The sequence below is a fragment of the Pteronotus mesoamericanus genome, unplaced genomic scaffold, assembly GCF_021234165.1.
Source record: "Pteronotus mesoamericanus isolate MK-2021 breed Mesoamerican mustached bat unplaced genomic scaffold, CSHL_Meso_final contig_68, whole genome shotgun sequence".
In the NCBI taxonomy this organism is placed as follows: Eukaryota; Metazoa; Chordata; class Mammalia; order Chiroptera; family Mormoopidae; genus Pteronotus; species Pteronotus mesoamericanus.
In genome coordinates, this window is record NW_026555234.1 from 6,301,808 (window position 1) to 6,445,986 (window position 144,179).

A 144,179-nucleotide genomic window follows, 5' to 3' on the forward strand; every position below is an offset into this window, starting at 1 on the left:
TCTTCCTATATTATAGTTTCATTGAAACAATGAACAGTCTGATCACATCTTGCTGAGTTGTACATGTGCCTAAACTAAGATGTTGAGGACAAAACTCAGATCATGTTCACCTCTGTCTTTGGTGCCGAGCAAAGATCTGGTGAATAATGGTCTTATGTAAGAAATAACAAAGAAATAAAATAAAATAAACCAACACCAGCCAAAATCATGAACAACTGAGTCATGCTATGAAACAATTCCAGCGACGTGGCTTGATCTGGGCTCTGTGCCAGGGACAGGGTTCTCTCCGCTTCTCACCTCTGCTCCTCCGGCGGCAGCTCCGGACCTGGGTGGGCACCCCCTGGTCTCCCCAAGATGGCTGCCAGCATCGCTCGGGGCTAGCCTTTCTCACTCGAGTCCAGGAGTCAGAGTCCTCTGGACCTCGGGGGATAGAAGATTTTTGTCTTCTTCCTTTTTTAAAACTCTTTTCTTTTTCCGAGCCCTCAGCAAACCTCCCCTCCAGCTTCATTAGCCCTAATGGAGTTATTAGCTCATTTCTGAGCCCATCACTTAGGCCAGGAGGAAATAATATCCGAAGGCGTTTAAGCCAATAAGGATCTGCCTCTAGAGCTGTGAGTAGCTGGGAAGGCAGGCGGGCTCCAGCAGAAACTCAGGCAAACGTTGCTGGGAGAAGTGACCTGGATGCGGGGGAGGCAGCGGACAGATGTCGACCACAATGCTCAGCGGGTCTGCATTTCCATTTCCTCTGAATCTTGCAACTGTTTTTCAGGATATCCAACATTACAGCAATCACTTGCATGGGTTAGGGCCAGAAAACCTTTCTATTTTTAAATGACACACAAATGATTATGCTCCATCACATTGTTTCAGTGATCGACTTTAAAGGGCCCTGGCTTACCTCCTCCTGGAATAATAAAGCAGTCACAGGAGTTCCTTGGGCCACTCCAAAAACCACTCCACAGCGGTTTGCCACACATAATAGAGGGTGCACTTGAAAGGCAACGTCCAATGACCAGTTCTGGCTGAAAACTTTTGTGTTTTTCAAAAGTTCAATAAGCAGCAAAAGTGACCACAATGAGTCTGAAACTTTATAGCATGCGCCTTCAGGAGACAAAGTGCCTAAAACTAGATGGAAAGACTTGTAATTTTTTAAATTAAAAACTGTAGACAGGAGAGGTAACAAAGTAAAATAAGCATGAATCCTACGTTTTTGTTTCAAAAATAAAACCCGAGGTATGGGGAAAATTGTAATATGGAATTCAGAAATCTGCTTTGGCCATGCGCCGTATTGCATGTTCGCTGTGACTGCTGTCCTCGAGCCAAAAGGCTCTCCCTGACTGGTCAAGTTTAGCTGGGAGAGACACAAAACCAAGGAGGCCCAAGGCGGGCAGGGGAGGGCCCATTTTCTGCCCTCACCTCAGGGTACAGAGGGCTAACTCACCGCTCCCAGACTCGAGACCCACACCGCCGGCCTAGGTGGTGGGCGGTGGGCGGTGGGCAGTGGGCAGGGGGCGGTGGGAGAAGGCGGGTGGATCAGCACTTGCCATCACCACTTTCCACAAGAGCAGCTGAACACCCAGGCCCAGTCCGTTCTCAGGAAGGAGGTCAGGGGTGTATCTTCACAGAAGGCAGGCAGCCTCGCTCGGTACCCAGCCCCACTCATCCCGTCTCAGAAACAGATGGTCTTGTGGGGACCCTGGTTCTACCACTGCCTCCAGGAGGACTTGGTGTTATCAACGACTCTCTACGTAAGTGTCTTCATGTGTAAAAGGGGGATGTCAGCTCTGTCATAGACTAGAATGAGGGGAAAAAGAGCTCATGTGACCCGTGGCTGGAAACATCCAGGCCAGAGCAACACTACAAGGGCCATTCTCTCCCTGTCCCTGATCAGTGCCACTTAGTGCTCCAACTTTATACACACACAACTGACGTGTTTTATAAGTTCTTTCTGACTCTTATAGAATGCCTGTAGCACTCCAGCTTGTATGATCTTATATATGTGTGTGAAGTCATACCTTTGAATACTGCAATAACTGGACTAAAAAAAAGAAAATCCTAAAGTTTTCAAGTAGAGGTGAAAACACTACAAAATGACCAGAAGAGCATGGCTGCATCGCTTACTGAATGTCAAACCGAGGGCAGTTTTGTTGGACATATTCCAATCAATCACAGCCTTTGCAGAAACAACAGCAAAAATAGAAACTTCTCCTACTAGACTGTAAGGTGCTCAAGGGTTGAGATCTCTTTTATTCAACTTTACAGTCTCCTAAAGAATATAGAGAAAATACGTTCTCCCTAGAAAACTTACCGGCATATGTTAGGAAGATGTTGACAAGAAGGATAAACTAAATTACGTTGAAGGACTTACAACCTTGAAAGGCTTATTAAAAGGATGCTTAGCCCTGGCCAGGTGGCTCAGTTGACTGGAGCATTGTCCCGTATACCAAAAGGTTGTGTTCCCCAGTCCAGGCGTGTACAGGAGGCAACCAATGGATGCCTTTCTCTCACATCGATGTTTCTGTCTCTCTCTCTTCCTTCCTAAGCCAATAAACATATCCTCAGATGAAGATTTTTTTTTTTAAAAAAAAAAGATACTTAATCACTATACAATGAAAAAATATAAAAATAAAAGTAGAATAAGATTGGACTGCCGAATTAGCATAGCAATCATAATTTTTAACCTTTCTTAAATTTCAAATCACTCTTGACCAGTGTCACCCTGCCCTTGAGATGGAAGATTTCCTAGGGGGTCTGGCTCTGTGATTCTGCGACCTGGCAAGTTCTTTTTTCTCTCCCAACTTCAATTTCCTTAGCCACACAGGATGTGAAATAACAGGTTTTCTAAAATTTCTTGCAGCTGTAAAATTAGGTGTCCAAAATTTCCACACACACCTGTAGCAGAAATTGTGCAAGGCACCCTGCCTGGGCCGTCCCGGGAGACAAGGACTAGAGCAGACCCTGAACTGCCCTTAGGCTTGTGACCCATGACACATTAAAACGCAAGGACACAAATGACTGTGATTCAAGGCAAGAAGGGGCAATGGCCATCCCAGAGGTACTCGTGTGGCACCTCCGGCCATGGAGATGAGGAGACTTTCTGGAAGGGCAGCATTCATTCCTGTTCCGATGTAGCACATACAAAGCACCCACCAGGCTAGGCACTGTGCCTCAGCACAAAAACACGGCACGACCGTGACCAAGGCAGAGCCCTTGCCATCGCGATGGCCAAAGGCTGGCTGGCGACGTCCGGAGACGAGGGAGGAGCTCCAGGTAGAGGGGCCTGTGCAGAAAGACCGGAAGGTGGAGCAGCGAACAGCAGGCAGGGGTGGGCCTCTGCACAGAGGCAGAGCGTGCACCGAGGAGTGACAGGAAAGAAGAAAAAGAGGGAGGACGCCCTGCCGTGCAGCCCCTGAAATGCCAGCCAATGGAGTCTGGACTTGAGTCAGCACAACACAATAACCTCACAATTCGACATGACTGCGTATTAAACTTCATGCAATCGCCGATGTTACAGATAAGTGCACTTTGTGTTCTTTAACTAAAAGAAGATGGCTAAAACAAAAATGTCCCCAAAAAGTAGATTAAATAAATTTATTTGTAGGAGAAAAACATCTGAACATCAGGTACAAGACTGACCCACAATGATCCAACAACAGTCAGAACTCGTTCTGAGAGGACTCGGATGCAGTTGCCGGAGCAGGTCCGTGTGGAGCGTCAGCTGCGCGTTAATCAAAATCTGTACAGCCATCTAACCTGAGTATTCCACAATACACAAAGACCATGATGCAGTGATAAAAATACAATATCAAATACCACTTTGTGAGCTATAGATACAATATAAACAATTTAGGTCCTTTTTTAAAAAATGAAAAAAATATATTTCTATTACAGCTTTATTTCAAGCATTTTCAGTTAGATACAGCTTTATATATTTTCACTCACAATAGATAGCAAATGATTTGCCTTCTTTACTATTTGTAGATAAAAATATATTACTTGTTTAAATGTTTGTACTCAAGCATACTCTGCCATGTGTGAGTTCAGATAAGAAAATAAAAACATGCTGTGGCAAAATCCTGGCTGATGATCAAGACTTGGATAGTTTCCATATTTGTTTTAAAAAATTGACATCTGGGAAAAAAAGAAGTGAGGACATTAAAGAGAACCAACATTATTCTTTTTCAACGAAGCAGTCTAATTCCAGAGAATGGGCTTTCCATTTTGAATTCAAAGTGTGTGGTCCCGAAGTTGAATTCTTTCCAGTCCAAGGGGCGGCCTGTGGCTGCGAGGCAACACTTAATGGTGAAGCGAGCCGGGAGGAAAGTGTTAACTGAACTATAGAGATGGTCACCGATAAAACAAGCTCCTAGCGGTCCTCGGGCCCACACGGAGGCAAAGGGCAGCCAGAACCATCAATACCAAAGAAAAACGCGCTCACTGAACTGCACACATAGAGCTTCGAGGAGGGTTAACAGTTCTTGACACAGGTTCCTGGTTGTAGTTTACAATATCTGCCTTCACCACCCTCTGTCATAAAAGAAAACAGAGTTATTATCAGGACATCAGAACATTTAGAAAGAGCTCCTTAAAGTATATTTTTATTTTCTGAACTTAGGTGAACTCCTGATGACAGACATCATAAATGAAGCAGGAGCTGATATTAGGAGAATCAACCAGAACAAACATGCAGAACTGGGGCTGGAAGGGAAGGGGGCTGGGTTTTTTCTTAAGTATCTAATAACAATTTCTTTATTGGGTCTTCCCTGATTTTACAACATAAGCTTGAGGTGATCACAAGTCTAATAAAAACCCAACAAATTAATATGAAATATTAAACCCTGGTTATAACTTAAGGCAAAGGAATTAAAATTAATCATTCACATAGTTTAACTGATAGACAAGACTTTGTTATTTCAAAGTGAAAAATGCCATTATTTATTAATATTTCCATAAACCACTATCCCCAGCCATAACTTTTTTTAGAATGTTTACAGCAATTAGTGAGTTAGTGAGAAGACGTATAAATGTTAAAGACGAATCACATATAAAGGAGAAATGTTTTAAGCAACCCAATATTTAAAACTTTGCCAATTTTTAAAACTTTCCTCCCAAATCCCTGACTTACTAATGACTAACAAAATACAGAATGAGAAATTTAGAAAATTACCACATACTCATGTTTCTAAAATAATTTAAACCAAAAGATACTTTTAACTCTTCCTTCCTTCCCTCTAACCCACATTCAAGGATTATCTTAAATGATAAATTTAGCAATATGCCCTAATATTCATCTCTAAGTAATAATTTAAATTAAAACAAATACTTTACTGTTTTCAATGCTTTTACTTAGTCTGCACACACAAGCGTACAAAGAAGGGTAATTCAAGGCAAATTTTAGAAATACTCTTTCAATTACCAGGCTATTTCAGGAAAATGGTAAGGAATGAATAATGAAATAACTGCCTCACTTCTCCACTTCACTGCACATGTAATAAACACAACCATAAAGACAAATACGTGTGAAAGTAACTGAACTGTTATTTTAATTTGTTCCCAATTTCTTGTTTAATTCATAAGTGTCCTGGCAAAGGATCAATTTTTCAAAGTTCTAAAACAGGACGTATGCAATATTAATTCCAATAATGTACAATAATCATTTGAACTTCTCTATTCATAAGGGAAAAAGAACAAGATAGCATTCACTAGTTCTCACCACCTCCCCCCCAAAACTGCAATAACTGATCTGTTATACCTGCACTACTGTACGGAACAGAGTCTACTCTGAGCAGAGTTGGTACGTTGAAGATCTTCTTCCGGGTACTTCACTATTTCTGCCCTGACAATATGCTGTCAATTCCGTACAGCACAAATGAGACGAAGAAGAAAAAACAGAAAGTATGTTCAGTGACTGAAAACAGAAGGGAACACCAATGTAGAAAAAGAAATATACACATAAATTGAAACATGTCACAAAAGAAAACAGCAGAATATGGACATATAAAAGGAAAGAAAATAAAGATCCAAGAAACATTATTCTTTACAATTCTATTTAATTGTTAAAACAGACATGTCTACTGAACTTTCCACAAGTTGTGAGTTCTACTTTTGATTTCACAACTACAAGTAATATATATAATTCACAGTATTTCAGAGAACAACCAAGAATTATGCTGCTTTTCTATGCTAATGTGCAGTAAAAGTATTAATTCCATTTCCTTCAACAAGCATCACCGAAGAGCTACTATGTGCCAGTCACTGTACCCTGGAAACGTACAGGTAAATTGCACAGGTTCTGTTTATAAGCTGCTGTGGGAAGAGACATACATATGTGTCCAGATCAGTGCTTCACCAGCAGACTCACAGTGGTAACATGGAGGGAGGAGTAATTAATCTTCTTTGAAGGTGGAGAGAGGACGCATGTATCGGAGGAAGCCACGTGGGATTCACAATTTTTACATTTACTAGCACTTACTACTTGCCAAAGAGTAAGGACTCTTTGTTGACGCTCAGGGCCGCCTGTCGATGCTCCTGTCCCACCCTCACAGCCCCAGCATCCACGGTTCCAGAGTCCATGTAAAATTAAACAAGTTCGAAATGCACTTTTCTACCATTGGAAAAAAAATACTGTCATACAGTATTTAAGCAAAACAGCTGTTTTTTAAATATCTGAGAGTTTTGCTAAATAATCAAAACTACTTTATTAGGTTTTTGTTTCCTATAATCCTTAGGATGAAAAGACTATACATGACAAGTACACATGCCAGAGATAACATGCTCTCCAAAGATTTAAACTTGAAACTACCCCTCCTTTTTTTTTTTTCAATTTCAAATCTTATTTCAGAAAACTGCTTCATAACAGCATCTAATAATTAACACGCACAGGAAGACACGTTAGTATGGCTGTTGGTTGCGGTAACATGTACGAAGACTGAATAACCTGAGAGGAAACGAGCAGGACGCTGCAGCACATCGGCTTTGAGTGGGCCCTGCTCTAGTTCTCCAGCAAGCGGTGGTAACTTCTGGACAAGAAATGATTTACTAGGCCCTCAGCTTGATGCTATCAATAGGAGCGTTACCAACTGCAACATGAGGTACTGGGGGGAGGGGCGTGTCAGTGGAAAGTTGAATACCATTATCTGCCCTCCCTGAACCTAATTGTTTCATGACAAACTGTGGGTTACAATAAAGAAAAGGGATTTTCATAATCAGTAAGCGACTCATTAATCCTCCAAAAGTTGGTTTAAACCCCATCCTATAAACACAACCAAGTTACTGACCTCTGGTCAAGACATCTGGTCAAAGTATTGACTAACATAAATGGCTTGGGTATTCACCATTAATTTTCCTCAAATTAATGAAGAACTAAAAAGGCAACATCCTTCTTGGGGACCTTCGTTGTTTGACATAAAGCTTTGTCCAGAGTTTCTGAACTGGAAGCCAGAACCAAGGTTTTGCTTTCTGTGAGGAGCAAAACAGAATTTCCATGCCATAAACTGCATGGCAGGTGATTTCACAGTAGTCGGCTTGTTTAAAAGTCATTCGCTGCTGCTTTCAGAGAAAATGTTACCTATAAAACACCGACTTCTCTTTTTGGAGCCACAAAGTACACTCCACTGTTCTCTGCAATTAGTCAATGGAGTGTAGATAATGAAGTTTACACTCCAGGAGGGAAGAAGCTTTGGGAACACCAGTTTAACCCTTATTATCCCAGAGAGTAATTTAGACGGAAAGAGGTAAGATATTAAGACTATGCATTTTCTTTTTGGACCACCTAATGCATTATTGAAGAGCTGAATGCCAGACTTCCTAAGGGTAGCAGTAGTAAGTTTATTTTTTATCCTAAAGATTTGACTACTTTGTAAACAAAAAAATCTGAACAAGCTGAGAAACTAGGACATTTACTAACAATTATTCCCAACTTTTACACTAAATCAGAGAAGAACGGTTGGGACCAGAGGAAAGAGAACAGATAGACAATGAAAACAAAACTATTAACTAAATTGGGAGTTGTGAGAAGTGAAACGAGAGTACACTTCATTGTTTAAATATCTGTCTGCCCCCATTTACGCTGGGAGCGCCTCGAGGACAAGGACTTCAACTTAGTCATCTCCACACCCCCAGAGTCTAGGGTGGTCCCTGGCACAAAGCAGACCCTCCAAACACGTTTGCTGTGTTCACAAAGTGCATTCCCTTTCTGTTCTCCCGCTTCCCCTTTCTCTTCCTCACAAAACCTGCACGAGATGCTGGTAACTCATTTTATATGACCCCTCAACAAGAATGATCTAGGTAAGCACTAAAGTAATCTCTTTGAACAATCAGTGAATGAAACTAAGACTAAAAGGCCTTATTACAAATGTTTGTCACCAATTCAATTACTGTAGCATCAATTTCCACATGACTGGTGAGTCTACCATCTACCTCCTTTTCTATAAAATAAATAAAAACACTTTAAAACCTTATATCACATTCCCTGCGGAATCTGTTAAATGACATAAAACCCATAGAAACCAGGCACAAGAGCTCTCTCTCTTTCTCTCCCCACCTCCATTCTCTCCCTCCTTCTTTTTCTCCTTCCTTCCTTTTTTTATCCTCCCCTCCCCGTCCCTCCCTCTCTCTCCCTCCCCACATATAGTTTTGTTTTCTATGTGTCTTGCATATATAAACAAAAAACATAAAATCTGAACTTGTTTATCTTTTTTTTTCTGAGTTCTTGACATCCAAATGGCCAACAAGTACCTGAAAATGATGCTCAACATCACTAATCATCAGGGAAATGCAAATTATCACCACAACGAGCTATCACCTCCCACCTGTTAGAGTGACCGGGCGAGAACAAAAGAGAGGTCCTGGGGAGGGTGCGGAGAGAGGAACCCTTGGCGCTGCTGGTGGGGATGTAAAATGGTACAGCCACTATAAAAACCACTGCGGAGGTTCCTCTAAAAATTAAATATAGAACTACCACATAATCCAGCAGTTCCGATCCTGGGTATCCAAAGAAAATGAAAACACTACTTCAAAAGGATATAGGTACCACCATGTTCATCACAGTGTCATTTACAGCAGCCAATATATGGGTGCAGCCCAAGCGTCCAACAATAGAGGAACGGATACATAAAATGTGGCATACACACACGGAGACACACACAATGGAATTACTATTCAGCCGTGAGAAAGGAGGACATTGTGCCAACTGCGACACGGATGGACCTTGAGCACCTTATGTTAAGTGAAGTGAGTCACACGAAGAAAGACAAGTGTGATATAATATCACTTATAGGGAGAATTTCAAAAATTCTCCAAAGAATTTACAGACTTGTAAAACACAGAATAAAATGGTGTTTACCAGGGGATGGGAGGTGGAGGGACAGGGTAGATACTGTTTAAGGTTGAAAACTTATAATCTGTAGTATATAAGCCCCCGAAATATAATGTACAGAACAGAGAATAATCATCAAACCTGCTGAGAGCCTAGAACGTAATTATTCCACCTACTTAAAAGAAAGCATCATGTAACATTATAGAGGTACTTTTTATCACTACAATGGCATTCACATTACAATACATAAATGTATCAAATTAACATGCTATGCATCTTAAATTTACACATTATATGTCAAATGTATTTCAATTTAAAAAAGAACACTGTGCTTAATGCGGCTTGCCAAGTATATATTCTTAGAAACACCTTTCCAAGAAAGGAATTTGCAAAAGTGTTTCCACTGAGAAATGTTAATTGTGAAAGCAATAATTTAATTGGCAAAGGCAGCAAATTCATCAGGTTCAGGAGAGGAAATTGAAGATTCCCACATAAAGGATTCTGACCAACAGGGAAAGGTTCTAGTATCTTGAATTCATCTTCAAATGAATGGATTCAAAGAACGGGGGTGGCCAAAAAGTCCGTTGCGTTTTTTTCCATGAGATGGCTCTAGCGGCACTTCAGTTGTTCGCTTCAATCGAAACAACTGTGTTAGATTGTATTGCGGCAGCTGTCGTATCGGCGTGCATTAAAAAAAACACTTATCAAAATTGGTGAATTTTTGTGCATCCATTTTAATATTGAAGATAGAAGAAGGTACATAATATTTTTGGCATATTATGCTTTATTATTTCAAGAAAGGTAAAAATGCAACTGAAATACAAAAACATTTGTGCAGTGTATGGAGAAGGTGCTGTGGTTGATCGAATGTGTCAAAAGTGGGTTGTGAAGTTTCTGGGTACTATTGACATTCTGGCCAAATAAGTCCTCACTGTGGGGCTGCCCAACGCATTGGAAGACGTTTAGCAACACCCCAGCCTCTACCCACTAGAAGCCAAGAGCAGAAGACAGCTGACATACCCAAAATATCCAAATCAATAAAGCTATTGGTGAAAATGAAAAATGTGTCTTTTATTTTACGGAAAAAATGTAACAGACTTTTTGGCCAACCTGATGAATGCCATCGACAAACTGAAGACGGATCTAAACCTGCCTGCAAAATAAACAAGGCGGGGCCCTAATAAACACGGCGGGATGGACAAGGAGGGCAGAGTGCTATGCAGTCAGCACATCTGGTACCTCTCCAGTTAGAACACACCTGGACGTTAAGTCTGACTAAGAGTGAACTGAGAATATTGATAAAACTTCTAGCTTCCATGAAGCTTTGCCTTTCAAAAGCACCCAAAGCATGGCCTCCCTCTGAGTCCTCACTGCAGCTGAGCGCTGCCCCAGAGCACGGGCACGGCGTGCTCTCTCTTCCAGGAGGCCCGCCCATCGCTGGGCCGCCCTTCCCCATTCCTGGAGGTGAGAGATGCCAGTGTCTTCTCTCTTAGACTTCTCTCTTTCCACAAGACCCACTGATTCGCCTTAGAAATGTCTCTTACACCCATTCCTTCCCTTCCACTCGGATTCTGGTCCTTATCACATCGAGGGCAGTAACCTGCTTTCCTTGCTTCAATCTCTTTCCCAAGTCGACCACACAAAAATATCCCATTAGGTTAATCCTACCTAAAAACTGCTTCCATTTATTTCCCTGCTTCAAAAATTATTTCCCACTGTCAATACATTAGATAAAACTTATCAACTTGGCATTCGTAAATCTCCATAATCTTTTCTCAAATTCCTTTTACACTCCAACACAAATAGTCATTTATTTTAACCAAACTACTCTTCTTTTTCCAAAATACAGCCTAAGCTTTTCAACTTGTTCATGCCAGCTTCTCTTCTGGCCATTTTCTTAACCCCTGCCCCCCACCCCAAACTGCCCAGTGAGTCTTCCCCCAACAGGGTGGGGTGGCAAGTCTAGGGCAGCGCTGTCAGGCAGCGCTGGCAGACAGTCCTCAGCTCAGGCCCCGGCCCACCCCTGCCTGACCACAGGTCAGCGGGTCCAAAGTTCCTTATCGTCTCCACAGTCTGTTCCTGCCTATGAAATAAAATGGAATGCCACCTGCTCCACAGAGTTACTATGGGGGTTAAGTGACATAGCACAGTGCCTGGCACATAATACCAATATATTAATTTTCTTCATTGAAGACAAGGACTAGATCTTAAAACTCCTTTAAATCATCCTCCGACCCACCACTATACCCTATAATATAACGTATGATCAATACATCATTTATAATTATTTGATAATCACTCACGGACTCTCTAATTAACCAGACATTCTGTTCAAAATACCATTTAGAAATAAAAACTAAAAAGCAGATGATGCACTTGGTCTGCCAAGTTCTATGTAATCAAGCAAATCATTGTGGTTTCTCTTTCTTGTGTCCCACCTCCTAGGCCAAAAACAAGTGATGAGTTTTTGTGTGTCTGGGAGCGATTTACATGGCACAAAATATCTTAACACTGTTCCTGGCCATAACTAAGTGCTAAAATAAATGTATTTTGAATAATGAAAAATGAAAGCAGCAGATTTCCAGAGATCGAAGTATTTTAACCCAGTCCTAACAACAGCCACAGCAGCATAACAATTTTTAATAAATAATTGCCCTAATTGTTTTAAAACACATATGTACACACATACATGCAGTGACCACAAAAATAAGACACTGAACTTACTCAAAAAGAATTAAAGAAAAATTTAAGTATGGGAAAAATGGGGTGGAAATGGAGTGGGAGGGATTCTGGAAAAATGTAATTCATTTGTTGCTTCTAAGCAAACCACTTCTGAAGCTTAACTTCCAACTACAAGCTCTTGCTCTGTCTGACCTTTAATTCTGTCAAACATGCAAATTGGTATACTATTATAGTGGTATTTTTAAATGCCTGACTCTTGGTATTCATGTTTATTTCTTAATCTCAGAAAATTGACTAGGACTAGTAAAAGAACTCAGAAATCCTCAATAATCAACACCATTATTAAATTAACAATAAAATCACATCAGTAATTAATATCATTAGAGCAAGGGGTGTTTTAGAGTATAGAGTATACAGACTTAAAAAACTGAGAAAATAATGTTTTACCAAAGCAAACAGGGAAGGTGCCAAGTGGAGAAAACCCTAATTAATACTTTAAAAAATAATTGCAATTTTGTATGAAATATTTTTAAAATATTGTACAGTGATCCTGGGAGAACTTAAGTACACAACAATATGGTCGGCACCATAACCCATTCTTTAACCATTGATGAAATTTATACTATATTGATCTCACGTTTCCAACAAAAGGAACAAACTAAAGTTTCAAGGGTATCATAATTTGGCAAAAAGTTAACATCCTCCATCTTCTGCAAAAAACAGTGATTCATTCATACACACAATTTATTTCTAGGATTTTTAGAGATATGTACATAGAATATATAAATGTGAAAGAATTCAGGGATAAAAATCTTTTAAGAAATAAATTATTCTTTAAAATATAAAGTTCAATATAATCACCTGTGACTGTTCTATTTCTGCTTTGTTTAACTTGATTCCAAGGATTTCAGCAGCAACTTTCTGAAAACACAGGAAGACCTACATACCAAAAATAGGTTTAAATGATTTAAAACAGGCATGCTTAAGTTACCTTCAAATAAATTGAACTTCCTAAACAATGATAAACAGCAAGAATTGTAAAAATATGATATGCCAGGTTATTCCAAAAATAGCGTTATTTGTTAAACACAGCAAAACTTTAAGTGTAATAATTTTTTAAATGATTAAACCCATAATTTGAAAATTCATGAAATTCAGTGAATTGGTCTAAACATATACACTTATCCCTAAAAACTTACATTTTGAAAGATTTAACATAAGACAATTAATTACACCTCCCACATTTAAAAAAAAAATACTAGTAAAACAAACTCGTATAAGTGCTGAAGAAAATGAGAATGCCTTAGTCAATACTTTAATACCTGGGCTTCTCACTGCCGGTTCTGTATTGGTCTTTTGATCTGGCTTTAGCCTATCCCTTTAATAACCTTCGTGGTTCTCATCAAGTCACTTAATTCTCCACATCTCTTGAGCAAAACAGTTTAGCCATCCTTATTGTATTTTATCAGTTTAGAGCAAAGGAGCAGTTTACTCCATTATCTGTAAACAAAAATCTACAAACACTTTTCTATAAACAGCCTTTCATACACAGTTAGCTTAGGCTGAGCCCACTCTGATTCCTAGAAGTGCAAGCCAGAGACTACCTATAATGTATAACTTGTCTTTGCTTCATAAGCACACTATCATTTTCTTATTCCTACTTATCTCAAGATTACTTACTGAATATTTATCACAATTTTATTAATTTAATTTTGATTTTTAATCAAAAGGACATACTCTGAAAGCCTTATGCCATTTGCACCTCAAAAAGTACTAGGTATTATGGTACACTGATGATCAATATTTAGGGAAAAACAGGAAAGTTAGCGTGGTAGAATAGAGAGAAAAAGGGGGATTGTAAAAGAAAATGAGCAAAGAGGTCAAGGGGGTACGAATCCTGTGAGATCAGGTAGCCTTCAGATGGACTTTGGTTTTTACTCTGAGTGAAGTGGAAGCCATGGGGGGTGGCCTGATGGGACTTTTATTTAACAGGTTCAATCTGGCAGCTGTATTACATATTCACCAGAAAAGATCAGGGTACAAAAAAAGAAACCAGCTCTGGTCAGTGCAGCTTATTCGTTCTGGAGCATTGTACCATAAACTGGAAGATCATGGGTTCAATTCCTGATCAGGCCACATACCTAGGTTGAAGGTTCAGTCCCATGTAAGGGCGTGTACAAGAGGCAACCAATCCATGTTCCTCTCTAGCACTGATGTTTCTTTCCCTCTCTCTTCCTCTCTTCCCCTCTCTCTAAAATCAATAAGTGTGTCCTCAGGTAAGGATAAAAAGAAAAAAAAGAAACCAGTGAAGACACTAATTAAGAGAGGATGAAGGCTTAAAACAAAGTGATAGCAGAGGAGATGGTAAAAAGTAATCACCAGATTCTAGACATATTTTGAAAGTACAGCCAATAGGACTTGGTGATAGATAGATGTGGGGTGTGAAAAAAAAAAAACAAAACCAGAGTAGTCAAGGATGACTTCAGTATGGTATTGGTCTTAGCAACTGGTTAAGAACTGCCATTTATTGAAGTGCAAAGACTGTGAAAGATTTGAGGCAGAAATTGCAAAAGCTCAGTTCTGGGTCTAAATGAACTGGGTTACCTAGTAGACATCTAAGTGGAGGTGTCAGATGGGCAGCTGAATATTGAGTATGGTCAAAACAAGACTAGATGAGGTCATCAAGGAAATATGTTCAGAAAAAGAAACACACAAAGACGGAGCCCAGGGGCACACCGAAATTCAGAAGGTGAAGAGATAAAAAATCTACCTAGGGGATTGATAAAGAGTACTTAGCAAGGCAGGAGGAACACCAGGAGGTATGGCATCCTGGAAGCTAAGTGAAGAAAACATTTTAAAGAGGAGAGTAATCAACTATTTTACATGCTGCAACTAAGTCAGGTAAGATGAGAACTAAGAACTGGCGAGTGAATTTAGTAAAAAGGGGGTCATCAGTGACCTTGAAAATAACAGTCTCCAGGTGAAATATTAGGGACAAAAGTCTGACTGGAATTGTTCAAGAGAAACTTGGAGAAGAAAACTAGAGATAAGTCTTTCAAAATATTCCACTGGAAAGCAGGGGAAAGGAGGTAATAGCTAGAGAAAGATGTGGAATCAAGAGTTTTTGTATTTTTAAGGTAAGTCATACTATTTTGTATGCTGATAGAATCCAGTAAAGAGAAAAAATGATGAAGGAAGAAATTGCTAAACACTGTTCATTACTAGGCAAAAAGCTGGCCCTACCAGGAGCATGAACAGTTCATCCCAGAGCAAGGGCAGAAAAGAGAGAGTATCAGGGAACAGATACAGAGCGGGAAGGACAGTGAGGGTATCCGGTGGCAGGAGCACAGGGCAGTTGTCCTCTGTTTCAAATTTATTATAAAATAGGAAACACAGTTATTAGCTGAGAAAATGGACAAAGAAGTTTTGAAGATTTCAAGAGAGGAGAGAAACTATGGACAGTCATTAGTTGAGGGGGAGAGACAATGGACCTTAAGGGCCTACTAAGTGATGGTGAATTGTAAGTGAAAACTCCATCATGCCTGTGTTTTTCTCTGATCATGTTCAAATACATGCGTGAAGCCATAAAAAGGTGGGGGTCTGACTTAAACCAGAGTTAAGGCCAAGTGAATCTGATAAAGTGAAAGAGGGGGAACAGGAATGGAGGATAAACACATGGCAACGATTTTCACTGGTCATGATATTTAAGTTAGGAAGAGTGAAAAATGAGGACAGGAAAGGAGGTTAGGGACCCTGAAAGGGTGTTAGGACCAGTGTCTTGTAGGTCCCGCTGAGGTTGCAGACTGATTGGCTTAGGGAACTCAAAGGTGTGAGCCAAAAAGGGGGGATGGCCATCAATGATCAGGATGCCTGATATGAAGATACGAGATAACAGAAGGACGGCAGTGATTTGCAATGACAGTGCCTGGGACTGAGTGGCTGAGGTGGGGTGAAGGACAAAGTAAAATCACTCAGTATGGTGACGAAGGCAAAGTGATTCCACCAAACCATTTCAAAGTTAGATTTTAAAAAAAATGAGAATTTTTAGTGGTGGTTCAACATAAATACACAAAAAATACTTAGTGGTTAAATACAAGCTAAAATACTGGAAGTTAAAATAATTCTAAAATGGCTAAAGACTCCTAGGATGATTAGTGAAAGTAGAAGCCCAATTTACAGATAGACTTATCAAGGAGTATCAATGCTATATTTTTTAATGGCATATGAGGGTATATGCCAATGTTTGTATTATCCTGGAAGAAAGCGCTCCAACAGGTCAAAATTTTAAATATCAGATCCCAAAAAAAGATTAAACAGCCTTTATTTTATTTAATATTTATCCTGAGCATAAAAACCATGAAGGAAATCATACAGGCAAAATATCAGAAAGGATCAAACCAAAGAAAAATTCAAACTTCTTTTGGCTGAATATGTCAAGAAAATTAATGAACAAAAATCTGGGCAGTGAAGAATATTGGCAAAAATTATGACAAATGGCTGTTATCCCTGATATAAAAATGGTCACAATAATTTTTAAAAGCATATTACAACGCTGGCTGGTGTGGCTCAGTGGATTGAGCACTGGCTTGTGAATCAAAAAGTTGCTGGTTCAATTCCCAGTCAGGGCACAGGTCTGGGTTGTGGGCCAGGTCCCCAACTGGGGGCATGTGAGAGGCAACTGATCGATGTTTCTCTCACACATCAATGTTTCTCTCCCTCTCCTTCTCCCACCCTCCCTTCCTCCCCTTCCTTCTCTCTAAAAGTAAATAAATAAAATCTTTTTTTAAAAAAAAAGCATATTACAAACAGATAATAGGCAGAAAATAGGTAATGAAATTTTTTGATGTTCAACCCCAATAGCAATCAAAGGATTTAAAATTTAAATAGCAAAATACCCCCTTTTGCCCACCAAATTGAGAAATATTTGAAAATAAATAATGTTAAAAAAGAGCGTATGGTATGGTATGGCACTCACACAATACTGATGGTAATTTGGCAATATGTTTCAATTCCTTTTCAAGGAATCCACATAAAGGAAATAATCAGGGGGATCGCTTTGTAAGTTATATAAATGTCTAACCGCTATGTTGTATCCCTGAAACATAACACTGAAGGTCCACTTCAATGAAAAGTTTTTAATTTTTTTAAAAAGGAAATAAAACATCAAAGCATATGGACAAAGTTTTACATTAAATTATTATGTCAAAACTTGAAAACAACCTATATGTCTAATAATAAGGAATTCGTTGAATGAAATTTTTAATAGTTATTTAATGAATTATTAAATCTATTTAGTAATATTAAATGACATGGCAATATTTTCCATAGATGCGTATATTAAATCAAAAAGTAAAGCAAAATTATTTCTACATTATGATCTTAACTCTTTAAAATAAATATTTAGTGTGGTTAATACAGTGAGCCCTGAAGTGTCACTACTTCGGTTTGCAAATCCTACCTCCACCACTGATTAGCTGTATAACCTAGCCCCCCATTATAGAATCTCACTAAGACTCATCTATTAAAAAAGAGATCATTAGAGTAGGACGGTGCCTATCACAAAGGAAGCACTCAGTAAATGCAAACTGCTGGTGGCAGCACTAATATGTGTGAGGATCAGAGAAAGGAGACCAGAAGGGATCATACGAGGTTGCGGACGGCCATCTCTGAATGCTGAGATCGCGGCTGTTTTACATTCTTTTTAAACTCTTACATTTTTAAATACTCTAAGATAACCACAAAATTATGTTAAATTAATTACACAACCAATATAAATAGAAAAAGCATATCTAATCTAATCTACTTTATGTCTTCAGTAAGCATTAATTTGTTGCAAAAGTCAAATAATGGAAGTATATACTTCCTATGAATATTAGTAAATAAATGAGAAAATAAGTGAGTAAAACCTCACTTATAACATTCAAAATTCACTACTTTACTTACAGAGTCTCCTGTCTTTGCTGAGACAAAGTGGCTACTAAAACCATTTTCCTGGCAAAACCGTAAGTGTTTTTCAGGTTTTACTGTTCGCATATGCTCCAAATCAACTAGAGAGGTGAACAAAAACAGAAAAAAAAATTTAATATTAGAGTCAATCAATATATTTTAACATGTTTGATTTACTTTCCAATATTATACCCCCAGCCTAGACACTAGCTATGTAATCTTGAGCAATTTCTTTAATTCCTCTATGCCTCAGTCTCCAAATCTAAAAATCAAGACTAACAAATATACACCTAGTAATTGAGAATTAATCCATGTATAGTGCACCATGACCCGCACTGGTAAGTGCTCAAAAAATGAAAGGTATTGTCCTTATTATCTACATAGCTTTGGGTACATTGATGATACACAAAAAATACATAAACTTAGTATAATAAGTTTAAACATAGTGATTAATAGAAAGGTGCACTTACCCAAGCATATTTGATTGAACAGTCTGATTATTGTAATAATTAGAATCGTTCTGCAATTTTTATAAATACTGATGTTCACACAAATACATAATTAATTTTCTACTAAAAGATATCAATATTTCATAGTTTATTTAATTTATTGAAAGCCATGGTTTAATTTCACAAAGACATAGCTCAGCTGCTTTCCAAACATAAAGTATGTATTTTTAAAGTAAGAGGTAAGCATTTATTTCCTTGAATACATGTAGGTACTTTAAAGCAAAGCACAGTATTCACATCCAATACTGGTTTTATCCGGCACAGTTTTTTTTTTTCAAATGTGATCTTTTATTGAACAGTTTCTCTTTTTACAACACTAGAAACCCTATAAGGGTGTTGACTCAATGCCGTCAAATTATAAGGCAAATATATTCACAGGATTTAAGGACAACTAGGCTCTTTGAGTCAATATAGGGGAAAAAAAGTTAAACTGATTTCCTGAGGAAGGGACCCAACTGACTTGTAAAAACTTGTGAATTTGCAAATCTAGTAAGCCTACATAATAGTGTCAATTGATTATCAACTAAAAAGTGCTCTCATTTTACATAAAAGGTTTTATTTAAAATTATATTGAAGGTCTTTAGTTTGTAGGCTCAAGAGATGTTTCTCTAGGAGATTTTTTACTTAGTGGAGGGATTCCTGAGTCCCATTTATATTGCTTACCTTGAATAATATGGAGCTTTTTTCTTTTCTGGCCACAAGTTGCTGTTCCTTAAACATCACTGAGACCTTATTTACAGGAACAGGCCAAAAAATGTCCAGATACCATAGGCATCAATATGTAGAAGATTAAATACTAAGCTATTAGCACTGACATTTATACATCTAGGCTATCATAATATTAAAGCTAAAATACTTTCCTAATTTAACAAGAGTAAGGACAAATGTCACTAGGAAAAATCCCCAATGAAATCACTGTCCAATTTTTTTAAAATGAAGTCTGCCATTTTGTGTGTGTATTTGTCTTTTCAAATGGAACAGTCTATCATTGTTCAATTTTTTTTCTTTTCTTCCTCTCTCCTTCTGTCCCTCCCACAACTCGCAAACTACCACACAAGTTTATCTATGGCATTGGGGGATTTACTATCCAAGCAAAAGTTTTTTCCTCATAAAAATAGCAATAAAAGACTAGTATGTCACTTATCAATTGGGGGGAAGAAGCATTTATTCAACAAACATTTACTGAGTACCTACTATATATCAAGTACTGTGCTAGGTAATAAGAACCCAAAGATGAAAAAGATACAAGCCAGGTCCTCAAAAAGTCATCACCAGTATTATGAACATCACAGACCGTTAAAGACATAAAAATTTTTTTAAACAGCTGAGACTCTGACAAATATGAAAGCAGAGATTTTTTTAAAAGGCCCTCACAGAACTTCAAAGTTTTCTTCTGTTGTATTAGAATTTAGTGGGCAACATGTAAGAGGGCTCAGTTACTAGAGCACTTCATTACAGATAATCCAGAAATGTAAAGTCTTAAAATGAAGTTATAGTAAGACACTAGTAAAATCTTTTCTTCCATTTTTATTTTTTCTCTTATTTTTAAGAGCATTCTTAAAATGATTACCCAGTACCTACCTATCATACATGTGATAACATTCTCATTGGTAAAATGATTTCCTTTACGTCCTTCAGTGAAGGGAATCACATCATTTTTCTAGGTGAGATATAAAAATATGTATATATTCCTCACCCGAGGACATTTTCTCATTGCTTATAGAGAGAGAGGAAGGGAGAGAGAAAAACATTGATGCGAGAGAGAAGCATCAACTGGTTGCCTCCTATACACACTCAGACGGGTGATGGTGCATGCCCTGACTGGAGGTCAGACCCACAATCTAGGTATGTGCCCTGACCAGGGATGGACCCTGCGACCTTTCAGTTATAGGACGCCGCTCCAACCAATTAAGCCACACCAGCCAGGGCCCTAGGTGTTATATTTAATTTTACAAAATGGAATTAAAATGTCCTAAACACAGTAAAATATGCTCATTTCCCAAATATTCAGAAAAACAACCATGACAATGAAATTTTAAATGCCACCAACTAAAGACAACTATTGTTAACATGTGGGGTATATCCTTCCAACATCTAAGCAACTGAAGGACAAGGGCACTGATGTTGTATATATGTCATTTCTTTTACTTCAACCATACAATTGGGTTGGTCAAAAAGTCCACATGGTTTTCTCCCCTAGAATAAAGAGGCACATTTTTCAATAACTTTATTGACTTGGATATTTTAATAGCGCATCATCCAAGGAGAAATCTCCAGCACGAAACTTCGCAAACCACTTTTGACATGTTTGATCAGTCATAGCACCTTCTCCATACACTGCACAAATCCTTATTTGCATTTCAGTTGTGTTTTTACCTTTCTTGAAATAATAAAGCATAATATGCTGAAAATGTTGCATATTTTCTTCCATCTTCAATATTAAAACGGGTACATGAAAATTCACCAATTTTGGTAATTTTTTTTTAAAGCACACTGATATGACAGCTGTCACAATACAATCTTAACAAAATTGTTTTGAATCAAGTTAAAGACAATTACGCACTACTAGAGCCATCTTATAGAAAAAAACAAACAAACTTTTTGGCCAACCCATACATCCTGCTTAACCATGCACTTAACAATTTCACCAGATAACTGCTTTACTGATCTTCCATCCATTCATTTAACAAATAGCTGAACATCAGGCACTGTCCCGGATGCTGCACACATAACAATGAGATTACATTTTAATAAAGGAAAATAGGACCAACAAGTAAAATATATAATATGGCAAACACTGATAGGTTTTATGAAGAAAAATAAAGGGTACGTGAGAGGCAGTACTATTTTAAACAGGTAGGCGAAAAACCTTAAGAAGGCTAAGGAGCAAGAAAATCTGGGGGAAAGCCTTCCAGGGGAGACTGCAAGCGCAAAGGCCTTAAAAGAAGATTACTATTAGCAGATTCAAGGAAAAGCCAGGAGGCCAGAGTGGCTGAAATTAGTTGAAAAGAGAGGGAAACAGTGGGAGATGAGGCTTGAACAGCAGAGCCGGATCGTGCAGCGTGTGGGGGCCGCTCGAAGAGAGATGGGAAGGTACTGAAGGGTTGTGATTTTTTAAAAAAAAAAAGTTATAATTTGACTCACATTTTAAAAGGTTCTGGGCTCTTTATTGAGAAGAAACTGCAGAGGGACAAATGGAAAGCAGAGGAGGCACTGAGGGGTTATAATCTAAGACATGATGGTAATTAGGACGAGTGGTAGGCAAGAGAGACAGTAAAAAGTGGGGCATTTCTCAAAGTATCTTTGGAATAAAAAGTAAGTAGGATTTGCTAGTGGATTTGACGTGGGATTTGAAAAGTACATAAAGGTCACTTGAAGATAGTTAATCTGTATTCAAAATGAGACAGTGTATTTGTCGGTTTTGTTCTAGCCACATTCATTTATTTTCATGGATGGAGATTTGCATTTAAGTAGAACTAAGGTTTTCTCAACCTTGTACAATAAATGAAAAACAGGTAAGTTGAAGACAGTAAATGCAATGTAGTGATTACATTTATGAAACAGGGAATCTAAGTTGATGAAGAAGAGGGCTGAGGAACATGAAAAGGCCAATGGATTTTAAGGTCTTACATGGGTTTTTAAATTACTGAAGTTTGGTTACTAAAGGAAGGGGGCTGGAAAGAGGAGGTAGTAGAGACTGGGACGCCCGAAATTGGTATTATGAAGAAGGTGCAGAAACTGCTGTCAACTAGGTCTTCAGAATAATTACATTTGTGCAGATGTGGGGGGAGGTGTACAACATGACCGGAAGTAGAGAATCAGAGAACTGAGAGTCCAAGGTCTTAGAATAATCTGTACTAATATTGGAATTACTAAGAATTATGACAGCATAGTAACAGAATTACTGTGATCAAGGAGCCAAAATCTTCAAGAAATTTAAGGAAACAATATAGGTGTTGGCCAACAAGTTAAGTGGCAGGAGGTATGATCATATGGTTTGATAATCAAATGTAAACGTTTTTAAGGAAGATGGAGAATGATCTGAAAACAGCACTATGGAACAAGGGCGTCTCTCCCACCTTCAGTCCTGGTGATAAGACCTACAGAGCAGGAAACAGCCAGCGCTTCAAAGGGCATCAGGAGAAGGCAGCACCATCCTTATGGGAGAACCAAGAGACAGACCCAGAAGTTTAAAAACTTGTTTGAGGAAGATGTTAAGAATACGGGAATTTTACTGATATCTTTTTGTAAGCTACTGAAGACCCAGTGGAAATGTCTCAGAAGTTAAGGAGAGAAGCTGCTGCTGCTGATGACTGGCATTGGGACATTAAGTCACTGTGAGCCTTACTTTTTTCGTGTGAAATCAGAATGGTGCTTCACCTATTTGCCAAGATTGTTATGCCAAATCCAGATGGTGTCTCTTCAAAGGAGAAAATAAATATATAAATAAATAAGCTAACTAAGCAGAAAGAATATCAGCTTTGGTGATGATTACTTAAGAGTCTAATTTTTTTCTGAAATTTTAATTAAAAGAATAAAGATATACAAACTTTAAATGCTCATTATAAAAAGGGGAATTATATACCTGGCATTACTTATTAGTACTTTCAAAGTATTCATTAGTAACAATAAACCATAAAACTGAGTTCATAAAATCATAAAGTAAGATACTCTTTGCTTTGGAAGTCCTTTACAAAGTACTTGCAGCTTTACATACAAATTGTGAAATTACATATTTAAAAATGATCCATCATGATTAGCCAAAACATGACAAGTAAATATCTTTAATAATTTATTAAATATGATTTACATGTGTGCTTAAAATTATGTATATATTTTGACTTCTAAAACATGCACATGCTAATTAGGTAAGTCTATGACAACTTTTCTTTTTTAAATTTTACTTTTCAATTACGGTTTGCATTCAACATTATTTTGCATTAGTTTTAGGTGTATAGTATAGTGATTAGACAATAATGTATTTTACAAAGTGTTCCTCCCAATATTTCAGGTACCCACCTGGCACCACAGTTATTACAATATTATTTACTACATTCCCTCTGCTTTATTTTACATCCCTGTGATGATTTGGTAACTACCAGTTAGTACACTTCTTGATCCCATCCTCTTTTTTACCCAGCCCCCAAACCCTGCTCCCATCTGACAACCATCAGTCTGTTCTATCTACGAATTTGTTTCTGTTTTGTTTGTTCATTTACCTTGTTCTTTATATTCCACATATAAGTGAAATCATATGGTATTTGTCTTTCTCTATCTGGCTTATTTCACTTAGCATAACACCCTCTAGGTCCATCCATACTGTCTCAAATGGTAAGATTTCATTCTTTTCATGGCCAAGTAATATTCCATTGTATCTCATACATGTACCACTATTTTTTTTACCCACTTGTCTACTGATGGGCCCTTGAACTGCTTCCATATTTTGGCTATTGTTAATAATGCGGCGGTGAACATAGGGATGCATATACTCTTTCAAATTAGTGTTTTGGATAAACACCCAGAAGTGGAATTGCTGGGTCATAAGGCAGTTCCTCTTTTTATTTTTTGAGGAACCTCCACACTGTTTTCCATAGTGGCTGCACCAATCTGCATTCCCACCAACAGTGCATGAGGGTTCCGTTTTCTCCACATCCTGGTCAGCACTTTTTTGCTGATTTATTGCTGACAGCCATTCTGACAGGTGTGACATGATATCTCATTGTGGTTTTAATTTGCATTTGATATTCTGGCAATTAGGGATGTTGGGCATCTTTTCCTGTGTCTATGGGCCATCTGTATGCCCTCTTTGGAGAAGTGTCTATTCAGGTTCTCTGCCCATTTTTTAATTCGATTGCTTTTTAGTATTAAGTTGTCTCAGTTCTTTACAAATTTTGGATATTGACCCTTATCATATGTATCATTGGCAAATATCGTCTCCCGTTCGGCAGGCTGTCTTCTCATTTTGTTGATGGTTTCCTGTGACAGCCTTTCTTTTTTAAGACCTATTTGTTTACTGGCATTCAAGCATCCATATCCAGGATCTCCACTGCATCTATAGGATTGCTAATATAATGAAAAGAATAGTTTTCAAAAACACAGTACCAATTGTAACAATAGTTTAAAAAATAGATATATCAACTGTATAATAATAATCAGGGCTACTGATAAGACTGATGTAAAATTTTAAGTAAAATTTAAAATTCTTAAAAACATTACAATACCTATATTACTTTTGATATTGTCCTGAGACTTTATAATATTCCTATCTTCCTAAATATTCACTTTTCAACATGTTATAAGAACATATTCTATAATGAATATGACTTTTTTATTAATACCAGAATGTATTACTTCATGTTTTTTAAAAAAAAATGTAAAGTACTATACGATGCTAATTAATTACATCATTGTCTATTCCCTGTCAATGGAAATACATTAAAAGTATAAACTATTTTGGCTCCTCAGTTCACATATGATGTCAGAAACAGAAAATTCTCAGTGAAATGACTGTAAAATATGCCACTATCTAACTTAAAGAAGTAAAAGCAAAATACAAATACAGCACTTGCACAGATTTTTCACAGTAATTTTTAGGTTATCAAGGAAACATCTAGAGTGTTGATCTGGTTATACTCAATTCAAACAAACTACTTGTCACATTAACTACCTCCAGGAAGTTACTCCAAACACAAAATAAACTGTTTATGCTCCTACTCAGATAGATAACATGACAGATTGTTATTAGTTGAAGACAGATGAAATACATTAATTTGATTGTGAGCATGTGTTTAATTTTACCCTGCCATGTACACTCTCTAATGCTGTCTTTCTATGATGACATAGTAAATCATACTGTATTAGAAGAATTGGTAATGCAGGAAAATAAAAAGTTAAAAGAACTTGACTTTGGTGTTACAGATTCTTGAATCAACCTTCTTTAAAAATGTAAGTGCCTGAAAATCATTTAGTTCCACAAACAGATAAAAAGGGTGTCATCAAAGAAAAGACTTTAATTCTAGTACAAATGTTAAAACCTTTATGCAGTTTAACATTTTTTCTACATACTAGCTTTTATATCTTTGTGAAATGTCTCTTCTTTCCTTTTCCCATTTTCTACTGTTTTAACTGTTTATCTTAAATATAGATTAAAGACATTTGCCACATTTGTCCTGAACACTCCCCTCAGGTTAGAATTTTCCTTTTAAATATTTCATGATATATTAGAGACACAGAAATTAATATTTTATGAAATCAAATACACTAAGATACTAAGCTCATTATTGCTTAAGATTTGCTTATTTAGTTCTTTTGTCAGATGCAGATAAATACAAAAAAGAAACAAAAACATGCATAATACAATAGCCACTTACAAAATATTTGCTGAGTAAAAAAAATATTTTTAGGCTCTTAGAAAAAGCACAAAATATCAACTGTGTCTAAAATAATATATATTCCTTCATTTTACAGGCATATAATACAGGACTGAAAATTAATGAACTAAAGTCGCATCACAGTAAAAATATCATAAACATGTGCTCAGCAAAAGCAGCAAGACACAAAGGAATATACATAAATGTTAGCTTTCATATGAAAATTAAAAATGACAAATTAAATATTTCTTAATGAAGTATACAGAAATAATGAGACTAAAAAAAAAACCCCAGCAAGGAAAAGATGACAGAAGATAACAGTTACCACTAATGGTAGAGAGAGGATTAATAAAGGTACCTGGTAGGCAGGCCTCTAGGGTGATTGACAATGCTCTATTTCCTGATCCAGGAATAAGTGCGTGCGTGCATGCGTGCATGCGTGCATGCATGCGTGCGTGCATGTGTGTGTGTGTGTGTGTGTGTGTTTTAAACTCTTCTGTATGTATAGATCACTGTATTTCAAAATACCTACTAAAATTGTAATAATTTGACAGTTCTCTTCAAACCTAGTTTTTTTCATATTATCATAAAGGGTCACTGTTATGAAAATATTCATGGATTTCATACTTTTCTCCAAGGACCTCTATTAATCATTTAATTATCAAATCTTACATATGTCATGAACCTTGTATATTTTCTCTTCAATATATTTATCACCTGACTCTGCCAGATCCTTCTTCACTAATTACTTTGCTTTTAGTAATTTTCCAAGAATTTTATAGACTCTCCATAATGCCACAATATTTGCCTAATCATTTTGCATTGTATTTCTATTGTATAGTCATATATATCCACAAACTGACCTGGTAAGGATTCTGAAGCAATAATGATAAATAGTTAACTCTGTAGAGTCACCAGAAAACAACCAAAAACAGGCAATATCAAGAGGCCAGGGATGGGACTTAAGAAATCATTTCATTTCCTCAGTTTATTTAGCTATCATTAATTAGATTATGTAAATTCCCTCTGGTCATGGATAATAGACAACAACTTCTCCTCTGCCTTTAGGCTGAAATGAAATAAATGGTTTAAATGAGAGCCAAAGACTAAGTAAATCTTTCTACATTTGTGGCTATTACAACTTTCAATACTTTCTACAACATTTGTGCCTAAATCCTAAAGATCATTTTCCCACATGCCAAAAGCATAAAAGAACTGGAAAATTAATAAACTGCTTTCATTTATCTTAAATCACGTTTTGGGTGGGCTTTCTTCACAGACATTCTTTTTTTATTGATTGGCGGGGAGAGAAAGAGACATTGATTTGTCATTCCACTTATTTACGCATTAATTGGTGGATTCTTATATGTGCCCCAATCAGGGATAGAACCCGCAAGCTTGGTGTATCGAGACAATGCTCTAACCAACTGAGCTACTCGGCCAAGGCCATAGAAATTTTTATCAGATAATTTCATACTGGCATAGTACTGTATAGGTTTATTTGAAATGTTCTGTGTGATACATACAACAAGGTCCAAGTACACTTATGCCTTTCATACATAAACCTGCATGAAAAAGAAAATGTACTTTTCTTGTTTAAACATCAGCATATCCAGGGATTTGGCAAAGAACAGGAGCCAGAGTAAGAATTGCCTCAAATGGTAATTATATTTAGGCTATTTAATTCTTCTTTTTATATTTTCCTCTACTTTCCAGTTGTCCACAATGATCATATATATCTATTGGAAGAGGGGGAGGACAGAACATAATTTCAAATAATAAAAAGTAAACAGTAAAGAGAAAACTGGAGAAATATCTGTTCTGGCTTCAGGTCAAGATGGTAGTATAGGTAAATGCAGTATTCACATCCTCTCAAAATCACATCAAAAATACTACTAAACAACAGAATAACAATCATTCAGAACCACCTGGACAATCTAGTTGAACGGAAGTCCTACAACTAAGGATATGAGAAGCCGCCCCATCGAGAATGATAACAGATGCAGACTGGGCTGTTCCCACACCTGCACATGGCAGATAAAATCAGGAGGGATACCCTGGCCAAATGGCTCAGGTGGTTGGCGCATCGTCCTGCACACCAAACGGCTGTGGGTTCAATTCTCAGTCAGGGCACATACTGATGTTGTGAGTTTGACCCTCAGTTGGGGCACGTACAGGAGGCAACCAATTAATGTTACTCTCTTATATCAATGTTTCTCTCTCTCTCTCAATTCCCCTCTCTCTAAAATCAATAAACACACTCTCAGGTGAGAATTTTTAAAAATCAGGAGGGATATCTCAGCTGTGGAGGAGTTCCCCCTGAGGAGCAAGGGGTCCCCGCCCCATACCAAACCCCTCAGCCCAGGGTTCCAGTGCTGGGAAGAGAAGTTCCCATAAATTCTGGCTGTAAAAACCAGCAGAAATTGTGGGTCAAATTAGACAAAAAGCTGTTGGAGTCTCAGGCAGTTCCTCTTCAATGGGCTGAATACAGATTTACTCAGACGGACTCTCTCTGAGCTCCAGCACTGGTGCAGCAGCTCAAAAGGCACCAGTGACATGTGGGGAAGAAATGCAGTGTCTGGCATGAAGATGGGGGCTAGAATAGCAGCTTTCTCCCAGGCAGAAGTGCTGGCAGAGGCCATCGTTCCTTTTCTGAGCTGTCTCCTGACAAAGATGGCAGGCAGGCACGATATCTGAGTCTCCTTCAACCTGGCTATCGCTGTTTGCTCTGCCCTGACAATTCCTGAGACCCTGCCCCACAAAATCTCAGGCCCACCAAAGCGTTTCTAGTAGCTTTTCCATACAAATGGCCTTTCTTGGCTTATGCTTCAGGCTTTCCTAAAATCTAATATCTGCCAAACAAGCAGCATCTGGCCTCAGTGTGCCCCACACCTCTTGCTAAGAGGCCCCAGGCACAGCACTAACAGAAGCTGGCCTTGGTCCACAGTTTGTCTTGCTTGGGCCACTCCAAGCCCAGCACAAGTAGCAGCCATCTGCAGATGGCTTTGTAGCTCATGCCAGGTGGCCCCAAGCAGAACTCAGGCAGTGGTTGTCCTTGGTCTGCACATCCCAGGAGGCCCCAGAGCCAGCATGTCCAGTGGACAGCTTCAGACCACATCGAAGCATCACTTAACCACCTCCATAGTGACACACTCAGAGGGTACCAGAGCCCTGCTGAAGTCAGTCCTGGTCCATGGGACTTACAGCTGACCCTCCACAGTGGCTGCAGCCAGTCCTTGCAGCCAGTCGGCCGGGAGTAAATCCCTCTTATTATGCATTAATTGGTGAATTCTTGTATGTGCCCCAATCAGGGATAGAACCCGCAAGCCAAGAGCAATCAAGGCTGACCTGCAACAGGAAGGTATATACAACTCACATGGGGGGCGGGGGCGAGTACACTTGGACTATCCAGCTTGGGTGAATGAGGAGGCTATGCCACTGGACTCCACAGGACACCTACTACATAAGGCCATTCTACCAAGCCTAGGAAATTTAGCACCTCTACCTAATACGTAGAAACAAACACAGGGAGGATACCAAAATGAGGAGACAAAGAAACATGGCCCAAATGAAAAAGCAGAAAAAATCTCCAGAAAAGAACTTAACAAAATGAAGACAAGCAATCACTAGATGCAAAGTTCAAAGCACTGGTTATTAAGATGCTCAATGAACCTAGGGGAAGAGTAGATGAACTTAAGAGAGACCTTCAGCAGCATAAAAAAGGATATGAAAACCATAAGAAAGAACTAGTCAGAAATGAAGGATACACTAACTGAAATGAAGAATAATTTACAGGTAATCAACAGCAGAATCAAAGCCAAGAATCAAAATAGCAATTTGTAATATAAGGAAGCAAAGTCACCCAATCAGAACAACGAGAAGAATAATTTTAAAAAATGAGACCAGTGTAAGAAATCTCTCAGAAAACTTCCAGCTTACCAACATTCACATCACAGGGGTGCCAGAAGGAGAAGAGAGAGCAATAAATGTAAAATCTATTTAAAAAAATATAATGATGGAAAACTTCCCTAACCTGGTGAAGGAAGTAGGCATATAAGTCCAGGAAGCAGAGGGTCCCAAACAAGATGAACCCAAAGAAGCCCACATTAAGACACTTATAATTAAAGTGCAAAAGTTAAAGACAAAGAGAAAAATCTTAAAATCTGCAAGTGAAAAGCAGCTAGTTACCTGCAAGGAAGCTCCTAGAAGACTGTCAGTTGATTTCTCAACATAAACTTTGCAGACCAGAAGGGAGTGGCAAGAAATATTCAATGTGATGAAAAGCAAGGACCTACAATCAAGATTACTCTACCCAGCAAAGCTATCATTTAGAATTGAAGGACATAAAAAGAGATTCCCAGTCCAGAAAAGGCTAAAGGAGTTCACTACCACCAAATCAGGATTATATGAAATGTTAAAGGGTCTTCTTTAAGAAGAAAAAAAAGATCAAAAACATGAACAATAAAGTGGCAATAAATACACATCTATTAACAATTGAATCTAAAAAACAAAATAAACAAGCAGAACAGAAAACTGTCCAAGAGCAATAAAATTCAGAGTAATAAGAATAGCTAACATTTATATAGCACTATACTGTTTTATAGGCACTTCACGTATATTAAGTAATTTAATCTTCACAACCACCATCGTGTAAACATAAAAAAAAAAAGAGGTATAGAGAGGATAAATGAATTATATAAGGACATACATCTAAGTAAGGAGTGAAGCCAGAACTCAACACTAAGGTAATTTAGCTCCAGAGTTTGCATTCTTAATTCTCACAGTTTTCTCTTCATACATGTGTGAATCTTCTGTGATTGTGTTCTTAACACAGCATTGTTTCAGCTGTGTTATCCCAAGTGGAATAGTTCACCAACTTTCATTGCCATATAATATACCTTTTTATTTATATCTTTTCTTCAACTAATGGACAGTCAAATTAGTTCCAATTGTTAGCTATCAGCAACAATGAAGCACCACGACTGTTCTTAGCTGACATCAGCTGACACATATGAGGTGTGTTAGCAGTCTAAGATATATAGCAGTCTATGAATGTTCAGTTTTTCAGAATAAGGCCAAATGATTGTCCAAGTAGTTTAGTAGTAGTAGTAGTAGTAGTAGTAGTAGTAGTAGTAGTAGTAGTGCCCAGTACTAATTTATAGTCCATCCAGGAATGAATATGAATTGCTGTAGATTCACATTATGTCTCTATCACTTATTATTCTTAGGCTTCTTGATTTGTTCCTTATTACTTGTGGTCTTACTTTGCATTTCCTTAATTAGTGATGAGATTGCACCTATTTTCAAAAGTCTTTGGGCCATTTTTATCTTTCTTCTGTAAAATTCCTATTAAGTTTTATGTCCATTTTCCTAGTGAGTTTTTTCTTATAGATTTGTATACCAATCTTGTCAGGTATTTATGTTATATGCATCTTATCCCATTTTGGGGCTTTACTTTTTTAATTCTTTAATTTGCCTCTTGATGGAAACAAACATGTTAATCTTATGTGCTTGCTATATTAAACACTTAAATTTAACAACTGCATCTTGCTTAAGAAATCCTTCCACATACACAAGGTAGATGTTTTATTTCATTTTTTTCTTCTAAACAGAGTGCCCTTAACATTTCAGCCTTTTTACTCCATTTGGAACTGATTTTTGTATATGGGTGGTAATATAGGGATACATTGTCTTTTTCTCTATAGAAATAAACAACTGTCGCATGACTACTTAAACATTTTCTTCTTTCTTGAAACTCTTCAATTCTACTTCCATTATAACATCAAAGTTCCATTTATGTCAGGGTTTGTTTCCAAAATCTCTATTGTTTTCTTCAGTGAATTCCACATTGTCTTTATTACAAGTTGTTTATAAAAAGTCTCAATCACCGGCATGGCAAATGCTTCTCACCTTGTAACTCATAATCGTATTGACTATTCTTGGCTTTTTACCTTTCCATATTCACTTTAGATTCAGTTTGCTTAAACACCACACACATAAATACCACCAGATTTTGATTGATATTATGCTGAATTGATAAATCACTTTGAGAACTGACATATTTATAATATTGAGTGCACAAGTCTTTGTGTCTTGAACATGGTATATTTGTCTTATTCAGTTATTGTATTGGGTCTTGCATTTATGACTTACGTTAAAATTGTACAATTTTCTCAATACAGGGATTTTCAACACAGCTAACCACATCATCTGGAAATTTGGTTCTTTTGTTTCTTCCTTTTTAATCTGTATGTCCTGTATATCTTTTTCTTACTGTTTTACAGTAGCTAGGACCTCAATAATATGTTGAAGGTAGGTATGGTAAGAGTGAATATTCTTGGCTTATACCTGATTTTATGAGAAAAGTATTCACTCTTTCACTATTAAATATGATATTACCTATAGGTTTTTCATAGACACAATTTTCATGGTTGAAGTTCTTCTCATTCTTAATTTATCAATTTGTTTTTGTTTTTGTTTTTGCCACGAAAGGATGCTGAATTTCATCAAATGCTTTTTGTGCATCTACTGAAATCACATTGCTTTTCTTCTTTAGCCTATTGCCATAGTAAATTCTATTAACTGATTTTCAATGCCAATCAGCCTTGCATTTCTGGGATAAACCCCACTTGGTTATGATGTAGTATCCTTTATTATTCATTCAATTTGTTAATATTTTGTTAAGGATTTTTTTCTTGTCTATGTTCATGAGGGATATTGTTGTATAGTTTTCTTTTCTTAAAGTGTATTTATTCTGGTTTTAGGAACAGATTAATGCTGCTGTTACAAAATAAGTTGGGAAATGTTGCACCCTCTTCAATTTTCTGGGAGGGTTTATGTACAACTGGTATTATTTCTTCTATACATGTTTGGGAGAATTCACCAGTAAAACCATCTAAAGGCCATAGTTTTCTTTGCATAAACATTTTAAATTATTCAATTTTTTTCATAAATATAGCAGTATTCAGGTTATCTATTTCTTTTTTAGTGAACTCTGGTAGTCTGTATCTTCAAAGGAATTTGCTCATTGTCAAAATTATGCAAGTAAAATTTTTTATTATATTCCCTTATTCTCCTCTTAATAACCTGCAGGATTTGTAATAAATTCCCCTCTTTTATTCCTGACCATTATAATCTGTGTCTTCTCTTTTTTTGGTGTCAGTTTAGCCAAAAGTTTACCAGTTCTATTGATCTTTTCAAAAGACCAGGTTTTGGTTTCACTGATTTCTCTACTGTTTTTAATTTCTACTTCTTCTCTTTTTCCTTCTTCTGCCTCTTTTAGGTTTAACTTGCTCTTCATTTTCTGTTTTCTTAAGGTAGAAGCTTAGGTCACTACTTTGAGAATTTGTTTCTTTCCAAATATAAGCATTTAATAATGGTAAACATTTCTCTCTAAACATGTTTTAGCTGACTTTCATAAATTCTAATATGCAATGTTTTCATTTTTGTTCAATTCAAAATACTTAATATTTTATGACCTCTTCTTTGATGCATAGGTTATTTAAAATTATGTTGCTTAATTTCCAAATATTTGGGAATATTATCTTTGTTATTAATCTCTGGTTTAATTTCATTATTGTCAGCGAACATATTTAATTTTCTTAAATTTGTTAAGACTTTTTTTATAGGCCAGAATATGGTCTATCGTGTTCCATGTGCACTTAAAAGCAACCTGTATTATGCTGTTGTCACATGGATTGTTCAATAAATGCCACTTAAGTCCAGCTAGTTGATGTTCTTCATGTCCTGCGTATCCTTACTGATTATCTGTGTACATGTCCTAACAGTATTAAAAGAAATGTTGAAGACTCAGCTGCAATGGTGAATTTGTCTATTTCTCTATTCTTTCTGTAAGTTTTTAAGTATTTTGAAGTTCTGTTGGTGGGTTTATACATACTTAGAATTGAAACACCTATTTTGTGAATTGACCTTTTGATCATTATGTAATGTCCTTCTTCCTGCTAAATTCCTTGTTTCTGGTATTAATATAGTTACTACAACTTTCTTTTGAGTAGTATTGCATAATCTATATTTTTCATACCTTTACATTTAAACTCTCTGTAGATTCATATTTAATGTGTACCAACAACATATATTTAGGTCTTATTTTTCTATCCATTCTGATTATCTCTATATTTTAATTGGTGTATTCAGAGGAGGTGTTGGCTTTTCAGGTCATGTGTTCCTCATAACAACTACTCAACTATACCATTGCAGTGAAAGAGCAGCCACAGATAAGATGTAAACAGATGAGTATGGCTTTGGTTCCAACTGTTTATAGACACTAAAATTTTATTTTCAAGTAATTTTCAGGTATCATGAATTATCTTTTCATTTTCTTCCAACCATTTAAAAATGTAAAAACCATTCTTAGATAGCAGGACATACAAAAAGAAGCCAAGACCCATAGTCTGCTGACTCTTGCTCTACACTGCCACTCAAATGACTCTTCTACTTAAAAATCTTTAGTAGCTTTCTATATAGAGCTTAGGAGAAAATGTGGATTCCTTCAAGCATTGTCTCTGATTCTCAACACTTCCTACCTTGTACCCGATACTCCAGCTCTGACCACGTTATAAATTTCCCTTGTATTTTAGACCATTTCTTAGGTTCTGTAGATTTATTCATTCTTTTACTTATTCCTGGACTGCTCTTTCTTGCCCTTCCCTGTATGCACATTCCTACATACCCCTCGAGATTCTGTTTTAAGTTTTACTTCTGCTATAAAGTGCCTCTTTACATCACTCTGGAACAAACACTATCATACTGTCCCTCCTACCACTGTGCTTGGTACAACAAAGGCATGAATGCACAAACGAATGGATGAATACTTTAAAACGTAAGAGAAAGGTGCATGTGTGCAGCCAATGTTTACAATAATAACAAAGTCAAATGCTAATATGTAGTTATGTTTTTATGGCCATCAAAATGCATTTCAGCCCTGGCTGGTGTGGCTCAGTGGATTGAGTGCTGCCAGCATGCAAGCAGAAGGGCTGCAGGTTCAATTCCCAGTCAGGGCACAGGCCTGGGTTGCAAGCCAGGTCCCCAGTGGGGGTGCATGAGAGGCAACAAACCACACGTTGATGTTTCTCTCCCTCCCTTTCTCTTGCTTCCCCTCTCTATAAAAAAATAAATAAATAAAATCTTTTAAAAAATAAAATAAAATGCCAAAGGTTAAATATAAAGAGAGAATCTTACACTCAGCAAAAGAAAAGCAAAAGAGTTACCTACAGAGGAGTTCCCATAAGACTGTCAGCTGATTTCTCAAAGGAACTTTGCAGGCTAGAAGGAACTGGTAAGAAGTATTCAAAGTGATGAAAAGCAAGGACCTACAGCCTAGATTGCTCTATCCAGAAAATCTTTCTATCTTTTAGAGTTGAAGGGCAGATAAAGTGCTTCCCAGACAAGGTAAAGCTAAAGGAGCTGGTCATTACCAAGCCATTATATGATGGCTTGATAAAATAAAATAAAATCTCATTTGGAGCCAATTAATCTGAATGGCTACAAACAATTCTATTGCTACAAAAAATCAACCTAAAAAATCAAAATATACAACCTCTGATATTAAATAATCACACTGAAAACAAAAGATACACAAACCTAATAGCAATGAAGAGTCATGTCCCTAAAACAGGCATACAAACTTTAAAGCTATCAAAAAGAAAAGTTTTAGACCTTACTCTGTCATTGATCACACCCCATTACATTATACATCTGTAGCACAACGTGAAAATATGTCTGCCTGTGAGTTGTCAAACACCTCTCACTATGCCTTTGCCATAGTACTGATTTAAAATAATACTTCTGTGGGTTTTTGGGTTTTTTTTACTCTTCAGAGATATTTTATATGTAAAGTGTATACAAAATCACTGATGTACATTTATTTACATTCCTTCTGAGCCTATTTTTCTCCTCACTGTCATCAATCACTCTGCAGTTGAATTCTTTTTAATTTTTATTGAATTTATTGGAGTCACTTTAGTTAATAAAATTACATAGATTTCAGGTGTACAATTCTTGAACAATTTTTGTGCATCATCTGTATACTGTGTTGTGTGTTCACCACCCAAACCCAAGTTGTCTTCTATCACAGTTTATTCCCCTTGGACCCTTTTCTTCCTCCCCCGACGCCCTTTCCCTCTGGCAACCACAGTACTGTTGTCTGTATCTACGAGATTTGTTGGTTTGTTTGTTCGTTTGTTTGTTGCTTTGCTTTGCTTTGCGTAGTCCCTTCACCTTCTGTCTCACTCTAGGCCATCCAAACATTAAGCTTCTTTGGGTGTTCTGTACACTCTCCAACTCACTGTTTTGTTACACAGGTCTTGTGGTAAAAAGACTTCAACTGTTCTTAAAAGATTGTTATGTCTGTTTTAACATTTTTAAAACTAACATCTAAGCACAATAAATATTTTTTTAATCCAAGCCATTATTTAAGGTTCAAAATATCACTGATATGCCAGATGCAATATTAAAAAAGAGAATACATAACAGCACTAAAAAAAAATAAGGAAAAAGTGCCAAGAATAGAAGACAAACAGCAAATTTAAAATGAGCTGACAGGAGCAGCTCTCTAAACACAGATCTAATATTAAAGGGTTCCAGTATGAACTCTGGAATAGGTAGACTGGATCAGTTACAGTTCGATCAGGCAGAAGAACCAGGGTGGGTGATAAGGCAGAAGGATTGATTACCGGGGTCAGACCTTACATTAACTGTGAGAGCTATAGGAATGGCAGGTGCAGGCTCTTGCCTCTGCATCTAGTTTGTAGCCTGCAGTCACTCTAGGTCTGCCAGACCAGCTGTCAAAAAGGCAACTAGACAGAAGGGCAAGGATACACTAGAACCTGTGAAGATGAGCTGCAACTGATAAAGAAAATGGAAACACACAAGAACAAACTTTAATCTGTTAGGACAACAGGAACTGGCAGTGACAAACTGGAACTCACATCTGTCTCTCACCGACTCCAACCCTAATGCCAAGGGGGACTGATGGGAGAGACCTGCACCCCTCACTAAAAAGCGGTGTGCACATGGCAAGTATGCAGAGGTGAAGAGGGCGATCTGGCAGGGGCTGAAGGGACTGCTGGTCCTTGTGCTTTCCACACATGCAAGGTGAGCTGGCAAATCAATGACACAAGGTGAGAGCTGTCACAGTGCCTGGGACTCTCAACACTGACCCTCAGAGAGTCGAACGGCATGCCTGCCACTTTACTTCCTCCTTAGACTCTAGTCAAAATGTCCTGTTACCAATGCTAACCAGAACCACTTCCAGGTTAGCCAAGTTGACCTAAACAATGCCACCCTAGAAACAGGTCAGTGCCTTTACATAACCTCAGACTGTTACAAAGGTAAAAAGAAAGGAAGGACAGCGATATAGAGTGGTCAAATCCTCTATATCAGTCCCAAGTAACCCTCCTTAACGTCCACAATGGACAAAGGATCTCAGTTACTGCCTGTCTATATACCCATACTAGAAGCCTGATTGTCAATATGCCATTCATACTCTATGGTCAGTGTGAAATATATTGGCAAGTCCTGAAGTTTTTCCACACATTCAAGGTAAGAACTGCTAAAAAAAAAAAAAAAAAATCCAATAATGACCTTCACCCTAAATTTAAAAACTGAAATCAGCTACTAATACTATTCAACTATATCTTCATATTTAAACAGAAACAAGCAAGAGTCTACAGATCTTAAAGAACCAAAATATGAATGTGACGCCACAGACCTGTTGACTCTCAAGAGAAGTCAATTAAAAAAATGAAAGACAAAGAAAAAAAACGCAAGCGCCCCATTGCCACGTCTCTGATCCCTCCCCACCCGGGCAGTGGGCGCTGCAGATGTGACAGCTGCTGCTGGTTCTCCCGCTTTCACTCAGCGCTGTGGTCACGGCAGTGGCGGCAGCAGGATTTGGAGAGCGGCCAGGAAGGCTGGGGTTCACCTGTGATGGTGCCATTCGTATCCTGGTGAGATCGTAGGTAACACAGGTGTGTGATTTGTCAAAATCAAAAACTGGTACACTTCAGGTTTTTTCATGTCACTGTTAGTAAGTTTTACCACACACACGAATGAATTCTAATGACATGTATGATGAAGCATTTAGGTATGAAGTGTACTGTCTATAGCTTATTTTAAAATGCACCAAGATAGATGAACCACTAGACTGATGGAGGGATGGAAAGATGGACAGGCATGTTAAAAAGCAACCATAGCAGAATGTTCACTGTTAACTCCAGATGGGGGGGTCAGCAAATTATAGCTTACGGGCCAAATCTGGTCTACCACCTGTTTTTGTTACGGTCCATGAGCTAAGAAGTTTTTACATTTTGAAAAGACTGAAAATAACTCATGACATACGAAATATGAAAATAAAATTTCAGGTCTATAAATAAAGTTTTACTGGAACACAGCCACATTTTTCTTTTCATTTACGTATTGTCCATGGCTGGATTTGCACTGCAATGGGACAGCTGAATAGTTACAACAGATACTATACAGCCTGCAAAGCCTAAAATATTCAATATCTGGCTCTTTCAGAAAAAGTTGGCTGACCCCCAACATAGAGTATTACAGGTGTTTACTATAAAATTCATTCAATTCTACTGTATGTTTGAAGCTTTTTTAATAATAGAACATTAAAAAAGTCAGAGCAATAATTATAAGCTGATTCTTTAGTTGACTACTGGGAAGGGCAAGGAGAGGCTATCAGTTTGAAGGGCTTCGGCCAGCTTTTTCAAACCCTACCTGGACAAATCACATGCAAAAGGTGAGAAAACTAGAACTCATACTTTAGTATTAAAGAGATGCTCCCTTCATTGAAAATAAACACAGAAACATTCTACTCACCAGCCAATGAAAGTGATAAGGAAGGCTGATCTTATAAGAAATCTCTGGTCAAAAAAGGAAAGTTTAAAAATATCCGTGAGAAATCAAAACATCAAATCTTCCCCCATTCTCTCTCTCAGTTGAAGACCAGTGTTAGATTTCCAGGACTGTAATGAAGAACCACAAACTGGTGGCTTAATACAATAGAATTTTATTCCCTCTCAGTTCTAGAGACTAGAAGTCAGGATTCAAATTCTGGCAAGGCCATGCTCCCACTGAGGGCTCTTGGGAGAATTCTTTCTTGCCTTTTCCTAGCTTCTTGTGGTTACCAGAAGACTTGGCATTCCTTGGCTGGCGGATAACTGCATCATTTCAATCTCTGCCACCATGTTCACACGGCTTTCTTCCATATGTGTCTATGTGTCTGTCCAGTCATTGGATTACAGGTAAACCTAATCAAGCATAACTCAACTTGATTACATGTACAAAGACCCTATTTCCAAATAAGATCACACTCAGAGGTACTAGAGGTTAAAATTTCAAAATCTTTTAGGGGGAAATAATTTAACCCCCAACAAAGTCTGTGTTTCCTATTTCACTGAGAAACTGGAAACTATCAAGAGACCTTCTATATGTCACCAGATCTACAGATCTTCTATATGTGCCAGATCATACATAGTGTAGACAGTTCTCTGGAACTCTTATTACTATGAATCAATAAATGATCCATCCCACCCTTCTATCTGGCGCCAAGCCATTTATTTGTACACTGAATCCTATCTCCTCTCACAGCTTAATCAATATCACTTCAGCAATTGTAACATCTCTCCTATATCATCAATTTTACTATTTTATTTCTATCAGCATACAAACCTCTCATCTTAAAAAACAAAAGAACAAAAAGCTTTTGACCATGCTTCTTCCTTCAATTTTGCTTTCCTTACCACAAACTCCTCAGAAGAATCGTCTGTACTAATTCATTCTAATCTGTCTTTTGTCGTCACCACTTCACCAAAATTGATTTTACGAATGATAAGTTGTTCTTAAACTCATTAGTCAATTATTGATCTTCTTCTTATCTATCAGTAGTACTTGACATAGGGAAGCCTCCTTGGAACTAGTTCCCAGAATATCATATTCAACACTAAAGCCAGGTAAGTAACATTCTGTGAAATGTTCTAGAGGTACACTGAGATGTAGTACTTTTAAGTCATTCTCTCAAATTATATTAGTTTTATCAAGAATATCCACAAGATTGAAGGATGAAGGTTAATAGAAAAAAGTCTATTGCTTTCCTATATACCAACAATGAACAAGTAAAATTTGAAATTAAAAACAATAATCATTTCCATTAGTACTCCAAAATTAAATACTTAGTATAAATCCAAAATATGTATAAAATATGTATTTTATACAGGAAATATATGTGTAGAATAAAACTGTAACACAAAGAATTAAATAAATACTGTGGATGAAATAGATATCCCATGTTCATGGATAGAAGACTCAATATCATCAAGATGTCAGTTCTATCTGATTTGATCTTCAACTTCAATGCAATCCCGATCAAAATCCCAACAAGTTATTTTGTGGATATTGACAAACTCATTATAAAGTTTATATGGAAAGGCAAAAGACCAAGAATACCCCAAAACAATGCTGTAGAAGATGAACAAAGTTAAAGGACTGATACTACATAACTTCAAGATTTACTAGAAAGCTCTAGCAATCGGAACTATGTGGTATTGCAAAAGAATAGATAAACAGAACTATGAAACAGAACAGGGATACAAGAAATAAACCCATATCAATATAGTCAATTGATCATTACTAAAGAAGCAAAGACAGTACATTGGAGCAAAGACAGTCTTTGTAATTATTGGTGCTGGAATGACAGGACATCCTTACACTCCTCACAAAAATTAACTCAAAATGGATCAAAGATCTAAATGGAAAGTGTAAAATTATAAAACTCCATAGAAGATAATAAAGGAGAAACATAGATGACCTTGCGTATGGTCATACTTTTTAGATACAACACCAAAGGTACAATCCAAAAGTGTAAATATGGATATGCTAGACATCACTAAAATTAAAAACTTCTGCTCTGGTAAAAACAATATCAAGAGCATGAGAAGACAAGACTTAGACTGACAGAAGATATTTGCAAAAGACACATCTGATAAAAGTGTCATCCAAAATATACAAAAACCTCTTAAAACTCAACAATGAGAAAACAACCTAGTTGAAAAATGGGCCAAAGTCTTAAGCAGACACTTCCCCAAAGAAGATATACATATGGCAATGGGAAATAGCACATGAGAAGATGTTCCACATCATGTATCATCAGGGAAATGGAAATTAAAAGAATATACCATGATAACTTGCTAGAATGGTCAAAATCTGAAACACTGACAACACCAAATGCTAGCAGGGATGCGGAGCAATGGGAACTCCAGCTCACGGCTGGTGGAAATGCAAAATGGTACAGCCATTTTGGAAGATAGTTTAATGGTTTCTTACAAAACTAAACATTCCCTTACCATACAATCCAGCAACTGTACTCCTTAGTAGTTGCCTAAATGATCTGAAAAATTATGTCCACATAAAAACCTACACAGTAATGTTTATAGTAGCTTTATTTATAATTGCCAAAACTTAAAAGCAATCAAGATGTCCTTCATCAAGTGAAGGGATAAACTGAGCTAAAAAGAAATAGGCTGTCAAGCCATGAAAGGCCATGGAGGAGCTTTAAATGCAATACTAAGTGAAAGACAATCTAAAAAGACTGCATACTGTATGATTCAAAATATGTGGCCTTCTGGAAAAGGCAAAACAATGGAGATGCAGAAAGATCACTGGCTGCCAGGAGTTGTGGAGGAGGATGTATAGTGGGAGCACAGAGCATTTTTAGAGCAATGAAAATACTTTGTAAATCATGATGATGGACACATACCTTTATATATCTGCCCAAACCTATAGGATATATAAAACCAAGAGTAAATCATAATGTAAATTACTGTCTCTAAGTGATTATGATACATCAATGTAGCTTCATCAACTGTACTCTTGGGAAGGTGTCAATAAAGGTAGGGTGGAGGAAATATGCATGTGTGGAGAGGTATACGGGATTTCTCTGTACCTTCCCTTCAATTTTATTATGAACTTTAAACTGTTCTAAAAATATCTGTATTAATTTTTTAAAAAAAGAGTGTGGGCAAGCAGACAATTGATTCTGGAATTAAGCTCCCTTGGATATTACTAAAAACAAGGACTGAATGCCAAACCAAACTATATCAACAGTATGTATAGTATAGTAAGAATAGTATATATCCTTTAGTACATAGAGTATTTCAGTATATATAGTAAGTATATATAGTAATAGTAAATATAATAAAAATTGTATAGTATAGTAAGAATATAGTATAGAAAATGGCATTTGTATAGTATGCCATTTTCTATACTTCACAGTATTTTACAGTATTTTAAATTCAGATGTTCCTATTTCAGAAACTCCAACATTAGTAAATTCAATCTCTAGTATCATGAAATGCAGTCAAGATCCTGCATTAAAGTGGGATGTGTGTGTGTATGTGTGTGTGTCTACACAATTAAGCCAAATTTGATCCATATACATTCTTTTCAAAACTCTGATGAACTTAGTATTGTAGGATGAATAGAAACTTAACCTCTGGCAAAATTTTTCACTTTTTCAGGTCTTGGCAGTTTTGTTGGGGTTTTTTGTTTTTTTAATAAATGTGTACAGAATTCTGTGGTAAGAAAAATCTTCCAGTACAAGAGTCGCACACTGGAGTTGCATTAATCTCAAACAACACACAGGCGACTCTCCTCACAGGCTTAGCACTCGGAGGTACTGCTCTCCTCCTCCACTCGCGCGCAGCACCTGCTTGCAGCATAGCAGTGAAGCCGTGAACTGCCCCAGAAAAAGAAATTAAAGCTCAGGTTACAGGCAAAATTTGATTTAAAATGTCACACTGACACCTTCAACTCAATTCTTACAGCTATTCAAATCTATTCAAATAGATTTCAAATCTATTCATCTCTAGAGATTTAAGCTGGAGATAATGTTAAAATTGAAGAGGGCAAAAGTGTGCCTGATTGTTTAGTTTCAACCAAAAGAACCTCTGACATTCCATCGTATTTTTTTCAATTACAGTTTACATTCAATGTTATTTTGTACTGGTTTCAGATGTAAAGCATAGGGATCAGACAGTCATGTACTTTACAAAGTGTTCCTCCCGATAGTTCAGGTACCCGCCTGGCACTGCAGTTATTACAGTACGATTGACTACATTCCCTGGGCTTTATTTTACATCCCTGTGACTACTTTTTAACTACCAATTACTACTACTCAATCCTACCACCTTTTCCGCCCAGCCCCCCAACACCCCTCCCTCTGACAATCATCAGTCTGTTCTCTGTATCTATGAGTCTGTTTCAATTTCCTTTGTTCCTTTATTTTGTTCTTCAGATTCCACATATATGTATAAGTGAAATCATATAGTATTCGTCTTTGACTTATTTCATTTAGCATAATACCCTCTAGGTCTACCCATGCTGTCTCAAATGGTAGGATTTCATTCTTTTTATGGCCAAGTAATATTCCATTGTATATCTGTACACTGCTTTTTTATCTACTTCTATATTAATGGACACTTGGGCTGCTTCCAAATCTTGGCTATTGTAAACAACACAATGAACATAGGGGTGCGCATATTCTTTCAAATTAGTGTCTCAGGTTTCTTCAGATAAAGACCCAGAAGTAAAACTGCTGGGTTATAAGGCAGTTCCATTTTTAATTTTTTGAGCAACCTCCATCCACACTGTTTTCCATAGTGGCTGCACTACTCTGCATTCCCACCAATAGTGCACAAGAAGACCCCCTTTTCTCCACATCCTCACCAACTTGGTGTTTGTTGATTAATGATGGCCATTCTGACAGGTGTGAGGTGATTTCTCATTGTGGTTTTAATTTGCATTTCTGTGATGATTAATGAAGTTGAGCATCTTTTCATGTCTATTGGCCATCTGTGTGTCTTTTTTGGAGAAGTGTCTATTCAGGTCCTCTGCTCATTTTTTAACTAGATTTTTTTTTGGTGTTGAGCTGTCTGAGATTTTTATAAATTTCAGATATTAACTCCTTATTTGATGTTATCATTGGCGAATACCTTCTTTCATCCAGTTTGTTGATGGTTCCCTTTGCTGTACAAAAATTTTTATCTTTGATGTAGTCCCATTTGTTTATTTTTTCTTTCGTTTCTCTTGCACAAGGAGCTATATCAGAAAAAATACTGTGATACTTCCATCTTTAGAAAAAAATTCCTGTGAGACTTACATAAAGATTCAATCCACAAGCCTTATTGGGGAAGAGAAGGCAGAGCAAAATTCATCTCCTTAGCCTTAGGTTGCTGCTTAGCCTCCCCCAATCTAAGGATTTGTGCACAAATGAGGACAAACTTCAGAAATGAATCTCTGAGGAAGGGAATGTGAAGTGAGACCTTGATACAATGAGAACCAGAAAAAAGAAATAAAATGCTTTCATAAGACCCTAGAGAAAGCTTTATCCACCTCTATGACTTTGACTTTTACACAATAATCTTCACATGGTATTTTATCCTTTATGTTGATTCCTATTTCATATCCCATCTTCCCCTGCTTGTTCATAAACTGATCACTGTCCATTTTTACTCTTTGAAATCCAGTCTTCCTTGTAATTTTATGGCTGTATCTTGAAAATTATCTGGTCTTTAAGAGTAGGGACCATGACTTATTGTTTTTGTATTCCCAGTATTTAGCAGGCTTCCTCAATAAATCAGGTCCTCAATAGATATATACTAAATAAATATATTACCTTGCTTGCACTGATGAGATTATACTCATGTTATTCAACAGTATTAATCAAAATACTTAGCTGACCTTTAAAATATTTCAGTATTAGCTTTAGTCAAGGTAATCTTTAGTCTCAAGATTATTTTTCACCTATGGGGGTAACTACACATACTTTAGAGGTTTAGATTTTCAAGACGAGCCTCAAAAAATTTTTTCAATTTGTGTTTTAATCATCATAAAATCATCCTTCCCTCCCTTGCTTTGCATGATATCAAGATACGTATGGTGTAAGAAAATGGCTCAGTCTCATGATCCCAATAGATCTGATATCCTGAAATACACTGATCCACTGTTGAGTTTTTCTAACTATTTTTCTCATTTTTGAACCTCTCTTCATAAAAACAGCTAACCCAAAGCATTAATAAAAACAAAAAAATAATGGAAGACATAAAAACCTCCTTAAAATATTACTGCTTCCAGCCATTACAAAATAACTGGGACAAGATTTTCCTTCTGCGATACACAACTAGAAAACTGCACAAAGTATATAAAGTGGGCACTGAACATTACACAGGATAATCCCTGAGAGATGACAAACAAATAAGGTGAGTGTTGTTGTCACTCTTTCTACCTGGAGTTACTTTCTAGACCAGGAAGAACACAAAGAGAGCACAATCAACTTGTTGACATGAAGATAGGTCGATCGAGAATATTCATAATCAAACTGGAATAAAGGGAAAAAAATGACTGACTCAATAGATATAGAAAATGCATTTGACAAAACCCAACACTCCTCATGATAAAAGCATGACAAAAATATATCCTCTCATCACCTCTGTTCAATGAAGTGCTCGCTGAGGCAACTTGGCAAGAACATGAATTAAAAGGCATTCATAAAGGAAAGGACGAAGTAAAATTTACTTGCAGATATCACAATCTCATATGTTAAAAATCTTTAAAAATCCATCAAAAAAAAAAAACTATCAGAGCTAATAAACTAGCACAGCAAGGTTGCAGTATCAACATACAAAAATCATATGTATTTCTTTACACTAGGAATGAACAATACAAAAAGGAAGTTAAAACATTTCCATTTATTATATAATAACATCAAAAAGGATAAAATACTTAGGAATAAATTTAACAAAAGAAATGCAAATTTCATTCTCTAAAAGCTACAAAACTTTGGTGAAAGAAATTAAAGCTAATTAAATGGAAAGACTCCCCATGTTCACAGATTGAAAGACGTAATATTGTTAAGATGGCAATACTCCCCAAATTGATCTACAGATTCAGCACAATACGTATCAAGTTCCCAGCTAACTTGTTTTCAGAAATGACAAGCTGATCCTAAATTTCACATGGAAATGTAAGTAATACAGAATATTCAAAAGAGTCTGGGGGAAAAAATAGAAAAGGCAGGAGGAATCACAATTCCATGAATCAAGTACTTAAAAGATTCAAGATTTCTGTCAACCTCTCTAAATATACTTTATCTTAACATGTTCTGTTTCGCCTGAAATTCAGTCCTTGCATTTATGTACCCAAACCTTATTAACTTGCAAAGACTAAGTTTCAGTTCCACATTCTTTGCAATCCTTACCTGACAATTTTTTCCTTCCCATTGATAAAATAGACCTAAATTATATGTTGTCTTTCTTCTCTACTTTTTGTCTATTATGTTAATCTTACTTCCACAAAAAGACAAGTTTCCTCAAGACTGGATTCATAATATATGTGCCTAGGAAGTAGGCATGTGCTAAAAGAAAGGACTTAGTACTTTAAGAATTAAATAATTGCGACTGCCTTTCTGTGCTGCTTAATTTTAAGGTATTTCAAATTACAGAGAACTCAGAAGATGCCTTTAACACATATATAGAATTACAGAGAGATCTGAAAGTATAATAAAAAATCACCTAATTTAGCCTAATTAACCACCTAGTTATTTAAAAGTAATTGTTAGGTAAAATACAGACCATAACAACATTTACTCTTATTTTTTGCCATTGTTAGCAATATATATCTCTTCTACAGTATACACCAGTTAATCTCTCTCATTCCCTGAATGATAATGAGAATAAATTTTCATAGTAGCAACTGGTGACATTTCAATAAATCAATGTGCTGCAGTGATACCTAAATAAAAGCTTACTTCACTATAATGATGCTTCCAGGCTTCCCTCAAGTCAGGTGGTTACTTGCAGTTAATGATCTGTGACATACCACACAAGTAGTCCTAAAAAGACTTATTATCCACTGCATGTGCAACAATATTTGCTTTATGGATGGCTAAATGAATGAAGACATTCAATGTAACTGTAAAAGTAAAATCAAAAGAAAACTTACAAGTAACATGTTTTCTTTAAGTAAAAGGGCTGTGACCATTTTCCATTAATACTTAACCTTTTGCTGGAGCAGTGCAACCACATATCCATAAAGCCCAAGAGCTGTTCTGGGTTAATGCTAATTAACTGCTCCCAATCAAAAGAGCTGTAACTTTCCAAAAATGTGAGATCATCAGCCTCTATCGCTGACAACAAAGTCACATCACGAAGCTTTATGAACAATAAAACAAAAAAGACAATACATAAGCTGAGAGAATGTCTTTTAATCAAATTTCTATAACATATACAACACAAACATGCCAAGAAAAGAATTATTATTATGCCACACACAAATTGTCTAATCTCAAACAATACTCTATCTTTCATAGCTGCCAGACTTTGTAAGCATCCATATGTTTATCATTTATAATTTTATTTCATTTACTAGACTCAGCTTTTGTCCACCATATGTATGTCCACTGTGGATTAACTATTCCCTTAGGTACAATTAAAGCCTTTCCATTTGTTGTAAGAAGAGCTAAGTATGAAGGACACAGCCAGAAATAACATTTATACCTCAACCAAAAACAGAAGCACATTCAAACTCAAACGATGGTTTATGCAGCATCTTTTTTTTTATTAGACACATGTCTACAGAGCAAAATAAACTTGAGATAAAAATTCATGGCAACTGTACACCAGCTTTCACCATTCAGATTGAATATCAAAACGATATCAACTCCATCAATTGATTTAAATAATTTTTCAGAAAAATATACTTCTAAACTCTAAGTGAAGTGAAGGCTGGCTTTCAAACATTAACTATAACCAAAATTTTAATCAACAGTTATGTATTTCAAAAACATTTTTTTAAATTTTTAATGTTTATTTTTAAATCCTTAAAAATACATAAATAGATAAATGGATAGACTGACTTAGCAATACCTCCTCTGATTACCTATAATTAGAACATAGGATTTGAAGAGAGTGAGACAAACACTAACAACTAACACCTATAGCAGCTATTATTATATATAAGAGAGGTGGTTCTAAGAGCTTTATTTACATTTAATTCTTACAACAGCCTCTCTATAAGTGCTATTATTACTGCCACTTTACAGATGGGAAAACTGAGTTATAAAGAGGATAAATATCTTATCATGGTCACACAATAAGTGAGCCTACGTGGTTAGAAAGTCTGTGCTCACACTGCTTCTCCATAATGAAGATACTAAAGCACTGGAACACAGCATAAAATAAATAGCCATAAGGAAAAATATAATTTCTCATTAAAATTAAAATTTTGACTGAAAATTCAGAGATCAATTAGGACTAAAAGTTTAATTTTCAAAAGAACTGTGTGTAATGTAAAAGGTTTGGTACATGATCTTATGTGGTAGTAACTCATAGGCACCAAATGAGTCTATTATTAAACTCTTCTTCCAGATAAAAACCTGGGCTCAGAATTGGACAAAAGCTGGCAGGGGGTGGGGGGACCTCTGTTCCTGTTTACACTTTACCACATCAAAAGATATGCAGTTCCATCTTTCACTGAGGTAGAGAATTAATTAATAACTGCGTCATCAGAGATAACAAGCAGTATTTATTGAGCACGTTCTCTGCACTCAATAGTAGAGACAGCTGTGGACAAAACAGTCTCTGCCTTCAGGGAGCTTTAATTACAGAACACCTGCATACCTCCAAAGAAAAAAATTGGGCTAAAAAGGTAGCTTTTTCCGAAGAATCACACAGTTTAAAAAACAGAAAAACAGCTAATAATCGTTAAAATCAAGGAAGAAACTATCTAGTATTATGTCCTAGTCCTTACCTATTTGTTCACTTTCCTTAACCTTCTACAAAGAGTTTAAGAATTGAGAAAGTTCTTACAGACCCCTCATATTCTACCTTTTTACTTAATCAGGGTCAATGCAATAAACTGAAGAATAAAAAATGGAGATGGCTCATTCAAAATTATTCTAAAATAGAATATTTTATATTATCAGGTGTTTGCACACACACCCCCCACTCCCAGGTCTCTCTTCTCATGAACATAAAACACGCTGTCCAACCTCCCATCCTTTCAAAGCACCAGAGCTCCAGGCCACATTCCCCCCACCTGCTACCCCGTCTGTAGACTCCTTGTACAGTGGCGTTACATACACATGTTGCCTCTACTCACTGTCTACAATCCATTTCCTTCCCCCCCGCTCTTAAACTCATGCTAATCACCTTTTACCCCACCACTCCAAGAACCTGCTCAACAAGATCACCACCAATTCTCCAACAGCCATTCTCGGTCTTCATCTGTTGATCACACCCTTCTCCTTAAAACATCTCTGGCTTCCAGACACGTCACATCCATGATTTTCCTCCTACCTCCATCGACCACGTTTCAATTCTATTGTCGATCTCTGTTCACTTCCCCAAACTTTAAAGCATGGTTACAACCCAAGAATTAATCATTGGACCTCTTCTCTTTTTATACTCACTGCTATTTTAAAGTTCATCCATTCTCAAGGATTTAAATATTCTCAGCATGCTGTTGACTCCTGGATTTTAATTTCTAGACCTCATCTTGCCCCTGAACTCCAGGCTCAAATATCCAATTGCCTACTAAACATCTCCACGTAGAAGCTTAATTTCCTCAAATTTAATATCTCCAAAGATCAAACTTTTAATCCTCACCCAAAATTTGTTCTCCCATATTCTTCCTCATCTCAGTAAATTGAACTTCAACATTCAAGACATTTAGGCAAAAAAAATCTTGGTTTTATCGTCTCTCCTCTACTCCACAACCACTCAATAAGAAAATGGAGTGGCTCGGTGGATTGACTGCGAACAGAAAGGCTGCCAGTTTGATTCCCAGTCAGGGCACTTGCTTGGGTTGCAGGCCAGGTGCCTAGTTGGGGGTGTGCAAGAGGCAACCAATCGTGTATCTCTCACACACTGATGTATCTCTCCCTTTTTTCTCTTCCCCCCTCTCCAAAAGTAAATAAATAAAAAATCTTAAAAAAAAAAAAAAAAAAAGAAAATCCATCACTCCTACCTTTAAAATAAATGCAAAGCCAAACCCTTCTCACTACTTGGACTGCTATCACCCTGCTCCACACCACCATTGGTTCTCTCCTGGATATATACCCACTACAGTATATTCTCAAAACAAGAACTGTGGTGACCCTTTCAAGTTAGACCATTTCCCTCTGATCAAAGGCCTCAGCGACTTTCCATCTCACACAGAGTAAAAGTCGAGGCCCTTACAATGGCCTACAAAGTTGTCTCTGATCCCTCCTCTTCCTAGACCATCCCTCTTTATACAGTATCTAATTTCATCTCCACTATTCTTTCACTCACTCTTCCTTACACATAGCTATACACACAGCCACACATGTGCCTCCTCATAGTTCCTGGTGGGGGAAAAAACCCAAAATACTACCTTAAGGCCTCTGTAGCTTCTTTTCCTCTCTACTTGCATAAAACTCTTCTGCCAGATAACTATGTGGCACTCTTTTTCCTCCTTTATGTCTTTGTTCAAATGTCATCTTCTCAGACTTTCCCTGATTACCTTATTTAAAATCTTAACACTCTCCTCCAAGACTTCCTTTTTTCTCCTTTCCCTGCTTTATCTATTACACAACCCTTACCACCATTTAACATAGTATATATTCTTATTTATTTAGCATTTATCTTCCTCTACAGGAAGCACAGCAAGATGAGAACAGAGGCTTTTGCCTGTCTGTTCATTTGTGTATTCCTAACACCTATACATGTATGTGCTCAAGGGTTATTGGTTAAATGAGTGAATTAATAAAGACAAGAGACAGCAAACAAAGAAAATACCTGTTGAATCCATTTATTTATACTGCAAAAACTAAACATGAAATAAAATTTTAGAAAATAATGTCACAGAAGATAAAAATTAAATTCTAAGCACAAGAACAATTTTAAGTTAAAAATGCTATTTTTAGAGGCTCCCAAAACATTCCAAAGTTGGCCACATTTCTAGGTTATACCTGGAAAACAGTATAAATCCAATAAATCTTAGCTAGATTTATTATCATTGCTGTTGCTGTTATATATATGCGCCTATCTATGTATATAAAAAAAGTTTTTAATAATCTAACAAATAATAAAATAAGCCTAAGAAATTATCTCTGCAAAGATAAAACAGAGTTTAAATGAACATAAAGTTGAAATTAAACTCTCCTTAAACTGTGTGACAATAAACATGTTCAATTAAGCAGGCTGACTAAACATAGTTTGAGTCATGATATTTCAGGAATAGAGGTGCTTATGATTACCTGGTACCATCCTTCAATTTATACCTAAGGATGATCCTGATTAAGTAAATTACCCAAGGTCATGTAGTTAGATAAAATAACAGTACCAGAAAAAAACTGAAGTTTTATGGTCTCTACTCTAGCATTCCTTTAATCTATATTGGATTTGTTCCACAATCATTATAAATATAATTTTTAAAATGGCTTAGGTTATAATAAAAAAAATTTTAAATCTCCTTTTCAAAAATAAATTTTTATAGCTTTCTTCTAATATTTTATTTAATATTAATTTCACATTTAAAAAGTAATTTCCTCTAAAATTTAAAATCAGAGATTCATCATAAAAGAAACAAAAGGTGGATTATGCTCATTTTAACATTTAATAAACTTTCTCTACCATGACAAGAAAATGAACAGAAACTATATAAACAAATTACTATGACCTAACCATTTACACAATTCCCCAAAAGAAAACAAAACCACAAAAACCTTAATACTTCTCAGGCTAAGTAAATTGTAATATTGTCAAAATGATTTGAAGTAGACTATCTGAAAAAAGTAACTATGCAATTGTATAATAATATCACTGCAAGAACAATCAGGTGAAAATCATTTTTAATTAGTATTAAGAAAAAGCATTCATTTCACATTTTCTTCCACAATAATTATCAGTCACAATACCAGTTTGAATGCAAGCTTATGCATTTGAGAAAACCAATTAAACTTGGAATACTATCAAAGTGCTCTCACAGTACAGTAGGAGTATGAAATATCATGCAAGAGAACAGCTTTGAGTGTATGTATTAAAATGTTCTCTCATTCAGTACACAGAATACTGATGCTATTAGTATGAGGATAAGATGCTATCGCAGGAAGTAAATAGTCATAGCTCTATTTGCCAAATTTACATGTAAAGACAGGAAAAAGTTAAAAAAAAATGAAGCGATAGAAACCAAAAAGGTCCACCTGAAAAAGACACTTGAAAACGACACTTTAGAATACTATCCCTAGGCAGAAAGAACCAAAGTATTATAACAAACAGACAAGGGGGCAGAATGGTTTAATTTAGAATGTATAAACAAAATGAACCTTTCAAATCCTCAAGAGTTTTTGTTTATGCCTTATAAATTATAAACTCTCTTAAGCAAGCTGATAATGACTCACTCATTCAGTGTTATAATGTAATAGGTGATATATTTTATAGAGGTTAATATGAATCTTTCAAAATAGAAATCCAAGTAAATGTTACCTACTTTATAGCTTCACATTTCTACTCTCCACATAAAATAAGAATTTTTGAAGACTCAAAAGAGTCACAGTATAGTCAAGTTCTTTCATGTAAAGTCCCACAAAGTTTTCCAAAATGGACATAACCACCTCATACATTCCTCTATTATGAAGAATAAAGAATAGTCTTTTAGAAGCTTTGTGATAATTGTACCGAGAGCATCAGTAAAGTTTCCAACTGGAAATTTACTTGTTTTACTAATACATTTCCACTGAGTTCAGAGAATACAACTTACAAGGTACATTAAAATGTAACCTTTGAACCTGGCAGTGTAAAACATCACTTCCTGGGCAGAGACAGTACTCCAAGAACAATCAATCACTGTTAAGAAGAATATACACTCAACATTGTTAATTAGTGTTGATGCACTCTTCTCGATGCCCTCATCTGTCATGAAGATTGTTTAAAAATCTGAGTTATTAGTCTTTATTTGGGAAAGGATCTGGTTAATATCTTTAAGAGTAGAAATCACTCATCCATCCACTCTGTCCCACAGCGTGATAATTCCTGCCTCCAATACAAGTTACGGACAACCACCACCCCTCCACCAGCTAAGAACCTATAAATCAGGAAGAGGGCAGCTCCTATGCAACCCCTGTTAATTTCTGTTTACAATCTATCCAACGGAGAATGTTAGCTCGTCAGGGGAGAAACTAGCTGATGGATCAGATAGTAAGAAAACATAACAGCTTAAAGACAGAAAATAACAAAATGCATTAAAAAGGCATGTGATTATAAAACATGGATTAAATTTAAAATTACTCTTTAAAAACTTAATACTCCTTAATGTTCATTTCATTTCAATTTGAACTTTTCCTGAAACACTGGGGAAAACATAAAATTGCACTTCAGTATAGATTATGATTTTTTAAATTAAACACAAGTTAAAAAATTATTTTGAAAACTCAAAAATGTAGGGTTCTACCATTATGTAAAAGTCACATATTAGGGGGAAAAAAGAAAAATTCTTAATTCTCTTATATTCACTTATTCTAAATTTGTGGCATAAAATATATGACATTTTATCTCAAACATGATCCAGTCCAGTACAACTCTGATGTATTTCCTAAGAAACTCTCTCTAATGTTAGTCACCATGATGGAATTCAATAGGCCACTTGGCCCTGAAGGCCATCTAACAGATTTCCTGTATCTACATATGTTTTTTTCCTCATTAAGAAAACCATTTTCCCTGAATAACACATCCCAGGCCATAAACACTTCTAATTTCAACAGTCTTCATGAAAAGGCTTTTATTCATTCATTCAGTATTCATTCATTCAGGCACTGTTCTAAGTGATGAGGTCCTTAGCTTTCATGGAGCTTAGATTTTAGTGGGGAAAGACAGACATGAAACAAACAAGAAACAGTATCAGGTGGCAATGAGAATATGCAGCTAACAGAAACAGAAGGTCCTGACAGAAAGGGACTAGATGGCTCCTTTAGATTGAGTGGTTGAGGAAGGCAACTCTAAGGAGAGGACATGTGAGATGAGATCCAAATGACCAAAGGGAGCCAGCCAAGCAAAGACCAGGAGGAAAAGTCTTTCAAGCAGAGCAAACCCTAAGGTATATATTAACTTGGAGTGTTTTAGGAATTGAAAGAAAGACCAATGTGCCTTATGCATATCGTGGGCAAGGGAGCATATAGTACAAGATGAGGTCTGAGATCACCTAGTGCTTGATAAACTTGAATAAGGAGTTTGGATTTCATTCTAAGTGTGATGAGAAAGCATTAGAGGGTTTAAGCAGAACAGTCATATATTATGATTTCCCACCTGGGAACTGAATCATTGAAGAGCAAAGCTAGGAGCAAGAAGAACAGCGATGAGGCTACTGCAGCAGTTCACATGAAAGGTGATGGTGCTATGTTAGGCCGCGGCCCACGTCCACCTGTATTAAGCCCCTAAGTGGACACGAACTGAAAATCCTTAGGCCAGTCAGCACAGGCTCTGATCAAGTGAGTGTCCCAATGCTGGGAGAGCAAAATCTTTAAGGCCAGGAAACTGAATGTTCGGCCCGGTGGCTTTGGCTCCCTGAATTGCAGAAGTTACCCTAGATGGCAGTACACTGTAATTGTTTCTTGGTGCTTATGTGGCTGGATCTGGAGCCTGTCAGACATCTCATTCTACATGGGGCTGTAGATATCCTCGAACTTCAACAGAACTTCCCATAAAATGAACAAAATAAGTAAATGACTTACCCTCTTTCTCACTTTGAAATTTACCTACCAGAAATATAGTTTTACTCAATAGGGAAAAGTAAGGTGTTCTATGAAGATGTGGATATACTATATTTATTAATCTCAATAACCAAATAGCAAAAAAGGGTACTCAAATTTTTAGAAAACATGAATATGGTAGAGAAAAAGATCAAAATTAAGACCTAGGTTAGCAAGTCCAATCACTCCTTAAACACTCTCTCTGGCTCAACCTTTGTGCAAATTCACAATGGCTAGCTGTGAATATACACAACTGGCACACAAGAACATTTGCTGAGCGAATAGCCCTACCCAACACATGGTCTGAGAACTATTAATCTAGAACAAAAACAAGGCCACTTTTGTAAAACTTCTGTTTTAGCTCAACTGACTTATAATTTGTGATCATTCAAATTGAGGCTTTAGTCAGTGCTTTTGAAAGGCTACTATGATTGCCCTGGCCAGGTGGCTCAGTTGGTTGGAGTGTCCTCCCACACACCAAACAGCTGCAGATTCAATCCCTAGTCAGAGCATTTACAGGAGGCAACTGATAGATGTCTGTCTCTCTCTCTCTCTCTCTCTCCCCCCCCTCCCCCCACCCACCTTCTCCCTCTCTCTGTAAAATCAATAAACATATCTTCAGGTGAAGACTTTTTAAAAAGGCTACTATGGTTAAGACAATAATAACTATTATTGAGCACTCACATTGAATAAGACCACATGCTAAGTGCTTTTCATGTAATGTCTCATTTAATTTTTGCAAACCAACTTTATCAAACAGAAACTATTATTCTTATTTCCAAATGAGGAAATGGAGGCTTAGAGATATAAAGTAGCTTGTCTGATGTCACAGTGCTGTAAAGTGAAAAAATTGGGCTTGTAAAAGGCAAAGCCTGTCTAAATTAAAAACCCTGTGATCTTAACCACACTCAATGTTTCATTTAAAATCTTAATTAGTACAAAGAAAGAACACTTAACTAATCTCTTAGAGCTTCTCAGAACAAGAATACTGAATAAAATAAATTCAATAATATGCTTTAAGCATCATATACTGAAATAATTTACTAATTACCAATTCTGTCTATGTCATTAAAGCAAGTCCCTTTCTCTGCTGGCTACTTCATTAACCTATCCTAGTGACTCTTTATATTTAAACATAATAAAACTCAATTTTTTACAAAAATAAATCCATCATTCACCCTTACCTAAGACTATCCTCAATCCCCAGCCCAACTTTCTGAGTTTACTATATTTTAATAAAAAGTAAATGGTTTTATAATTAATTTGAAGCTCTTACTACTGAACAAATTTACACATGTGCATGCATACATACACACTTTGTGTGCAAATTTTCTATTCTACTTAACTTTGGCTAAAAGCTGGCTACTGCTGCCAATATATTCACAGTCTACACATCTTTCTGTTCAACACATGCTATTTATTAAAATAGCAAAGAATAAAACACAATGATGAATTTTAAAATGCACATTTAGGCAGATGACTTGTATATAATTAACATAATAATCTAGTTTGAGATGTCTTTCCATTATGTTTCTTTCTCCTTGACTTTAACCAGTAGGTAAAGTCTTTGCTTTTTAGTATAATTTTATCCCCAAAAAGAAAATGAATATATCCCACCATATTAATATAACATCAATTAGAAACACAAATTGTTATTTCTTTCATTACATGATCATATGAAATTGAGCCAGCGGCAGATTATATAGTAAAGAACATTCAGGAAAATGTTCATCTATAATCTCTTCATTTTACATATTTAACATTCTGTGTAACTGCATACTCTATTATACGATCACATTCTGAAAGAGAGCATTATAAATACAAGAAAGAAGTTAGAGCTAAGCCAAAAGTGCTATTAAATCTCAAATGTAACACTACAGCAATTTTTGCATAAATCCATAGAACTTAGATAAATTTTTTTAGCACAGAAAGGGCATAACAGCAGTCTAACAGCCCATCGCGTCTGACACCTGTCTCTGACAGTGACCTGTGCTGGGTGCCTCACAGGGCAGTGTAAACACATAATGGATGCAATTACGCATCGCTACACCGTTTCTCCAGATGGCAGTTAGGTTAGATCCTGAAAGAAATGAAGACAGATCCCAACCTCCATCCCTTCCCTACTCTGTGATTTCCCAAAAGGTGACGGGAAACCTCAAATGAAGCACAAAGTTTAACCATAAAATAAGCTACTGCTTTAGTGACGTAACGACCAAGAAATGATCTCCTAAAATGAAAAGTTCCACTTAAAAGTAGAACTTAAGCTCATCAGATTCATGATTTGTGAAGGGGTATCTGATTCGTTCAATTAGAATTATCAAATAGATGAGCAAAATTTAAAGCTTTAAGAAAAAACAAACCTGTATCTTTTACTTAAGCCATCCATCTTGTGCTATGTAATACTGTTTTTTAAAAACAATATAAAATTTGCCTTTTTTAACTCTTCAGAGAAATGATATTCCCACTTGTTTTGTGGTGGTTTTAAAGTTAGGCTTGGATTTACTAAATGTGCATTTAAGTGTGCAAAAGCACACAATGAAGAAATCTTGGTTCAGTCCTTCAGGATGTACTATTTCCTAAACAATTACAGACAAAAAAAAATGCACTTTTCAATGGCCTAGAGAAGATAATTCTCTTCGCGGTATACTTAGGTATTGCTTTAACGTTTGTAGTCAGGAAACGGTTCCTGACCTAAATCCTCCACGGTGTAATTTGAATACATTTTCTCTTTTTTTTGTCCTCAAATAGTTGTAAAAGTTTAGGTCATATCATAATATTTTACATATTTGAAATCCTTATTAAGCACTCGTTTTCCAAGTAACTGCATTGCAGGATGATGAACCAAGTAACAGTCTTTACTACATTCAGTCTTATCAATTTTATATACTGTACATCATAGCCCAAAAGACAGGTCTCAAAAATTACTTCTCCATCGCTTTTACCAAGCACTACCTTCCCCCATTATAACACTCTTTCTAAAAAAAGAAAAAGAAAAAGAAAAAATTATCTATATTTCGGGACCTCAAAATTTTAGAAAAGGAACTTTGTGAGATGAGAGCAAGAAACAATGTACACAAAATTCCACACAGACACCTAGTCCTTCCCTAGAATAGGGGATCATTTAATGAAATGTATCTCCCAAAATCTCTGGGGCAAAGCTGAAGCTGCAGTGCAGTATCATAAAATCTGCAGCTGTGCTGCTGTTCTTAATAGCCCAAGCTGCTTCCTTAGACCTGAGGAAGCCAAAACACACACTGTCAGAACAGAACTTACCTTAACAGGAATTGGCCAAAGAAGCAGAGCAGTTATGATAGAGCAATCGTCAAAACTGTTTTTGAAAAGACTGTACATATCTTTAGGAATTTTCTCCGCAAGCAATTAGCTTACTACAGGAAAGCTGTGTCTATTTTTGTTTCCAAACATCAAAATTTTTTAAGAACTAAAAACAATAGGCAAGTAAACTTTACTATATATAAATAAGCATTAATAACTTACTTTTATTGCCCACCAAGGCAATCAGTGGTTGAGTTTCTGACTCCTCGCTCACTTTCTTCACCACAGTATACCAGTCTTCTAAATTCTCGAAGCTTTGATAATTCGTAATATCATATACCAAGAGGATTCCCTGTCGCAAAGGAGTTACAGGATATTTGTAATGCACTACTTGAAAAAAATATTAATACTAAATACTCTAAAGCAATGCTTCAGATATGACTAGAATAGGGTAAAATTACAAATGCAGACTATTTTATATACAAACTGGCTTCAAATTAGTTACTAGCAAACAGGTAATACTAAATGTTTTCATTCAAGATAAACCCAAATCCAGCGATGCAAGCTAAATAATAATTTTATCAAATGATAAATGGTTTCCCAATAAGATATCTGGGGTATGTTTGTTAAGTTACAATAAATGTAAGAAAATCACATCAGAGAGGAAGAAAACCCTGCATGGTCTACAATACTGTCCGTTACTTTCATGAGGTCAAACATTTAAACCTTTCAATAAATAACCATCTGCTGCTGCTCTTTTTAAATATTTTCAAAAATGGACATTCCATGACATCCCTTGATAGTCCATTTCAGTGTTTTAACACAATTTTCTTTAAATGAAATAAGCTCATTTCCTCTTCTGGTCCTCTGTGCATTTGGAGAACAACGTGCGAGTATCCTCCTTATAATAACCCTTCATGTACTTGAAGACAGTTAAGAAACTCCTTTACCGTCTCCTTTCCAGAATAAACAAACTCAATTCCTTAAACTTGCCTCAAAGGACCTATTTTCTATCCCTTTAATCATAGTTGTTAGTTCTTCCCAGGACACTCTCTATACAGTTTTTTGACATCCTCTTTAAAATGAGCAATGTAAAACTGGACATGATGCTGTAATAAGAGCACGAACAAAGCCAAATATAACAGAGGGACTGCTTCCTGCCTCTTAAATATCATATTCCTTTTAATATATCCCATTATTTTGTGTGGGAAGGAGAAGTAAGTACACACACAAAAATAACAGTGCCACATTCTTGATTCTCATCCAGTCTGTGGTCAAACACTTAATACAAAGCACTGCATACAATATATGTCTGGACCCTAATAGCATTTATGTCTCCTTCTTCTTAGGTTATAATCATAAATGTTGACTACTTTTTTGCACCTATAATGTACCAAAGAGATATCTACATCTTTTCATTCATCCTCACAAGCACGCAAAGCTGGTGTTATTATCCTTGTTTTACTAATAAATGGAGGTTACAATAACCAAGGTCACACAGCTAGTTAAGGAATTGAGCCAGAGTTCAAATCAAAGACAGAATGAATATAAAATTCACTCATTCATTCCACAAACTACATGCCTAGACTGTGCTGGGTGCTAGGGATATAAATTCCAAACTTCAAGGAGCTCACAGTCTTGAAGCAAAGCCAAGCACACAGACAGACAAATACACAACACTTGTCCATGTACACAGAAGTCATGGACAGAGATATTCTGGTAAATATTAATCGGCTGGTTCGGGGGATGGCAGAGGTAGGGGTGGGAAGAGTGGTGCTTGTAGCATTTGCCAAATTCTGTGGTGTACACACTGCCTTGTGGACATTTCCAAGCTATCAAAGTCACTTCACTTAACACGGAGCTGGTTAGGGCACCACTATTCAGCATCTCCACCACACGGGTACAATAAAAGTAAATAATCACCACAGCATAGATAACAAAAATATATAACAAAATAATTAGTAAGTGTGCATTTTGAGCACATATTCGTTTTAATATAATTTATAAGTTAGATATAATTTTTAATCATAAATGAACTGTAACAACAGTTCACAAACACTCCTGGACTTATAAAGCTCCCAGAAGGCTCTAGCATACTACTGTAATAATCTTCCAGTACAATGCTCTTTTTTTTCTTTTCTACACGTAATCATTTATCTAATTATCCAATCCTCACAACCTTATGACACAGGAAATTGAAGTGCAGAGAGGTTAACTAACTTGCCCAAAATTGAACATCTGGCTTCAAACGCAGGCAGTCAACTCCAGAATCTTTGAGAGTCTTTGTCTCCTTTTTTCTCTGTCCCATGCTCTTTCATTGACTACACTGCCCCCAAACCACTTTGTTTCTCTGAATCTTGGGTTGTTTGCCTCTAAAATTAAATTGATAAGAACAGATACTACACCTGATGTTAGCCAAAAGGCTGAGACACAGTGCCGATAAAATTAGATCAGTGCATTAGTCTCCAAGATCGCTTCCAGTTTAAATATTCTATAATAATTATGCAAAAATCACTTGTCTGATTCATTTGGGTAACTTAGACATCTATTTCTGTCTCCTCAAATGCACTGAAATAATACGCAACACAGAATTATTTGACCTTCCAGCCAAGATGCTGGCATAGGTAAACATGGTTTGCCTCCAAGCACAACCACATCAAAATTACAAATAAACTATAGAACCACCATCACTCAGAACCGTCAGAAACTGAGTTGAATAGAAGTCTGACAACTATGAAATTAAAGAAACCACATCCATCCAGAATAGCAGAAGGGGTGGAGACACAGAACAGGCTGGTCCCACATCTACATATGGTGAATAAAAATTGGGGAGGGATATCTCAGTACCAAGCAATCCCAACACCACTCTAGGCCCTCCAGCCCAGGGCTCCAGTGCCAGGAAGATAAGTCCCCATAAATCCTGGCTGCAAAAATCCACAGGGATTAAGTCACTGGAAATAAATTTTGGTGTCCCAAGCAGTTCCTCTTAAAGAACCCACACAGGAACGTAGGCATACTCACTCCCCGTGGACTGCAGCATGGAGCTGCAGCTTGAAAGACACGAGTGGCATATAGGAAGACACTGAAGTGTCTGGCATCAAGGCAAGAGCCGGGGGACAGCTTTCTTCCAGACAGGAAGGAGGGCAGAGGCCAGTGCCCTTTTTCTAACCCTGTCCCCACAGAGCCACAGAGCCCTGCTATCTACAGATCCGGGGCGATGCTTCTGTCATCCTTCTTTACACCTGCCATGCCTAAGTGATTAAGTGAAGTAATGAAAAAGAGATTTAAAAACTAACATACACAATTGCTGGAATTTTTTTATTATTATTCTGAATGAAAAAGAATCACATTTTCAAAGCAATTTTAAGGTAGTTTTTATACTCATAAATTGAGCCTTGACCTGTGATGATTCTTAAACCTTAAGACTTTTGGAACCCTTTTAATTAATATAGGCAAATCTTAATCTCAACATGGGTCAATATCTGAACATGGAAGAACACATGCAAATAAAACAAGGCTACCATATCTTGATAATCAGAACTAGACAGAGCTATGGAATACAAATTAAATAACACTGATCTACATCAGGGATCTATGGCCCACAGGTCAAATCAAGCTCATACCCATATTTTTAAATAAACTGCTCTTGAAATTTACTCATTTTCATTATTTTAAGTATTATCGACAACTGCTTTTGCACTACAACTGCATAGCTGAGCACCTGCAGCATAGACAGTATGGCCTGAAGAACCTAAAACAGTTTCTATCTAGCTCTTTAAGGGAAAGTTTGCCAATTCCTGACATAGAACAATGTGTTCTCATATTTCTCAGTCAGCAATACCTATGGATCTTCCAGGACTCACCAGAAAGATAAAAGGATTATCACTTTTTCATTACTCTAGCTATTCACTAACTCAAACATCTATCTGTTCATAAACCCCATTTGTAACACCATTTAATGTAAAAACTATGACTTTATCTTTGCTCCTAAGATGAAAATTTTGTACTAGTTTTGACCATCACTACTACGGTGAAATTTGAAAAGAGAAGATAAGAAAACCAAAGACACTAAAATACAAAAGACATTCCAGACCAAATTGGGTACTGAATTTACCGAGGTAATCACTTCATAAAGTATATAACTATCTAACCACTATGTTGTACACCTGAAACTAATATAATATTGTATATCAAATATAACTGAAAAATAAACATTAAAAAAAAAAGTAAAGAAAAAAGAAATTTCAGGACTTTTGTCTCAATTCCAACATGTAAAGAGATTAGAAGTTGTCATCATTGGTCCTTATAATCAACAAAAAGCTAAAAAAACTGAAAATAAATTAATTTTCTTGGATATAACAGAGCTGAGTTTACCAAGCAAATGCCCATCCTAAAATCTCAAGAGACAGGTAAATTCAGAGAGCTATAACCCAAATCTGCTTGCCTAGAGCAGAAATCATTAGAGCCAGTAAATGGTAGAAACATTTAAATGACAAATTTGATGAACTGCTCAAGGCTGAGTGTGCTCTAGTTTGAAAGTGAGAAATTCCTGGAGGACAAAATGTTAAGAGGTAAGGGGGTTTACCCCCAGGAATCCCACCAGATCCTCGTGGTAGAGTTAAGAAAGATCCTGTCATGGCTCTGGCATGGGAAGTGAGAAAGCAACCCTTGTAAAATCTGCCAGAGCATTATCCATGAAAAAGGCATACTCTCCAAGAGGAAAAGCTTAATCAGAGCCTTGTATGACGACATGGAGGAAGGGCACTTCCTAATTCCAGCCACCTCTAGCCATCCTGTCTCACCTAAGTGAAAAGAGCCAAGAAACACCTATGAAGATCACAGTCCAGGGTCACAGGCCACTAAAAGGCCATGACTTAATTGTAAGAGTAAAGACTATCTCCCCATTCATCAGAGTACAGGATGCGTCCCCTTTCTCATACTTTACCACAACACCAACAGGGCTCCAGTGTAATAGTAGGGGATTACAGCTGGAAAAACTGCAAGACACGAACTTCAACTAAGGAGGAATTCTTTGAGATACTCAGAAAAAAAGGAGAGAAAAACTCAAGGACATAGAAGAATTTGATGTCTCTGGCACCTACAGCTTCAGCTAACATTAAACACAGACCAACTTTTGGCTAAGTTAACATAAACCTCACAATAAAGACCTATTTGCCTGAGTTCTGAGTTCTCGTTACTCAATACATCATGTCTAGCTTTCAATAAAAAAATCAGAAAGAACACTAAAAGGCACTTTAAAAAGAAAAAGCAAACATCAGAATCAAACTGAGATATAGTACAGATTTTGTAATTATCACACCAAGGATTTAAAATAACTATGATTAATATGTTGAAGGTTCTAATAAAGAACGTAGGCAAGCACTGGCCGATGTGGCTCAGTTGGCTGGGCATTGCCCTAGACACCAAAAGGTTGCCAGTTCGATTACCAATCAGGGCACATGCCTAGGCTGCAGGTTTGTCCCCAGTCAAGGTGTTTATGGAACCAATCGATGTTTCTCTTCCTCCCTTTCTTCCTCTCCTTCCCTCTCTCTAATAAAGAAAAAAAAATTTTTTTTAAAGATAGACAGCATGCAATAATAGGTGAGTAACATAAGCAAAGAGCTGGAAACTCTAAAGAATAAAAAAAAAAAGAAAATGCTAAATATCAAAAACACTGTAACAGAAACAAAGAATGCTACTGATGAATTCATCAGCAGATTGAACGTAGCCTAGGAAAAGATCAGTGAACCTGAAGATAAGGTAATGGAAACTTCCAAAACTAAAATGCAAATATAAAGAAAAGAATGAATAAAACACAATACCAAAGAACTATGGGACAATTTTGAATGGTGTATCATATACGAAACTAGAATACCAAAAAAAAAGGAGGAGGAATGAAGCTTTAAAAATAGTTGAAGTAACAATGGCCAAGAAATTGCCAAAATTAAAGAAGTCAAACCACGGATCCAGGATCTCAGAAAGTACCAAACAGGATAAATACCAAAAAATCTAGAGTTAGGCATATCATATATTCAAAGTGCATAAAACAAAACAGAGAGAATCTGAAGGAAGTTTGGGGGGTGAGGGGCAAGGGAAATACCTTACCATAGAGAAACAAAGAACTACAGAGAATTTCTTCTCAGAAACCATGTAAGAAAAGAATGAAGTAGAATATTTAAGTGTTGGGAAAGAAATCTAGAATTCTATTTGTAAGAGTATCCTTCATATGTGAGGGAGAAGTAAACACTTTCTCAAAGAGACAAAAACTGAACCATAACCAGCAGACCTGCCCTGGAACAAGCATTGAAAGAGGTTCTTCAGGGAGAAGGAAATGATATTTAAGAAACTGATTTCTCTATAAATAAAGGTAGAGTAACAAAGAGGAAAACAGTGTTTATTGTTTAATAATAATATAGACTGATTTTTAGCATATGGACAAGAGAAATGATGACAGGGATACCATAAGGAATGGGAGGGATGAATTAAGAATATTCTTTTATGAAGTATCTGAACTACATGGGAAGCAATACAGTATTATATGAAAATGGACTTAGATCACTTAAAACTGTGTACTGCATCCCTGGCTGGTGTGACTCAGTGGATGAGCACCAGCCTGTGAACCAAAAGGTCACCAGTTCAATTCCCAGTCAGAACACATGCCTGGGTTATAGGCCAGGACTCCAGCTGGGGTTTTTTGAGAGGCAGCCAACTGATGGTTCTCTCCCTCTCTTTCTTCCTCCCTTCCCCTATCTCTAAAATAAAATAAATAAAATCTTTTTTTTAAACCATATATTGCAAACTCTAGAGAAATTGTTAAAAAAAAAAGAAAAAGTTTAAGTATAATTCACAGGCTAAGAAAGGAGATAAAGGTAAAAGATAAAATAAAACAAGAAGAGACCAAAAGAGAAAAATAAAAAACAAGGAATAGAAAGCAAACATGATAGATATTAACCCAACTACATCAATAATCATTTTAAATGCGAATGATCTAAATACACCAATTAAAAAACAAAGATTGACGGAGCATATGAAAACCAAGGCTCAACTATATGTTGCCTGCAGGAAATTCACTTTAAATATAAAGACACAGGTTAAAAGTAAGAAGATACAGACACTAGTAAAAAGAAAGCTAGAGTCGCCATATTAATTCTAGACAGAGACTTCAGAATAAGAAAAACTGTGTAAAGTATAAAGATTAGCATAATGATAAAGGGGTCAATTCTCCAAGAAGACATAACAATGCTTCATGTACATACAACTAACAACAGAGTATCCAAACAAATGAGACCAAAACTGACAGAACCATAAAGAATTCCAAATCTACAGATCCAGTGATATAATTGGAGACTTCAACACCCCTTTTTCATTAATTGATACATCAACCAGAAAATCAGTAAACTGAACCAAACAGCACTAACAATCAGCTTCATCTAATTGGTATTTACAGAACTGTCTGTCCAAAAACATTAGAATTTACACGCTTCTCCAGTTCACATGAGACACTCACCAAGATGGACTACATTCTGGGCCATGAAACATATACCTTAACAAATTTATAAGAACAGAAATCATACAAAGCATGTTAGTAGACTACAATGAAATAAACTAAAAATCAGTAATAGAAAGATAGCTAGAAAAACTCAAAATATTTGGAGATTAAACAACATACTTTAACATAACATGGGTCAAAAAAGAAGTCTCAAGAGAAGTTAAAAAATATCTTAAACTAATAAAAACACAGCCTACCAAAACTTGTGGAATACAGCACTAATCATGCTTAGAGGAAAGTGCATAGCATTGAATGTACATATCAAAAAAGAAGAAATACCAATAACCTGAGCTTCCACTTCAGAAACAGGAAGAAGAGCAATTGAAGCCTAATGCAAGCAGGAAAAAAGACAAAAATTACAGTAGAGATCAATGAAATTGAAACGAAAAAACCAATTAATAATTAACACAACCAAAAACTGGTAAATCTCTTGCCAAGTTAACCAAAAAAGGAGGGTGAGGGAGTAGGAGAGAGAAAAGAGATAAATTAATGAAGGGTCATCACTACTGATCTCAAAGACTTGAAAAGGATAATAAAGGAATAATATAAACAACTCTATGGCTAAAATTGGACAGCTTAAATGAAATGGACCAATTCTCTGAAAGACACAAAATACCAGAGCTCACGGAAGCAGACACTGCCTGCCAGGGCCGCTCTCCCCCAGCTCCCAGGCACAAAGCCAGGCCTCTGAGTGTCCTCCTGTTCGGGAGCCTACGGTCCAAGCACCCTCCAGACCCTGGGTCTCTCACCACATCGATCAACCCGGACCCCTTCTGACTCCTTCCAGAACTCCATCAGATTCTTCTCAGCCAAAAGGGGTGGAACAGAAGGCGCCATCATGGGAGTCGACATCCGCCCCAACAAAGACCGAAAGGTTCGGCGCAAGGAGCGCAAGAGCCAGGACATCTACCTAAGGCTGTTGGTCAGGCTGTGCAGGTTTCCGGCCAGACGAACCAACTCCACCGCCTTCAACCAAGCGGTGCTGAAAGAGGATGTTCATGAGTCGCACCAGCCGGCCGCCTCTGTCCCTTTCCCTGATGACCCGGGAGATGAAGCTTCCTGGCCACGAGGGCAAAACCGCCGTGGTTGCAGGGACTGTAACTGATACGTGCGTGTCCCGGAGGTGCCCAAACCGAAGGTGTGTGCTGCACTTCGTGTGAGCGGCCGCGCCTGGAGCCGCATCCTCAAGGCCGGGGCAAGATCCCCACCGTCGGCCAGCTGGCCCCGGACTCCCCCAAGGGCTGCGACCCTGTCTTGCTTCCCGGTCCTCGCAAGGGCCGCGAGGTGTACAGGCATTTTGGCAAGGCCCCGGGAACCCCTCACGGCCACACCAAACCCGACGTCCCATCCAAGGGCAGGAAGTTCGAGCGCGCAAGAGGCCGGCGGGCCAGCCGTGGCTACAAAAACTAACCCCAGATCCTGCCTTGTTTAAAAGAAAAGATTTTGCATGCTGAGAAAAAAAAAAAAAAGGAAAATACAACTCCCTCAGAAAGCCAACCCATGTTGGCAACAACTGAAGTCTAAAAAGAATATACTGGGGACTGCTGGAAATAATTTTCTTGGCAATCCTGAGGATTCCTGAACCCGTCACCGTGTCTCGTGTCCCTGATGCCCCATGTCCCTGATCCCTCTTTTGCTACCCCGTCCCCGTCGGTCCTTCTCCTATGTCTTCCTCCACGTACTACCCTGTGCTTTCCCTTCCCAACTTACCACACAAGCGCTCCTCCTCTTCCCAGATCTTTTGGCCATGACTTTCGGAAAAAAGATTTCAAGTTTAATAAATCTTCCCATATCATCAAATTCTTCAACAACAATTTTTTTTGTATATCGTACAACATATACCTCTCTTTTGTATATTGTAACTTCACGTTTTCCCCCTCAATTCCCTTCTGTAAACCTCAAGACTTTTAGCAAATAGTACATAAAGTTACTTTATACAGTCCTTTAATTTTCATCTGCTTCACTTATCCCCAATCTAGCAGGCATGATAAGCCGGTGAACCAAACGGATGCCATTTCCGAAGGAGTAACGGGCAGCAGCCTTGAAGACACACTCACTCACGGGTGGCAACACCACGGTCGGGGAGGGCGCTGCACAGATTCACTTCTAAAACGTAATAAGGCAAAGGGCACACACAATGTAACCTTCCCAAAAATGAAAGCTTCTCTATTCTCAAAACACAGGGAACTTCTCTCCCAATTTGTATGATGAATAACCTACTTTAGTTTTTAATTACATAAAGAAGTAGATCATATAGATTATACAATCATCATAACATCATCTACTTTGCTAAGTACAATCTGTAAGAAGAAATGGTAAAGCAAGAGAAGTCTGTAAATATAATTAGTTGTAAGTTGGCAGATAGCCAACTAAGAAATCCATAGTAAAAGACAGCGAGGGTCTCAAGGAGTCCAGCTTTCAGATGCGATCTCACCCCAGCTGTCAGAGACACCAAATCCTTTCGGTGGTGGTTAGCAGGCTGGCTCACGTGTGTGGGACACTGGCACACAACAGTAGTTATGTTCTACCTCACAAATGACTATACTTCATTGAGTTTATGCTGAGTAGGGCAGTGTTTGCAAACCACTTAGATTCCAGGACGGAAAGAGCTACAAAAACGAAACATGCAGCCCTTCTCTGAGGTTTGTTACTAGCCTCTGTCAGCCACAGGTTACAGGGCACTAAACACTGCATACTGTGTGTTTGCTCGTAACCACTATGACAAATAGCCTATAACATCTTTCTGAAGACTCCTAGAAAATGTTAAGGTAATTCAAAATCTGGGAATTTAACTGGGATATACTTCAACTCTTAAAACTAGTTCTTAACAAAATATCTCACCAATTCTCTCTTAGGTGTCAATTCAACTTTGTTTCAACCAACACTAATCAATAAACTATTACTAAAGCTTTGCTACTGGGGGGGGGTGGGAGGTTGGGGAATGAAGAGTGTAAAATAATCAGTTAATTCCCAGACTACAAATAAGCCTCTTCACGGATGTTAAGAAAAGCTTTTTAAAAAATAGATTCATTAGCTTAACAGCCCAGGTGAGTTTAGGATTATTCTTGCTATACCCAATATATAAGCTAAAAAAAACTAAAACAAAATCCTAATAATACATTAAACTGATATCTTCACAACAGCTTATCAAAATATTATTTATGTAAGAGTTCTATTCTGTAGCATGTGCACTAAAATCTAAGGTATTCATGAGATAGACTATATATAGCACCTTTAATTCTATAAACAGTACTGATCCACTTTAAAGAATAATCATATAATGATATAATATAAAGTTATTAAATATATTAAAATGCTATTAGAGTGTTTTTGAAAGCATTGTTCTTAAAAGTAACAATTCCCCCAATTTGTCGTAGTGAATTATAGTCAGAGCTTCTCTGGCCTTGATAAAAAATTTACACATATTTTAACAAAAGAAACTACTGGTAAATGTACTTTATATATTTTACATAGCATTTAATTTAGAATCGCTGGAAAGCAGAGAAAATTTATTATATTATCATTAATTAATGACAAGTCATTTTATCATTTCAGATTTAAGTTTCCTGAGACAATTTTATGAAAAAATTCATGAACGTCTCAGAAATACTGTAGTTAATCGAGAACAGGAAGATTTTATACATCTTGGGGTAAATAATAACATAATTTTTATTAATAAAACATGATATATGCTTATAACATTCACAGCAGTTGTAAAATATAAATAACATAAAGCACCATCAAAGAGAAAAGAGACATGTACCTTTAAAATAGAAATCTTATGTTCTTAAGTTCTAAAAAAGAACATAACATTCGCTTCCTCTCAAGATATGAGGTACATTAGAAGAAAACAGAGAAATTTCACTATGCTCAAGAACTCTCAAAAAAGATTGAAATTTGTACAAGTTTGCCCACATAAGTGGACATGTAATAACATAAAACATACACTGTACAAAATGATTTGAGGGAAGGGTCATACAACATTGTGAATGCCACTGGTTATATACTTTTAAATGGTTATTTTATATTATGTATACTTCATATCAATATTAATTTTGTGTAGTACCATAATTTTATAATATTAACTAAATAATCTAAATATATCATGTAATAGATTTTTAAAATGATTTGACATGGTGAAACTGAAAGAATCCAATGCATGAGTATTATATTCCCCTAAATTTTAAGTGAGTTTATTAAATGAATTTTATATTATTATTTACCCCAAGATGTATAAAATCTTCCTGTTCTCTACTAACTCTAGCTATATCTATAAACCATAAAAAAAAATTCTATTTGACACTCAGAATCAAATATCATAGGAAGCTTGACTAATCTAATTTTCATTTTTTTAAAAATCCAATATGTCCTTGAAAACAGATTTTAATGGAGCAAAGAGGAAAAAGATAGTTATTTTCAAATCCAATTTTACCCAGTATTTGAGTGAAACAAGGACTGCTGATTCCCACAAATCTCCGTCCAGCAAGTTGTCTTTAGCTTAATATCTACTTTAATCATAATCAGTTTAAAACAAAAAAATGAAACAATAATAAAGCCAGAAACTAAAATGTGAGACGTACCTTTGAAAGCAAAATGAATACATATAAAATATCAAGTCATATGATCACAAGTAGAAATGTTAAGTGAGCAGAAAGACTTTTTAGGAGACAAAGAACAATGTGGTAGAAAAGGCAAAGGAAGAACGAGCTCCAAGAGCCCAATCTATGTATCAATAACATAAAACAAACCTCTTGGACCTTTACAGAGGATTCAGTATTACCAGAGCCTCATTTATGTTATGAAATAACTCAGATCCTATGTTCCACCAAAAATTAAAGCAATGGTATTTAACAATCATCATACTTCATAAAGAAGAGCACTGAACATTATCTGTCTTCGCCTTCTAGATTCGTTTCTGTGAGCAGCACAGTTCCTCATAACCAAGTGATAACTCTCCCACTGAAAACACCAAACTCCCCCAATGCCTCATGCTGATGTGAAAGAGGCACATCAATGAAAAATGGAATAAAAAGCATAAATCAATAACAGGTCCATAATTAACTTTTTAAAGTAGACTACTACCATGCTCATTTCCTATCTGTACAATAATTTAATTTAAAAACATAAATTATTTCTATATAAGCTCATTTTGCCAAATACTTGTTATATAATATATATTTCCTTAATGTATATATCACCTTCTCAAAAGACATCATTATCATATTAAAATATAGTTATGTGCTTCATACATATAATTAGTCATACTTAGTTTTCTGATACAATATATTGATATATCTATTAAATCTGGATAATTATATTTAGTAGACTAGTTCATAGCACAAAAATATAAACATGCAAATATGCCTTTTGTCCTTACAACTTAAAATGAAATTAAATTTTCCCTTTCTATATTGTTCATTCATTCAGCTTATGTATTTTGAAAGTAGTCACTATTGTAAAGTCAGCTAATATCAAAATATCATTTATCCAACTGCTGACAATACTATCTTGTAATGTAAGTAGTATGTAAATATTAGAGTCACACCAGTACCTTGACCCAATCATTCCAAACATAATTTGGGGAAGATGAAAGCAAAGGATTAGCACGAATATAAATTTGGTCTCTGTACTTATCAGGTAGAAATCATGTTAGAATGTGTGTGTGCCCAGTTGTATATGTGTCTGTGAGTGTTTCCAGGATCAGAATAATCACAGAATTCATGTCATACCTGTGCTCCATAGATATATTTATCCAACATCTTGCCTCCTATTGTCTGCCCTCCTATATCCCAAACTTGAAGGGTAACATTCAAGTTTCCTAGAACATTAAAAAATATATAAAAATAAGAATACAGAAAAAGTTAACTAACAATGCAACAACTGAACACAGTTTCACAGAACATCAAATCACAATGAGAAACTCTGAATCTAATTTGCCTTTTCATCTGGAGACTCATGTAGTTAGATATCTGGAACTATGAAGTAATGTTAGCAGAAGAAATCATAGTGGAAATTTACATTTATACTTTTACCCCATTTCCATAGAACCACATTTATAATCACCTTCAAACAAAAGAAAATAAAGCTTTAATTCATAAATTTCTTAAGCCTTAAAAAAATATTCTTAAACAGAAACTAGAACAATAAAGCACTTGTACCTGGGGTAAGAAATATACTTTAAAAATAAAAACTGAACTTTATATATTAACCTACCCTAATGCACATAATGAATTTTGATGTTAAGTTCCATACTCTAAAGGTTCTAAAACCCACAGAATAGCAGACAACAAAAATGGACCCATAGTTTCAACTTAAATGAATGGATTTTTAAAATTTCAGTATCAGCTATTATGTGTAATAGTATATATAATAAAAATTATGTATTTACTAATTTAACTTATAAAATATAAACACTTTGATAATCCTCTTCAGAGGTGAGGTAGGATACATATTCCCGGTATCACTAACTACTCTGATGCATTTATACCTGTTCAAAGCATTTCCACTGAAACAAATTATACTATGTGCTTCAATGCCTTCATAAAATAACGCGTCAAATCTTTTTTCATATATGAGCATTACAAAAGCATTCAAAAATACAAGGCAATCTTTAAAACTGTTTTGTTCATTATGTAAAATATTTGATACAGAAGTTTATGAGATAAGCTTCTCTCTCTATTCAAAACAATTATTGACTAAAAAAAGACCATGCTCAATACGCTTTTTAGTTTAATATTTCAAATTATTTCTCCTAATAAAATTATGCAGCTTTCTCCAAAGGTAGACAAAGTCTCAGTACTTTCAATATGAGCTCCGCCCCCCAAAACTGTATCTTTCTGCATGACTTGCAAATTAGGAAAACTCAAAATGAAAACTTAGAAACTAAAAAAAGGTCTCACTTCAAAACCAAACAAAAAAAGGACTATAAAGATATGAATTTTCACACCAATGTAAAACACTTAAATCGGAGAATGTCAGTCACACGGTTCAACTTGGCGACTGCAAGGGAAGCGCAACGCTGGAATCACCAGCCAGGCTGTGCTCTGAACTCTAAGCTTTGTGGGGTGTGCATGACCACCTGTCCACTACTGGGATGCAGGTCTGTCCCATCTGCCCGCATGCGGCAGATTTACGGGAAGAACTTCCATTAGCATTAACGAGAGCTACTGAAGTCTGTCGCCCCGTCGTCATCCCCACAGACACACACTCCCAGCGCCCACAGGGAAGGACAGAAATGTTCTTCAAGCTCTGTGAATACGAAAGCCACAGTGTCACAGACTGAGACTTGCCCAACAACTTGTATAAACCTAATTTCTTAAAAACCTAAATTTTTCAAGATTCGAAGCTGAAATCATCCCCCATAATGCTGTCTCAAATTGCCCAGGTGACACAGGGCTAGCCATCACTCCAATTATATCAAATACTTTCAGAAGCCCTTAGAGAAAAAGGCAGTACTCTATTCGTTTTACTTGCAAAACTCTTTATAATCGTGTGTTTACTTCAAAAACAAAAGTGTTTAACAATATTAACTTTTTTAGAGTACGATTTTAGGCAACTTAATAAAAAGCACCTAATTAATCCCATTTTTTTCAAAAACTTCTGTCAAAAACTGTGAAGCTTTTTCCCTGTAAGTCCTGATATTCAGATCCTGTCTGAGTTAAGTGTTGTGACTACTTCGACTACAACTTTAGGAACATGGTTTTCACATTTTGATGACAATCATTTGAAGACTATAAATCGTTTATTCAATTGTCTCCATCTAAGGGGTTTGTATTTACGGGTTGAGGGTATTTTTTAAATCTATACCTTTCCAAATAAACACTGTTTGCTATGGTTGGCTTGTTTTCTTAATATACATATTCTACTGCCTCAGAAATAAAAACAGCTATGCATAACTGATAACCAACTAATATACAGTGCTAACCAAAAAAATTTTTTTAAAAAACCCTTACTACCATTATAGCCTCAAAAATATTAACTTCATAGTTTTTTCATATATCTAGAAATATATTTTTAACTTCCACATTTGAATAAGTCTATTAACACATAAAATAAAAATAAATGAAATCACATAAAGATGGAATTCAAATCAACATTCATTTTAGTTTTTGCAGGCATAAACATGAAGATTCCCAGGATATTTTCAAAATGGCATACCTATAAAGCTATATAAAAGTATTTAAATAACCAATATTGCGAATTTTTTTAAAAATCAAGAATCTAATATAATTTTCTAACTAAAAAAAAGTTAAAATTTTCAGCAATCTAATCCCAGATGTAAAATGCTACAAAATTCCTGCTCCTCTGTAAGAAATGACATGTAACTAGAGAAAAAAAATAAAATAAAATAAAATAAATGAGGTGACAAAATACAGGTAAGTTGCTTTTGGTATGAATCAAAGCCACAAAGAGGATTCAACAGTGACCTTGTAAAAGTACACTTGGTGCCTTGGTTAACCTTACTTAAAGTGCTGCATAGTCAAGATGGAACTAAAAACACAAGTCTGCCCACTTCTTGTACTAAAGACTTAGAAATCCTTTTCACAGTAGAACGCTGTTTACTGGACTGTACCCACAAGCTTCCTGAAAGTATTTTGACTAAGGCTCTTAAGAAGCTCTATCAGCAGAATCTCTGACTAACAGATACACTATTTTAAGCAGTAAAATCTGCACAGTGGTTGCATCCAGACTATACAGCATACCAGATCATGAAATATACTAAAATGGATGCGTATTTGCAAAGTAATGACCTTGAAAATGTGCATGAAGAGAATGTGAATAGATAGACAGGAGGTATTACACTGCTAATAATCTGAATGGACTTAACAGTTACTGGAACACTAACAAACATGAGATTCAACTACTATGCAGCTTTACTATAAATCCAATAATGCTACCTGCAATATTTTAGTAAATGATACAAATATTGATCATCTTACATTTAACACAATGAATTAAAATTAAGGTTAAAGTATGTTAAGGATATACTATGTATTTTGTAATTTATTCACTTCATTTCTTAATGTACCTATTAATTAAATAAAATCAAGTTACAGTAAAACAATGTTTTCCTACTGAAACTTCTACCAGAATTTTGAGTCCATTAAGTAGCATAAAACCAACTGCCTTTTTAAAAAAAAAAAACTCTTTTTCTGGAACTCTGCCTATCAAAATAAAACTTAATAAGGAAAATTATAATATACATTCATTGAATATACATTTCCTAATGTTATTTTTTAATGTAATTACTTTATAACTCTAAAATATTATACTATAATTTTGGAATTCAAAAACGCCGAATTTTTTTTTTTTGCAGAGTAATCAAAATTTAAAAACTGGTAGTATTGTGCAACAGATCAGAAATCATCACATATATCAAATATAGAAAATGTCCAAAACAAGTCTTAAAATGTGTTTAATGTTTGAGTAGATGCTTACTCCTTTAAGTCTGGAACTAAAAAATCAGAAAAATTAAACAATATTAACAATACAGAAAGAGAGTGCTTTCGTTAATTAGCATCAAAAGAAACAGTCAATAACTAAATACATATGGAGGCTTTCTGTGTACAACTGGCACTTCTGAAAAAAACTGCTGTAAAAATAAGTTTTCAGCATGTATATTATGTGACTTGTGCAGGTATTCTCCTGGTGTCTGCTGTAAACATTGTGAATGTAGGAATAACCTATCCATAAGAGTGAGAATAATAAAAATAAAATGAAATTGTTGGTTTTGAATACATTAAAATAAAATACAAATGAAACTTGCTTATGAGACTTGCATATGCTTCTCATTTCAACCTCTTGCTGAAAATAACTCCATAATGGAAAATCAGAATTCTTTTCTCATACTGTATCTTCTGACTTATTTTTCATTGGTAGCTAAATAAAGACAGACCACCACAAAATATAAGAGTATATTACTAGTAAGATATGCAAAACACCTTCAAGTACCAAGAGTTTTCATGAACTGGTCTAAAACTTTCATGGAGAGCTGTCTGAGAGATGGGATGTCTGAGAGATTATAGTATTTTAATAATATTGCATTTTATTAAACCCTTCCACTATCACTCATATTCTATCATATGATTCTGATGCTACACTTGCAACCATTTTTATTCAAATAGGTTTCCTCAGAGAGGAGAGGGATGCATTGGTTTATAAGGTCAATCAAGATAAACTGCTTTTAATAAAATTCTTTAAACATATAATTTAACCATCACAGTGAATGGACCGAGCATTTTAAAGCCCCAATTGTTCAGAAACTAACTTAAAACAGAAACCACTCTTTTTTTGTTATTATTTCCCTGTATTTCCCACAAAATGTGCTGCAACTGGCATCTAAATAGTTTCTTTGCATGGTGAACTGAAACATCTTGAATGCTCAAACTGTATTTTTATGAGTGCCTAGGGACCCTAAATTTTAGTGGTCTATTAAATGCCAGCAATTTCATGCTGCCTTGCATAAAACAGCATTCACATATTAGAGCACAGAAGTTCCATAGCTACATTATACTTCTGGTCCAACTTTCAAACAAAAAAACTGAAGCAGAGGCTAATCAAAATAATATTTTTTAAAAAAATCCTTTCCAGTCTTTTCCATTTAGTTTATACAATATCTGCTGATAACTGTATAGCATTTGATTTTTTAAAACATTTTATAATTTCATAAGCAATTATTGTTTATCTTTGAAAAAATCTGTAGTAGTCAAAATCTGTAGGAGATTAGAGGCGTATTCATATACAAACTTTATTCTCACACCCATGGACAATGTCTTCATGATAGAAGCTGATGAAAGTCAACCTCTCTAAGATAAATGTACTGATTACATGTATTTTCATATAGAAGCAACCCCAAAATTTATTTTACATATTTCTACCTATGTCTCTTACTGTAAAACATGCACAATTTTCTACATTATACTTTGAGTCTCTTACCTGGCAATGTTATCCTTCTCAAAAAGAAATCCAGTCCTATAGTTTGTTTGTACTGTTTCCCAAAAGTCTCTTGAGCAAAACACGTAGCTAAGGAGGTCTAAAAATTGATGCACATAATATCAAAATTAATGTCTTTGTTTTAGAAATAAAACATCACTCCTAAATCTTAGTAAGTAATCTTAATACTCATACTCCCATTAATCCAACAACTTTAAGCGGTTCTAATCAGTTATGGGGAGGAGGGACTTAACACCTCCAGGTAAATATCACTTGCCAACAGCTATCAGTGAGGACAACAGACTAATCAGTTAGGTATCTGTAAATCCCGATTGTCAAACTCCTTCACCTTGCTGGACGTTAGAATTTGAAATTTATCATTTGAAATTAAAGCATCCTCATAAAAGATATGAATCTTATATCTACATATATCAGTTCAATTCAAATTTCAGACAACTCTAAGTTTCATTTCTGAAGTTAAATATTTTGAGTAGTTTGTGCCCTCAGCCAATTATAAGAAATGATTAAGGAGGGGAAAGCCTATTTACAGAATTTCTTTTCTCCCCCGCACTACAAAAAAAAGTATCATTAAGTATCTAATTTTTCTCTTTGCTAAAGCTGTTAAATGAAAGTAATTCTATAGAATGACTCAAGTAATACATAGCTTTAAAAAAAAGAGCTGGTATTTTTAAGATTAATATTAAGCAAAAGTAAATATTTTCACCCATGAACTATGAAGCTTAAAAGCCATAGGAATATTATAAACAGAACAGATAGATACAGTATCTGCATTTTCCTAAAAGAACAACTCAAAACTATGTTCAAAACTTGAGGGCTTTCTCACCGAGTACCACTTATTAAAGCAAAAGAATAATTAATCATTCTGATAACAACTGAAATAAGTCAACTTACAAGCTTCTTAAACATTTTAAATTCACTATTTATTTGTAAACTTTATCAAACAGAAAAGAGAGGCAGCTTCATGAGGCTTTTATGCTCTTCAAGAGAGGCTACCAAAGTTAAAGAAAAATAGCACTTTTATTTTAAAAGTTAACATTAGATGTCAACTCCTAAAATACTTAAAATTAAGATAAAATTTCCTAAATAGCTTATTATAATTAATTTTGAAATAAGTACAGCAGTACAAAAGAAAATGACCAAATTTCAATTCCTTTAAACAAAAAGACCTAAAATTCCTTTATTTTTCACACAAATGGCAACTTGCATGCCTTAATTTCAATTCTCTTATAATAAATACTCAGCATTTTAATAAACGTCTAAGACATTTGGTCAAATATTTACTCAGCACTAAAGATGTTCTACTAGAGAATGAGAAATAAACCCACTACACCAAAATGAAAATTTATTTGGCTTCCTTGAAGCATATAACAATAATATAAAAACTGAGAAATCACAATAAAAAAAGGTAAATACTCCTTTTTAAACCCTTTCTTTCATTTGGCTCTATTTATGCCATTGAACTTATTTAACTCAGAGCACAAAATCATCTGTGAAGAGGCTCAGAGTTCTAGAGAAAAATAACTATAATCACCACTACTACAGATATTTCAAAATGTTTAATAAATGAATGAATCCTGAAATGCTGAAATAGTATTTTATGTCAAAGAGAAACTCAGGGCATATGTAACATCAGCAAATTGTTATTTAAGGTAATTTTTCACTTTTAAGATTCTCAAAGTTCAGTATTTTTATATTAATGAATATTCAGAAAAATTCTGTAGTTCTTTTCTTGGAAACTTCTATCCTCATACTTTTGAGGCAAACATAACGCTAGGGTTTCAACTGAAGTGAAGTATATAATCTGTCAAAAGTATAGGTGGCTGGGAACAAAGCATTAAAATGGGTTCTTATATCATCTCTGATACCTTACTGTAATTACTATAAAAATTAAACAGTATCACCCAAATCAGGAGGCACTTCCTCTTCAATTATGTAGTACTTATGCTATTTTTCACATCCAATAATTTATCGCCCCCGTTATTGTATAAATATCCTTCTTAAACAGTTATAAAGTGAACAATCGCCTACCATATCTGAAACAATTTATCTGATTCAGTGTATGGGGGGCCCGGGGGGCGGAAGGGTTGGTGAACTTTTTGTTAACAATTTCTAACCATACTACACTTACTAGTACTGAAAAGACATCATAAAAAAATTTTGCGTTAAAAAAATCTTTTAAAATATGCAATAAAATCAAAAGTATGAATCAAAACAGGAAAGAAGTGGGAACACGTGTTACTAGGGGGAGGAGCTAAATTTCTCTTGGAGAAACTGTGGTCATCTCGATAATTTACTGCTTCTGCCAGTATGTGTCAAAATGATCTGACTTAGAACAAGCAGGACAACCTATTGCTAGAAAACATGGCCAGGAGTTAAATCAGAATACAAATTAAAATGAAACGTTGAATTTGTATAAGATATGGACTGTAAAGGAAATAGAATGGCAACATTGGTAGCTGCCAATAGTTTGAGAGCGAGTTGGGTTATGGAAAAAAAAGTTTGATGCATTTGTAAAGACAAAAGGTTAGGTTTCCGATGCTTGTATCTGAAAATCTCTGGCAGAAGAAGTCTTTGCGGTTTTAAAATAGTCTAATCAAAATGGTGAAAACAAAGTCAAAACACCGTAAAGAATATCGCTGTTATCCTCTGAAGCAGACTGACAGTTCTTCAACAGTACAGAAGGGAAAAGACTGCTTTGTCCTACACAGAATTTTAGACAAAAATGAAAAACCGTAATTATTCACATCAAATTAACAAGAGAAACACGTGTAATGCAGGCTAAGAAAAAAATCTAGACACAGAATTATGAACCAATTTCAACTGAGTAATAAGTGCATGATAACAGATAAATACTGGGAGAAATAAATAAAATTTTAAAGAATTATGATAGAAAGTAGGATAATGGGCAATTTCATCTTTTTACAAGTGTATTAGTGTTCTAGATTGTTATTATAATCCTAAACAGGAAATAAATTGTTATGATGTGACTAAAAAATTTAGGAAATAAAACATTACAAGGCATTCAAAAGAAAATATGATAGATGAGAACACTAAAAATGTAACTTAAATTTTTATTGAATAAGGGTGGTAGAAACAACGTGGACTGGTTTAAAACAATTCATCCATTCAAAAAGTTGTTTTAATTGTATAAAAATTAATATAATTAATACATTACAAAGAAAAGTGATCCCAAGTTCTTCTCTTCCCCGAAATGCTTCCGGGTAATCAGAGCATATTAGGTAAGCTGTTTTTCCTCAACAATGCAAATCGGTAATAAGATATAAGAGAAGGGAAAGAAAGAAATTAAGAGAATTCTCCAAATTTTGCAAATTTGTTTCCCAAGGGCCCCCGAAACTCAAATCTCAGAACCACAGACAGGGGCAGCCGTGCCTGCCATATCCCACGGAAGAGGCCAAGCGTATTCGTCACCCCGGAAACCAGGGTGCCCACAACGCGGGGAACACGCAACTGCGAGACGGGAAAGGGGGACCTGGTAGGAATAGCCTGAAGGCTCCGGCTGGGAAAAGGCAGGGGAGAGGAGGGGGGACAGGCTTCAGCAGTATTCCCGGAGAGTTTGGCGCCTCCGGCAGAAGCGACAGGTGTGAAGGCACCCCGGCCGAGGCCCTCACTTTCTTTGCGGGGGTGGGACACCGACCCCTTGAGATCCTACGCACCGAGCTCTTGAAAGAGCAAGGAGCGGGCAATGCTTCTTGCTTATTGCATCCTGGGTTAAAAACGCCAGCCTAGGACGTGCGGGGACCGGCTGCCTGCTCTTCCCACGCACGCACGCACCCACGCACGCGGGCACGCACTCCCATTCCTTCCAGCGCCCCCGACCGAAGGCTGGGCTTCAAGGCAAGGATCCCCTCTGCCCCGCCAGCGGCCCCGGCCGCAGCACCCAGCCCCTACGAGCAGCTCAACAGGTATTTGTTGAATGAATGTGCTGACAGGTGCTGTGCTGGGAACAGAGGTGATCAAGTAGGATGCCCATAAGACAGCAACTACCGTTTATTGAGTGCACCCACGTTTTGAAAACTTTTGGTGGGTTTTCCCACTGACAGTGTATTTGCACACTTCACGCTTCGAGGCGACCCCTATCCACACCCCCTTTCAGAGGAAGCACGAACAGGTGAGCAATCTGCCCTCCAGTGACCCGACCAGTAACTTCTCACCCAGGGGATCTGATTCCACAGCCAAGCTCCTGGGAGCTCCCGGGAAAGTGGAGGCATCAGACACGGTAATGGGGGGCTGGGGAGGGGGGCAGGAGCAAAGTGTGACCTGGACCACAGTGAAGAGAGAGAAGCCCTGGCAGATCCTTGCCAGTCATCAGAGGAGAGAGGCTGGAAAGCTTCCCGGGGAGGCGATGCTGGCCCCCCGTCTTGAAGGAGAAGCAGGAATTCGCAATGCAGTCAGGGAGCTGGGAAGTGACCTTCTTCTTTCTTTTTTCTTTTTTAATTTAAGGGGGGCTGGTCAGCTCTCGCCGGCCTTTACCAAGCGCCTGCGGGCTGGGGCCCAGAGGCCCCGGGACTCAGGGCAATGAGGCGACGCCGGCGGCGGGGAGAAGGCGGGGGGGCGCCGGGGCCGCGCCGGGGTTCCTGCAGGCTTGGACGGCGAGCCCGATCGAGGACTGACCTTCCCGGAGGTGCCGTCCCCCAGCACGACGATTTTCAGTTGCCTGTCCTGGCTCTCCTCCTCAGAGTCCGACATGGTGTCCCGAGAACCAAGTCTGCCTCCCCCCCACCCGCCCAGGTAGAGGGAAGAAGGGAAGGAGGAGGCTCGGGGGGCGGGGAGAGGAAAAAAGGCGGCAGTTGAGAGTAGAACCCCCCGCCCCGGTGCCTCCGCGACCGCTGGAGAAATCCAGGCAGATCACTCGCCCGGCGCCATCTTGCCCACCCTCCCTCCACTCTCCACGCGGCCCGCCCCCTTCGCGACGTAGGACGCGCACGCCCACGTCTGCTCCAACCCGCGCCCACCCGCGACCCTCCCTGGCGAGCCAGCCCATTCGCGGGCCTGAGGTTGGGGCGACGTTCGAGACGAGCGGCGAGACGCGTCGCTATCTTCGCCTGGACAGTAGGCAAGGGATAAAAAAGGGTATCATTAAAACTAGGTAGAAAAGTGGACGACTAGTCGGTGCTCAGGCATTCTATCAAATTCTCTCGTAGCCATCTCCCCCGAGAAGATCCCTTTGCGAATGGTGTGGCCCCGGGGTTGGGGGATGACGCCAGGGCTGCGCGCTGCGGTTGCCATGGAAGCCAGGCGTAGAAGTAGAGGCGGCGGGGCGGGGCCTGTCTCTGGGCGCCCGGGAGGCGGGTTGCCAGGGGCAGCGTGCAGGGGCGGGGCCCTGGAGCTGGAACCACAGAATTCCGTGTTTCATTCATCAAGCACCTACCCTAGAGCGGGAGTTGCCAAAGCGAGGTCGGAGGAACCCTGGGACTCGATAAAGTCAAAACCATTTTCATAATAATACACCTTTTTTTTTTTTGCCTTTTTCATGTTCATTCTGTCATATATAGAGAGAAATTTTCCAGAGGAGGTATGAGGTGTATGACCTCGCTGTGGCAGCAGCTAAGGGAGCCTGTGCTTACTCTGTTTCAAGCATTTCTTAGGCTGTAGTAATGGCTATAACAAATAAACAAAGGCTCTTTGAGGTTCACAGTAATTCTTAAGCGTGTAGAGGGGACCTGAGCCCAAAATTCTCAGAACTGCTATCCAGTAGAGTAGATAAAAGACAAAACTAAAAATTTTAATAAGGTGAGATAAAATCGACAATAATAATTCTTGCCTACCATGTCTCTCTCGTTGTTAATTACTTGACCTAGATAATCAGGTTCACTCCTCATGGTAACTCTAAAAATCCAGGTGGAATTATCCCATGTTACAGATGAGGAGCCTTAAGTCACCAAAAGCGGAGCTCAGAGGCAGTGTCCTTATCAAATGCGAGTTCTAATGGGAAAGCAGCGGAGTGCAAGAAATGGCCAGCCAGCAGACAGCCCTGGAGTTCAAATCACAGACCTGCACTTGCTGAGCCTGTGGCCTTGAGCCACAGTTTCCTTATCTAGAAAACAGAGGTATGGTACTACTTCCTGCACAGGGTTGGGAATTAAAGGTCTTAAATCACCCAGTCCGCTGGGCTGTCCAACCCATGCCTGTAGGCTGCATTGCAGCCAGGATGGCTATGAATGTTGCCCAACACATTTTGATGAGCAACACATTTTTTTGCTCATCAGTTTTCATTCGTGTTTGTGTATTTAATGTATGGCCCAAGACAACTCTCTTTCTTCCAGTGTGGCCCAGAGATGTCGAAAGGTTGTACACCCCTCGTAAAGGAACACAGCACAGTGCTTGGCATGTGGTAAGCACTCAGTATTAACCAGCATGATGACCACCGCATCATCTGTCCCATGCTAGAACACTGCTGCTTTCCCGACATGTTACCTTCGGTTTCTTAGGGAGACTCTCAGCCTCTTCCCCTGTAGACAGGGCTGGTCCACACTAGTGGATACCCAGTCGATATTAGTTCCCACCACCGATAACAACGCTCTGCATCACTGGGTGTGTTGATGGGAATTAGAAGTAAAAGGCATGTAAGAGGGCTTTGCAAACTACTTTATAAATGTTACTTTCGGGAATCTGCATCTAATAAGGATAGATTTAACCCCTATTTGTCTATGAAGGAAGTTACAGTGCACAAACTGTTTTTCCACTCTTCCTTAATGAAGAGGGTCATGTGACCCAGTTCTGCTCAATGAGATAGAAGCGGATGTCGTTATTTGAATGAGGACATAATGTTTGGAACTGCTCAGACTTCAGTAGACCCCTTCCAGGCTTCTTGCTCTGGGGAATAATACTAAGGCACTTTAGTGATGTATTCCATTGCCTGAAGACCAAAAAAAAAAAAAAATTCTCAATTGACACAACTATTTCAGCCAAAAACTAAATTTAGCTAAGGTAATGGGACTGATTTTCTTGTGTAGTTTGTATAAAGGAAAATCTAGAGGAAAACTTTGCATTTTCCAATCATTAATTTCCTAAACAACTGCCTTGAGATAGAGACGTCATTTATGTGGATGTGGTTTCATCCCTGTGAGTATTGCTACGTGAAATAAAAAGCTAATTGCATTAAGTTAGTGACCATGTTTTACACACCTATGGCAAGATTCCAGGTTAAAAATTAGATTTGAAAACTTGGAGCCATATTTGCAAATTAAAATGAAATAAATATTCTTCTGTGTGGAGTATCTCTCTGGGTAGCATTGAAAGCTTCTGTTTCCGGTACGGCGCTTTGTCATGCTAAAGAGAAATAGAGCTGATCCACAGAAAACAAAGATGGTTCTGTGGATCCCTTGTAAAATGCCCACACAGGGCCATAAACTAGGGGACTCTTGTCCCATGTTCTTAAAACTAGTAAGTTAACAAAATACTTAGAGAAGAATTCTAGAAACAAGAAATTAAGGTTCTTTAGATATGAAGAAGTAAAAATAATTGCACAAGATAAAGCCTGCTGCTATCTGTAAAACCAACTTCCCACCTAATTTTAAAATATCTTTTCTGGCATTCGTAACATATGATAATCCAAATTTTTGTTGGAATACATCCAGATTCAAGAAGTTTACTCCCCCAGGAAGCAACTTGGACAATGGCCCAGGTATTAGAATATTCTTAGATGAGCTGAAGTCTCCCTTTATAAATTTCAACTAATGGCATTGGGTGTGTCTTCTGAATGAAACAAAACTTCCCCATTGTAATAGAGGTTTTCAAATTGTTTCATTATATTAATGATTGACTTGACAAATATTAAGTAGATGGCTACTGTGTACCAAGCATTCTTGTTCACAACTCTTCTAAACAATGAGGACATACATACAAGAGACCAAAATATACAAGGGCTCTGCTTGCATGAAACTTGTTATTTGGTGGAGAAGTGCAGTAGACTAAATAATGGCCACCCCAAAAATATCAGGACCTAATCCCTGGAATCTGTAAATGCTGCCTCATTTGAAAAAGCACCCTTCAGATGTGAGTAAATTCAGGACCTCCAGATGCAGAGGTTACCCTGGATTATCACGGTAGGCCCTAAATTCAATCAGATGGATATTTAGAGAAGAGGGGGCTAGGTGTGACCCAGTGTGACCACAGAGGCAGCGGCTGGAGTCAGGCAGTGACAAGCCAAGGAATGCTCACAGCCACTAGAAGCTGGAAGAAGCAAGGAGCTACTTGCCCCCTGGAGCCTCCAGGGAGAGTGCAGCCTTGTCAATACCTGGACTTCAGTCTCATGAATACTGATTTAAGACTTCTGCCCTCAAAACCTGTGAGAGAATAAGTGTATGTTCTTTTAATCCAGCAAGTTTCTGGTAATTTTTTACTAATAAAAGGAGAAACACAAAAATTTCATAAATCAAACATGAAAATTTCAGATTCAGATAAAGATTTTTTAAAAAACGGATGATGGATAGGATAAAGACTAAAAATACCCGAACATTTTGTTCAAACACTAAATAAATGGAGAGATGTCCCATGTCCATGCATAGAAACACAATATTGTAAAATACAGCAGTTCTACCAAAAGATCTATGAAGTCAATGCAATTCTAATAAAATTTTTCATAGACTTTGAAATAATGCATATGGAAGGCAAAGATCTAAGAATAATGGAAATAGTCCAGGAAAAGAAGGACAAATAACTTCCTTTACCAGATATCAAGACTTAGTATAAAATTAAAAAATTAAGATATAATGTATTTATTATTTCAGGAATAGACAAATGGGCCATTGTAACAAAACAGAGGGCCATGAAATGGTGCCCACATACGTGGAACTTTGATATAAAACAAGGTATATATGATAGTAGATAAAGGTGGGGGGAAAGAGTGTAGCTGGAAACCATATAGGAACAGAAATAAAACTGGAATCCTACAGTTCATCCTACACACATGCAAAAAATAAAATTCAGTGCAGTTAAGGAGCTAAATGTGAAAAACAAAATTTAATGATTTGTGATGACTATCTTATCTCAGGATACTCACAGATGTCTTGAGCAAGACACAGAGTTCATCATAAAGGATAACATAAAAAATTGCATTAAAATTGAAAATTGCTCCATCAAAAGATACCATACAGAAGGGAAAAAAAGGAAGAGGTTAGAAGTCACCTTAACATCTGTCATTTAAGCCACCCAGTGTTTTGTTGTGGCGGCCCAAGCTAACTACAGCAGATTTTGAACACAGTTTAGTCCATAGCAATATCTAAATGAAAAATAAGTGGTACATACCTAATTTTTCCAAATTAGTATTTGGAAAGTATTGAAAAGGGCTTAGAATTTCCAAATTTGTTCAAGTATTATTAAACTGCTATAATTAAAGCTATGTGGAGCAGGCACTAGAATAGATACATGAATTCCTTCAAAAGAAAAATATAGAATGGTCCCAAAATATGAAAAAATTAAGTGGATAGTAAACATGGCATTTCTAATCAATGGAAAAATGTAATGTTATTCACTGGATGTTAATTTTTGAAACTGAATGTCTCTCTCATTCCTTACTCTCATAAAAGTAAAAATATATTCTTAGAGGAAACCATAACAAACTAAAAAAAAAATGGGTAAATACTTATAACCTGGAATAAAATAGTTAATCTAACCATGGTATGAAATTCAGTCAAAAAATTAAATACTGATCATTTGTATATACATAAAATTGTAAACATTCATGTAGCAAAAAGCATGACTAGGATCTTATAAGCTCCCACCAAAGAAGATTAAATGGTTAGGACCAATGTTCTCATTGAGAAAGCTAGAAAAGCCAAACATAATATTTTAAGAACCTTTTTCTAGTTATCAGAGAGTTACCAAATTATAAGAGGAATTATGGGCTAAGAGAAAGGAGGCCCAAAGATTGGAAACCAGCATTCAAGACCACTCTCCCTAGGAAGTATCTGCTGATTCAAGAGTAGAGTTGAGAGACAGAGAGGATAAGTCGTGGTTTTAATGGTCTCATAGAGCTGGGAATAGAAGGGGCAAACACTGGCATTCCCAACACATCACAGAGGAGAAGCGTTTGTAAACTAGCCCCCGTTCTTCATGTTAAGGCCCTGAAAACTACATTTTGAGAGAAATGGTACGTGAACCAAAAAGAAACCACCAGCACAGAAACTAAAGTCAATTTTTGTGTTTTCTCAATCTCTCATAGAAGTGAGATGAACCAAAGTTGCTGTGCCCCTGAGTGAACCACCAAAGGAAAGCTACATTCTCTCTAGAGGAGTATCGAATTATCTCTACCACTTTCCATAATCAATATCTGGCTCCCAATGAACCTCGGTATGTGAGGAACAAGACTTTAGTCACTCATGTAATTAAAGATGAAGAGAAACTGTGGCCGGTAGAAGTACACCAGAGATGCAGACATAAAACATGGGCTTTAAATAGTAGATATGTGTAAGGGTTTATATGACAAGATTGAGAATTTTGTCAGGGAAGTTGAAAATATAAAAAATAATCCAATGGAAGTTATGAATAAAAAATATAATAATTGAAGTTAGCCCAATGAGTACATTTAATAGCAAGTTAGACACAATTGAAGAGAGAAATAAAGCAGAAGATAAATCAGGAGACAATATCTAGACTGAAGAACCCAAAGACAGTTTGATAGAAAATACAGAAAAGACCATAAGAAACATATGGGATATATGGTCAATATATATGATTGGAATTCCAAGAGAGATACTTTTATTTTTCTTTATTCATCACCAAAATGGCATTCCAGAGATGTGAGAAAATGACTTGCCTTTCAATAATAGTCCTGAGCTGCTGAGATATTCATTTAGAACAAAATGAATCTTAACTTCGAGCTAATACCACATTCAAAAGTCAATTCCAGGCATGTTGTAAAGCTAAGTCAAAAAGTAAGAAAGGTTTGCCCTGGCTGATGTGACTCTGTAGATTCAGTGCTGTCCTGTGAACCAAAAAAGTCTGTTCAAATCCTGATCAGGGCGCATGCTTGCATTGCAGGCCAGGTCCCTGGTTGGGGGTCTGCGAGAGGCAATCCATTGATGTTTCTCTCCCTCTCTTTCTCTCTCCCTCCCCTTCACTCTAAAAATAAATAAATAAGATCTTCTTTTTAAAAAGTAAGAAAGCTTTATAAAATATAACAAAGGAAGATATTTTCATGATTTTGGAGTAGGTGAAGATTTCTTAAGACACAAAAGAAACAAATCTTTAAGGTTAAAGTTGACTAAATGAGTTACAGTGAAATTTTAAAGTTCTGCTTAACAAAAGAGTTCTTTCTAAGATTTTATTTAAATAAATATTTTTAGAGAGGGGGGAAGGGAAGGAGAAAGAGAGGGAGAGAAACATCAATGTGTGGTTGCCTCTTGCATGCCCCACACTGGGCACCTGTCCCACAACCCAGGCATGTGCCCTGATTGGGTATCAAACAGGCAACCCTTTGTTTCACAGTTTGCCACTCAATCCATGGAGCCACACCAGCCAGGGCACAAAAGACAATCTTAAGAAAATAAAATCCCCATAGTGGAAGAGGATACTTTCAATATATATAACACCAAGGACTTGTATTTAGAATTGGAAAATATACCTATTTAAATAAAAACAAACATAACCCAATAGAATATTGGACATGATGCTTGAATAGACATTCCACAGAATAGCCAATAACATAAAAAAAGTTCCTAACTCCATTAGTAATGAGGTAAATGCAAAGGAAAACCACAATGAGCTACCACTACGTCCCTACTAGAATGGCTAAAATTGCAAAGACTGACATTGCAAGTGTTGGGGATGTGGAGCCTTGAAAGTTTCCATGCACTGCTGGTAGGGGTATAAATGTTTGTAACCACCTCAGCAACCTCTTTGGCATCATCTACTGGAGCTGGATATATGCTCTATAATCCAACAATTTCATTTCTTAGAATCCATCCAACAAAGATACACCCAAACACATGCACAAGAATGTTCACAGCAGAATTATTCATAACTCTTCAAAATTGAGATCAACCCAAATGTCCATCAGCAGCTGAACTGTGGTATCATCATACAATGGGATATTATGCAGCAATGAAAATGAATGAATTACTACATGTTACAGTATGGAAGAATCTCATCAATATAATGTGGGATGAAAGAAGCAAGACATAAATGAGCACATCTTCCATGATTTCATTTATATAAAGTTCCCCAAAATACCCTATAGTATTAGAAATCAAAATAATGGTTACCTCTGAGGAGGAGGAAGAGGGTAGTCATGAAGAGCAGGGCACAAACGAAGCTTTCAGAGTGCTGGTATTGTCTACAGCCATACTACCCTGAACATGCCCGATTTCAGAGTATTGGTATTGTATTAATTTTTTTATTTCGATGGTTGTCACATGGGTATGTCCACTTTCACTAACACATAGTTTTAAGACTAGTGCAATTTCCTGTAAACGTGTTATTCTTAAAATAATTATCCATATATGGTTGATAGTAAATGCCTAGTAGTATTAAAACTAGAAGAATATAAACCAAGTTATTAATAACCATTAATAACAATGAGGTTAGAGAATTATCACTTCCCATGTTATATATTTCTGTATCGTATAAACTTTTACCGTGAGAATGAGTGTGTGTTTTAATCAGGAAAAAGCATGAAAAAATATGTCGGTAACAACAAAAGACTAATAGTACCTACAGTCCTTTTTATAGTGGGCAGATGAGAACTTCGTCATGTGATGAGCAGATTCCACAAATATAGAAAACATGTTAGTTTCACAATCGTGTAGGAACCTTTGTTTGAAAAGAAAAGAAAACTTCCTTGTAACAGAATCCCAGGCTGTTGTGTGAGCTGCAGTTTCCCAGCTGCCTACAGTTCTGCCTCATTGCTTGGGGATGTGTTTCACTGAATCCTAAAGCATAGCTCCAGACAAAACCAAAAATGTGCAAACAGGAGAGTTCTCAAATCACCTCTACAGCTGTGAAAACCAGACCTATCACAACTTACCAATGAGTCTGGCATGGTTAAGTAAGGTAATATGAAATGGTTTTTTTTTTAATGGAAGTTATGGTACAAATGCAAAATATTGTTTGAAACTTAATTATGGCACTTTTGGGATGTGAATTTCCCTGACCATGAAGAATCCCTGAGCATAGAGAACTCAGTGATTTTAAGAAAACTATGGATTTCCAGAATCTATGGCCTGGCAGTGGCACAAATGTTCTTCAAGACATGCTATCCTTTACTTTGATCACTTCTGCAACCTCGTTTTACACAGCTCTCCTCTTCAGCATAACTGCTTTAACCTGCAATGGGCCTCAGCTGTATCATCTGGGTTTCCAGTTTATCTATGTTGTTAAAATTAGGTTTCAGAATTCACACATGTGTGATAGTATTATAGAGTGTCATCTTAACTTTGGGATAGCATTCCCCAGAAGCACATTCTTTGGGACCCTGGTCTCATGCATTTGCTGTTCAAATAAATTTGGAAACAGCTATAGCTCCTCCACTTTTGGAAAGTGACAATGCACTTGAGCATTTCATGCTCTGAGGCAGTAAACAATCTCTCTGGACTTTTTTAACCCAAAATTTCCCAAACTTCTTTGACCAAAGTAATACTTATTGATACAATATAGAACTCACAGTTGCATAAAGCATTATTTCAGAAACCCTACTTCAAAACTAAAGCATTCTACCAGAAGAAGCTGGTTTCCAACACTCAACTCCTCATAGAAAGATTCATATGCAAAAGTTCTCAATTTCTTCCTCCATATAGGGAGAGTTCAGTCTTATAATTCGCAAGTGTTCTGAACCTTTCTCAGTGCCTTTGTCATTATTACTAAACTACGTTAGTATCATAAGAACATGAACAGCTGCTCATAGCGTTAATTAAAGCAGTAACCTAAATGCAAGTAGATGTGATTTCCCTTTGTAGCCATGTTAATGACCTTAGACAAGTAATTTAAAGTTGGTGAATTTCACTTTCCTCATCTACAAAATAGAGATTATTGTCATATAATCTTTATAAGGCTGTTATGAATCTTACCAATAACATATACACAGTGCTTAGTACACCACCAAATCTGTGTTAGAACCTATTATTAAAATGTCTTATTTGGATATTAAGTGAGCACATTAGAATATAAATTTTCAAATGAGTTTTGCCTGCAAAGCAGTCACCATGACGAGCTATACCGTCAAGCCAGTGGTACCAATATGTCCATAATATCTTTTTTGGAAGGTAAGTGAAGGGGGAGAGAGTAAGCTCCTGACTAAACATGGATAAATTAAAGTTTCTTGTGATGTGTGAGAAGCATTTTCCTGAAAAAAATAACTGAATTCAATAAAATGTTTGATGTAGGTCCTGTATATGCAAACATGTGGATTAATACTCCATGCTGTGTAATGGTTAATTTTTAAACACTGAAATTTCCTGGAGAAGAGGAAATTCTACTTCAAGATTACAACATAGAAAGCCTGCCTGAGTTTCCAGCCTACTGGTCTACCCTCAAATTTCAGAGGTACTGCCCTCTCAGAATCACAGGAGCCAATTCAATAAATCCAATCTCTGTCTCTTTGACTCTTTCCCTCTTTCTTTACACACACACACACACACACACACACACACAAGCGAGTGGTTCTGTTTCTCTGGAGAACCCTGATACATGTGGCAAGGGATAAAAAGATGAATTATGACTTCACTGGACCAGTATTTATGCTACCTTTGCAAATAAAAGAATTTACTAATTCATTTTTTTTTTTTTAGTTTGAGTGCCCATTATGAATCAGACACTTTATAAGGAACTTGAACAGACATTAACTAATTTCAGCTTCATAATGATCTAACCAATTAAAAAGTAGTAGAGCTTAAATTATTATAAATTACAATTTATAAATTGCTTTACAGAACATACACCCTAAAATGAATATAGAAATATTTAAGAAACAAAGCAGGAAGTAAGGAAATATAAAAATTAAAAAATAAGTAAAAAAAATTTATTCTGAAAATCCATTGTCATTTACTCAGGAAACATTTTGAGTTATCTTGGGCTAAGCCTAATTAGCTTTTCCAAATAAAATTTAATATTGATATAGCAAAGTAAAGCACACATTTCCCTGATTACTGAAATCACCACTGTCTTGTAGCCTATACATGAAAATTAGTTAAGTATGTATGCTCAGAAAAGTATGGAATATATTGAGATTCATAAAACATGGGTTTGATTTCAGCTCTATTATTTGGGGGCCTTAGGTAAGTCTCTTAGCTTCAGTTTTGTTACCTATAAAATAGAGAGAAGATTAAGTACCTCACAAGTATATTCTGAAGATCAAATTAAATACCATTATTTTAAAGAATTCTGTATACTATACAAGAATGTGCAAGTACTTGTTCTTCTTGTTAATTTGAGCTCCTTCAATATTACATTTTATTTTGTCCCACAGTTTACATATTATAGCCAAGATAACCTTGAAAAAAAGGCTAAATTTCTGCTACTAGCAGTTTTGCACACTATGCTCTATAAAGTCCTCCCAACATAAAACTAAACACTTTCAAAAACTAATACTCTGAGTATGGTTGCAAAATAGAGGAAGAAGGGGCAAAGGCTATGCAAAGTGAAATAAAGGAAAATATACAGAGAACCAAGAGGGAAGGAAAGGGAAGAAAACCAGGACTCAAGTCAAAGATTTGGAACAAAAGGAAGAAATAAACATCCAATTGGAACAGAATAAAGAAACAATTCAAAAAAATGAGGAGAGGCTTAAGAACCTCTGGGACAACTTTAAACTTTCCAACATCCGAATCATAGGTGTGCCAGAAAGAGAAGAGGAGAAGCAAAGAATTGAAAACTTACTTGAAAAACTAATGAAGGAAAACTTCCCCAGTCTGACAAAGGAAATGGACATGGAAGTCCAGGAAGCTCAGAGAGTCCCAAAGAGGTTGGATTCAAGGAGAAACACACCTAGACACATCATAATTATATTGCCCAAGATTAAAGATAAGGAGAGAATTTTAAAAGGAGCAAAAGGAGAGAGCTACCTACAAAGGAGTTCCCATAAGACTATCAGCTGATTTCTCAAAAGAAACCTTAAGAGCAAGAGGGAGCTGGAAAGAAGGATTCAAGGTCATGAAAGGCAAGGACCTATATCCAAGATTGCTCTATCCAACAAACCTATCATTTAGAATGGAAAGGTAGATAAAGTGCTTCCCAGATAAAGTAAAGTTAAAGGAGCTCATCATCACCAACCCTGATTATATGAAATGTTAAAGGGACTTATCTAAGAAAAAGAAGATCAAAACTCTGAACAGTAAAATGACAACAAACTCACAACTACCAACAACTGAACCTAAAAAACAAAAACAAACTAAGTAAACAACTAGAACAGGAAAAGAATGACAGAAATGGAGATCACATGGAGGGTTATCAGTGGGGCGGCAGGGAGAATGGGGGGAAAAGGTGCAGGGAATAAGAAGCATGATTGGTAGGCACAAAATAGACAGGGGGTGGTTAAGAATAGTATAGGAAATGGAGAAGCCAAAGAATTTATATGTACAACCATGGACATGAACTAAGGGTGGGAGAAAGTGCTGGAGGGGGAGCGGGGTGCAGAGTGGGGGTGAAAGAGGGGAGAGAAAAGGGACAACTGTAATAGCATAATAAAATGTACATTAAAAAGACTAATACTCTTGAGTGTTTAATGGAACTTTTAGAAATAAAAACATCATTGAAATTAAAATATCTGTGAGTAGGTTAAATAGAACAGTTGAAAAAGTTCAGTAACTGCAAAATAGGTATAATGAAATTACCAAGAATGGAACACAAATATATCAGGAGACTTTTTTTTAATGAGAGGAATTAAGAAAGATGGAGACTAAGATGAGAAAGTGTAGCAGACAACAGGAGTTGGAGGAAGAGAGGCAAGAAAAGATGCATAAGAAGCAATATTCTGCAAGGTAAAGCTGAAGAATTTTTAAAAACTAATGAAAGGCATTAAAAAACAGAGAAAACACAATGTTCTAAGTAAGTTAGAAAGTGACACCTAGACGCATTGTGGTAATACTTCATAACCTGCCAAAGACCCAAAAATACGCTTTTATATCATATATTGCATAAGCTAATCGTAGGCTGAAATTAATGTCTTGTAATCATGAAAGTGCTAAATAATAACTTGCCAATGATACATTTAACTTATTTTTAAAGCATTTGGAGTTTTCTTGTGCTTTGTTTTTCTCCTTCTTATCTCTCTATCAGGCCAATTCATTATTTGCTGGAACTCATACCACAAAGCATTCTGCCAACTATTTATGTTCTTTCCTTACTTAGGTAAAGTAAATCCCATACTTTCTCAGTGGGGTTAAGGTCAAGACTCGGAGGGAGCCACTCCTTCCTAATTAGTTCCCCAGACTCCTCTCTTTTTTCCCCCCCTTTAAATGGCCACAACAGTCTAGGAAAATGTTTGTAGTCATAATCCTCCTGATAAATGAATCCTAGATCAAGCAGCTGGTCTCTAAAAGGGACTCCTTGCTGTGCTGCCATTAGGTTGACGCTGAACTCTGGTAGTTCAGGTCACAGCTGAAGTACTGGCAGGGAAAATACCTGTCTCTGAGCTCCATTGTATGATATGCTCACCTGAGAGATGCCTGCTTCTACCTTCCACAGCCTTCACCCCCTCAATATCAATTTTCTTGTTAGTCATTGAGAAAATAGACTTCCTGGCAGGAATGCATGTGAAGGTTCTCCATTGGTGACTCCCTGGGTGGGGGGAGGAGAGGATGCATGCTTTACAAGGGTAATGGCAATTTAATACCCATCCTAGAAATCTTGAAAGTCATCTTCTATTTAGATAATTCACTTAATTTCTGAGCTACTGAACAACCATCTAAGTTAGTGGTATCATATCTGGTTCAGATTTTTCAGGTAAAACTTTTCCAAGGAGAACTATTTATTTATAAAAGTTATATCTCAAACTAAGAAAAAGTATATATGATAAATTAGAACCTTACATCTTAAATATTATAACACACACACACACACAAATGCACACAATTTTTACCTGAGCACATGCTGAACATAAAGATTTCAGGCTTTTCTAAAATTATTTAAATGGATTTTCCCTCTGATTCTTCTAGGACAATAACAACCTTATCCTCATGTTCCATGTGAAAGGGCAGTCCTTCAGCGTTTGGTACTGTCAATGTTAGGCCAACCATGAAGCTGATTTGCGTTTTTGCCAAGAGACAATGTTAACTTCCCTGTTAGGAGTGCCTCTAACAAGAAACAGATCTTTCCGTGAGACTACAATGACTTCAAATTTACTTTAATTTCAGGCAAAAGATTTCTTATACACAGAAAGTAGTGTAAAAAGTAGGACAGGTAATGAAGATTATTTTCAGGGTAACAAAACTGATTTAGCACCATTAGACCTAGTCAAGAAAAATGCTTAAGAATACAATTTAGACAGGAAACATAATCCCATATGTACTGACACACAAGACAAGCAAAGAAAGTGATAAATATGTCTGTAAACAATATATAAGAATATATAAGATAATAACATCCTGTGGTGTTTAAAGAAGTAAAATTAAAATAACATGATGATAATAAAATATAAGGGAAAGAAAAATATAAATGGAGTAGAGTGGCTTAAAGTCTTGATGAAGCAGGGCTTATCCCAGGAATGCAAGGTTGGTTTAACACTCTAAAATTAAATAATGCTTGGTGATTGCTGGGGGAAGAGGGGTATACGGAGACTAAATGGTAATGGAAAAAATATATAACAAAGATTATATATTTAAATAAATAAATATAATTAGATAATGCAATATATTGCACTTCAAGGTCAAATAAAAATTATGAGTATCTGAGTAGATAGAGGAAAAGATTATAATTCAATAGAATTCCACATTATTTCATGCTTTTAAAGAAATTCTTTCAGCAAGCTAGAACTAGAAAGGAATCTCCCTAAACTTAGAAAGGAATTTACAAAAAGCCTACAGAAAATATTATACACAGTGATAAACTGTTGGAAGTTTTCCATTTGAGGTTGGGAAGAGGATTCGCGCCATCATTGATACCATTCATTGATGTATTGGCAATCCCAGCCAGCACTGTAACGTAAGAAAATGAAGTAATTATAATGATCAAAATGAAAAAAATAAAACCGTCATTGTCTGAAGTTGATATAATTGCATAGACTGAAAATCAGAAAGAACCATTGATAAATTAGCTCCCAGAGGCCTTCTGTTTTCTTTATCACGTGGCTCTCCCCATCTTCAAAACCAGCAACCAAGTGTGTCCCTGACATCAAATCCCTCCTATGCATCAAATCTCTTGCATTAGCAAGAGCCCAGCCAGGTTTAAGGGCTCACCTAATTGGGTCAGGCCTACCCACGATAATCTATTCTCACAGCCGACTGTGCCACATATAACCTAACCTAGTCATTGGAGTGACTGTGCCATCATCGTCACCTAAAGGGTGTATATACCAGGGCGTAGGGAGCTTGGGGGCCGTGTTAGAACTCTGCCTGCCACATCAACTAATTTGCCCCACTTAATTTAGAATTAAGCTAGAGTGTTGAGTTTTCTACTCTTTATTTCTCTATATTTTAGCTCATAGTCTGGACTAAACTTTTATGAGGTTATGTACATTAGCTTATTTAATGTCTTAACAATGCTATGAAGTAGGCACTATTATCCCCAGTTTATGGATAAAAAATACTGAATTTTAGATTCACAACATAATTTTTCTAGGTTTACCCAGATATAAACAGGAAAACAGAGATTCAAACCAATCCCAGTCCACCTTCAGAATTCTTAACTTCTAAGCTAAACTGTCTTATCTTGCCAGTGTTCATGTTTGTGGTCTATCAAGGAAGCCTTCCTCTCATGCTGGTCATGCAAATTTTGAGTCTGTTCCCATGATAAATGCTTATTTGTTAAATGCTCTTCTTTCTATTGTCATAAGTTTCCTTTCACACATTTGTCTTTGAGTTGATGGATTTCCCTGCACATCCTACTGGCTATTTGATTTAAATAATTATATCATTCAAACAAAACCTTTTAAACCTCAGTGATAGAGTATGATCACTTCTAATAACACATGTATCTTATTTATACTTTTATACAAAATGTTAAAATATAGAATACAAAACATTTTTAATATTCAGTTTAATTTTTAGTGCCCCACTAGATTCCTTTTTACAACCCATTGAGTTGTGACCCACTGTTCCAGTTATTGTTACTGCATAACACATCACCACAAACAAGTGGCATAAAATAACAACCAATGTTTATTACGTTTGGGGATTCTGTAGGACAGGAATTTAGGTAGAGCACAGCAGGGGTGGCACGTCTCCGTTGTGCAGTGTCTGGGCTACAGCTGGGGAGATTTAAATGATGGAATGATGCAAACACATTTGGTCTGGAGTTATCTGGAGGCTTTTTAACTCAACGTCTGAATCCTGCACTAGGCTTGGCTGAGCTGGGGCTGGGAACAAGAACATCTACCTGTAGCTTCCCACTTGGTCTTGGGTTTGTCACATTATAGTAGCTGTGTTCCCAGAGGGAGCTTCCTGAGAAGGTGTGACCAGGAAGAACGCATTATCCAAGAAAGAATGCATTACCCAAGACCCAGGCAGAAGGTGCAGAGCTCAGAGCTCCTTCTGATGGAACCTCGTAAGTCAAAAGTCACTTCTGATGCATTCTCTTTGTTACAGCAAGTCATTAAGGCCGGCCTGGATTCCAGGGCAGAGGGATTATACTCCCTCTATCAATGGGAAAGGGATTAGGATATATTGCAGAAGAGTACCTCGGACGAGACATTGTTGCATCCCTCTTTGGAAGATATGATCTACTACATCCACAGTTTGATTCTCTATTGATTTATGACACAAGTATTTACATGCAATCTGTTTGGAGTTGAACTGTACTCCCCAAAAAAGATATGTTAAAGTCCTAACCCCTTATTTGGAAATAAAGTCCTTGGAGATTATTCAAGCTAAGATGGGGTCATTGCAGTGGACTTTGCATCCAAGATAACTGGTCCTCTTAAGGAACCAGAGAGAGACCCACAGAGGAGAATGCCTTGCGAAGGCACAGTGACACACGGAGAAGCAGTCCCGTGGAGACGGAGGCAAGGGTTGGAGTCGCCGTCGCAAGCCGAAGAATGGCTAGAGCCGCCAGGGGCTGGAGGAGGCCAGCTCAGAGTCCCCCCAGATCCTTTGGAGAGGGTGTGGCCCTGAAGGCGCCTTGATTTGGGAATGTCCACCTCCAGAATCATGAGAGAATAAAAGTCTGGTGTTTTCAGACACTCAGTTTCTGGTACTTTGTTATGGCAACTCTGGGAAACTAATACCTAGTCCCTCCATTTATTAACACTGTATACATCATTCTACAATTTGCTTTTTTTTTCATTTACATGTGCTTACATTTCATCATATTTAAATGTAAATTTTGCTTTACTTCTTCCAAACACTTTTTTCATCTGAAGACATAAATATTGTTATCAGCTCACTTCCTGACCCCTTTGACCTGATGGTCACAGGATTAATTCTTTCCATGCCCAGTTCTTTCCGCTTCTGGTCTCTACAGGATTTTGTTAAATGGTCCTCCTTTAGCATGTTTCTTCTTCCCACTCTAATCGTGAGTAGTGACATTTGTATGGCTGCCAGTAACAAAACCAAGCTATTTTCCTGTCCTACTTTGGAGAAATCTTCATTCCTCACCCCATTTTATATCCCTTCAGCGGAGCCAATTCTATGTGATCTCTAAAGGGCTATTGCTTACAACACAACTTCTGGCACCAATCCCTCAGGTAGAACTCTTTTGATTAAAGTATTAGAATGTAACTGGACCTGGACTTAGTCATTTGTTACCAGGATACAGGAGTGTCCTCTGGAACCTAAGGACAAGTGTGGAACTAAGCCTCACTGGGATTTTAAAGGAGACCAAGAAATACACAAGGAAGCCAGAAAGTCCTCTGGGTCTTCTATTTATTTTTCTCTCTGTGTGTTATGTATGCCACTCCCTCTATTTAGCCCGATACCCTCTGCATCCGTGTCCCATCCTCCAAGACAGCCATGACTCAGCTCCCAGGATCACTTGACTGCAATTCCGATTGCAGGCAGAGATAAATTCTGTCTCTAAATCCCAATTCCAAATTACCGACTGAGAGAGGACCTGCCGGCTCAGTTTGGTTCAGGGGTCCGCTCCGGGGCCAGCCAACTGGACGGAGCTGGGGGCAGAGTCAGAGCCCGCCACAGGGGAGGCTCCTTGGAGAGCAGGTGCGAGGAAAGCACTTAGATGGCATAGTCCATATGAAACAACGTGGCAAATCTTTTTAGATTTTCTTGTCCTTCAAAAGTTATGTTTCATCTCACACCTGTAAAAATGGGTATCACCAACAAGACAAGTAATAACAAGTGTGGGAGGGGTTGTGTAGAAAAAGGAGACTTCATTGACTGCCGGCGGGCATGTAAACTGGTACAGCCACAGTGGAAAACAGTATGCAAATTCCTTAAAAAATTAAGAATAGAGTAAATATATGACCCAGCCACCCCTCGTCTAGGTAAATACCCGAAAAATTTGAAAACACTTACTGGCAAAGATATATGCACCCCCATGTATATTGCAACATTACTGATGGTAGCCAAGACGTGGAGACAATGAAGTGTCCTTCAGTAGAGGACGGGATAAAGAAGATGTGGTACATACCTACAATGCAATACTGCTCAGCCAAGAAGAGGTGAAATACTGCCCTTTGCGACAAGAAGGATGAATCTTGAGAATATCGTGCTAAGTGAAACGTCAGTGAGAAAAAGCTAAGGACCATATTATTTCACTAATATCTGGGATATAAAACTAAAACTCATAGAAGCAGACAACAGCAGCACAGTGGTTGCCAGAGTAAAGGCGAATGGAGGGAGGGTAGTAAAGGGTAAACGGAGTCAAATATATGATGATGGAAGAAAATCTGCGTATTGATTGGCACACAACACCCAGATGATGGACCGTGGAACTGTGTGCCTGACACCTATATAATTTTATTGACCGACGTCACCCCAATAAATTTAATTTGGGTAAATAAATAGAAACAGAAACTAATCAACAAACAAGACCCTTTTTATGCGCATATTGTTTTGGGGTATTGTGTACTGTACTAGTGTTATAAAGGGATGAGATCAGTGTGAAATAAAGAACAGATTTGAGACTGGAGTGCAGACATCTTTGAATGTTATAATTATCAATAAATTTTTCTCTAAGGCAAAACACCCGTGTCCAAGTTTGAAGAAATATATCTATAATATCTGAACTTAAATTAATTAAAGCTTCAAAATTCACCCTGCCTGAGGGGGAGAAAAAGTTATATTCCAGCCTCTTTTCTCCCTGGGTCTCCCCCTTTTGTCTCTTTCTTCCAGGCAGCGCCCGGCCACCCTGGCTGTTTCCTGCTTCTTCCCGATTTCCCTAGAACCTCAGATTCCCAGTCCTCGCCCTCTCTCCTCTGTGCTCTTGGTGCCAGCCTCTGCCTGCACATTGGCCGGGGGCGTGGTGGGGCAAGGAGCCTGGCAATGGGGGAACATCACTCTTATCACCGCCGAAAAGATAATCTTCGTAAAAGATAATCATATACCTAAAAGGAGTTCGGGTGAGTAAAATTTCTCCACCTATTTATTTATTTCCCTTTAACATTTCGCCTCTCTCCTCAGAAAGGATCGAAGGCAGCGCCCCTCGTCCCCACACCTGCATCTTCACGCCTCCTTCCCTTCCCCACATTTCCTCTGTAGGATTCTGGGCAATGCTGGCCTTAAATGCTTCGGCTTAGTTTTAACGCCTACAGGCACTATGGATCCCGTTAACACTCCCCCGTTCTGAACATTATTTCTTTCCTGGCTTTTGAAGCTCCAACTTCGCATTTGAGGAAGGTAATGGGAAAGTGTATGATGTCATGGATGGGGTTCTCTGCAGACTCCGACCCAGAGAATTCCGTGCAGAAGTTCTGCGAGTGAGACTCCTTTAAGGGAGTCCAGATCTGCAGAGTGAGAAGCTCACGCTGAAAACTATTTGCAACTGAGGCCTCAGCCCAGCCTACAACATGCTATAGAGCTGGGGTGGCTCTTCAGAGTCGTCCCAGATTGAAACAAGGGAGGTAGGTCCTTGTGTTCCTCAATCAGCCAGTCGTTAACAATGAGACACCCTCTGGAAGGGGGCATAGCCTCGGCCAAAGCAGTTTCTCACAGTGGAGGGTGATTCTCAGTGAGGAATGTAGCTGTGAGCTGTCAGAGCGGATGCCCCAGCCTCAGAAGATGAGAACAGTTACCATGAAAAAAGGCTCTTGCAGAGCATCAGAGTAGCCATTATATACCATATCACAAGTAGGTCGGTGACCTAAAAATCAGGAGACATGTGCTTTGGGCCTGGCGCTGCCAAAGCTGTGTATCCTTAGACAGATTACTTTATCTCTATGGACCCTTCTTGCCTCAACTATAAAATAAGAGGATTGCAGCTTAGTTCACAGGTATTTGCTCTGGAGCAACAATCCCACGTGCACATAAAGAGAGGACAAGGGATGTGGTTATAATAATGGAACATTCTACACTTGGGAGGTGCTTTACGGTATTGATTTACAAGCCCCAATCTAAGATAAGTTTATCGATATACACTAACTTATAAAGTTCATTAAATAATATTATAAGGTAAAAGAAAGCAGGTTGCATAACAGGTTATGTTTGAGATAAATCACACAAAACAAAATTATATACAAAAATGTGTTAGTGCCTGGAAGGGCCAACACCAAAGTTACCACCAGGAATTACCACCAGGTAATTCCATTCAGTAATTACCACCAGGAAGGTTCTGGAATTGAGGTAGAGCAAAGTATGGGAGGAAGGAAAGTGAATTCTTTCATGATATATAACATGTACTTTTAATAGTCACATATTAGTTTTGAAATTACAAAAAAAAAAGAGAAAAAAGCATGAAGTCGATTAATATAAGGACTGTGAACCCTGAGAGTCCAACTCTGAAATTTCATGATTTTCAGGCCACTCCCTGATTATCCTACAACCTCCCTCCCCTGGACAGCTAGCCACCAAAATACCGGTAATCCTAACAACCCTAACAGGACGCGGAGTTGACCTTGGCAGCAGACCCAGCCAGAAACGATAGAGGGGGTGAGAAACAAGAAACAGAAACAATCTTAACGACAACTGCCTCTCAAAGTTAAACGTTTCAGCTAAGGAAACTTTAAAAGCCATTTGGCTGATATGTCCTCTAAGGTTAACTCTAGTTTTGATTCAGTAGATGTAGCAGCAGCAAGAGTAATAAAATTGGAACAGCTTCAAATACATGTTTGCTGCTCCACATCGGTCTTTGAAAAAGAACGCTTCCTGTTAATATAGAAAGGAAAGTTAGGCCCCAAAATGTGATTACTATCTTGGTAATAATCTTTAAATATGTGTAAATTCTTCTCATCAGGCATTCTTGATTTCCACCCTTTAAAAAATAAGCTGTTAAAACACTGCAGTTAAAATAATTGTTGTACATCACCCCTAAAGTACCCTAAAACTGAAACATTTTTAAGAAAGGGTCTATGCATGCACCAGATAATATTTCTAACTTATAAATGCTAAAGCCCTCTAACACTTAGGCAGGCACAGTGTTGAAATTCACCTTAACTACTTTGCTAATGCATAGAATGGTGTAATACTCTCCAAAAATTAAGCCAAAGAAGGGAGGACTGCCTACTCTGTTTCTGCCAGAATGGGAATGTTTAGGGGAGAAGGTTCCTTAAAGTGAAGAAAAGGGTCAGACCCAATTAAAACTGCAAAGGAAACTTCGAAAGAACGAATGCCATTAGCCCAAACTGGAATGTGGCCAAAACACAGGGTAATACTTCAACTCTTAGAAAAAGTGCCAGGGGGATATTTAACAGCTGCAGGTGGCCAAATGCTTTCTCCTAAGTCTCATCAGAAAAGTCATTTATAGCAACGATATTCACCAAGGTAAAGTAATATTACTTGACAAACTACATATTCAATTACTATGTTTAAACTCTGACATGTGTCAGTGTATCCATTGAAATCGTTTCTGTATAGGACAATGAACAGAGAAATGCAGCGCTTCTGTTATTAAGCAAACTGGGGTCACAGGAAACAATTGTGTAAATCTAGCATGGGCCTTTCCTGAAATGAACAACCAATTTTTATTCTGTCCAGTAAACTGATATATACATGTTCTTAATTTTCCTTCTTTACTTTAGAAATTTTAAGAAATCCTTATCAAGATTTTCTTCCCCACAGTATTTTCCCACTACAGGCTTACTGTATGATGACTTCAGTCAGTTTTATGTTTTCCATAATCTTCCTGAGAATAAGCCTGGCTAGTTTCAAAAATGTATCAATTCATATTGTGAAGTGTTCTATAATACATTTTCTTATTTTGTTCTCGATTTATTTTAAGTTTATGTTGTTTTACTTTTTTGAAATCTTTTCACTTTTATTGAAACAGAATTGACATGTATCACTGTATCAGTTTAAGGCAAACAGCCTAATGGCTTGATTTGCGTATATCGTGAAATGATTACTACAGTAAGTTCAGCTATCATGCATTTTTCTCATACAGATACAATTAAAAAGAAAGAAAGGAAAAAATGTTTCTCTGTGGGAAGTCATAGGGTTTACCTTCTTCACCACGTCCCCGTGTGTCCTGCGGCTGCCGCCGCCTCGTGGTGCACAACATCCCTAGGTCTTATTTATCTCACGACCGGAAGTGCGGCCCTTTTGAACACTTTCCACTAATTTCCTGTCTCCCTCCACCCGCTCTCTCTGCCTCTGACCACTTTTTTTCTCTAAGTTTGGTAGTTAGTTAGTTTGTTTGTTTAAGATTCCACGTATAAGTGAGATCATACAGTCTTTGTCTTCCTGTCTGACTTATTTCACTCAGCATAATGCCTTCCAGGGCCATCCATGCTGCCACAAATGGTTGGATCTCCGCTTTTTTTATGGCTGAATAATATTCCTGTATGTCATATATATATATATGAGATATATATATCTCTCTCTCACAACTTCTTTATCCATTCATCTGCTTAGGTTGGACACTTCGGTTGTTTCCAGTTTGTTTATCTCTCTCATTTCTTTACTTCCCTTTAAATCTCTCTGTTTGTCTCTCCCTCTTCCCTCCCTCTCTCCCTCTCCCCACTAGGGTTGTAAGAGAAACACGTTGTGAACGGCGATAGAGAGGTGATGGAAAATGCAGGCCTGTTAAGTGACATAACACATCCATTCTTGAATCCTGCAAAGGATATTATGTGAGCAAATGCACAGAGTGAAACCTAAAAAAGGTTTGTTTTAAAATGTTGAATGCTTGAGAGCTCTGCTTTTACCTGCTGTGATTTAAAAGGCTAGAGGCCTCATTTTGAGCCACTAAAATTCAAAGTGACAGAAACCTACAAATTTTTATTGCTGTGCATTTAATAAAATTTACATTTACAAGCTGTCAGTTTGAAATGTGGAATAACTGGTACTTTCGCATTCAGGCAAGCAGATATGGTTGTATTGGGGGTTCATTACTACCTACTTACATGTTCCTTAAATACTCAGAATAATCCTTCAATCTATGACTTTTGATATCTCTTAATTCAACACTGCACAAAAACACCATTGAGTTTGCAGTAAGGTCAACAAAAGGAATTTATTGTGCTCCCATAAAGCAAGGCGTAATTAAGAGCCCCCTTTCTGCTTGTTTTAATGTGCTAATACGAGAACATTAGAACCAAGGAACAGCCAATTGCTAGGTGTCTGCAGCAGCTGCCTCGGTTTTTGGTAATTTACTTACTCAATTATGTCGACTCTCTTAAATCCACAACACTGGTGGGTGGTAAGTTAGAGGGATAATAAAAAAACATGGAGTAGGAAACGCCTTTAATGCATGTTTTATGTGCATCTTGGGTAACATTTTCTTGTTTGTTTGCTTTTGAGAACAAGAATTAAAGATTGTAACTTTAGGAAACTCAGCACAGGAATAAACGTGCATGGGTTTAAGACACCTCTAAAAATTACGAGATGTCTAATAATCGTATGATTATGTGGTCTGTTCTGAAAAAGAATATTAAACCAAATGTTTGACTTCATATTACAAAAACAGATTATCTAATGGCTTCCAAAGGGGAAATATGAGAAGGACCGTTCATAAAGTTTCTTAATAGTAATAAATTATACACACTTCCTTATTCTCCACGTAAACAGAAAGACAAAGAGGGACTCTGAGACGGACGATGTGTTCCCACAGCTTTAGGAGGGCCATGCTTCAATCAAATCTCTTCAAACTGTCTGCAGTATGAACCCGATGTTCTTCTCAAATAACCACCAGAAATGTGCTCATGACACTTGTAAAATGCCTTATTTTTCTTAATATTTAAAGAAGCTTTGAGTGCCAACCTCAAAGTCTTATCTCTTTAGAATGCATTTGTTTTGTATGCAAGTCAAAATACAAACTCGGTTAAAAGGCCCAAAGTGGAAAATACACCCTGATTTACTTTGCCATTATTCAAAGATGAAAAATTAAGTTGTTGAACAAAATGCAAATTACTGACTTAACCTTGAGAATTCAAATGACCTCACTTCAGATTTCATTTACGATATCTCTATAATTGTGGCATTCATAGAAAAGGACACGCTGAAAATCGTTGATATAGCTTGAGACTTGGAGAAGAAAAAGTTAATTCCCTTCCCTTCAAGCAATTCCCTTCAAATGTCAAAATTAATGTAGTGTTCATCATCCATTTGCTTTTCAATTAAAGTTCCCCAAAATGTCTTTGATAAGTCAAATACTCTCCATTTTGCAGCTCGAAAGTTGCAAAATAATTTACAAATATATCAACCTACAAATTCAATATTCTTAAACTCTCCTCCTTGGAACTTTTTATCTTCTCTTAAACAAGGTGGCATAATTAAAAATGTTAGAGAACAGAAACACCCTACCCTACTTTGTGTAATTACCTTTTAGTGATTGCATATGAAATCATTTTTATCTGTTGCCCCAAAGAGAAAATTTTTTCATTTTGGTTTCAAGGGAATTGAAGGTATAAAATATTATATTATACCCAATTAAGTCCTATGCAATGTTATATTCAGTAATACAGGTCCCTTTCTAAGTTTTCAAAAGCAATTTATGCCTCATTTTTCTTTTTAGTTGCCAGAAGTGAATTAAAAAGTTTGGAAGGGAGCCTGTGAAACTTTGTTTTTAAAATGAAAAGTGAAACCTGAAAATGGCTGAGAGGCTACAAAATGACAGAAAATATATAAATGTCATCTTTCCTCCTTTTTTATTTTCCTAATAATGAAGTCACTGAACTGGAGGAACCCTACTGAGTTTTCACTGCAAAGATCACCGAACTAGCTTCTCTCCGAATTCTGTGCTGATGGCATCTATCTCGAGCCACTTGATTCTGTGAGTCAGTCTAGTCTGAAAGAGCATGCCCTGCTTTGAAAATGTAGACAAAAATAATACCTATAACAGAGTAAAATAATGTCCCCTCTCCAAAAAACTGACAACATAATAATTTTACGATAAACATAGCCATGACCTATCTAAGAAAACACATGCCAGTGACTCATCTACTGCAGTTCAGAGTTTAGGAAGAGGATCTTTCGCCCTCATTCATCAGTTCAGAGCGCGAGCAGGCAAAACACGAACGCTCTCGCCCTCGCCCTTGCTGTTACACTTCGTTTCAATGTCCATTTCCATGCTGGGTTTATTGGTCTAATATATGCATTGAATCTATCGGGTCTACGTTAATTGACTGTTTGTCTTCAAGATAACTGAACTCTAAGTAACTAAAATAACACCAATATCAATATAATTGTATTTACTAACCTTCCACTACACCCTCCTTCCTGACATAAGTATTAGAATTACAAGTCAGCCAGGCCTGAGCAGCAATCTTCAAGAAAATTGCTTTAAATTGGCCTTCATTAGCGCTCACGGCACTGAAAAACAACTCCAAGTGCATGCCTTATGGAAGGTAAGCCAGTAGCAATAGCTGCCTATTAAAAGGGCAGCCATTTACCTGCTCAACCAGCATTCACCACATTCTAGAAATACTATTCAATAAAGAATCTTCGACCATGGAATAATACTGCTATTTCTAAGTACTGGAACTATTATGAGCAAATTTAAAATTCCATCCTTCTATGGCAAGGATGTTAATTCCAGTTTACTTTTTCTCAATTTTAGGGAATTGGAGATTGTAATTGAACTTTAAAATTTCATTTACACAACATTGTTCCTGGGTTATAAAAAAAATTAGTAACACACAGTAACAAAGAATAAAGGAGCTAAAACTTTCACAGAAAACTCAAACTTATTTAGATACCTACACCAAGAAGAAAATATATTTCCAAGGGAAGAAAAAATGTTTCTGTTTCATAGCCATGCTTTGAAGAGCATGCTCTTTCTTGACATCTGCATAGTAAAGGGGAGTTTAATTTCCTTGGTCAACTATCCTTTCTGAAAATCCTGCACTGGCAGACTTGGAAATGGAAGGAATTTTTCTTGAGGATTAATTCACAGCTCTTCCTAACACTCAAAATGCTGAATATCTTCAGTACACAAGCCAGGGAATTTGCCCCTTGGACTTACACTTTTTAGCAAACAAATGTTAAAGAGAAATGTTTTCAACAGAAAAAGGCCACATGAAATCTGTCAGACATATGAAATCATCTGATATGAAATCGAGATAATATGAAGGGTCCCCACTGAGCTCCCTCTGGTTTACAGCCTGAATGAGTGCCAGCATTTTATCCTTTATATTGGCATTTCCATTTCTGAACCTCACCACTGGTTTTGTTCCAAAACATAACATTTCAAAACAGAACAGTAAAACATTTTAGGCCTAGCAAGTAAGACCACCTTCCTGAGTGCCAGGTAATTTTTCTCAAAGTCTAAGTTCATAGCCAATTCTCCCATTCCAACTTGAACCATTTAATTTAGTAAACATTTTTTTTCAATACAAGGTTCTGTGAATTCACATCTGTTCAGTGAAATATGGCTATTCATGTCAATACAGGAATACAGCTAAGAGTGGTGCTAAAATTTGAACCTTAAAGTCAACTGATCCCATTTCCCCTATTTATTATCTATATGGCTGTAAGGAAGCTACTTATACTCTCAAAGGCTGGATTTTAGTAGGGATAATAGCAAAGGTTTTCATAATAGAAAGTGAAATAATTTTTGTAAGGCACCCAGCACAATGCCTAGGATATGAGAGGCTCTCAATAATGGTAGCTATTATCTCCATGTTTCATTTAGCCATTTTTAAAAGAATAAGTGAAACAGTTTTAGATCAAAATGGCCAGTCACACCTTTTAAAGCTTTATCGATGTTCAGTTTAAATTTCAATCGATCTATCATAGACTGCCTAAACTCACCAGATAAAATATAAAAATGTAGGCCATTCATAAAACAATACCTTCCCACCCCCCACCCCCAAAAAGCCAGTTGTTGGTTTTTTTTTACTCCAAAATATCCGGACATCTGTTCCTGTAAACAGGACATAAAGTGACAAATGGCATTTTTCACTTTTCTTCAAAGTCCTTTGCTTTGTGATATTTTCCTTCTCATGCCATTTGGTTTACATGCAAATGGCATGAGAAGGAAAATGTATTTTAAACAGTTCTGTCAAGATTTATCTTGAAGCTGACTTTAATTTTTTTTCTAAATAGTCTACCATCAAGTTGAACTCTCAAGCTTTGCTCTTTATCCTAATTCCAGACTTAAGCAAGTTACTTTTTTGCTACTTAATCTTTGAAAGAAAGAAAAGAAAGAAAGAAAGAAAGAAAGATAGAAAGAAAGAAAGAAAAGCGAAACAAAAATGTATATGGAGAGTAGGTGTACAGTTTCTTCCACTTCTCTTGAAAATATAAGCAATTTTTTAATATGGGTAATATAGATTAATTCTCTTCATTGCAACACTCATTGGGACCTAGGATTATTTATTGGTATGCCAATCTACCTGTTCTTCACTGAATTACCCATTTCAAAGGATCTAATTGCCTTATTAAAATTATTTCCAAATCTAAGATTAAGACTAAAGGAGTATAGAAATCCAAGGTAAAAGCCATGGGTGTTTCATTTTTTGTGTGGGTGAGAATGATTTCAAACTCACTGGCATGAGGGAGAGAATTGGATGCTCTGCTAAGAGCAGCTTTAATTTAGGCTTCATATTTGTGAGACGAAGTTGGGAGGACAGCCTCGGCTAACCAGTGGCAAAGAACATACCCCCAATGCACCCATGGACTTGCCCCGTGGTCTCTGAAAAGCCTGGCTGAAGAAAGGCACCAGGAGTCAAGAGCTTCCTCCTGTCCTGGGGCCAGGGCCACTGTGGAATGCAATTAATGTCAGGCACACACAGACGCCACAGATTTGGCCAGTTTACACTTAACCCTGCCACTTTCTCCTTGCCTCCCTCCATTCAGGGAGGTAGGGACTCCAGAAGTCAATGGGAGTTCAGGGCACGTGAGCATGTGCGTAGCAAGCCCATACAGCCCAACCAGGCCCATAAAAGCCAGGAAATGAACAAGTTCAAGTTCTCATAGTGTGTTAATGTGCCCACAAATGTACCTACTTTATACATTTAACAGCTCATGTAGTAATGAAAAATGCCATGTACAACATATAGCCGCATGTGCAAGGTGGGGTAATTAATATGCCTGTATGTGCTGCTTAATTGTTTCGTTCCCTGTATTTTTGGTTAATGTAACACTCTGAAAATTTTTATATAAATAGTTTATATTTTATATGGAATTCCACGTAAAAGAAACCAAAGGGGAATGACGAATAAGGGAAAATTCTAATAGTATTCTTGTTCAATTTCATTAGCTCCATGTTCTACCCCCTTTTTTCCCTATAAAATGCCCAGATATTGACACAAAACTCAGTTCTAGCATGGTCACTCAGCAAGTGAATAGCTGGCTTAGCAAAAGAAAAAGGATAGTTCCAAATCTGTCGGAATTAACATTTCACATTTTCACTCATTTCTCAGCCAAGCCATCTTTGTAAAACAGCCAGATATCAAGTTTGACATTTTGAAGTCCAAACATGTTTGAATTGTCCGTTTGAAAGCTGGGGAAGCCTGGGATAAACAGCTGAATTTTTAAAGTTTTCACTATTACTAGTGAGGTCTGGGTTTTTGTTGTTTTTCTAGGAGAACCCAAAGGCCGCTGAAGATGTTTTTTCCATCATTTTTTCATAAGCATTTAAGCTAAAAGAAGGGGGGAAAGAAAGGTGGAAAGATGGGAGGACATGGTTTTCTTTGGGGGAAGGAAATGACAAGCCAGCGCAAATAATTCACCTGGGTAGGTACAGACGAGAAAACACTGTTTGTGGATCACGGACAACTTCCCTGCCTACCACCCCAGGGCGGGGCCGAGCCTCTCGCTCGGGTTCAAACGCGCAGGGAAAGGGCTCTGAGAAGGAACTGGGGAGGGGCGAGTTCCAGGTGTGGGTTCAGCTCGGCGTTCGCCCACGGCCTTCGCAGGTGGCTCTCCTGGCAGCGCGACCGCGCGCAAACCGCCTGCTCGGGAAGCCTGACGTGACCCCCGCCGAGGCTGGCAGGAAGCGACGCCCCAGTTCTCGGCGCGGAGATCGCGGCCTCCGGAGTCGGCTGCCGCTGGGCCCAGCTTGCTCCTGCGCTGCAAGACCCGAGTTGGGGGAAACGCTAGCCCCCACGCTGTCCAGCTGCGGGACCGCGCCCCACCCACCCCGAGGCTGGCAGGGGCCTCGTCGCCGGACTGGGCGTCGGCAGAGACGCTTGCCAAGGAGCTCGGAGCCCCAGCAAAGCCGCGGGGCGTGGCCGCTCCGTCCCCTGCGGGGATCTGGGCTGCCCGGAGCCCCGCACGGCGGGCACCGCGAGACTCGACCCGGCGAAAGCCACTCGGAGGCCAAAGGGACCTGGGGGAACTGGAGCGCGAGATGGTGCAATGACCCTTCAAGCTTCACCACGGGGCGGCCTAGCCGGAGGGAGTGGTTTAAACGCAGGCCTGGCTCTCCGCTGCTAAACTGTCCGCTCCCCGAGGGCAGGTCTTCGGCCCTTCGGGCGCCCCCAGCGGCCTTCACACAGTGGCTCCCAGCACAGGCTGAGCGAGCCAAGGGCCGACTCCACTCCCCCTGCCTACGCGCCCCGCAGCTCTCGGCGGCTCCCTGAGAGGTCCCTGAACCACGCGCACCAGGACCCCGCTAGGGGCCCCGCCGTCACCCACGGAGGCCGAGCACACTCTGCATTGAATCTTTCCGCGTGCTGAGTGGGTGGTTTGCTGGACCCTGACACCGACGGAGCTTTCGCGTTAGGGAAGCACCTTCGCCCCTCTTCTGTTTCGTAAAGAGGGAGGCATTACCAGCTTGTCTAACAGTAGAAGGACCTGCAGCACAAAGAGAAGTGGGGGCTCCCAGAGCCGGGTGTGGAGGCGGCCCTGCGTGGCTGGGGCTCTCCCCTCACTTGCAGCATCCGGAAGGGCGCAGCGCTGCCGAAATTGGGGAGATTCCCCGCTCTAGCTCCCGCGCCCTTGAATCGATCTCCCCTCCACCTGCTCCCCGCACTTTGATTGCTGGGGTGCGGGAGGAAGTGCTCAGCGTGGAGGGCAGAGACAGGCTACAGTCAGCTTCACCTTGCGCTCCTGGGAAGCAGGAGGGGAAGAGGGGGTGGGGGAGGGACACTGCCTGGCAGGTGTCTTCACGTCGGGCCAGGTGACGTCCACGAGGGCCTGGTAGGCGCCCGGCAACCCGGTCCCACTCAAACCACGCCCACCTGAGGCCTCTACCCGATTCCACCCCACCGGCTCCAGGCCTTCACCACCAGTGGGTTACACTCCACTCACCGCCCGCCCACCTTCCCTCTCCCGCGCACCCCACCCGCGCCGGGTACTCCAGACACCGCCCGGACCAGGTTCCCGGCTTCGTCCTCTCCGCTTGCGGTGCCGGAGCAGGGGTGGGGGTCGCCGCTGAGGCCAGCGCGGCCCCCCCGCACCGTCCCCGGGGTCCCTTCACACACGCACTCCCAGCCCGCGTGCAGCACCCTGGACGGATTCCGTGTTCGCGTAGGACAGCGAGTCGGTGGCAGCGGGGTCGCCTTCCGACTGGAGCGCCCCGGAAATAGGACTACATCAGCGTCCTCTGCCCTCCACGCCAAGAGCCGTAATTCACAGACCCTCGTGCTCTGCCTCCGACAAAAACAAACAAACAAAAAAAACGGGTATGAAAGGCAAGGTGTGTATCAAGTTAGTGGCTTTCTGCCACCGCGATTAGCATCGCAGTGGCCACCTGGGTCCCAGAGTAAAAGGGGCGCCGGCGCGACCCAGTCTCCCTTCCCCGCGGGGTTGTCCCAGCAATTCTGTCCGCTCATCTTCGGCAGCCCGAAGATAACCACACCGTCCTCTTTCCGCAAATGCTGAGTGAAGCCGACCCGATGTCAGGCACCGCTGTGGGCCTCCGGGATGCAGCCACGGCTGCACGGAGACGTGGTCAGAGGCACGAGTTGTCAAGGCTCGACTCCAGGTTCCACCGTTTGGTAAACTGTCGGGCCACAGAGAAAGGTAGTGTGTGTACCTCAGTCCCCCTTATCTGTAAAACGGGGATGATAACGATATGTTATTTCTCTTCATAGGACGGATGTGACGGATCGATGAACACAGCTAGCTTGGCCTGGTGGCGGCCCCTACGGAAAGCGCAGCAAATCCCTGAGCTGCCTCGCTCATGACCCTCCTTCGGAGCGCGGCGCGATGACCGCCCAGCCTGGCCCTGCCAACCACCTTTCCAAACGGACCAGAGGGAAGGGGTGCCCACGGGAAGAACGGAGGGAGGAGCCCGCACGCTCGGCGCGCTGGAGGAGGCCCCTTCGATCCCCTGCCCGCAGGACCGGAGAGCCGAAAGCACAGAGATCCCTCTAGCTCTCCCAGGCCTCGGGTCCGGGCTGCGCGGGGAGGTGATCGGAACGTCCCAGGGCCGACCAGGCGCCGCAGGACCAACGGCGGGCGCAGAGGCAGGGCGGCCGCGAGAAGCTGCGGGTGCCGCCGCCGCCGCGCAGGTCTCCGCAGCCTCCCTGCGCCCAGGCGTAGGGCTGGGCACTGCAGGGCCGGGCAGCAAGCGCCAAGAGACCTCAGCCGCACCTTTTCCAAAGCGAGCTCCTAAGATAGCCTCCTATCTGAGGGAAATTCCAATAGAAAGGCCTCTCAGCTACAGATGCGCTCCAGGGAGGAGGACAAAAGTTGCACCACGGGCCTTGCAAAGGCTCTTCTGGGAAGGCTTAAAAATAAACTTTGAGCCTTCTTGTAAATACGTCCCAGAAGGTCCTGTGCAGGCTTTCTTGTTTCAGGCATTTATGATCTGACTTAATAATAGGGACTTCCATTTTTTTTTTTCCAGTACTATGTGCTAGGCACATTGCCAAGCGTTTTACACGCTCTGATTCTAAATCTACAAAATAGGTGCTGAAAAGCCTGTGGACCTTTTCAGTGCCTGGCGGGCATGCCCTAAGTGGCACCTAAGATGCAAGTAACAAGGATTGCTGATCAGCATTGTCTTCCAGTGAGCCCCCAGTGAATTCTGCCCTTCTGCTGGCATCTTATGAAGGACGACGGGGCAAGTGCCCCAGTCAGCCAGACTGGAATGCAGCCTGTCTGTCCCGGCCACAGACCTGAGGACTTACAATAGGACGTGGGCACAGCACTTTGCCCTTTGGGAGTGGGCGGGGCAGCAAAGGGCAGTCAAAGCACTGGGGTCTGCAACCTCCCGTCCAGGGAATCACAAGAACACACCCAAGTCAAGAGCCTGTCTGTTCTGCCAGAACAGCTTGAAGACAAACTCCCAGCTACCCCCAGGCCCTGGAGCTCTTCCTATGAGGACATTCTGGAGTCTCTGCTAAGTGGAGACTGTTATCCTCCTTGGAGAGGGGGTAGCTGGCTCAAACAGGCCGTGGCCGGTGCAAGGCCACCCAACTGCAAGTGATCACGTCAGTCGTGAACGAAGGTGCTTGCGGAGGTCGGTGTCCCTGAGCTATCAAACCCAGTTACCAGAGCATTTGCCAATTATGTCACCTCCTCTCCTACTACGCTGGACAGTGACCCTAAGGGCACTCTCTACACGAAGAAGGAATAAAAGCGAACAATACTGAACTCTTACTGAATGTCAGGCACGGAAATAAATGCTTTACGTTGATATGTTTTAAAAATCATCTACACAAGAAGAGACTGAGGCACAAACAGATTAAGTATTAGTTCAAGGTCTCCTGGCTGGGAAGCGGCAGAGCTGAAGGTGGCATCCGGGCCCCTGACCGGGAGAGGCCGGGCTCCAACTGCCATTCCAGGCAGCACTTAAGACGCCGCTTTGCAGGGTTCCCTCAGGGTAGGGCAGCTTCTGTCTGTCCGTTTGTTTAACCCAGGCAAGGGCTGAATCTCCTTCCCTGTGAGCCACAGGGTGTCTTTGAAAATAGCTACCACACAGTAATTGCTTATATGTCAGGCACCAGTAATTAACCACTTATTATATGCCAGGCACTCTTCTAAGCCATTCACAAGTTTTAAATCGTTTAATACTCAGCAAAACCCTATGAGGTAGGTGGGATGGCTCATCCCCTTTTACAGGTGTGCAAACTCAGGAGGCCTAATGTCACACAAGTAGTAAAAAGCCGACTTAGCCTTGACTCCCAGGCAGCCTGGCTGTAAATGTTGATTCTCTACTAGATGCGAAATAAGAGACTCCCTTGTGCAGAAGCCTCTGTGCCAAGGTCTACCACATCTTTTCCTCCCAGTTCACTTATAGGGAGGGCTGTCCTATGGGATGGAGTTGCCCTATTGACCTAAAGCTCCAAGCAACCTAAAGAAAAGAGGGGAGCCAGTACCCCCTCACTTGGCCTCAGTCTCCAAATCAGTAAAAATGAACAGTCGAGACAACTCTAATCCGTTTGAGACTTATGGTCGTGCCTGGATCCTGAGTGAGGAAGGCCAGAAGGGCTCTCCACCTGCGCGTGCCCTTGTCAGAAAGGGTGGGCCGACTGCCTACACCGTTCTTTGATTACTCTGGTGGCTGCAAAACCCTTTCTCAAACCTCCTACCATGAGGAAGGTGATGGAAGGAATCTGTTATTCTTGGATTTAATAAGTAACCAAAACAGAGAATCACTGCAGATGTGACCCATTTTGGCCTCAAGTCGGTCAAGAGATTGAGCCAAACAGGCTCCTAATCTGTCCGGATAGTTAATTGTCTTTAGTCGCCTTCCACAGACACTTACTTGTGTCTGAAAAATGTATTCCCAAGACATTTCTTTTTAAGCAACGAAGACTGACTTTGGGGATAGGATGGGTGGGTGCTACAGAGAAGACCGCTGCTTTAGCATTTACACTCATTGGTGCATCTCAGCCTTATCCTCTGCCCACTCCTCCCTGGATGAGTTGGAAACAACAATGGAGGCTGAGGCAGTGACGGGCGGGTTCCCAGCAGACCTCGGTGCAGGGGAGGGCAAAGGCCAGTGGGAGGGAGGTGGCATGTGTTGCGGCCGGTTGCTCCAGGGCCTGAGGACGCACAACTGGTGGGGAAGACAAAAGGTGGGAAGGGGGCGGGGGGAGGGAGAAGGGGCATGGCTTTCAGACCCTGGCGTGTCACTTCTCTTCTCCAGACCTCAGTTTTCTGGGTGGGTGCCAGGTCTCCTCGACCCTTCTGAGTCAAAACTGTTGTTGTGAAAGAGAAGCGTGCTTGGAGGAGAGCACATCTGCAAACTCAGCGGTCCCTGGCAGAATGGAGTTTGCAGCAAGGTCCCAGTGCTCACCTACCACCTGCTCGAAACACGTGTGTCACCCTAAGCTCAGGGTGGCAGAGCACTTCCAGTGACTCCTCAGAACCCTCGAGGCCAGGCTGTGGCTCCCTGGCCCGATTGCAGCACGTTCCTTAGCACCTGCACGCAGTGCATGGGCGTCCCAGCGAAGACTGGCGCCGCCCCAGTGCCTGGACAGGAGGCCTCCGCGAACTTCTCAGCCATTTTCAGAGGCGGGCCTTTTAAACCCCTGTCTCACAGAAGATGAATCTGAGGTTCTGTGGCAGATCCCTAAGGCGGGGTTAGTAAATTCTGAGCAGATGATCTCGCCAGGTGTGCCTTCTTGCTCCCCAGAACAAAGTGCACATCTGCCAATATTGGGACCCTCACACCCAGGAGATGTGAGTGCCATTGTGGACCCCCTTTCCCCTCCCCGTGGAGGGGTTGTATGTCTTCACTCCTCTGTCCCCAGGGCCTCGCCCAGACCTACAACTGAAGTGAGGGTGGTAGGGGGTACACAGAGGCAGGGGCTCCTGAGGCAAACAGGGGAATGTTAGCTAATGATGGGGTTCACTGGGGCACCCCTAAAGCAGACAAGATCTAGGACATCAACGTGAGAGTCTTGGATTTGGCTCTCACCTACTAGCCTCAATTCCTTCACACCTTAAGTGAGGATAATAATCCACCAGCTTCGGGGTGAATACTGAATGTGAGAGGTCAACGTGAATTGCATGACCTTAGAAAGCTGTTAAATTCACGGGGTCTGGGCCGGACTCCCATCTCTATCAGCTCTCTTCTTGGGCAAATGACTTAAACAACCTGTGCCTCAACTTCTCCCTGTGCACTTGGCCCACGCATCTTGTCAGTGTTCTAAAAAACGTTCTCCCTGCAACTGAATGGACTAAATTCTGAGGCTTGCAAGTAAAGGAACAAGAGAGAGCTCCCTTTCCAGGGCAGAGGGACACATGAGTCTCCCTGCTGGGAACTCCAGGAAGAGTTCTGAGAAAACCTGACCCTCCCTTGCCGCCCAGGAGATCTCAGGCAAGCTGCACTCCCCTCTCTGCCCCTCTGTGGTCCCAGCTGTAACACAGGTCCCTGGAAACGCCTCAGTCTCAGGCCCACGCCAAGGTTCAGTTCTCGTCACTGGTGGTGGGAGACCTCAAGTTGGAGGAAGGAGAGGCCGGAAGGCTGAGGATCCAGCAACGTCCATCCCTAAAGCCCCTCGGGGTGGGAGCACCCCCGGGGTAAGAGCGCTTTGTCACTGCCTCCAGGAGGGAGGACCCCGGGGCCCAGAGTTCCCCCTGCCACATATGGTCTGTGGATTTAGGTGTCAAAAACCGGAGAATTAGAAATGGTAATTTTCCGTCATTATGGCTGAAACGCGATCTGTCACAACAACTGGAACATGTCTCCGTGCTAGCGAAAATAATGTTCGTGATTAGGAATCATTACGCACGTCAAGCCGAGTCCATTAAGTTGTAGGGAGAAATTAGCCTTGACGGGCGGAATCAAACTACAAATATACAGGCCTCGCCTTCAGGAGGCCGAGCTCTGGCCCCAGGGAGGAGGAGAGCCAGGGCCAGTGTTTTCTTAATACGGAACTGCCCAGAGAATTAATACCCCCTTCCTCACACCCCCCTCCCGGTTCCTCCTCCTTTCTTCACCACCCAGCCCCCACCCTAGGAGTAGGAGGGGGGCACGGAGGTGTCCCAGGCAGTAGCTGGAAGCTTTGAAGTCCTACAGGCCCAGGGGCGATTTCCTTGCTCGCCTCTTGCAAGCTGTGTGACCCTACCCCAGTCACTTGACCCTCCTGAACTTTGCTCCCTCATCTGTAAAGGAGAGATAATCCCATCCACTTCACGGGATTCTCATGAGGATTAAATGAGATCAAACATGGTCAGCACAGAGCACTAGAGGCCCCTGGAACCTGGGAGACACCCTCTTCCTTCCTGCGCTGGGTCTGCGGTGTGCGCTTGCGGGACGGGGGGAGATGGAAAGGGGCGTTGAGACGCTCTTGCCAATAAGGCCCCGAGAAAGGCATCAGGAATCTCTGAAAACCAGGGAGGGGTGACTTCAGAGCCCTCTATGGGCCTTGGCTGGACCTGGTACCACCACCACCCCGAATATGAAGGTATGAAAGGGGAGCTGAGTTCTGCACCCGCCTTCCCTCCCGGGTCTGCCCCAGCCACCTGCCCACAGGGCCCGCGATGTCACCAGGAATCACACTGTTAGTCACCAAGGAGGGTCAATGGTAAATGGGGTCCGGATTAAAAAGCCTTCCTTTGCAGGCTGCTGCCGCCGCCCCTGCCAAAGATGGAAAGGCAACTTACTGTCCCCTGAAGTCTCCCAACAGGGCACTGGAGGGAAATTCCTCCGCGTCTGCAGGCGGGAGAAAGACGCAGGGTGAGAGTCTGGAAAGGCTGGCTCCTGCTCAGCCTTATCATTTCCGGAGACCTGGGTAGGTGCTAGGCACCAGCTCCAAAGGGGCCCGTCAACTCGGTCTCCTTTAATCTCCCAGCAAACCGGTGCCTCCATTCTCCCACTGGGGAGGCCGAGGGCTAGAGGTTAGGGAACTCACCCAAAAACCGCGAAGCTGAAAAGAAGCAGACGTAGGACCCACGCCTGGCCCTGCCTCCAAAGCCTCAACATCACGCTGCCACCTCGCCCTGCGTAGCCGCGGCCGACCAGCTCTGTCGAACCTGGTCCTCTTTCCTCCTTCGCGGCGGGCGCGCGGGTTCTTCCCCTTCGAGTTAAAATGAAGTGAGCTAAGGAACCCAGACCGTTTAGCTTGGTGCCTGACCGAGCTCACTCTCTCCGGGCCTCATTTTTCTCCCCTGTAAATGGGATCTCACCGCGGCGGCTCTGCGGTGGGGAACCGGCGGAAAGGCGGCCAGCGCGGAGCGCGTTGGAGCCAGACAGTCTAGTTTGAACCCCAGCTCCGCCGGCAATGGCCAAGCCTGGGGTAGATCCCTGAAATGGGGTAATAAGACCAGTAATTGCTGCCGGGAGGAATGAATAAAATAATTCACATAAAGCACTCAGGGAAACAGATTAAATGCTGAGTTAGGCGCTGGTTACCAGGATGGTGATTGGCCGGCACAGGCTGAGAGAGCTGCTTCGAGGGAGAACAAGAACCTGCCCCCGACCCCTCCAGAAGCTTCTTGGCGTTTCCAGCAGCTTCCGACGCGAGTGACAGGGAATGAGGGCGCGGCGGTCCTGGTGCCGCGCCTCTTAGACACTCGCGCAGGTCCCCCCGGAGACGCAGGGGTCATTTAAAAGGGCAGAACGACCGCGCTCAGGCCCCGGGCCTGGTCTCCGCCCCACACACACTCAAGGGCCAGGAAGGCTCGGAAAAGGACCTGAAAGAAGGGACACAGGGACCCAAAGGCAGCCCGGAATAGACATGATGGAATCAGGAGGTAGCGACGCGGCCCTAGCGATCAGCCAGCACCGAAAGCGCTCCTGCAAGCCTTCCACTTCCCAGGGCCTTCCTTGAGTGCCCCGACACGTAACCCCCGCGCTCCCGCCCGCGCCCGCACAGCCCGCCTCTGTCTCCTCCTGCCGCTTCCTTCCCGTCTCCCTTAGACGGCAAACTCCACCTGGGCGGCGCCTTCCTCCGCGGATCCCTGGCGCAGCGTAGGCGCCTGACAAGTACTGCTAAATAGTTGAACAAATTATCTGAATGAATCAGGAAAGAGGTCAGAGCAGTTCTACAACACAAAAACTATACTCTTAAAACCTCCCCACAAAACCTTCTAGGTTTGTAATGGCCCTGGAGCTCTCTGGAGGACTCCGCGGGTGAGCGCCTGTGGGGAGCGGGTCGCCAGTTCACGGCGTGCGCTGGGGCGTCCTCCCGGACGCGCTCTCCGGGTGCATTCGCTGCAGATTGAATCTGAATCTCAAGGCAGGACATCAGCCTCCCACCAACAGAGGGACCCAGGCGGTAGGCACACCTCGCCTCCGGCAGCACTGCGTGAACGACTGTGAATCTCATGAATGGTAGGCATCTTAGGACAGAATTATTTAAAATGCATTTTTTGCAGGTTCTTGTGCACTGAAGACATCACCAGAAAACAAGGCTCCTGCTTATGTATTCCTTTCCTAAACCTTGAAGGTCTATGTATTGAACCAAAAACCCCAAGTGCAGTGGCAAAGGATCCACAGAACCTGCTGCCTCAAAGGTTTCCAGTGGAGGCCGACTATTTTCATTGCTTTGCTTGTTTTCACAGTCGCTCGACACTTCCTGTCCACTCTTTACCATCTCCAGAGATAATGTTTTTAAATGGTAAATATTCTTGTTTAACTTTGCAAAACTTATGGTCAGCCTGTGAGCACTACTGCTCAGGAAGCATGAGGTTCTTTCTTAGACTATCCCATCTTTGTCAGAGGATTATTACCTATAATTTTAGCATGGCAGCTCCAGCGACGTCTTCATGAACGGCCTAGTTTCTAATTCATGCTCTGTTCCTACAGGGGTTTGTTTTCAGGAGGAAGCTCTCATTCCCTTCTCTCCTGGAGGATCAAAAAGACCTCTTCTGGGTTCAGCCCAGCTGAGCATTCCTAGAGGAACCACCAGCTTCTCCAGCTCTGTGGCCAAACATTTGAGTGCTCACCACCTGCCAGTCCCTGAGCTGAGGACGCCGAGAGCTAGGGCAGTGGAAAGCAGGCAGCTCAACCAGCAGCAGTGCCTTCAGCCCGCAATCGCAACCCAGCACCGGGGCCTGAGCTGGGGCACACCCCGAGGGTTTGGGGGTAGCTGCTCTTCGCTCTGTGAGGGCTGCTGAGGAGAGGAACCCGCCAATACCTCTCCAAAGGGGTCTCTACCCATTCTGCCCAGTTCTCTGCATTCTGTGGGGCAGCTGGCCCTCTCCGGTCTGTCCAGTTTCCAGGCTGGACCCTTCATCCTGCCCCCACACACCTACAGAAATCCCCAACAAAATGTTTCCTCAGAGCCAGGCCTCTTTACAGCCCTTAGCTGGGCAGGTGTTATGTGCATTTTAATGTGATCCAGCATGAGATGGTGAGACGTTTTTGTGGAGTTTGTTCACATGTAAACCGGCTTGGGGGGGGGCGGTGCTGAAAAGAATCCTAAACCCCGAGGCCAAAGAACTTGACCCCAGACACATCCGGCTCTCACGCTCATGTTTTTCCCCAGGACCTGCGCACAGCTGGAACAAGAAGACCTGGGCGAGGTTCTGGAAAGCTCCGCTGGCCCTCCTGCCCTCCGCTAGCTTCACACCTACCTGTAGCCATGAACCCAGAGCCAGGGATGCAAGTAGAAAGGAGAGGGGAGAGGGGACAGACCAGGACAAAGCTGAAGGATCCTGGTCCTTACTTCTGAGTCCTTCCAATAGTATTGGATATCAAAGAAGGACAGATTCTTCACCAGGCACTGGGGCTCTAGGGCACAAGCGTCCGGAACCAGTCTTCCCAGAGGCTCCAAGGTCAGACAGAGCATGACGGAGCCCAATGTCACTTATGAATGACCCAAGTTATAAGGCTTGGAATGGTGGAACGACCTCTGGTGGGACTTTTAACCAAAACTCGCGGGAGAGGGTCGTGTCTGAGAAAGCCTGAGACCTGTAGGTGGAGGCTGTCGGGTCGCCGAGGGACCTCAGCCGGGCGAGGTCTTCCCCATAGGCCCGCGTTTTCTATCACCTGCACTGCCTCCTCGCGCGTCTCTTCTCTAGTCTTCCTCTAGAGTGTGTGTCTCTAGCTTACTTTCCCACAGTTCGGAGGAACCGAGGACACAGCGCCCGACCTCCCCAAGGGGAGGAGGGCCAGTGTCCTGGGCCTCCTTGTGACTCAAGAATCCCCAGAACTCAGGGATTTCCGGAGGTCACCCGGGGCCGGGACCCGCACAGCCCGAGCCCGGATGCGGGCCAATACCAGAGGAATACGTGCGACATCTGCGCAACGAAGAATGTCAATTCCATTGACGCCCTTTGCAAAAACACAAGCAAACTGGTGGTAAAGCCGGACAAATCCTCACACCTGCGAATCCTTTGACGCTGTGGGGACAATTACGGGCCATTTCTAAGGTTATTTGAGCTTCTCAGCGACCTCTGACCCCACTCATCCCCGTATCCTCCACGGGTGGCAGTCTCGCTAACTGGGCGCGGCCAGGCGTGGACCGGAGGAAACGCGGTGGTCCTGACTTGGCACAGTGGGTGCGTTCCCTGCCCGCCCCGCCCTGCCCGGCCCCCGGTGCGGTGGGCGGCAGCACTAGCGAGCGCGTGTGTGCTTGTAGGTGCGTAAAAATCCCTGCCGCACAGCTCGGCGGCGCACCGAGGGAGGCCTTGGCGCGCACAAGGGGAGCCATTCAAAAATGTTAATAAGCTTATTAAAATAAGCGGCTTTACTAGCTCTTGTTTTACAGCGTGCTGCCCACCCTTGCTTTCTGGTGGACCAGGGGAGAGAAAGCACTTGTGGCATTTGGGGTTTTTTTCCTCCCTCTTCTCAACACGTTTTCCATCCAAGGACTAGGGACTCTCCGAAGCTCAGTGCGGCCACAGAGGTGGATTGGTTTCAAGTCTCCTCCCTCCTAAGCACAGTGGGTGGGGACAAGCCTCTCGGAGCAAAAAAGCTGGACTTTCCAAAACAGCTGACCAACCAGAGAAGACAGAGGAGAGCCCAAAGATAACCTTGGGGAGGCCTGGGGGCAGCAACCTGGACCCACATCCTTTAAACAAATAAAACACCACCCCCCCCAAAACAAAACAAAACAAAACAAAACCTCTGCTCAGGAAGGGCATGGCTCATTATTCAAAGCAGAAAACGACTTTGTCCTTTACCTCCACTCCAAACCAGAGGTGTTGTGGATTCCAAACGCGACCCAGGAACCTTAAAAGCTGCCTCACAACTTTAAAAAGATAGGTATACGGAGAAGAGAAGAGAAGCCCATCACCTAAGAGTCATCAAGTCAGTGGCAGAGCTGCCTCTTGCCTGAAAACTCCAGGCCTGAGACAGACTCTCTCCGTGGATCTATAAGGCCCTTGAAGGGATTTGATCATTCCCACCCCGAAGCGTGCAGGCTGGAGAGACACTTCCCACCGAGGGGCAGCAGGGTTTCCAGGGCCGGACTCCCCTCCACACAGGCCCAGGCGGTAGGGAGCGCTGCTCAGACCCAGGCCCGAGTGTGGTGGCCAGGCGGGGGTGGGGGTGGGGGCGGGGCGGGGACAGAGGGTCTCTCTGAGAAGCTCCCAGGGCTGCACAGTCCCTGCCCAGGATCCTCACGCCAGAAGTTCAAGTTGCAATTGCAGAAAGAGTGAGTGGAGTGAGGCGGGAGCTCCCTGTAGACCATGGGGCCCAGGTGGGGCCCACAGTGCTCTTGACTCTGCAAGGCTCCAGTACCCCAGCAGGGCAACGAGGGAGAAAACCACGGTGCTTATGGGAGGGAGAGTGGATGAGAGCGCGGGCCTTAGGTGGGGAGGAGTGAGGTGTGGGGAGGGAGCTTATCATTCCCTCCACACTCGTGACAGCGTGGAGGGAACGTTTGAGCCCAGAGCGAGCTTACCTCGAAGGAAGCTCCAGAGGCGGCGATGCCCCAGCCTCCGCAGCTATCGCTTAGCTTATTCCCCTTGCCCTTGACATCCCAGCAGGAAGAGAGAGGTGCTTCTCACCGGCTTGAAGGACTCGGGTTCAGCTCTGGGTCTGCCAGAAGCCTCGCTCCTGACCCTCCCTGCCTGCCTCAGAGCAAAAAGCTGCCGCAGGAATAGCGCCCCAGGCGGGGTGTGAGCGTTTGCCCAGTGCCTGCATTTGGGGAAGTGCCCCCAAAGTGGACTTCTGTCCTTTCCCTCACAGGAGGCACAACCGCCTGTCCACCCAGCAGATCTGAAAGTTCACTCCTTAACATGACCTGGTCCCCCACTGGACCACCCCTGCTTTCAGGGCCCTGGGAATCCACCTTCTTTTATAAAATTCTTTAATGATTTGAACAACCCAGCTTCTCTTGAATAACTTCTATGTGTAACTATGGAAAAAAAAAACACCCTTAATTTATTACACGATGTAACCATTTACAGTAAAACACTTTTTTTTTTTCTTTGCAACCCTGCTTTGGCATTTCTTCATTTAAAAACCGTATTTATCAGGAGAATCAAAAACTGGCAGAGGCCCAACAACGTCTCTCCACCTGAGGAGGCTTCACGGAGCACACACCACAGGGCTCCTGGAGACCCCTGCGGGAGGCAGGGGCTCAGGGAAGATTGCTTCAGATCAGACAACTCAGCACTGCCTAGTTCTTCGTCATCATCATCATCATCCTCCTCCTCCCCATGGTAACAATAATAGAAAAGCCATACCAGCTGTACAGTGCTTAATGGTCTTCAAAGCACACCCCCACGTTGTGATCCAGCCCCCCACAGTTCTGCCTGGGGGAGGCCAGCCCCAAGAGGCGGTACACCCTCTTGTCTCCAATGCCAGGCTTCTGAGCTGTGAGCGCCCTGACTCGGCCTCTTAGGGGCCTGTGACTTCCGGGCCAATCACATCGCCTCTTTGAGCTTCAGTTTCCCCATCTTTGAAATGGCCATCTCACCCTTTGGCTGAGGTGGCCTTGAGGAACTTGTGTGGGACAGATGCAAAGAGCACTTTTTAGGGTATAACGCCTCACACAGATGGAGTTACCGTTGTTGGTACTGCTTGTCCTTGGGTTCACTCTGGCCACTCCTCCAGGCCTCTCTCAGAGTCGGAGCCTCTGTTCCTGCTTCCTTTGTGGCTCAGGGGGTGGCCTTCACCGGGGAACTCGGCCTCTGCGCAGCCAGGCACTCCAGCCGATGCAAAGAGCCTCCTCTACCCACCTACAAAGCGTTCAAGCATTTGCTGTGTCCTGCAGTCCCCGCACAGCTGGTATGGTTCCCAGTTAAGACTGCTAACAGGAGGAGGTTGGTGGCCTGCAAGACTGAAGGCCCTCGGCGGCCCCTCGGCTGGGCTGTGGCCTGGGCCTCAGCCCCTGCACTTGCTGGTCTCGCTCCTCTCCTTGTCCCTTCTTCCCAGTTGCTCCTCCACCATTTTCCAGGGGTTCAGGAAATGTCTAATTCTCCCTGGTGCTCAAGGTCTGTCAGCAACGGCTTTCCTCGAGGCACGAGTCATCCTGTAAAGCCAGGGGAACTCCGTGAACTCGCGGCAGGTGGGGTTCTCCCTTTTCCTGGGAACCCTAACGGAACACGGGTGAAGTGTCGGCCTGGTGTCCCTGAGACGGCGCTCCAGCAGCCACTTTGGGAGCGTGAGTCACAAGACGCCTGCCGCGCAGGACGCCTGCAAGCCTTGGGTGAGGTCCTGCCTGGGTGGGACGCTGGCGGTGCTGCTACCAGCCGGCCAGTTTCTCTCCCCCGTACGCTGCTTCTCTCCAGCCTCTAGGGGTTGGGGACGCTGCCGCCACTACACCACCTGTCGGAGGCGTGGGGACGTTGTATTTGAGCCCTCCTCAGACCTTCTCGAATGAAGTCAGATTCACTGTCGCCCTCTCCCCCTTTGCTCGGCCCGGAAGCCATTTATTTTCGGAATGGAACTCATCCCCACACTCCCCCAGCTTGGCCGAGCTTTTCTGAGCTACTCTTGGGAGTCCGAGAGCCCGAGAGCCCCTCACTCTCCCAGTGTGAGACTCTGCTTGAGACCGCCAAGGCCGAGCCCCGCAGGCCGGTGGGCAGAAAGGGAAGGTTGAGCTACACACACACACACACACACACACACACACACACACACACACACGCACGCACGCCAGCGACATTTGGTAGCCAAAGGACCCCAAATTCGCAGCCCAGAATGAGACTCGCGGGGTGAACCTTGGTCCTTGGGACCTATTTCAGTAGCGTCCCAGCGCGTTTCGCCCCCCTTCCCCGTCGTTCCTCCTGCCTTAGTTCACCATCTCTGTGGGTGGGTCCTCAGTGGTCGCCAAAGCCAGCTCTGAGGTTCGCTAAGGGCCGAAAGGGACCGAGAAGGGTGGAGCGTTCCGAAGCCCACCGGGCTCTGGCGGCAGGGGCTCCTGCGACCAGGCCCCGAGGAGGCCGAGCGCTCAGCGCAGCCCTCGGCGCAGGGATCCCCCGGGGCAGGGAGCCGGACCAACCGCTTCTCGTCTTTTAAAAATGGGCTCGGATGTGAGTGCAGATGGAAAAGGAAATGAAAATAGTTACACCGGAAATTTCCAACGGGAGGGGTGTCTGCGGCGAGGAGCCCAGGAACGAAACCGTCTTGGGTCGCCAAACGCAGCGGCAACCCTCGCAGGCCGGGCTGAGCCAGGGGCGGCCTGAGGCCCGCGACTCAGGCCTCACAGCGTTGGCGCCAACGCCGGCCGCGGGCCGGGCCCGAGCCATCCCGCAGCCGTGCGGGTCAGGGTGAATTCGTTTGAGTCTTTCTCCCCGGGCCTCTCGAGCCAGCCCAGCAGAACTGGCCTAGGTGGGGAGCCGGAGAGGGGGCGGCGAAGGAGGTAGGGGAGCCGCCCGGCCTACTCGGAAGCAATTACCCGGTTCTCCTGACTCCATGTCCGCGAGGGTGGAGCAGCAACTACCCTTTTAGGACGGAGCCACAACCAACTGCCATTTCCAGAAGGGGAAAAAATTGACCCCCCCAACCCCAAAAAATCAGTAGTGGCGACCCCTGGAGAGAGGGGAGGGGATTCTGGCATTATCAGAAATGCTCTTTCTACCAAAACAAAAAACAAAAACAAAAAAGAATGCATTCATGCGTAAGACATTAAAATAGAAGTCTTAACCACGTCACAAAGAAACAGAGTGGTTACAGGAGCCACTCGAAGGTAGCTGGGACCCGGGGCGAGGAGGTGCCCTTCCCAGGGCCTTTGCCTTTACCTTCGCGTTTCTCTGTTTCCAGAAGCGGGAATCGTTTCGTAAAGGCTGGTGGAGACTCTCGGCTCCACCTGGCGCGAGGTGCTGCAGAGGCCCGGCCCAGGCCTTTGGGTCCCCAAGGCGGGAGGTTGGGGTGAGGGGGAGCGGGCGTTGGGGGTTTGGAGTCGCGAGGATGGGTACAGTCGCCGGCGGAGGAGCTGGACGGGTCAGCCCTTCCGCCGCTGCGGGTGAAATTGAAAGTAGCCCAGGCCTGATTTCGGCTTTTCCCAGCCTGGGCCGCGCACCAGGGGCCTCGGCGCCTGCCCTGTGGCGTTAACCCTTCCTCGCTCGCCGGGTCAGGGTGAGCGAAGGGTAGCGACGGGCTTTTTGCTCCAGTGCATCCGTGGCCTCCTGGGGACGCCGGGAAGACCGGCGGGCGTGTTCGCCTGTAGAATGGGGTAACAACCAACCCTCGCCCTGCCCGTTCTCTCTGCTCCAACCTTGAGCCTCCGTGCGGATCAAATGACGCCGGGCCCTCGCGGAGGGGAAGTGCCATTTGCACCCGGCAGAGGTCAAAACGCAGGTGACCCTTCCCAGGAGAAGCTCTATTATCGCCTCCTTCTCCCCCTAATGGTTTCGGAATCTCGGCCAAAGTTTTTGCTGGCCTATTCTGGAAACCAAATAAAACCAGAATCACTTCAGAGAAACGCTGGGAAGATGGAAAGCAGAGAGGACGTGGGCAGGTGGCAGGGTCGGCAGGTTAGGGCGAGAGACGGAAACTGGTTGCGGTTTGGCTATGGACTCTTCCTGGACTCAGAAATCCATGCCCACGAGGAAAAGGGGATCCTAGGGATCCAGTCTTGATCCGGTGGGATTACTCTTCGGCTCTTACAAAGTCCGGAACCTCGGGGTCCCCTGAGCGGCATAGGTGCATCCCCTTCCTGCGGGTGGGCGGCAGGGCCGCTCCCCCGCGGGGTGGGGCAGGCACCCTGGCTCCAGGACTGAAAAGAAGTCGGGAACTTGAACCCCAGATACGTCCACGTTACTGGTTTCCCCAAAGCCGGGCGGAGGGAAGCTCAGAGAAAACAAGGCGTCCAGGAAAGCATGTGAAACTAAAAGTTTATAAATTAAAGGGAAAAATACAGCGCACAGAGCTTCCAAACTTCACAAATCTTTTTAAAGTTAATAGTCTAGTTGAGTGCACAGTGCCCCTAAGGAGGCGAAAAGCGGCGAGGCTGACAAGAGGTTGACGGGACCACCAGTCTTAGGGGCAGGGACAGGGATGGGAGAGGCCAGGGTCAGGACGCGGGAGTGGCAGCGGGTGGGCAGGAGGGACCAAGGGCCCGGCGGCGGAGCTGCGGGGACGCCGCGGGAAGGCTGGTCGGGGATATTCACATTGAATACAAAAATAACCGTCATTTGAATACAAACAACTTAAAAGTGCTACAAGTTTGAACCTCCTTTTAAAAAAATAAAGAAATAAAAAATTTCTGCGAAAGGCTGCCGGGGGTGGGGTTTGCTGTCTCCTTGTTTGGAGGCTTCGGGAGCTTCCCAGTTTCTTTCGCCCTGGACCTCAAAGAGGAAAAATGGGGGGGGGGTGCCCTGCGCCCAGAGGCTGCCTTCCTTACATTCAGCATCCAACAGGGCGCCCTCGCCCGCGCAGGGACTCCGGGGAGGGGGTAGGACAGGGGCCGGAAAACCAAACCCTTCACGGTTCAAACCAACCCCTGGCCTGGGGGTTCCTAGAGGCTGCCAGGGTTTCGCACCCCTTTGTTACAAATGCAATTTCCAAAAATAATAGATATGTAGATACACATAGATTGGTAGCATGGATACCATGAACTAGTGTGGCCTAGCGCACGACGCTCCCGGCAGGCCTGACGTTCTGGGGATTCAGGCTACGTGGTCTCCAGGAGGGCTCTCCACTCCGGGGAAACGCCATCCCCAGGTAGGTACAATCCAAATCCGACGCTGTCGTGATAATAAATAATGTCTAAGGGCTTCCAGGCAGGTGGGGGGGGGCGGCGTGGGGGAGCAGGGCCCCTAGGCCACAGGGTGCCTTGGTTCAAAGTGGAAAAAGGCGCCACCCTCCGGGCAGACTCAGTCCTGTCGCCAGGGCGCTCCTCCTGGAGAGCAGGGCCAGGGCTGGATTTCATCCTCCACTTGACCTCTCGGCTGGGCGCCCCTGTACAAAGCACAACCTGCGCAGCCGTCAGCGGCCCCCTAGAGCCGGGGAGCCGGGATCATTCTCGGCCTCGCCCCAGGCCGGTTCACTGCGTGCCCGCGGCGGCCGCGCACGTAGAGAGTGCCCAGCCGGGGAGGCAGTAGTAAGGATAATAGTAAGAGGGCTGCAGTGGCAGCAGCGAGGGTGGCCGCAGCACCTCCCCGGGCAGGTACTGTCTCTGGTCGTCGCGCACCAGCACCTTCACCGCCACCTTCTTGGCGGCGGGCGCGGAGGCCAGAAGGTCGGCGGCCATCTGCCGGCGCTTGGTCTTGTAGCGACGGTTCTGGAACCAGATCTTCACCTGCGTCTCGGTGAGCTTCAGCGACGCGGCCAGGTCGGCGCGCTCGGGCCCCGACAGGTAGCGCTGGTGGTTGAAGCGGCGCTCCAGCTCGAAGACCTGCGCATGGGAGAAGGCGGCCCGCGAGCGCTTCTTACGTGGCTTGGGAGCCACGGGCTCCTCCTCCTCCTCCGCGCCGCCCGCCGGGCCCGCGCCGCCGCCGCCGCCGCCGCCGCCCGCGCCGCTGCACAGCGCAGGCACGCGTGCGCCTTCGGCACCGACGCCGTCGTCCTCCGCCCTCGGGCTGCGGTCGCCTGCGGACCCCAGAGGAGACACAAACAAGAGACCCTCAGCACCGCCGAGGAGAGAGGTCAGGCCTCAGCTGCGCGGGGTGGGGCGGGGGAGAGGGGCACGGCCATGCCTTGATCCCACCGGAGTGATGGGGAAGGCCTAGACGCTGAGGCTCCCGGGCACAAGTCTCAGAACCCTGTCCCATTCACCTCCCGCATCTGGGCCTGCCGGGTGCGGCCAACGGCCTCAGCCACGGTGTGGACGCTGTGCAGCCCAGACACAGCTGTCTCCTCTACCCGGGCCCCTGGCTCCCCTCAGTAACGTGGGGCACCGAGCCTGACTAGTCTCCAAGGCTTCTCGGCTCTGAGGTTCTGGACTGCGTTTCTGTCTCCTTCGAGTCCCCTCGCCTCTCCGCACTCACGCTCAGGCATTCGCGTCCTCGCAGAACACATGCCTCGGCTGCACGGGAAGGGAAGGTGGGGAGGGGGGGCAGATCCTGGGGACAGAGGTATTCAGGGCCTTCCGCCTCCATCCACCCAGAGATGCTGCGAGGAAAGTGGCAATGGGCTGCCCCAAGGCCTTGGGTGGACTTCTCCCTCTCTCTTCCAAGGATTTGAGACATGGGCTGGGGATTTGGGGTGACGAGAGCAAAAGGTCTCCGCCTAGAGTCCTTGAATCCAAATCGGATGCCAGCTCCTCGGCTGTTTCCCACTCGCTCCACAGCACCCTCGCAGAGAGGTCCAGGCTCTGGCCTCTAGCAGACCATTTGCCTGGGGCCCAGTGAGGCCTACTACAGCGTCCACCCGACCAGGGCAGGCACTGGGGTCTTTCCGACAGAATGATTTGCCAGCCAGTGGCTGAGGAGGTCTCTCTCTCTCTGCTGCGACTGGGGTGACTAAAATCAGCCCCTCTGCCTTCAGGTGGCTGCCGGCTTTGCCTGCAGTTCGTGGGTCCTCAGCCCAGAACAGTTTTCCAGGCCCTGGGGTCTGGGGAAGCTAAACAAACCCTCCTCCCAAAGCCTGGACTCTGCAGATCCTGGCCCTCCGGCCCACTGGGAGGTGTCCCTCGCTACCTGTTCTTGAGCTGCGGAGCCCGGCCCTGGGACCTCCAGTCCTAGGAGTACCTTTGCTCTTTGGGCGAGGGCCAGGGTGCTGGCTACACAGGTCTCTGGGCCCCTTGCTCTCAACCTTTAACTGATTTGGGATGGTGGGGGGGGGGGGAGTGTTGGAGACAAACACGGGGCCAGCCGAAGGCATTGGCGATGGGCTCAAATCCGGGGTGCAGTGGTTCCCTCCCAGCCCTGACTGGAGGACATCTCAGGCCTCGTCCCAGGACGGAAGACTCTGAGGACTCTCTGGGCTTCTCTCGGGCTCAGTTACCGGAGGGTTAGAGCAGCCCGCGCCAGAGCGCAGAGCTTGGGGTCTGGGACAGCCCCTGGGCCCCAGGGTGCAGGGTGCTCACGGCAGGCCCGCCTCACTCGACGAGGCTGACCTCCTTGCCCAGTCCCTCAGCCCTTCCCCGGGAGATCTCAGCGAACCTGAGACGCTGGCGGACATCTCGCTGTCGCTCCGGCCGGCGGCTTCCTCCTCCAGGTCCTTGGCGGCCGGCAGCTCGCAGACCGGCTGCACGAGGCCCAGAGTCCCTCCCGCACGGCTGGACCGACTGGCCCTCGGCTCGTCCGCGCAGCGCCGCGTGCCCTCGTTCTCCTCGCTCAGCGCCGAGTCCGAGTCCCAGCCGCCCGGGCTCTCCGCGGTCCGTCCCGCAGCCGCTCTGGTACCAGCAGGCGACGCCAGCCGAGAGTCCTCGGCGCCCCCCAGCGCGCCCGCGTCTGTCTCCCCAAAGAGCCGCCAGCAGCAGACAGCGGGCGCCCCAGCCACTGCTACCGGTGTGCCCCCGGGTACCGGGCGCCCCTCCGGCACGGGCAGCCCCCCGCGTTCCTCTTTCTTGTTGAGGATCGCCTGAATGGAGAAGGGCGTCAAGGTGTTGGCACCGCGCACAGCCATCTGCGCCGCGGGCCGGAGCGGCCGGCCGGCCGGGAGGCTGGGGCGCGGGGCAGCTCCGAGCTGGACGGAGCGCGCGGGCCGCCGCAGCTCGAGTGAGCCCCGCGCGCGAGGCCCCTGCAGTCCACTCCTGCGCAATCCAGTAGCCCCCGCCCTGCTCTGGCTGGGATCAGCGCCGACCCTCACCCCTACTTCCGAGGCTCACCCCGCCCGGAGACCCCCTCCCTCCCAGTCCAGCGCCAGACGCTCTCCTTTCGCAGCTCAGCTGAATTATCTCATCGCCTGGCGCCCTGAGGGGCGGCCCAGGGTCGGCCCCTCCGAGGATATAGGGGGAGGATCCGCGGGGGCCCCTCTGCGGCAGCAGTCGCCTCCTAAGCGCCTCCGGAGAGCACGACCAGAGTCACTTTTTCTTTGCGCCTCAGTCTCTTCCTCGCCTGCAGAACTTCGCTCCTGGCTCGTCCTCTCCCTTCCCTGCTAGACCCGCTCTTCCGGAGCCCACCCCCGGCGGCGGCGGCAGCTGGATTCCGAGAGGCGCGGGGCACCTTTTTACCCCCTGCCTTGGTTTTATCTGTTTCTTCTCTCTTTCCTTCCCCAGCGTTCCTGCGTACCCCCTCCCGCCCGGGTGTCATTCCTCACCGCTGAGTGACAGCCGCAGGCCACGCCCCTTCACTAGGCCGTCCCGGGCGCTCCCGGCCGCCCATTGGCTGGCTCCAGCTGGGCGACGTTCACTGTAACAGACAAAACCGGGCACGTTGCGCGGAGAAAGTCAGGGTCTGACTTAACCCCTTTCCTCCCAAGTCTGTTCCACGAAGCATCCGCCAGCAACAAGGAGGCCCCAGACACGCTGCCCCGGACACTACGGTTCTTATCTTTGTGGATGTATTCACCTACTCCCGCGCTTTTATGGAACACCATGTTCAGTTGAGTCAAAGTCTGGGGAAAAATCCAAAATAACGCAGTTCCGAAAATCGTGCGTGTATTTTCTGTTCTCTAGAAAGGTTCCTAGATACGAAGAACAAAATGCTTCTTTCGCCCCCTGAGAGCTTCGCGGCTCTTCATTGCTAATTTTTTTCGCTAAAATAATCAGTCAATTAAAATCACACTATTATTTTTCTTTCCTTGTATTTTATTTAATTCGATTTCTGTATAGGAATTTTAAAAAGATGGTACAGTTAGAATTAAAGTTAGGCGAGAAATTGGGAAGTGTGTTTTGGAGACCTTCTGGACATTGCGTGATTTTTCCCTGACTGTCAACACTGAATGTAATTGGAGTTAGTTAAATTTTACACCAGGGAGAAAAAAAAAAAAACCTTTCAATTTGTTCTTTAAATATTCTGTTACCTGTGATTTGAATAAGATTAGAAGATTGTGTTTGTTTAAAAGAATTTCTAGGAATTACCATAGTAATGATACTCAAGTGACATTAAATGCTCTTAAAAAAAATAAGTGGCACATTGTTTTCAGTAAAAGAAGGAACCAAGCTAAGAAACACAAATATTGTGGGTATATCAAAACATTTGTTACTTATTTATGTTGTTTATTTTTAAATAAAATTGCTCCAGTACCATACTTTACTGTCTTCCATAAATTTTACCAGAGGTTTAACTTAACACCAAATACACAACTTGAACCATTAAGTAAGTTTAAAGAACGGTGATTTTAATTTAGTAAATTGCGGGGACTGGTGTTTTTGGTGCCACTGAAATAAATAACATTTCCCCTTGTTGCTTTCTTTTTGGTGGTTCTTGTTCTGTACCGCAGGGCGGAACACACCCACTGGTCACAGTTTTCGGGCTCAGCGGGGCGTTCTGTAGCATCGCTACTTTCCAGCATTCCAGCCACATGATGCTTTATTTCGTCCCAAACACACTACAGTGCAGATCCTTGTGGTGTCTTTTTTGGGGAAAAAACCCTCACACTTGAAAAGGTCATTGCCCTTTATAGCTCTTTGCGATGACATCAGTTTTTTAGAGAAAGGTGTTTAAATTTGGCGTGGGGGTCCGCCTCGTGTGAGGAACCCGACGCTCTTCAGGCCGGAGGGGAGCAGCACAGGTTTCAAAAGAAAGCGTGTTCTTCCCGTCCTCTCTCTGACCTTTATTTTTTCTCGAAATCGCCCCTTCCCTCCCATCCAGAGCAATTGGTTATTCTCTGGGGTCAAGGCGAGGAGGCGGCTGACCCAGGCCGCCCAGGAGGCGAGAGGTGGGCAGGTGCGAACTGTGTCAGTCCCCTTGTGGGGTAAGGAATGGCTGTGCACAAATCAGGCTGTGAGTCCGGGCACACAGGCAGGCAGCGGTGTTTGCGGACTGAATAACTGAACGTTAGAGTAACTTTGGGGGCTCAGTCAGTCCAAAGACTCACTTAGGAACTTTGGGAGCTCAGTCCAAAGACTGACTGAGTTGCCCCCCGTTTTTAAAAGAACCCCACATCTATGTATGGTGTACCCCTGACACAGGCTCGGGCAACGGTGTTCAGAGCGGGGAGAGCTGTGGTCCGGGCGCGCTGCGTGCACCCGGCGAAACAGAGGGGCGGCCCCCCGCCGCCTCGGGGCCAGCACCGCCGGGAGGGTCTCGTCATCTCCGGCGACGGCGGCGGTCAGCCGGTCTTCAGGTCCGGCAAAGGGCTGCAGGCAGGGCCGGGAGCCGGGTGTCGGCGGGGTGTAAACACACGGGTCTGGAAGCTGCTCACACATAATAACGGTTTGGGTGGGGACGAAAAGGCTTTGCGGGACGGTGAGCGGAGGTGGTCGGATGCACAGGGATTTCTCCGGGGTTCGCGCAGAGTGAAAGCCGGCGAGGGGGTGTGCGCGGCGAGGGCTCGGCAGGTCAGCGCGTCACGCGGAGCCGGAGATGGACGCAGACAGGCAGGCATCGGCGCACGGGCGCGCGCGGACCCGGCTTCCGCCCCCCGAGGGCGATGCGCCCCGGCGTGGCTGCGAACTCCTGGAACCCGCGGCTGCGGGGCCGCACCTGGCGTTCGGTCGGCGCCGCGCTCCGGCCTGGGCCGGCCCCGGGAATCGGCAGAGCCGAGAAGCCCGGCCGACCCGCCAGTCTTCGAGGAGATACCGGCTCGCTCCGCGCGGTGCCTTCCTCCTCGGCCCCTCACCCGGCTCTTTCCCGGTCTTCTCCCCTTCCTCTCGGCTTCCTCCCCTCAACCCCCCACCCCGCCATCTCCTTTCCCCCCTTCGCAGCTTGGTTCCTGCGCGCCTCCTACGCGCCCGGGTCCGAGGCGCTGCTGGGCGGCGAGGCTCCCCCGGGCCGCTGGCGGAGCGTAGGATGGGGGTGGGAAAGACGAGGGGCAAGAGGCAGAAGCCCCGGCTCCCGGGCGCGTGCAAGAAAGCTGCCACCGCGCTCCGCGCCCCCGCCGCCCTCCACCTGCGCCCTGGACCTGCACCCTCCCCCGTCCTTGGTCTTCCGGGGAGGAGTTGCCATCGGAGCTCGGGGTGGCCAGAGGGCGCGCGCCAGAGGCTGCTCTACCATGGGAGGCCACGCGGGACGTGTCTCAGTCGCTAATGACCTTGATTGAAGACACTTGCCTTTTCTGGGCCACAGTTTCCAGTCCTTTAAAGCGAGGGCTTGCTTGTCCCGGGCGGCGGTTGCCCTCCGAGGCCGCTGCTGACTTGCGCGAGCTGGCGGGCAGGCAGGAGGCTACGGTGCAGGCTCGTGGGAGCCAGGTCCAGGCGGAGGCCGCGCCGGGGGCTGCACGGCTGTCCCCACGGGCAGGCTCCCGAGGGCGCTCCAAGCATCCCGAGTGCCAAGCGACTTGCCACTTTCCCGCCCGCAGACACCGGCTCCTGAGTTTCTCAGTCATCCGTTTCCAGACGCCAGGGTTTTGTCACGCACATTGTCCAGGTGTCTCAGGCTGCACAGAGAAGCATTACTCTGGACCAAGGTAGTTTTATATTTAATGAAATGCTGTTCACCAGCAAAGTTCCGGAAGCGCAGCCTATTGTTTTATTTAATCTACCTAACCTTGAGGGGGTGGTGAGTAGAAAACATTATTACCCCCACTTAACAGGGGAGGAAGCTGAGTCACAGAGTTTAAACGTCATGGCCATCAGTAAGTGGCTAGATCAGGATTCAAATCTGACTTTGTCTCATGTCAATCCTGTTGGGTTTTCTGCTGTAACCGGGTTTTCTCCTAAAACTTCACGTTTCTTATTCTCATTAAATGTTTCTCATCGTCTTCCTGACCCATTTCAATGGACTCATTCATTAGAAAAGGAGCCCGGAATTAAGGAAATCAATGAAGGAATTCAGGCAGGCAAACCGAAGGCTGTTTCTGTTTCGTGCATTAGAAGACAAAGGACGCCAAGGCCTACAAAGCGGAGCCTAAAGCTTGTTACGTGGAAGGAAAGAACCACCATTATTATTACAATCAATACACTAAATCGTGCGTAGAGAGAGTCAGCCAGGTGATGAAGTTCGTTGGGCTCAGAAATACGGGGACCTGGGCTTTGCTCGAGACTCTGCGACGCCGCGATACGACCTCACGGAAGACACTTTCTCTTTGGACTTCTAGCTTTTTTACCTGTGAAAAGCCAGGGCTGGAGATCACGTCCCAGGTTAACAAAGGTACTGGCTAGCGAACCATGTTCCTGCCCTGGGTACAGTGGAGGACGAGCGCCACCTAGTGGGCCCCCACGCAGTGAGTGTGGAGTTCCCATCTAGTGAAGCACCGAAAAGAAAACGTGAATTTCACAAACCGGAATGTTTTTGCTGTTAGTTTTGTGTCTCCACAGTCTCACATTATGAGCGACACCAATAATCCGGACTGTGTCTGCGTGAGTTTAAAAGGGACACCAATAGCGGAGGTGTCCCTTTTAAACTCACGCAGACACAGTCCGGATTCCCACCGAAGACTCACTACATTCCAGGGCAGGAGATCCGATATACAAGATCCCATATGGCAGGAGGGCATACTGGGGCTCCGGCAGCGATAGGTCGAAGTCTGTTCCAGAACCCAGGGGGCTGCAGAGCCCAGGGACCTCCTGGCCTAACACAGCCTTGATTCCTCTGCGCTGGCTCCTTGGGCTGCCTCTTGTGAGTAGGTTCCCTGAGCTCCCGCTGGGCGCTGATTGAGGGCACCGGCAGCCTGTATGCTTGTTGGAGTCATAGGGAAGTTTTTTTCATGAGACTAATTGGGGTATTTCAACTTAAACATCATGAAGTTCAGGCATTACCAACAAGCCTGTCTCGTCCCTCAGGTTTTATTTTCTCATTTGGGTTGACTATTAGACATTGTGTGGATGAAGGTGTTCTGTTCTTTTCTTTCTTTCCTTTCTTTCTTTCTTTCTTTCGGAAGAGGAGGTTTGAGTGGATAAACAGGAAGAGAGTATGTGCAGTTGCTTGTGTTGAGTTTTGCTTGTAAAATTCAAAGAAAGTCTTCTGAATTTATTACCTTTCTGAGTCTAAATAACTATCCTGGGAGCTCTCAAGGCGTTTTGCCAGATCTTCCTTGCAAAATTTCCCTTCTAATTTCCCTTTCTCTAGTCTCATCCTTTCATTCCTCTAATATCTCATCCTTTCATTCCTTTAATAATCTCTTCAGGGCCTCCAGTGTCTCAGGTGTTGGTCGAGGCTCTGGGGTTCAAGGCCCCTAAGGGCCGAGTCTCCACAGCGAACACCCCAGGGGCAGAAATGCCACCAAGAAACAAATGCTTAAACACAGTGATGTATGGACGAACCATCAGACGGTGTAAGTGCTATGAAGGAGGTGAAGGCCGAGTGGCGCGGCCGAGGTGACCGGGGCTGCTTTAGAGGGAGTGAGATTCGAAGCAGAAAGAATATGGAGGAAGACACTTCCAGACAGAGGGGAAAGCTAGTGCAAAGGGCACATGGAGGGAACAAATAGTGTGCTCAGGATGCTCGGGCACTGCAGCATGGTGGGGGAGGGGCAGGGTCACAAGAATTGGGGTCCAAGAGACAACCAGAGGCCAGACTGTGCACGGCTTTATAAGCCATAGTAAGGAGCACGGACTTCATTCTAAGTTTGACGGGAAGCCATAGGGTGATTTTACACAAAGAGTTAACTGAGTATCATTTACATCTGAAAAAGATCACTCTGGCTGTTGGGTAACACGCGGCTTGTGGGGAGGATGAAAGAATTATGGAAATCTGTTGGCAGTGAGGAGCCCGAGAGGCAGCAGCGTCTATTAGGTGATGCTGGAGACGCAGGGAGAGGACAGGCGTGGCATTGATTCTGGCGGTAGTTATCATTTATTTTTTTAAATTGTGGTGGAGTATGCATGACACGGAATCTACCCCTGGAAGCACGTTGAGGATGCCGTTCAGGGCGTCAGGCCCAGTCACAGGGCTGTGTCACCAGCACCGCCGCCCCCTCCCACACTTCCCTTGCCAACCCGGAACTCATTCAGCTACCACGAAACGGTAGTGCTCGCTGGCGGGGGAGCAGGGGCGGTTGGGATAGCCGCTGGGAAGAGGAGTGGCCATAGACTTGAGCACTGAGTCCAGGTTGCAGAGGTGCTCAGTGACGCCCAGGTCGAGCCGGGCAGCGACAGGGGCGTGGCGGCGGCGGGGGGGGGAGGTGCTGACGCTGGACGTGCTCGTTGCCCTTATTACACTCTCTGATTCCTAACGCAGCCAAGAGAATCTGTTGTTCCTGTGAACACCTCTCCCCAAAACCCATGGCTCCCATTTCTCCCACCTACATGCCGTCTGCACGGTGCCTCACTGTGGAGATCCTACCGACCCACGCATCCTGGCAAAGGACACAGACACAAAAACATATGCTATTTCTAAAAGAGACTGTTCTCCGTGGCCAGGGTCAGCTCACGTATCCCACTAGTTCTCAGTCCACCTGGGACTCTCTCACCGCTGGGACTTTTCCTTCTGGAATCCAGGACACCCGGTGTCTTACCGACCCGTATGCCCAACTTGACCTCTTTGTCTTTAATTAAACCAACTAATCTGGGCAAGTTGCCATCTGGCAACTTGATGATAAACAAAGATGCGTAATTCTAGAGTGTGGCTTTCTTAGGGTAGCGTCCCCTAAGATACAATCACCCCAGACCCCTTCACAGTTTCTCATCTCTGGGTAGCCACCCAGATCACCATTTACTTTATACCTTTATGTAGATGATTGTCGTTGGAACTTAAACCATATTTTCAAATGAACCTTTGTAAACTACATAAGAATAATGTATTTATATAGAAATATATAAACAATACTGCATATAATCTTAAAATATATATAATTCCAATAAAGCAATGTTAGTAAACTAGCTGGATACAGCAGGATTCTGAAGGCCTGGGCCTGAAGTTGGCTCTCTGTGGTAAAGACAGATGGGCAAGGGTTAGAGAGATATTACAGCAACTAACCCCAACCTGGGACTTTCTGACATATTCAGGAAGACGAGAAAAGAACCAACCCAACAGAAATGTGCATGTAAGTTCACTGAAAGACATACGAGGTCTGTCTCTTAAAAGTCCAGCCATTGTTAATATAATGAGAATGCTGACATCAATGTAACCTGGCAGCCAAGGAGAGTGGACCGGCGTGTGCATGACTGAACAATGACAACTTACCTCTACCACTCACTGGGGTTGGTAGACACGGTTGAGTGAGCTAGGTGTACTGTGCGGTTATCACATTCAAAATGGCTAAGTGAGTACAGCAACAAATTTGCATCAAATGTTGCATTAAGCTTGAACATTGCTCCATGGAAACTATTCAAATGATTCAGGAGGCCTCAGCTATGGGTAACTGGTGATGGGCAGCTTCATCACAACAACGTGCCTGGCCGTGCATCACATCTCATTCAGAGGTAATTCAAATTACCCCTGTGGCTTAGCCTCTCTACAGCCCAGATTTGGTGTCCTGCAACTTCCAGCTTTCCCCAAAACTATAGTCACCTTTGAAAGGAAAGAGATTTCAGATGATGAGATTCAGGAAAATACAATGAAGCAGCTCATGCTGATTTGTAGAACTGTGTGAGATCCCAAGGTACCTATTTTGAAGGGGACTGAGACCTCATTGTCCTATGTACAATGTTTCTTGTATCTTCTTCAATAAATGTCGCTATTTTTCATATTACATGGTTGGATACCTTCTGGATAGACCTCATATGCCAGAATGTTCATAGCCTCATTATCTAGTTTCTAAAACTTGGAACCGACTCAAATGCTCTTTAAGGGTAGAATGGATAGCCATGACCAGGTAGTTCAGTTGGTTAGAGCGTTGTCCTGCTACACACCAAGGTTGTGGGTTCGATCCCTGGTCAGGGCACATACAAGAACCAACCAATGCATGCGTAAGGGAGTGGAACAACAAATTTATGTTTCCCTCTTCCTTCCTTCCTGTCTCTCTAAAATCAATACACAAAAAATAAAAAATTATCCACTAAAGTAGAATGGATAAATCATTTATGATCTATTCACAGTATTCACAATACTACTTACCATACAGCAACAAGAATGATCTATAGCTACATACAGTCATGTGGACAAATCCCATATACACTGTTTTAAAATGACTCACCTTGTGTCCCCTTTGCCTAGAATGAGCCTGGCATGTGGTATGCTCTCAGCACATATTTATTGAATGGACGGTCTCATTTTATCCTCCTACAACCCTCTTAGATCAGGGACAGGTACTGGGTTTTCTATTTATGGATGAGGAACCTGAGACGTAGAAAGGCCCAGTGATTTATTCTAGGTCGGGCAGAATCCAGCCGCTGCGTTAGGGCGTCAGTCCCACGGCTCGCTCTGTGAACCACGCTGGCTCGCCGTCGCCCTCCCTCAGGTACGCAGCTATTCCTTTTGCCTTTTAGCACAAATAACATATTTCAGTTTCTTTTGTTGTTGTTAAATCATTTTCTGAGACCTAACTCGGAGATGTTTATTTCCATCCTGGGATATTTTGGACTGAGTTCCGAAAGGGAAAGGGCCAGAAGGCTGTGCTTTCAGAAAACGGGGCTTGGGGGCGAGGGGGGGCAGCACCAGGGGGAAGCAAACTGGAGAGATTTATGTCCAGGAATTACAGCGAACTGTCATTCTGCCTGAGTAAGTGTGGCTAGAAACAGGAAGGGGAAAACAGGATATCGTGGTAGCTCTCAGGCTTAATGGAATGTCAAGTGAACAGATGGGACCAGGCTGTCCTGGGGACTGTCAGAGGAAGACGCTTGAGGCTTCGGAGAGATCGACACAAATGCAGGTGAACTGGGGCTGGGACTCGCGCTTCCTATGGATTCAGAAAGGGGTCTTAGTGAAATATGAAAAGGAAAAACAAAGGCTCCTTCTGTCCAAGCCATCTTTCTAGATCAATCTATATTCAGGTCAGAAGGAAGTGGGGGTCTGCAGGGTGGGTGGAGGGTGGACACATTTATTAAGACATGGATTTCACTTAAGGGCTACGTTTGCTTTTTAAGCGTCCAAAATGACCAGTTATATCCTTTTAAACTCCAAGCATGTTTTCTGGGGAAGGAATCTTTTTGAAGGACCAGAGGACCCGAAGGTGACAGGGATGCATTTAACAGCCATGTTTGAGGGTAAACGGAGACACATGCATCAAAAATAGGGAAAGGCAAGTTCTGGTTGCATAGTTCCTTTTGGCTGAAAAAAGTGTGAGTTTGGCTATTTCAAATGAGTCGCTGAAGACTACAAATTGGTTTCCGCAAATGAAAACAACTCTGGGCTTTGACGATAAACTCATTTTTGAACAGATGACATTTTAAAAAAAGGCACGGACCAGATTCTGCACGTGGTCATAGGGAAACGCATTTTTTTAGAAGCTATTGGAGAGGCTGATCCTTCGGGAGCTGTGAACTGAGTGAATGAGGAAACAGGATTTTTGCAGAGGATCTGAAAAACGTCCATGGAGTTTTAAGGTTAGAAAGCATGGCATCCTAGGCATTTGTCAAGGCCCAACTGCCGCAAAACGCTCAGATGCTAGCTGAATTTCACACTCGAATTGCATTCTCAAGGGGCATTGCTGAGCTTACCTGATAATAAGGGAAATCTGCAATCACAGCTGCTCTTGCACAGAAATCTAACCGCATGGAGAAGGGCAAGATGGGTGGATGTGGGCGGGCAGAGCTGTGGGTGGTGCCGCTAAGCTGTGGCGTCTTCACTGCATCTGGCCTTCTCTGTTCCGCTTTGTGGTGCTGGACAGGGACCTTGTAAACACCATTTCTCCTTTGCTGCTGGCTCTCCCACTTCCACCAAGCCCGGGCACTAGAGAGAGACCAGAGGCCCGAGCTCCGGGACTTGCGTCCTCCCCTCGGGTCACCCTGCGTCCCATCAGCATCCCCCGCTGCGACGGCTCGTCACTCGGCAGGGACAGCAGATTGCAGCGGCCGTTGGTTCCAGATTCCCACTCTCTGAGAACAAGCTGCAGTGTCCCAAGGTGCCACCAAACAGGCAGCGCCCTTCAGACACCCCGCTCTGCCCAGCTCCCCCTCCTTCCCGTGGTCTCCCGCCCCCAGTCTTCTGTGCTGTTCCTAAGCCCAGGGGAACCACAGACGGTGGCTTTCTGAAGTTACTCGATGTCATTGTGTTGCCCTGTTCTTTTTTTGTCCTTTAACAGTTCTCGAAGCCCAGCCCCGGAAGTAGATGATCTGTTAAAATGACTGATGTGGTTTCTAATAGCTGACCGCCCCATGGCTGAAGCAAGGTCTATGTGACTTCCGATGATGCAGCAGGAAGGTGTTGCATCCAGCCTTCGGTCCAACAGTGAGGGATGCCCCCGGCACAGGAAGACCTTGACCTGGAGACAAAACCCCCTGTTCATTCATTAACGTTTGGCCTCCAGACAAACAGCTGGAGGGGGAGTTAGTAGTTGGTACGCATGGAAGGGCTTTAGCAGGAGTTGCCTGGTTTCTCCAGAGTTGCTTATGGCAGCAACACAACATACACCTACACAGAACCCTGGCTGCCTGGAAAACACCACACAAGCTCTGTAACCACCTGAGTAGGGAGCTCGTCCACCGCTGTAGCGGCTTCCGTCTGCGTGCGGAGCTGTGGGTGTTCTTTAGAGACTTCATGTGTTAATCTGGGCACGGGTGTCCTGATGAGAAAGACCCAGGGAAGTTGGTTGGCTGCCCGGGAAGTCTGTTTCACTTGTGCCCGGCAACTCCTGTCTCCTTAAAATTATTAGCAAAGCGTGGTGCTGGGTATGACCTCTCACACGGATGGTCCTTAGTTATTGCAGAGGTCATTTCTCAGAATGCTGCCGGTGCTTCGTCCAAACACGGGAGGCAACGAGAAGAGGAAGATGTGGGTACAGGCCTTCAGGGATCCAAAAGGTAAGAGAAGTGAAGGGCGTCCCCACGATGGCGGTCGGAGGCGGCCGCTCTGAGTGGAGAAGCAGTTCCAGCAACAGGCCTGTTGGCCCTGGATCATCTTTTAAGGTCCAGTGGTGCCCGGGAGGGTCCGGCCTGGTGTCTCCCAGACCCTTGGTTTCCTGGGGTTACATGCTTATATAGCTCTTCCTGTCTTCCCCGTGTCACAAACACAGGAGGCAAAATGTCAAAGCTTTTAGGAGAATATGTGATCTTAAGTCAAGGCAAAGAACCAACCAGAAAGGGCAATTTATATTTAATTGCCTTAAAATTAAAAACCGTTCATCCAAAAGTACCATAAAGAAAGCAAAAAGACAAAGTACACATTGTGTATATGTGTGTGCATGTGTGCTGGGGGGGTATTCACAACACATACACACAAAGGTTTATTATCCTTGAATATACAAAGATACATGCTTCTACCTTTACATAATATCTAGAGAATGCTTACAAGTCAGCAAGAAAAATGCCAAGACCAAAATGGACAGAGGACACGGATAGGCAGTTCACCGAAGAGGAAAACACGGATGGAAACGTACACGCGAAAAGATGTTCAGTCTCCCCGCAGCCAGTGCAGGTAAGGGTCGCAGAGGGATGCTTTCCCCTGCCAGACAGGCAGGGCCTAGGAGTCCTGCGCTACTGCACCTCAAGGAGGAGGGCCCTGCCGGCCAGCCTGCCCTGCCGGGGCAGCATTTAGGAAGCAAGTGGGCATTATTTTGCAAATCTGAAAATAGGCTTCCCCTGGGAATGAGCCAGTTGTCCCTGGGGCCAGAAAGCTGGTTTGTTTTGGGGGTTGGGGGCTATACGGAAGCTGTAGCCTTCAAGGTGGCTGGGTGGTCCAGTCCTCTGGTTCACAGGCGAATGTCTCCTCAGCAGCCACCAGCTTTGTTCCCCCACGTACCTCAATGTGCTGACAAGTATCATTTCCTATATGTACGATGATATTAGTAAGTTTGGAAAGGTCTGCCTGCAACATATTTATAGAATATTCATAGAAGTATTGCTTAACCTGGAAACAACCCCAAGACCAGTAACAGGTACATAAATAGCTAAGTGTGTAGTGATACAGTCTTTAAATGGAATACCATACAGAAGTGAAAATGAACAAACTTGAACTACATAACACTAACTACAGATGTTTCAAATCAATGTCAAGAAAAATAGCAATTCAAATGACCCTTAAAATAGGACTCTATTTGTATCAAGTGCAGAAACATTCAAAGCTTGAAGTATTGTTTAGAAATGTATTATTTACATATGTAGTAAATGATAAACATTTAATGAGAAAGTTGGTGCCTTGGGGACATGCTGGAAATTTCCAAGGCATTGTAGGTAAATTGGATCTTTAAAAACAATTCTTTACATCATAATTATGTATGTACATTATCTATGTACATATTATATACATACATATAATAGATTTATTTTTGATTATGAGAAATAGTCTATGAAGACATATCTTTTTTAAAAGAGTATAAAAAGGTAGATGTGAAACCTCATTTTTGCAAAACATTTATCTACATATTTCAGGAATTCAAAGAAACACTTCCCCCTACCCACATTGTAAAACCTCTGAAATTAGGAAGCATGCATTTTTAAAAAGATTTATTTATTTTTAGAGAGGGGGGAAGGGAGAGACAAAGAGAGGGAGAGAAACATCAATGTATGAGATACATCGATCAGCTGCCTCTCGCACACCCCCAACTGGGGACCTGGCCGGCAACTCAGGCCTGTGCCCTGACCAAAATCGAACCTGTGACCCTTCGGTTCGCAGCATGGCATTCAATCCACTGAGGCACACCAGCCAGGGTTAAAATTAGGAAGCATTTTCAAATGGCTACTGACCCCGTGGCAGGTACGCTATAGTTATCAATGTCATTTTCATGCATAAATCTGTTCATAAGCAGTCATGTTTTTCTCACGACCAAATTATGTGCATCCTTGGCTTAACGCACCTGGATTTTAAACATTTACAATCTCTTTAAAAAGATGACATTATTATTTGATGTCACTATGTATTCAGAAAGTCACAGAGACCCCACAGCAAGAAACATGTTTTGTATTGGTGAGGGTGCGGCAAATACTCAGCATTGGAGAAAAACCCATGATTTTATCATTTCTTGCAAAGCAATGACTAAGTGCTTTCTGAGACCTAAGAAA

General features: G+C 41.4%; 2 protein-coding genes and 1 pseudogene across 2 annotated transcripts; 1 reads left to right on the forward strand and 2 right to left on the reverse strand.

Moving 5' to 3' along the window:
- Positions 1 to 3,607: 3,607 nt before the first annotated feature.
- On the reverse strand, positions 3,608 to 81,188 carry RAB28 (RAB28, member RAS oncogene family). Its single transcript, XM_054581942.1, has 7 exons — positions 81,014 to 81,188; positions 76,364 to 76,460; positions 71,158 to 71,246; positions 58,102 to 58,231; positions 17,942 to 18,045; positions 12,860 to 12,937; positions 3,608 to 4,527 (listed from the first exon to the last, which is right to left on the reverse strand). The coding sequence occupies exons 1-7, from the start codon at positions 81,086 to 81,088 to the stop codon at positions 4,435 to 4,437; spliced, it is 666 nt and encodes a 221-aa protein (XP_054437917.1). The 5' UTR covers positions 81,089 to 81,188; the 3' UTR covers positions 3,608 to 4,434.
- On the forward strand, positions 66,250 to 66,851 carry LOC129077527 (60S ribosomal protein L18-like; annotated as a pseudogene).
- A 47,013-nt stretch (positions 81,189 to 128,201) lies between the features above and the next one.
- On the reverse strand, positions 128,202 to 130,726 carry NKX3-2 (NK3 homeobox 2). The gene is made up of 2 exons (XM_054582239.1): positions 130,261 to 130,726; positions 128,202 to 128,746 (listed from the first exon to the last, which is right to left on the reverse strand). Exons 1-2 carry the CDS (start codon positions 130,724 to 130,726, stop codon positions 128,202 to 128,204), a joined length of 1,011 nt encoding a protein of 336 aa, XP_054438214.1.
- Positions 130,727 to 144,179: the final 13,453 nt, after the last annotated feature.

Excerpts from the sequence above, each read along its gene's own strand:
- RAB28 (XM_054581942.1), bottom strand. The coding sequence starts at position 81,088 with ATGTCGGACTCTGAGGAGGAGAGCCAGGACAGGCAACTGAAAATCGTC. Across the intron at positions 12,938-17,941 it reads CAGCAAAGACAGGAGACTCT|GTCTTCCTGTGTTTTCAGAA; the intron begins GTAAGTAAAGTA and ends TTTGGTATGTAG. Across the intron at positions 4,528-12,859 it reads CAGAAATAGAACAGTCACAG|AGGGTGGTGAAGGCAGATAT; the intron begins GTGATTATATTG and ends CTTTTATGACAG.
- NKX3-2 (XM_054582239.1), bottom strand. The coding sequence starts at position 130,726 with ATGGCTGTGCGCGGTGCCAACACCTTGACGCCCTTCTCCATTCAGGCG. Across the intron at positions 128,747-130,260 it reads GATGTCCGCCAGCGTCTCAG|GCGACCGCAGCCCGAGGGCG; the intron begins GTTCGCTGAGAT and ends TGGGGTCCGCAG.